Below are 128,491 nucleotides of genomic sequence, written 5' to 3'. Positions count from 1 at the left end.
AATTAAACGTTACAATCTGCACTTGAATTCTGTTGTAGAGGTTTCATTTCAAATCCAATGTGGTGGCATGCAGAGCCCAACTCGCGAAAATTGTGTCACTGTCCAAATATTTTTGGCCCTAACTGTATATACAGTCATGGCCAAAAGTATTCACACCCCTGCAATTCTGTCAGATAATACTCAGTTTCTTCCTGAAAATGATTGCAAACACAAATTCTTTGGTATTATTATCTTCATTTAATTTGTCTTAAATGAAAAAAACACAAAAAGAATTGTCCTAAAGCCAAATTGGATATAATTCCACACCAAACATAAAAAAGGGGGTGGACATAAGTATTGGCACTGTTGGAAAAATCCTGTGATGCTTCTCTAATGAGTGTAATTAACAGCACCTGTAACTTACCTGTGGCACCTAACAGGTGTTGGCAATAACTAAATCACACATGCAGCCAGTTGACATGGATTAAGGCTATGTGCACACGTTCAGGTTTTTTCGCGGTAAAAACGCTATAAAAACTCATTAAAAACGCATACATTATGCATTCTATCATTTAGAATGCATTCTATCATTTAGAATGCATTCTGCATGTTATGTGCACATGGATGCGTTTTTTTCCGCGAAAAAAACGCATCGCGGTAAAAAAATGAGCATGTTCATTATTTTTGCGGATTTTCTGCGTTTTTCCGCAATTCTATGCATTTGGGAAAAAACACACAAAAAACGCACCAAAAACGCATCAAAAACGCGTCAAAATCGCGGTAAAATCGCATGCGGATTTCTGGCAGAAATGTCCGGTTTTTGTCAGGAAAATTTCTGCAAGAAATCCTGACGTGTGCACATACCCTAAAGTTGACTCAACCTCTGTCCTGTGTCCTTGTGTGTACTACATTGAGCATGGAGAAAAGAAAGAAGACCAAAGAACTGTCTGAGGACTTGAGAAACCAAATTGTGAGGAAGCATGAGCAATCTCAAGGCTACAAGTCCATCTCCGAAGACCTGAATGTTCCTGTGTCTACCGTGCGCAGTGTCATCAAAAAGTTTAAATCCCATGGTACTGTGGCTAACCTCCCTAGATGTGGACGGAAAAGAAAAATTGACAAGAGATTTCAACGCAAGATTGTGCGGATGTTGGATAAAGAACCTCGACTAACATCTAAACAAGTTCAAGCTGCCCTGCAGTCCGAGGGTACAACAGTGTCAACCCGTACTATCCGTCGGCATCTGAATGAAAAGGGACTGTATGGTAGGAGACCCAGAAAGACTCCACTTCTTACCCCGAGACATAAAAAAGCCAGGCTGGAGTTTGCCAAAACTTACCTGAAAAAGCCTAAAACGTTTTGGAAGAATGTTCTCTGGTCAGATGAGACAAAAGTAGAGCTTTTGGGGCAAAAGCATCAACATAGAGTTTACAGGAGAAAAAAAGAGGCATTCAAAGAAAAGAACACGGTCCCTACAGTCAAACATGGCGGAGGTTCCCTGATGTTTTGGGGTTGCTTTGCTGCCTCTGGACTGCTTGACCGTGTGCATGGCATTATGAAGTCTAAAGACTACCAACAAATTTTGCAGCATAATGTAGGGCCCAGTGTGAGAAAGCTGGGTCTCCCTCAGAGGTCATGGGTCTTCCAGCAGGACAATGACCCAAAACACACTTCAAAAAGCACAAGAAAATGGTTTGAGAGAAAGCACTGGAGACTTCTAAGGTGGCCAGCAATGAGTCCAGACCTGAATCCCATAGATCACCTGTGGAGAGATCTAAAAATGGCAGTTTGGAGAAGGCACCCTTCAAATATCAGGGACCTGGAGCAGTTTGCCAAAGAAGAATGGTCTAAAATTCCAGCAGAGCATTGTAAGAAACTCATTGATGGTTACCGGAAGCGGTTGGTTGCAGTTATTTTGGCTAAAGGTTGTGCAACCAAGTATTAGGCTGAGGGTGCCAATACTTTTGTCTGGCCCATTTTTGGAGTTTTGTGTAAAATGATCAATGTTTTGCTTTTTGCTTCATTCTCTTTTGTGTTGTTTCATTTAAGACAAATTAAATGAAGATAGTAATACCAAAGAATTTGTGATTGCAATCATTTTCAGGAAGAAACTGAGTATTATCTGACAGAATTGCAGGGGTGTCAATACTTTTGGCCATGACTGTAGGGAGGCTGGATGGATGGTGATCTATATGGGAAAGCTGGATGGACGGTGATGTATATGGGGAAAGCTGGGTGGACGGAAATGTATATGGGGAAAGCTGGGCGGACCGAGATGTCTATGGGAAAAGCTGGGTAGACGGTGATGTATATGGGGAAAGCTGGGTGGATGGTGATGTGTATATTGAAAGCTGGATGGATGGTGATGTATATTGGGAAAGCTGGGTAGACGGTGATGTATACAGGAAAAGCTGGGTGGATGGTAATGTACATTGGGAAAGCTGGATGGACGGTGACATAGTCTAAATATGAAGGGACCAGAGACATGAGAAGAAAACGTCAGTCACAGCATTAGAGAGGATTTCCGGTTTCAGATGACCTGTGTCCTTTATGTGTAATGGTGCCGTAATACAGTGCGATATACCCGCCGCAGGCATCGGCGTCCTTAGTAGAAGAACTCAAGGTAAACTGCAGGTAATGTGAAAAAAATAAGTAAAAACCGTTTATTAACAAAAAAAACTATATCACTCTCAACTCCATGTGCACAGACCTGTGTGTCCAGCAGCGGCTTCTCTCCTTGTACTTCACTAACATCTGCTACAGGACGACAGGCTGCCCCTCCACTCCTTATCTGTGATGGCCCCTCCACTCCTTATCTGTGATGGCCCCTCCACTCCTTATCTGTGATGGCCCGCTCCACTCCTTATCTGTGATGGCCCCTCCACTCCTTATCTCTGATGGCCCCTCCACACCTTATCTGTGATGGCCCACTCCACTCCTTATCTGTGATGGCCCCTCCACTCCTTATCTGTGATGGCCCCTCCACTCCTTATCTGTGATGGCCCGCTCCACACCTTATCTGTGATGGCCCCTCCACTCCTTATCTGTGATGGCCCGCTCCACACCTTATCTGTGATGGCCCGCTCCACTCCTTATCTGTGATGGCCCCTCCACACCTTATCTGTGATGGCCCCTCCACTCCTTATCTGTGATGGCCCCTCCACTCCTTATCTGTGATGGCCCCTCCACTCCTTATCTGTGATGGCCCCTCCACTCCTTATCTGTGATGGCCCCTCCACTCCTTATCTGTGATGGCCCCTCCACTCCTTATCTGTGATGGCCCCTCCACTCCTTATCTGTGATGGCCCGCTCCACTCCTTATCTGTGATGGCCCGCTCCACTCCTTATCTGTGATGGCCCGCTCCACTCCTTATCTGTGATGGCCCGCTCCACTCCTTATCTGTGATGGCCCTCTCCACTCCTTATCTGTGATGGCCCCTCCACTCCTTATCTGTGATGGCCCCTCCACTCCTTATCTGTGATGGCCCCTCCACTCCTTATCTGTGATGGCCCCTCCACTCCTTATCTGTGATGGCCCACTCCACTCCTTATCTGTGATGGCCCCTCCATTCCTTATCTGTGATGGCCCCTCCACTCCTTATCTGTGATGGCCCCTCCACTCCTTATCTGTGATGGCCCCTCCACTCCTTATCTGTGATGGCCCCTCCACTCCTTATCTGTGATGGCCCGCTCCACACCTTATCTGTGATGGCCCCTCCACTCCTTATCTGTGATGGCCCGCTCCACACCTTATCTGTGATGGCCCGCTCCACACCTTATCTGTGATGGCCCGCTCCACACCTTATCTGTGATGGCCCGCTCCACACCTTATCTGTGATGGCCCCTCCACTCCTTATCTGTGATGGCCCGCTCCACTCCTTATCTGTGATGGCCCGCTCCACTCCTTATCTGTGATGGCCCACTCCTTACCTGTGATGGCCCACTCCTTATCTGTGATGGCCCCTCCACTCCTTATCTGTGATGGCCCGCTCCACACCTTATCTGTGATGGCCCACTCCACACCTTATCTGTGATGGCCCCTCCACTCCTTATCTGTGATGGCCCGCTCCACACGTTATCTGTGATGGCCCGCTCCACTCCTTATCTGTGATGGCCCGCTCCACTCCTTATCTGTGATGGCCCGCTCCACTCCTTATCTGTGATGGCCCGCTCCACTCCTTATCTGTGATGGCCCGCTCCACTCCTTATCTGTGATGGCCCGCTCCACTCCTTATCTGTGATGGCCCGCTCCACTCCTTATCTGTGATGGCCCGCTCCACTCCTTATCTGTGATGGCCCGCTCCACTCCTTATCTGTGATGGCCCGCTCCACTCCTTATCTGTGATGGCCCGCTCCACTCCTTATCTGTGATGGCCCGCTCCACTCCTTATCTGTGATGGCCCGCTCCACTCCTTATCTGTGATGGCCCGCTCCACTCCTTATCTGTGATGGCCCGCTCCACTCCTTATCTGTGATGGCCGACTCCACTCCTTATCTGTGATGGCCCCTCCACTCCTTATCTGTGATGGCCCCTCCACTCCTTATCTGTGATGGCCCCTCCACTCCTTATCTGTGATGGCCCCTCCACTCCTTATCTGTGATGGCCCCTCCACTCCTTATCTGTGATTGCCCGCTCCACTCCTTATCTGTGATGGCCGACTCCACTCCTTATCTGTGATGGCCGACTCCACTCCTTATCTGTGATGGCCCTCTCCACTCCTTATCTGTGATGGCCCCTCCACTCCTTATCTGTGATGGCCCTCTCCACTCCTTATCTGTGATGGCCCTCTCCACTCCTTATCTGTGATGGCCCCTCCACTCCTTATCTGTGATGGCCCCTCCACTCCTTATCTGTGATGGCCCACTCCTTATCTGTGATGGCCCGCTCCACATCTTATCTGTGATGGCCCCTCCACTCCTTATCTGTGATGGCCCGCTCCACACCTTATCTGTGATGGCCCGCTCCACACCTTATCTGTGATCGCCCGCTCCACTCCTTATCTGTGATGGCCCACTCCACTCCTTATCTGTGATGGCCCACTCCACTCCTTATCTGTGATGGCCCACTCCTTACCTGTGATGGCCCACTCCTTATCTGTGATGGCCCCTCCACTCCTTATCTGTGATGGCCCGCTCCACACCTTATCTGTGATGGCCCACTCCACTCCTTATCTGTGATGGCCCACTCCACTCCTTATCTGTGATGGCCCCTCCACTCCTTATCTGTGATGGCCCCTCCACTCCTTATCTGTGATGGCCCCTCCACTCCTTATCTGTGATGGCCCGCTCCACACCTTATCTGTGATGGCCCACTCCACTCCTTATCTGTGATGGCCCACTCCACTCCTTATCTGTGATGGCCCCTCCACTCCTTATCTGTGATGGCCCCTCCACACCTTATCTGTTATGGCCCGCTCCACTCCTTATCTGTGATGGCCCCTCCACTCCTTATCTGTGATGGCCCCTCCACTCCTTATCTGTGATGGCCCACTCCACACCTTATCTGTGATGGCCCACTCCACACCTTATCTGTGATGGCCCACTCCACACCTTATCTGTGATGGCCCACTCCACTCCTTATCTGTGATGGCCCGCTCCACACCTTATCTGTGATGGCCCCTCCACTCCTTATCTGTGATGGCCCCTCCACTCCTTATCTGTGATGGCCCGCTCCACACCTTATCTGTGATGGCCCGCTCCACTCCTTATCTGTGATGGCCCACTCCACACCTTATCTGTGATGGCCCACTCCACTCCTTATCTGTGATGGCCCGCTCCACTCCTTATCTGTGATGGCCCGCTCCACACCTTATCTGTGATGGCCCGCTCCACACCTTATCTGTGATGGCCCACTCCACACCTTATCTGTGATGGCCCGCTCCACACCTTATCTGTGATGGCCCGCTCCACTCCTTATCTGTGATGGCCCACTCCACTCCTTATCTGTGATGGCCCACTCCTTATCTGTGATGGCCCCTCCACTCCTTATCTGTGATGGCCCACTCCACTCCTTATCTGTGATGGCCCCTCCACTCCTTATCTGTGATGGCCCACTCCACATCTTATTTGTGATGGCCCCCTCCACTCCTTATCTGTGATGGCCCGCTCCACACCTTATCTGTGATGGCCCGCTCCACTCCTTATCTGTGATGGCCCGCTCCACACCTTATATGTTATGGCCCGCTCCACTCATTATCTGTGATGGCCCCTCCACTCCTTATCTGTGATGGCCCACTCCTTATCTGTGATGGCCCCTCCACTCCTTATCTGTGATGGCCCCTCCACTCCTTATCTGTGATGGCCCCTCCACTCCTTATCTGTGATGGCCCCTCCACTCCTTATATGTTATGGCCCGCTCCACTCATTATCTGTGATGGCCCCTCCACTCCTTATCTGTGATTGCCCGCTCCACTCCTTATCTGTGATGGCCCCTCCACTCCTTATCTGTGATGGCCCCTCCACTCCTTATCTGTGATGGCCCGCTCCACTCCTTATCTGTGATGGCCGCTCCACTCATTATCTGTGATGGCCGCCTCCACTCCTTATCTGTGATGGCCCGCTCCACTCCTTATCTGTGATGGCCCGCTCCACACCTTATCTGTGATGGCCCCTCCACTCCTTATCTGTGATGGCCCACTCCACACCTTATCTGTGATGGCCCGCTCCACACGTTATCTGTGATGGCCCGCTCCACTTCTTATCTGTGATGGCCCACTCCACACCTTATCTGTGATGGCCCGCTCCTTATCTGTGATGGCCCACTCCACTCCTTATCTGTGATGGCCCACTCCACTCCTTATCTGTGATGGCCCGCTCCTTATCTGTGATGGCCCACTCCACACCTTATCTGTGATGGCCCACTCCTTATCTGTGATGGCCCGCTCCACGCCTTATCTGTGATGGCCCACTCCTTATCTGTGATGGCTCGCTCTTTATCTGTGATGGCCCACTCCACACCTTATCTGTGATGGCCCACTCCACTCCTTATCTGTGATGGCCCGCTCCTTATCTGTGATGGCCCACTCCACTCCTTATCTGTGATGGCCCACTCCACTCCTTATCTGTGATGGCCCGCTCCACACGTTATCTGTGATGGCCCGCTCCACTCCTTATCTGTGATGGCCCCTCCACTCCTTATCTGTGATGGCCCACTCCACTCCTTATCTGTGATGGCTCACACCTTATCTGTGATGGCCCACTCCTTATCTGTGATGGCCCACTCCTTATCTGTGATGGCCCACTCCTTATCTGTGATGGCCCACTCCTTATCTGTGATGGCCCACTCCTTATCTGTGATGGCCCACTCCTTATCTGTGATGGCCCACTCCTTATCTGTGATGGCCCACTCCTTATCTGTGATGGCCCACTCCTTATCTGTGATGGCCCACTCCTTATCTGTGATGGCCCACTCCTTATCTGTGATGGCCCACTCCACTCCTTATCTGTGATGGCCCACTCCACTCCTTATCTGTGATGGCATACTCCTTATCTGTGATGGCCCGCTCCACTCCTTATCTGTGATGGCCCACTCCACTCCTTATCTGTGATGGCCCACTCCACTCCTTATCTGTGATGGCCCGCTCCTTATCTGTGATGGCCCACTCCACTCCTTATCTGTGATGGCCCGCTCCACTCCTTATCTGTGATGGCCCGCTCCACTCCTTATCTGTGATGGCCCGCTCCACACGTTATCTGTGATGGCCCGCTCCACTCCTTATCTGTGATGGCCCGCTCCACTCCTTATCTGTGATGGCCCCTCCACTCCTTATCTGTGATGGCCCCTCCACTCCTTATCTGTGATTGCCCACTCCACACCTTATCTGTGATGGCCCGCTCCTGATCTGTGATGGCCCGCTCCACTCCTTATCTGTGATGGCCCACTCCACTCCTTATCTGTGATGGCCCGCTCCTTATCTGTGATGGCCCGCTCCTTATCTGTGATGGCCCACTCCACTCCTTATCTGTGATGGCCCATTCCACACCTTATCTGTGATGGCCCGCTCCACTCCTTATCTGTGATGGCCCGCTCCACTCCTTATCTGTGATGGCCCATTCCAATCCTTATCTGTGATGGCCCACTCCTTATCTGTGATGGCCCGCTCCTGATCTGTGATGGCCCGCTCCACTCCTTATCTGTGATGGCCCGCTCCACTCCTTATCTGTGATGGCCCGCTCCACTCCTTATCTGTGATGGCCCACTCCTTATCTGTGATGGCCCACTCCTTATCTGTGATGGCCCACTCCAGTCCTTATCTGTGATGGCCCACTCCTTATCTGTGATGGCCCGCTCCACTCCTTATCTGTGATGGCCCGCTCCACTCCTTATCTGTGATGGCCCGCTCCACTCCTTATCTGTGATGGCCCGCTCCACTCCTTATCTGTGATGGCCCGTTCCACACCTTATCTGTGATGGCCCACTCCACTCCTTATCTGTGATGGCCCACTCCTTATCTGTGATGGCCCGCTCCACTCCTTATCTGTGATGGCCCGCTCCACTCCTTATCTGTGATGGCCCCTCCACTCCTTATCTGTGATGGCCCACTCCACACCTTATCTGTGATGGCCCACTCCTTATCTGTGATTGCCCACTCCACACCTTATCTGTGATGGCCCACTCCTTATCTGTGATGGCCCGCTCCTGATCTGTGATGGCCCGCTCCACTCCTTATCTGTGATGGCCCACTCCACTCCTTATCTGTGATGGCCCGCTCCTTATCTGTGATGGCCCGCTCCTTATCTGTGATGGCCCGCTCCACTCCTTATCTGTGATGGCCCATTCCACACCTTATCTGTGATGGCCCACTCCACTCCTTATCTGTGATGGCCCGCTCCACTCCTTATCTGTGATGGCCCATTCCAATCCTTATCTGTGATGGCCCACTCCTTATCTGTGATGGCCCGCTCCTGATCTGTGATGGCCCGCTCCTGATCTGTGATGGCCCGCTCCACTCCTTATCTGTGATGGCCCGCTCCACTCCTTATCTGTGATGGCCCGCTCCACTCCTTATCTGTGATGGCCCGCTCCACTCCTTATCTGTGATGGCCCACTCCTTATCTGTGATGGCCCACTCCTTATCTGTGATGGCCCAGTCCTTATCTGTGATGGCCCACTCCTTATCTGTGATGGCCCGCTCCACTCCTTATCTGTGATGGCCCGCTCCACTCCTTATCTGTGATGGCCCGCTCCACTCCTTATCTGTGATGGCCCGTTCCACACCTTATCTGTGATGGCCGACTCCACTCCTTATCTGTGATGGCCCACTCCTTATCTGTGATGGCCCGCTCCACTCCTTATCTGTGATGGCCCACTCCACTCCTTATCTGTGATGGCCCCTCCACTCCTTATCTGTGATGGCCCACTCCACTCCTTATCTGTGATGGCCCACTCCACTCCTTATCTGTGATGGCCCACTCCTTATCTGTGATGGCCCGCTCCACTCCTTATCTGTGATGGCCCACTCCACTCCTTATCTGTGATGGCCCCTCCACTCCTTATCTGTGATGGCCCGCTCCTTATCTGTGATGGCCCACTCCACTCCTTATCTGTGATGGCCCACTCCACTCCTTATCTGTGATGGCCCGCTCCTTATCTGTGATGGCCCGCTCCACTCCTTATCTGTGATGGCCCGCTCCACTCCTTATCTGTGATGGCCCGCTCCACTCCTTATCTGTGATGGCCCGCTCCACACGTTATCTGTGATGGCCCGCTCCACTCCTTATCTGTGATGGCCCGCTCCACTCCTTATCTGTGATGGCCCCTCCACTCCTTATCTGTGATGGCCCCTCCACTCCTTATCTGTGATGGCCCCTCCACTCCTTATCTGTGATGGCCCACTCCACACCTTATCTGTGATGGCCCACTCCTTATCTGCGATTGCCCACTCCACACCTTATCTGTGATGGCCCACTCCTTATCTGTGATGGCCCGCTCCTGATCTGTGATGGCCCGCTCCACTCCTTATCTGTGATGGCCCACTCCACTCCTTATCTGTGATGGCCCGCTCCTTATCTGTGATGGCCCGCTCCTTATCTGTGATGGCCCATTCCACACCTTATCTGTGATGGCCCACTCCACTCCTTATCTGTGATGGCCCGCTCCACTCCTTATCTGTGATGGCCCATTCCAATCCTTATCTGTGATGGCCCACTCCTTATCTGTGATGGCCCGCTCCTGATCTGTGATGGCCCGCTCCACTCCTTATCTGTGATGGCCCGCTCCACTCCTTATCTGTGATGGCCCACTCCTTATCTGTGATGGCCCGCTCCTTATCTGTGATGACCCACTCCAGTCCTTATCTGTGATGGCCCACTCCACTCCTTATCTGTGATGGCCCGCTCCACTCCTTATCTGTGATGGCCCGCTCCACTCCTTATCTGTGATGGCCCGCTCCACTCCTTATCTGTGATGGCCCGTTCCACACCTTATCTGTGATGGCCGACTCCACTCCTTATCTGTGATGGCCCGCTCCACTCCTTATCTGTGATGGCCCACTCCACTCCTTATCTGTGATGGCCCGCTCCTTATCTGTGATGGCCCGCTCCTTATCTGTGATGGCCCATTCCACACCTTATCTGTGATGGCCCACTCCACTCCTTATCTGTGATGGCCCATTCCAATCCTTATCTGTGATGGCCCACTCCTTATCTGTGATGGCCCGCTCCTGATCTGTGATGGCCCGCTCCACTCCTTATCTGTGATGGCCCGCTCCACTCCTTATCTGTGATGGCCCACTCCTTATCTGTGATGGCCCGCTCCTTATCTGTGATGACCCACTCCAGTCCTTATCTGTGATGGCCCGCTCCACTCCTTATCTGTGATGGCCCGCTCCACTCCTTATCTGTGATGGCCCGCTCCACTCCTTATCTGTGATGGCCCGCTCCACTCCTTATCTGTGATGGCCCGCTCCACTCCTTATCTGTGATGGCCCGTTCCACACCTTATCTGTGATGGCCGACTCCACTCCTTATCTGTGATGGCCCGCTCCACTCCTTATCTGTGATGGCCCTCTCCACTCCTTATCTGTGATGGCCCTCTCCACTCCTTATCTGTGATGGCCGACTCCACTCCTTATCTGTGATGGCCGACTCCACTCCTTATCTGTGATGGCCGTCTCCACTCCTTATCTGTGATGGCCGACTCCACTCCTTATCTGTGATGGCCGTCTCCACTCCTTATCTGTGATGGCCCTCTCCACTCCTTATCTGTGATGGCCCTCTCCACTCCTTATCTGTGATGGCCCTCTCCACTCCTTATCTGTGATGGCCCTCTCCACTCCTTATCTGTGATGGCCCTCTCCACTCCTTATCTGTGATGGCCCTCTCCACTCCTTATCTGTGATGGCCCCTCCACTCCTTATCTGTGATGGCCCCTCCACTTCTTATCTGTGATGGCCCCTCCACTTCTTATCTGTGATGGCCCGCTCCACTCCTTATCTGTGATGACCCCTCCACTCCTTATCTGTGATGGCCCACTCCTTATCTGTGATGGCCCCTCCACTCCTTATCTGTGATGGCCCGCTCCACTCCTTATCTGTGATGGCCCACACCTTATCTGTGATGGCCCGCTCCACTCCTTATCTGTGATGACCCCTCCACTCCTTATCTGTGATGGCCCACTCCTTATCTGTGATGGCCCCTCCACTCCTTATCTGTGATGGCCCGCTCCACTCCTTATCTGTGATGGCCCGCTCCACTCCTTATCTGTGATGGCCCGCTCCACTCCTTATCTGTGATGGCCCACACCTTATCTGTGATGGCCCGCTCCACTCCTTATCTGTGATGGCCCGCTCCACTCCTTATCTGTGATGGCCCGCTCCACTCCTTATCTGTGATGGCCCGCTCCACTCCTTATCTGTGATGGCCCGCTCCACTCCTTATCTGTGATGGCCCGCTCCACTCCTTATCTGTGATGGCCCGCTCCACTCCTTATCTGTGATGGCCCGCTCCACTCCTTATCTGTGATGGCCCGCTCCACTCCTTATCTGTGATGGCCCGCTCCACTCCTTATCTGTGATGGCCCGCTCCACTCCTTATCTGTGATGGCCCGCTCCACTCCTTATCTGTGATGGCCCCTCCACTCCTTATCTGTGATGGCCCCTCCACTCCTTATCTGTGATGGCCCGCTCCACTCCTTATCTGTGATGGCCCGCTCCACTCCTTATCTGTGATGGCCCGCTCCACTCCTTATCTGTGATGGCCCCTCCACTCCTTATCTGTGATGGCCCGCTCCACTCCTTATCTGTGATGGCCCGCTCCACTCCTTATCTGTGATGGCCCGCTCCACTCCTTATCTGTGATGGCCCGCTCCACACCTTATCTGTGATGGCCCGCTCCACACCTTATCTGTGATGGCCCCTCCACACCTTATCTGTGATGGCCCCTCCACACCTTATCTGTGATGGCCCCTCCACACCTTATCTGTGATGGCCCGCTCCACTCCTTATCTGTGATGGCCCACTCTAGGGATTCTTAGATGAGCATCTTCCATTCTCTGTATTATGAGAGTAACAATAGATGTGTGTATGGCCGTTCACAGTTTCCCTTCTGTCAGGACAAGGTTCTGTTTTTTGACAAAATCTGTGGCTTGTACAAAAAAAAAAAAAGCACAAAACAATCAAGTTCGCAGATCCTAAAAGTGTGAGATTAATAACTATACAGTTGCGTATGACTCACTGGGGACCCATCATCTACAGATCAGGAGTAGGTTTTGTAAAGCAGAAGGTAACGCCTCCCCCTCATACACATCCGCTAACCATAGGCCGATCCATCGCTCCAGATTCCGCCATACACAGGAGCTGTTCGCTGATCTCTCCGGGGGTCTCTACCAGAGCCGCTGCCAGGAGTCTCATCTAATAGAACAAATTGAGTGGCCGTTGGAGATCCGGTTTGTCAGATTGTTCTTTGGAGCATCAGAGGGTCCCCATAGACTGCCGGCTGATCCATATGAAATTGGAAGATTCGGCCAACATTAGTCTAAGGGCTCGTGAACACGTCAGTTTTTCTCTTTTCTTGCCAATATAATCTATGGACGACACCCGTGAACTGAACCTGAATTATCACGGACTGTTTGATAGCAAAAATCGCAAAAGCCGCCATCTAAAAATAAATAAGATCCAAACTCTGATGGTAAAAAAGGACTCTGACCAAACTCTGATCAAAACCATTAATGCAACTCGAGCTGTTTTTCGGGTATGAGAAAAATGACTGCAGTGTGAAGGAGCCCCGATATGGACAGGAGCCTTGAAGATGTGGTCCACTACTTGGACAACCCCTTCTCATACCCCATGCTTGGCCCCGATAATAGCCTATGCTCACCTCCTGTCCCTGTTCCCGCGGTGCTGCCACTCGCTCGTCCCCAGTGATCCCGTGCGGTTGTTGTGACACTGGTGTCCAGTCACCGCTGTCGTCACTGTCTCAGGTCCTGTCAGATGGCGCATGAACAGGAAGTCAGAGATCAGCCACAGCCCCGATTTCCTCTTCATGTTCAATTCGACAGAAGGCCGAGACAGTGGCGGCAGCGCTAATTGGGCACCGGGATCATGTGTCACAGTACAGGTGCCACGGTGAGAGCGAGCACCGACACTGTGAGAACGGCCCCGGCACATGAGGTGAGTATAGGCTTTATTTTATAGATGCAAATATTTAGATCAAATAGGGATTGTCCGAGTTGTGGACAACCTCTTTAAAGAGGAGAGTGCCTTTATCAATAAAGTAATGACTTCATGGGCTTCAGAAAGCTATAAATGTCAAAACAAGAGATGGAGGCAAATCAACGACCAAGACCCGGAGCAGTGGTCAGGTCAGTAATCAGTGGGAGCCCTGAAAACTAGACCCTTACCACATGGCATCCCCAGCTCCTCTTTTGATTAGCCGGGCTTATGCGACCAGACTCTGTACAGCACTGTCAGGCTGGGTTAGCAAAGGTCCACATTGATTTCTGGGGCCACTGTTCAACTGAACCCAGTACACGAAATTTACTTTTGCTTCTATGTAATATTAATTTGGCTAGCTCGTTTGATGATTTATACCTTTTTCTACAAATTGTAAATCATGTGTAATAGCACTACTCATAAATACTCCTTCACAGGGGCCTACCGGAGGATTCTCCTGTTCTCCGATGGGCCAGTCCGAGCCTGCGCACATTTGACATTGCACCAGGCTGGCTAATTAAAAGAAAAGCTCGGCAGGTAAGTTTAGGTCGCAGGGCTCCCATCACTGATGTGGCTGCTGGACCGGGTCCTGCAAATTGATTTGCATCATCTGTAAATGGCACCAACTTCCATAGGACGTAGAAGTGCGATATACGTGGAAAATGCTCACGAGGCCACAAAGCCATGACGCCGCTAGTCAATAGTCAGGTGATTTACACAGTTAATGAATGAGTCTTTACTTAATCTAATTTTAGGATGATTGCCTTCATTACACTGAACAGTCACATTACAGTCCTACCATCAAAGATGTCAAAGATGCATATTAAAGATGATAATGCATCCTACTTCGACAGGTCCTGTAGTCACTGTTGTGGTAGTTCTGGGGTATGATATTGATTAACAAAAAGAAAAATTCTTCAATTATAACTACAGAAAATATGTAAACTTAGAAAAACCTTCCTCTATTCTTGACTTTTAATATCGGCTCTCCCAATGAGAGTCCTTTGATGCACAAGTGTCATCATGGCAAATTTGTCCCCGATGCAATCTCTCCGATAAACAATAAGGAGATTATTTCTGCATAAAATCCTTTCCAACATTCTGCCCACTAAAACGAACCTTCTTCAGTGCGATAATGGCCTTTCAACCATGTGACTCCTCTGATGTGCGATAAGAGCCTGTAGCTTGATAAACTGTTGTCCGCATTCAAGACAGGAATACGGATTCTCATTGGAGTGTTTTTTCTGATGCATGATAAGAGCTTGTTTCTGGTTAAACCCTTTCCCACATTCTGAACACAAGTACGGCTTCTCTCCTGAGTGAATTCTCTGATGTACAACAAGAGATTGTTTCTGATTAAAGCGTCTTCCACAATCTGAACAGGAGTACGGCTTCTCCCCTGTATGTATTCTCTTGTGTTCAACAAGACTTCGCTTCCTTGTAAAACGTTTCCCACAGTCTGGACACACATACGGTTTCTCTCCTGTATGACTTCTCTTATGTGCAGTTAGATCTGATTTCTGGGTGAAACATCTTCCACATTCTGAACATGAAAACGGACGTTCACCCGTGTGAATTCTCCTATGTACATTAAGATTGTTTCTCAATCTAAAACATTTCCCACAATCTGTACATGAGAATGGTTTCTCCCCGGTGTGAAGTCTCTCGTGTTCCACAAGATGTGGTTTATTGCTAAAGCACTTTCCACATATTGAACAGGTGAATGGCTTCTCTCCCGAGTGAATTCTCTCGTGTCTTAGTAGGTCAGCTTTCCGACTGAAATTTTTTCCGCAAACAAAACATGAAAATGGCTTATCCTCCGTGTGAACTTTCTGATGTTCTTCAAGATTTGCTTTATTTTCAAAACATTTCCCACATTCCCAGCATGAATATGGATTCTCACCCATGTGAGTTCTCTGGTGTGAAACAAGAGCTTGCTTCTGTATAAAACATCTCGCACATTCTGGACAAGAGTATGGCTTCTCCCCAGTGTGGATTCTCTCATGTCTAGCAAGGTCTCGTTGCCGGTTAAAAGATCTCCCGCACATAGTACATGAATATGGCCTCTCCCCTGTGTGAATTCGCTGATGGATAATAAGATCTGTTTTTAGGATAAAACATCTCTGACATACTGGACACTTATATGGCCTCTCTCCAGTGTGAGTTTTCTGATGGGCATAAAGATTTGATTTAATTGCAAAGCATCTTCCACATTCGGGACACGGAAACGGCTTCTCTCCAGTGTGAACTCTGTGATGTTCAACAAGATGTTGCCTATTTGTGAAACATTTTCCACAAACTGAACATGAATGTGGCTTCTCCCCTGTGTGAATTCTCTGGTGTCTATCCAGACCCGACTTGTGTTTGAAACATTTCTCGCACACTGAGCACAAAAATGGCTTCTTCTCCCTGTGAGTTTTTTGATGTTCACAAAGATTTGATCTCCAGGTGAAAGTTTTGCCACATTCCAGACAAGTATACGGCCGCTCTCCCGAGTGCATTCTCTGATGCTCAAGAAAAGTAGTTTTATTCGTGAAGTGTTCTTGGCATTCGAAGCAGTAAAATCGGTCCTCGATTCCATGATTTCTGGCAATTTGAGACTGACCAGATGAAGGCCCTTCAGGGCCAGCGGGGTCAGATGGGAGATCTTTGCTGTTGGAGACACAAACGTCTTCTTTATGTTCCTCAGAAGTATTTTGGAAAGTACAGTCTTCAACTTTACAGTAAGAAGAGAGAGCACTGCACCGGCGAATCATCAGGTCGTCTGTTAAGAAGAAAAGGAAATTGGTTTTCATTGCTTTTTTTGCTCGTTTTACACAGTTGTATCATTTTACTTGCATGTAATAAATAAATTTATAATTTTTTTTTCAAATCTTCAAAATCTATTTTTTGTTTGATCTACCTAAGGGTTTGTTCACACTAGCGTATTTTTCATGTTTGTTACCCATGTAGACCCAATGTTAACCTATCTGCTACTTTATAAACAGAGCTCAGATCCGTGAGAATAACATCACGGTGTGCGTCCGATTTATGGACCAGACTAATGTATGTAAACAGCAGGCACCTCCTATATACATCTGCAATTGTGACTGGTCCGATAAATCCAAAGAACATATGAACTTACCCTTACTAACACAACATCCAGACACAGTGCCTTTAAAGACAATATGTCAGCAGGTTTTTGTTATGTAATCCGACAGCAGCATGATGTAGGGGTCGAGACCCTGATTCCAGCGATGTATCACTCAGGTTATTGGATGCAACAATTGTGATACATTTTCTCTGCTGCAGATCTAGCAGAGCTCAGAATGCTGAGCCATGGATAACCCCGCCCACACGACTGATTAATGTACATAGAAGGCAGCCAATCAGTGGTGGGGGTGTGGTGGGACCAGGAGTCACGAGACACCTAGTCCCGGTGACTACCTCTTGAAGCTCATCAAGAGAATACCAAGAGTGTGCAAAGCAGTAATCAAAGCAAAAGGTGGCTACTTTGAAGAGCCTAGAATATAAGACATATTTTCAGTTGTTTCACACTTTTTTGTTAAGTATATAATTCCACATGTGTTAATTCATAGTTTTGATGCCTTCAGTGTGAATTTACAATTGTCATAGTCATGAAAATACAGAAAAATCTTTAAATGAGAAGGTGTATCCAAACTTTTGGTCTGTACTTTATGTATATATCTATATGTGTGTAGTGACATATGTCTAGGGTTATATGTGTAACTAGCAGTAGTTGAAGATCTGTCCTGAAACTGCAGGCCTCAGAAAGGTCACAGCGTACATATCTTGAGAAGTCAGACTACTGTCTCCACTCTCGTGCTGGGAACCAAGAAAAAGGGAAACATTATGAGTGGTGGACAGTATTATTAATTTCCGGGACTCATTGCCCGTGTATTCGGCGAGTGGTGGCAGCGTGTACGAGCGGGTGTGTGGCCTGGGTCGGTGTGATTTATGCTCCCATTACAGCATAGGACAGAGGTTGAATGCTGGATTGAGAGAGGGGAGATAGATTAACCCTTGCAGGCTCAACCCAAGTCACGTGTGAGAGCGGGTACGTGATGAATTAATGACACCATGGAGTGGGATCCGTGACAGCAACACATTTGCATTTCTCATTCAATCTGTAATTTTCCATGGATGAGTGCTAGCGCTTATTATTGGGTACACAGGGAAGGAGGTGTTGACTTCCCTTTACCGTGAGAGTAAGGAGCTACTGGTGGGATTGGGAGCACTTGCACGGGGTGGCAGATGTAAGGAAAGCCAAGCATAGCAAAAGAGAAGACTGGACTCAAGGATTCGGGAGCTCAGTCACATTTTCAGAGGGTTTAGGTTCCCATACAAAACTCAGGGTTATATTATTATTATTATTATTATTATTATACATTTTTATAGCGCCATTTATTCCATGGCGCTTTACATGTGAATACGGGGCAAATATAGACAATTACATTAACCATGAGCAGATAACAAGGCACACGAGTACATAAGGAGGGAGGACCCTGCCCGCGAGGGCTCACAGTCTGCAGGGGGTGGGTGAGGATACACTAGGAGAGGGAAGAGCTGGCTGTGCGGCTGTTCAGTAGGTTGAGGATCACTGCATCCTACATATATCCATATATGTAGGAGATAAAACAACAGCGTCCGTCAGTCAGCCATTATGTGACACGCTGGGATGAGAGTGCAGACCACTATACCCTACTGAGACGTTTTCCTTGTTAGATAGTAGAAGAAAAATAAGTGAGTCTTCCCAGCGAGGACCATCACTCACCTGTGCCGACCTTCGTGGCCAATTCATCCTCTTTCATAGAGAGATTGGTCCTATAATACTCCTCGTCTCCCTCGGTCTCCTCCACTTTCACAATCACCAGGTTATTCATCTGAAATAAAAATGGCACCAGATAACGTACAGTTTGATGGAACGATGTCTAGGCACTTTCTTGTGGCAGATTCCTCTACCCCGTTATTTTCAGGATGGTCATCAAGGGGACTCTGACAGGTCTCGGGGGCACTGCTTCTACTGGATCCATCTGGAAGGGGCACACAGACACGTTGTGTAAATGTCATCGCAGGTGACATCAGAAACTAGAGATATAGCCTCCTCTTACGCGGTGGTGTGAGGGGCCGGGGGTCCTCCATCAGGACGTCCTTGTACTGGTCCTTGTGACCTTCCACATATTCCCACTCCTCCATGGAGAGATAGACGGTGACGTCCTGACACCTCACAGGGACCTGACAACACAACGGTCCCGTCATCACCCAGACACATTATATAAGGTCCCGGCGTCCCTGGTAGCGCTCACCTCTCCGGTATTGGTGATCTCCACGATCTTCTGCTCGTTGTCTCCAGAAATGGAGGTGAAGGCTCGCTCTGCTCTCGTGGTAGATGCGGATGGTCAGAGCCGGTTGTCACACACTACCGTGTAATCCTGTGTACGGAGAGAAGCATTAGTGCGGATCATGTGTCCTAACACACGGTCATGATGGATAAAAACTAGTCCTAGTTCAGATCAATCAATGAAAATTCGCAAAATTTTGCGAAAAAATAAAAATGTGCCAATTGTGGTAAATGACACCAGAACATGTAAGTATCAGCCCCACGGGCTCTGGACCCCGACGTACGCTGCTCGAGCTTCTTCCTGGAGGATCTTTTTCTACAATTATAAGTGTTTTATACAATTATTTATTGAGCTACATTTGAATAAAATTACTATTTTATCCCGATGTTTTGAAAAAGGAAAAATGACAATTTTACATTGATGAGTCCATAAGTTTCTTTTACATCAACAGTTAAAAGGAACCCGTCACGTGAAAAAACGCTATTATCCTGCAGCTATAGGGTTAATTTGCAGGAAAATAATCTTTTGAAGCTGCTCAATGTTGACCCCGATTTGGTGAGTGTCATGGATACACCACTCCGTGGTGTCACTAATTCGTCACATATCCGCTCTCAGCACGTGACTTGGGTTGTGCCTGCAAGGGTTAATCTATCTCCTCACTCTCAGTCCAGCATTCAACCTCTGTCCTATGCTGTAATGGGAGCATAAATCACACACTGACCCAGGCGACACACCCGCTCATACGTGCTGCCACCACTCATCGAAAACACGGGCGATGAGTCCCGGAAATATTAATACTAATAATGTCTATCACACATAAGGCTCACACACCTCTAGGCTATGGATTCGTTAGAACATTCAAGGTTCAACTTGTTAAAGTTTTATACTTTAATACAAAAAAGGTTCAGTGCTTACAGTCAGAAAAGGGTATAAAAATATGATAATAAAAAGACATACAACATGCAAAACAGTATAAAATAACAGGAGAAAACTTACAGAAATCATCTAACTTGGTAGTCTGCTTTCTGCTCCCTGAGGGTAGGATGAATGTAGATTGGATCACACCAGGTCGGCCGCCCCCATTATATGAACACTTTTCTCTGTATACAGGTCTAATTTATAGCTTTGGTCTGGAGGTCAGGTTTCTAGACCAGACCCTCAGGTTAATATCATAATTGCTTGTTTCTGATTGGACCACGGCCGCGCCCCCCAATGAATATATTATTTTCTCTTGAGATCCTTTGTGTAAACGTTCTCACAGAGATACTATCAGGACGTAATTGACATCTCTCTTCCAAGAGCTAGGAGGTGTCAAGTGTTACCTTTCTTCTTGGTCCTAGCTAGACCCCCCAGGTGAGATTTGGAGACAGAAGTCTGCTTGTCTCAGGAAAATGCATATTAACACCTGGGTGAGACATGCAGCCTCCAGGACAGATGTTCAACTACTGCTAGTTACACATATAACCCTAGACATATGTCACTACACACATATCTACTATATAATTGTCTAAGGGTCACTTCCGTCTGTCTGTCCTTCTGTCTGTCACGGTTATTCATTCGCTGATTTGTCTCACCAGCTGCCTGTCATGGCTGCCGCAACCAATCAGCGACGGGCACAGTCCGGAAGAAAATGGCCGCTCCTTACTCCCCGCAGTGTCCCCGGCGATCCGCTCTATTATCTCCGCTCCCCGCAGTCAGTGTCCCCGGCGCTCCGCTCCCTACTCCCCGCAGTGTCCCCAGCGCACCGCTCCATGCTCCCCGCAGTGTCCCCGGCGCTCCGCTCCATGCTCCCCGCAGTGTCCCCAGCGCTCCGCTCCATGCTCCCCGCAGTGTCCCCGGCGCTCCGCTCCATGCTCCCAACAGTGTCTCCGGCGCACCGCTCCATGCTCCCCGCAGTCACTGTCCCCGTTGCCCGCTCCATACTCCCCTCCGGTCACTGCTAACACAGGGTTAATGCCGGCGGTAACGGACCGCGTTAAGCCACGGGTAACGCACTCCGTTACTGCTGCTATTAACCCTTTGTGTCCCCAACCTTTTACTATTGATGCTGCCTATGCGGCATTAACCCCTTCGCGCCAGCCGCCGTACTAGTACTGCGCTGCCGGCACTGCATAAATGCCAGCAGCAGTACTAGTACGGCGCACCGATCACCGCGGTCTCGCGCTGAGCGCCGCGGTGATCGGGTGCGGGTGTCAGCTGTATATGACAGCTGACACCCCGCAGCAATGCCCATGATCGGCGCTATCGCCGATCGCGGGCATTTAACCCCTCTGATGCCGCTGTCAGTAGTGACAGCGGCATAGAGGGGGATCGCGCAGGGACGGGGGCTCCCTGCGCTCTCCCACCGGAGCAACGCAATGAGATCGCATTGCTCCGGTGACCCGGAAGGAGTCCCCGGATCCAAGATGGCCGCCGGACTCCTTCCGGGTCATGAAGTGACCTGGCTAGCCGGCGCCTGCTAAGAGCAGGCGCTGGAAAGCCAGCTAAGCTGCCTGTCAGATCGTTGATCTGACAGTGTGCTATGCACAGTGTCAGATCAACGATCTGATCTAATACAGAGATGTCCCACCCTGGGACAATGTTAGAAAGTAAAAAAAAAAAAATAGAATGTGTAAAAAAAAAAATTTAAAAAAATCCCCAAATTAAAAAAAAAAAAAACATTTCCCAATAAATACATTTATTTATGTAAAAAAAAACAATAAATGTACACATATTTGGTATCGCCGCGTCCGTAACGACCCGCTCTATAAAACTATCACACTAGTTAACCCCTTCAGTGAACACCGCAAAAAAAAAAAAACAAGGCAAAAAACAACGCTTTATTATCATACAGGCGAACAAAAAGTAGAATAACACGCGATCAAAACGACGGATATAAATAACCATGGTACCGCTGAAAACGTCATCTTGTCCCGCAAAAAAAAAGCCGCCATACAGCATCATCAGCAGAAAAATAAAAAAGTTATAGCTCTCAGAATAATGCGATGCAAAAACAATTATTTTTTTTATATAAAATAGTTTGTGTAAAAGCGCCAAAACATAAAAAAATTACATAAATGAGGTATCGCTGTAATCGTACTGACCCGAAGAATAAAACTGCTTTATCCATTTTACCACACGTGGAACGGTATAAACGCCCCCCCTGAAAGAAATTCAGGAATTGCTGGTTTTTGTTCATTCCGCCTCCCAAAAATCGGAATAAAAAGCGATCAAAAAATGTCATCTGCCCGAAAATGTTACCAATAAAAACATCAACTCGTCCCACAAAAAACAAGACCTCATATGACTCTGTGGGCCAAAATATGGATAAATTATAGCTCTCAAAATGTGGTGATGCAAAAACTATTTTTTGCAATAAAAAGCGTCTTTTAGTGTGTGACGGCTGCAAAACATAAAATCCGCCAAAAAAACGCTATAAAAGTAAATCAAACCCCCCTTCATCACCCCCTTAGTTAGGGAAAAATAATAAAATGTAAAAAAATGTATTTATTTCCATTTTCCCATTAGGGCTAGGGTTAGGGCTAGGGTTAGGGCTAGGGTTAGGGCTAGGGTTAGGGCTAGGGTTAGGGTTAGGGTTAGGGCTAGGGCTAGGGTTGGGGTTAGGGTTTCAGTTATAATTGGGGGTTTCCACTGTTTAGGCACATCAGGGGCTCTCCAAACGCGACATGGCGTCCGATCTCAATTCCAGCCAATTCTGCTTTGAAAAAGTAAAACAGGGATCCTTCCCTTCCGAGTTTTCCTGTGTGCCCAAACAGTGGTTCCCCCCAACATATGGGGTATCAGCGTTCTCAGGACAAGTTGGACAACAACTTTTGGGGTCCAATTTGTCCTGTTACCCTTGGGAAAATAAAAGCATAGGGGATAAAATATCATTTTCGTGGAAAAAATTTTTTTTTTATTTTCACCGCTCTGCGTTATAAACTGTAGTGAAACACTTGTTGGTTCAAAGCTCTAACAACACATCTAGATAAGTTCCTTGGGGGGTCTAGTTTCCAATATGGGGTCACTTGTGGGGGGTTTCTACTGTTTAGGTACATCAGGGGCTCTGCAAATGCAACATGACGCCTGCAGACCAATCCATCTAAGTCTGCATTTCAAATGGCGCTCCTTCCCTTCCGAGCTCTGCCGTGCACCCAAACAGTGGTTCCCCCCAACATATGGGGTATCAGCGTTCTCAGGACAAGTTGGACAACAACTTTTGGGGTCCAATTTGTCCTGTTACCCTTGGGAAAATGAAAGCATAGGGGATAAAATATCATTTTCGTGGAAAAAAATATATTTTTTATTTTCACGGCTCTGCGTTATAAACTGTAGTGAAACACTTGTTGGTTCAAAGCTCTCACAACACATCTAGATAAGTTCCTTGGGGGGTCTAGTTTCCAATATGGGGTCACTTGTGGGTAGTTTCTACTGTTTAGGTACATCAGGGGCTCTGCAAATGCAACATGACACCTGCAGTCCATTCCATCTAAGTCTGCATTTCAAACGGTGCTCCTTCCCTTCCGAGCTCTGCCATGCACTCAAACGGTGGTTCCCCCCCACATGTGGGGTATCAGCGTACTCAGGACAAATTGGACAATAACATTTGTGGTCCACTATCTCCTGTTACCCTTGGGAGAAAAAAAAATTGCGGGCTAAAACATCATTTTGTGGAAAGAAAAAATGATTTTTTAATTTTCACAATGCTACATTCTAAACTTTAGTGAAACAATTGGGGGTTAAAAGTGCTCACCACACATCTAGATAAGTTCCTTAGGGGGTCTTCTTTCCAAAATGGGGTCACTTGTGGGGGGTTTCCACTGTTAAGGCACGTCAGGGGCTCTCCAAATGCGACATGGCGTCCGATCTCAATTCCAGCCAATTTTGCATTGAAAAGTCAAATGGCGCTCCTTCCCTTCCGAGCTCTGCCATGTGCCCAAACAGTGGTTTACCCCCACATATGGGGTATCAGCGTACTCAGGACAAATTGTACAACGTCTTTTGTGGTCCAATTTCTCCTGTTACCCTTGGTAAAATGAAACAAATTGGACCTGAAGTAAAAATTTTGTGAAAAAAAAGTTAAATGTTCAATTTTTTTAAACATTCAAAAAATTCCTGTGAAGCACCTGAAGGGTTAATAAACTTTTTGAATGTGGTTTTGAGTACCTTGAGGGGTGCAGTTTTTAGAATGGTGTCACTTTTGGGCATTTTCTGTCATATAGACCCCTCAAAGTCACTTCAAGTGTGAGGTGGTCCGTAAAAAAATGGTTTTGTAAATTTTGTTGCAAAAATGAGAAATCGCTGGTCAACTTTTAACCCTTATAACGTCCTAACAAAAAAAAATTATGTTTCCAAAATTGTGCTGATGTAAAGCAGACATGTGGGAAATGTTGTTTATTAACTATATTATGTGATATAACTCTCTAATTTAAGGGCATAAAAACTAAGAGTTTGAAAATTGCTAAATTTTCATAATTTCCGACAAATTTTTGTTTTTTTCACAAATAAATGCAAGTCGTATCGAAGAAGTTTTACCACTATCATGAAGTACAATATGTCACGAGAAAACAATGTCAGAATCACCAGGATCCGTTGAAGCGTTTCAGAGTTATGACCTCATAAAGTGACAGTGGTCAGAATTGTAAAAATTGGCCCTGTCACTTAGGTGAAAACAGGCTTTGGGGTGAAGGGGTTAATAGTAAAAAAAGTAATGTTAAAAATAGTAAAAAAACAAAAAACCTGCTATACTCACCCTCCGTTGTCCGCTCTCGCCTGCCGCCATCTTCATTTCCCAGTGATGCTTTGCGAAATTACCCACAAGACCTAGCGGTCTCGCGAGACCGCTAAGTCATCTGGGTAATTTCGCAAAGCATCCTGGGAACGGAAGATGGCGGCAGCCGAGCGCCCATCGGCACAGCGCCCTTGGATCCCAGGAGGCGGAGAGACAGGACGCTGAGGAGCAGCGACAAGAATGGCGAGTATGTTAACCTACAAGGGGCCCTCGGATCGTTAGGTGAGTATGTTTATTTTTTAACCTGGGACATACGTGGCTGTGCAATATACTACGTGGGTTGTGCAATATACTACGTGGCTGGGCAATATACTACGTGGCTGGGCAATATACTACGTGGCTGGGCAATATACTACGTGGCTGGGCAATATACTACGTGGCTGGGAAATATACTACGTGGCTGGGAAATATACTACGTGACTGAGCAATATACTACGTGGCTATGCAATATACTACGTGGCTGGGCAATATACTACGTCACTGGGCAATATACGTCACTGGGCAATATACTACGTGGCTGGGCAATATACTACGTGGCTGGGTAATATATTATGTCACTGGGCAATACACTACGTCGCTGGGCAATATACTACCTGGCTGGGCAATATACTACGTGGACATGCATATTCTAGAATACCCGATGCGTTAGAATCGGGCCACCATCTAGTATACCTCGTATACATATTTCACCACAGTGAGGAAATTAAATTTACTCCCCCCCAGCAGTGTTCCCAGTCACGGAGGCGGTGATGGTGCAGGTTCAGTCACGGCTCGGTGTATAGCGGTGGCTGTATACGCGCCCCGGCACTTACTGACAGCCAGCTCTAATGATGAGCTACTGTCAGTCACTCCAGTGGGGTATATTGCACTCACTGTGGGGGATGGCTTTCACTTAAATGGATGTATTTGAGGCTAAAAATTATTTGTTGAATTGGGTTTCTTTAAAAATGTAGCACCTATTCTGCCACTGATGTGTGTGAGATGTGTTTGAGGGATGTGAACACGGTTCTCTGTATAAGCGATAGCAGATAGTGTTACTCGCTAACTCGTGCGTACTATTCCTGATGAGCTGCACGTGATTAGTATGGAAGGAAAATGCAGCGATTAATTCAACAGGTTTTATTCACAGTATCTGGATGAGAGGAGGGGAAATATCAGGGAAGATGAAGGGATGAAGATGAGGTAGGAGTTAATACTGCAGGTTATAAGCACGAAGTTAAAGGTAACAAGAGAATCCTTTCTCCAGTCCTGAACCATGTGTTGTACAAGATGGCACTGACCAAGAAGAAGGAAGTGAGATAAAGATAGGAGGAAATGCAGAAAGAAAGGTATTGTAGATAAAGCAGAGTAATAATACATGAACAACATAATATAACAACGGCCAGTAGATGGCAGCAAAGTACAACAAATACAATAGATGGAAGTAATCCATATATATTACATAATGTCCTGTAGTGGCTGGAAGTCTTTGCTTACAGCACAGCACTGTTTGCCTTCCGCAGCCTCTGTGCTGCACTGTCCATCGGGAGCTGCAGAATGAGCCGACTGAGGATCTGTCAGTGAGCTGCTGAGTTGAGAACGCTCCGCTTTGCGGATTTAGGAGCACAGCCTGCATCAAAGTGGAACAAGGAACCTGTAAGAGTCAAACGGTGCAAAATTCGTAACGAAACCCAAGTGCACAAATGTATTTCTAGCCTGAAATACATGCGATGGGCGTCCAGGTGGGAGGAGTGTGTGGCCGACAGGATGATGGAAAGACACCGAAAGCTGGAAGTGCTGCTGTCTGCACTAAGCATCGGGCCCCTGTGTACGAGGCCGTCCTGCCATGTGCCAGACAGAAATGGGGCGGCTCAGTGCCCGATGGGCGCACATGAGGGGTGCAGGTCCCTAAAAAGTCCCACGTATACAGCACCGACCCAAAGAGAAAGCTCAGCAATTGAATTGGTTGCTATGGGCAACGCTTCCAGTTCTGGTTTAACCCCTCTCTGACCTCAGACGTCCTATTTCGTCCATGTGACCTGGGACTTAATTCCCATGGACGGAATAGTATGTCATTACCGATCGGCCTCACACACGGGCGGTGTGCAGCCGATCGGGGCCGGGTGTCAGCGGATTGTCACAGACTGCTCCCGGCATTTTATCCCCGGAACACTGCGATCTAACACGATCGCAGCATTCTGGTGGCGGCAGAGGGCGGGCAGCCCCACTGCCTTTGGATTGGAGATCCCGCGGCATGACGCGGGGTCTGGCTCACTGCCATAGATGACATCCGGGTCTCCAGACCTGAGAAACTTCCTGTCATGCGCAGTGATGACCAGGAAGTCTCTCAGGTCAGTGTGCACTGATTGCAGCGCTGACAGCTTCTATAGCAGATACTGCTTCACCTACATGCTATAGCAGGGGTGTCAAACTGCATTCCTCGAGGGCCGCAAACCATGCGTGTCTTCAAGATTTCCTTAGCATTGCACAAGGTGCTGGAATCATTATGTGTGTAGGTGATTAAATTATCACCTGTGCAGTACAAGGAAATCCTGAAAACATGACCTGTTTGCAGCCCTCGAGGAATGCAGTTTGACACCTCTGTGCTATAGAAGCGATCAGTCTGCAAAAAATAAGTGTCCAATAGTAAGACACAGTGTAAAAGTAAGAATGAATCAAAAAAAAAAAAAAAATGTAAAAAAATAATTGTAAAAATATTTTTAAAAATAATAATAATAAAAAAAAAAATCAATATTTATTCAATCAATAAATATTTGAATGAAAAAAAAAAACCCCTAAACAATAAAAGTACACATATTTGGTATCCCCGCGTCTGTAATGACCCGATCTATGAAACTGTCCCACTAGTTAACCCCTTTAGTGAACACAAAAAAAAACAAGGCAAATAAACAACGCTTTATCATTATACCGCCGAACAAAAAGTGGAATAACACGCGATCAAAGAGACGGATATAAATAAATATGATACCGCTGAAAACATCATCTGGTCCCGCAAAAAATAAGTCACCATACAGCTCCATCACCGAAAAAATTAAAAAAAGTTATAGTCCTCAGAATAAAGGGATGCAAAAATATTTTTTTTTATAATAAAATAGTTTTTATTGCATAAAAGCGCCAACACATAAAAAAATGATATAAATGAGGTGTCGCTGTAATCGTTCTGACCCGAAGAATAAAACTGCTTCATCAATTTTACCAAACGCGGAACGGTATAAACGCCTCCCCCAAAAGAAATTCATGAATTCCTAGTTTTTGTTCATCCTGCCTCACAAAAATCGGAATAAAAAGCGATCAAAAAATGTCACATGCCCGAAAATGTTACCAATAAAAACGTCAACTCGTCCCGCAAAACACAAGACCTCACATGACTCTGTGGACCAAAATATGGAAAAAGTATAGCTCTCAGAATATGGTGATGCAAAAACTATTTTTTGCAATAAAAAGCGTCTTTTAGTGTGTGACGGCTGCAAAACATAAAATCCCGCTATAACGCCTCTTTCACACGTCCTGATATTTCCGGTACCGGAGATGTCAGTGTCAGTTTGTGTCATATTTGTGGCATGGGAGTGCCGCATCAGAACCACACGGACAGAATCATTCTCCCCTGCTCGCGCCGATTGCTGGCAGACAGGGGTGGATTAAGGGTAGCCAGGGCCCCGGGCTGTTCAGAGATTGTGAGCCCCCCCGGTCATGTGACGGGGGGTGGTCATGTGACGGGGGGGTGGGTGGTCATCATGTTATACCTGAACCTGATTATTCAAGAAAAGTAGTTGCTGTGTGAAGCTATAACCTGTCAAACATCCATTGATGTAGTCAATTTTCCCTTCAGTTAGGAAGAAAAACAAAACAAAAATAAAAACACTTTAAACCATAGCTTTGAACAGTCCAATTTTAACCACAGTGACCGAATAATATCACATACAAGGAACAAATACCACCGCACCATGTCAAGAGCACATATTACCACCACTTGGTGACCAAATAGCACACACAAGGGACAAATACCACAGCACCATTTCCAGACCACATATTACCACCACATAGTGACTGAATACTACAATACTGACAGTAATAAAAAAATAAAAAACAAAATACTGTCACCATAAGTGCCAGTATTCACAGGAGATCTGTAATTGGTATGCAGTGTCTGTGTAGAGGTAATACAGTGATCACTGGCGACATTATACACAGGAGCTCTGTATATGGTTTACAGCAGGGGTGTCAAACTGCATTCCTCGAGGGCCGCAAACAGGTCATGTTTTCAGGATTTCCTTGTACTGCACAGGTGATAATTTAATCACCTGCACAGAATGATTCCAGCACCTTGTGTAATGTAAAGGAAATCTTGAAAACACGCACGGTCTGAGGCCCTCGAGGAATGCAGTTTGACACCCCTGGTTTACAGTGTATAGTGTCAGTGTATAGATAACACTGACTCACCAGTGACGTCTCTAGGTGAAGTCCTTCATCTGTCATGAAGCACAGACCGCCATCATTTATTCCAGCCAGGGCTTGTTTGTTGTTTCTGCAGGAAATAACACAGTTATCTCGAGCTCCGCTTGTAGAACACATTACTTAATTTTTCCCAATTTCAACATTACACCACATGAAGAAAAAAAGGCGATATAGTGTCACTCTGCACAGTAACAGGACCGCCACCCCCCCCCCATTTAAAACAGTATACTCAAAAAATAAAATAAATACATCACTGCAGTAATAATATCCCTTAATTAGCCCCTATGGTAATAATATTCCACATCCTGGCCCCGTGTGTCTCATTCCTGGCTCCTGCAATATGTTCGCGCATCCTGCCCTCTTGAGTATCCATTCTGCCCCATATGATTTCCCCATCTGTCTCCATCCTGTCCCATGACAGTGTGTTCAACAATCTGACCCAGTGTGTCCAGCATATTATCCCCAGTGTGTCCAGCATATTACCTCCACACAGTGTATCCAGCAATCTGCCCCAGTATGTCCAGCATTGCCCAGTTTGTCCAGCAATCTGCCCCAGTGTGTCCAGCATTCATCTGCCCCAGACTTTGTCCCCCTGCATTGCCCCCCCCCCGTGTCTCCTGCATTGCCCCCCCAGTATCTCCTGCATTGCCCCCCCAGTATCTCCTGCTTTGCCCCAGTGTGTCCAGCAAATGCAATCATCTGCCCCAGTCCCCAGACTGTGTCCTCCAGCATTGCCCCCCCAGTGTCTCCTGCATTGCCCCCCCCAGTGTCTCCTGCATTGCCCCCCAGTGTCTCCTGCATTGCCCCCCCAGCGTCTCCTGCATTGCCCCCCCAGCGTCTCCTGCATTGCCCCCCCAGCGTCTCCTGCATTGCCCCCCCAGCGTCTCCTGCATTGCCCCCCCAGTGTCTCCTGCATTGCCCCCCCAGTGTCTCCTGCATTGCCCCCCCAGTGTCTCCTGCATTGCCCCCCAGTGTCTCCTGCATTGCCCCCCCAGTGTCTCCTGCATTGCCCCCCCAGTGTCTCCTGCATTGCCCCCCCAGTGTCTCCTGCATTGCCCCCCAGTGTCTCCTGCATTGCCCCCCCAGTGTCTCCTGCATTGCCCCCCAGTGTCTCCTGCATTGCCCCCCCAGTGTCTCCTGCATTGCCCCCCCAGTGTCTCCTGCATTGCCCCCCCCAGTGTCTCCTGCATTGCCCCCCCAGTATCTCCTGCATTGCCCCCCCCCAGTGTCTCCTGCATTGCCCACCAGTGTCTCCTGCATTGCCCCCCAGTGTCTCCTGCATTGCCCCCCCCAGTGTCTCCTGCATTGCCCCCCCCCAGTGTCTCCTGCATTGACCCCCCCCCAGGCCCCCAGTGTGTCCAGCAAATGCAATCATTTGAGGCCCCCAGTCCCCAGACTGTGCCCTCCTCCAGCATCATTGCCCCAGTGTGTCCAGAAATCAGACTGCCCCAGACTGTGTCCTGCTCCCAGCATTGCCCCCAGTGTGTACAGCAACCTGCCCCCCAGCCCCAGTGTCCGACTCCTCCGCTCCACCGTTATTAAAAAAAAAAAAAAAAAAAAATTCTCCTCACCTTACCAGCGATCCAGGCGGTGAGCTCCCTCCAGCAGCGCGCACTCGCCAGCGACTGACAATGACGTCAGACGCCGGCGACATGTGCGCTGCGGCCGACGGCTGTTGTTAACTATTGCCGTGCGGGCACGCCCGCACGGCAATAGGAAACCGCCGCAGGCAGCGCCGCTAGGGGCCCGGTGAGCAGATGAGACGGGGCCCGATGCGGGCCCCCTCTCTCTGCCCACCGGGTCCGGGGGGCTCCCGGAACGGCATGGCAGTCAGGCAGCGAGTCAATGACGGCACGGCAGGGGCATGGCCACAGGCCCGCACGGCACATAAATCAGGACTCAGTCAGGAGGTTATAATGCGGCGGCACCACCAGTCTGACAGGGGCGGGCAGGCGGCTGGTGGGTCACGGCACGGGTGCCACTGTCTGTCACTGTGTCACTCACTGACTCTCTTGGCTAGTCTCTGCACAGTGCGAGTAATGCCCTGATGATGGCGGCGGCCAATCTGTGCGGTAGCCCAGGGCCCCCCCACACCACTGGGCCCTGGGCTACCGCCCAGATTGACCCTCTTATAATCCGCCCCTGCTGGCAGAGCAGAGGAGATTGATGAGAGCCGTGTTCAGCACCCGGCGCCGGGGAACAGCACTTACTGGAACGCTTCTTCCCCGGCGCCGATGCGTGTCACATGGATGACATCCATGTGTGTTATGTGCATGCACGTGTGCTGGATGTTTTGTGGCCCATGCTGACATTAAAAAACGGACATGTCAGCGTGTTTTGTCCATGGACACACGGTCCGTGGAAACGCACTGACATGTGCACAGACCCATTCACTTGAATAGGCAAATAGTGTTCCGTTCCTACCGAGTCTCTCCACATGGCTGCCCAAAGGCATAAAATTCTGTGACACACCCATGGTGTCAATATGATTACTGCACCCCTAGAAGAATTCATTGAGAGGTGTAGTTTGTAAAATGGGGGTCACTTATCGGAGGTTCTGCTGTTTAGGCACCTAATGGGCTCTCCCAGTGGGTCATGGCAGTCGCAAACCATTACAGAAATATCTGGCGCTCCTTCCCTTCCGAGCTGTGCCATGCGCCCAAACAGTGGTTTACCCCCACATATGGGGTATCGGTGTACTCAGGACAAATTGTACAACAACTTTTGGGGTCCATTTTCTCCTGTAACCCTTGGGAAAATAAAACAAATTGGAGCTGAAGTAAATATTTTGCGAAAAAGAAAGTTAAATGTTCATTTTTTTTAAACATTCCAAAAATTCCTGTGAAGCACGTAAAGGGTTAATAAACTTCTTGAATGTGGTTTTGAGAACCTTGAGGGGTGCAGTTTTTAGAATGGTGTCACACTTGGGTATTTTCTATCATATAGACCCCTCAAAATGACTTCAAATGAGATGTGGTCCCTAAAAAAAATGGTGTTGTAGAAATGAGAAATTGCTGGTCAACTTTTAACCCTTATAACTCCCTAAGAAAAAAAAATTTAGTTCCAAAATTGTGCTGATGTAAAGTAGACATGTGGGAAATGTTACTTATTAAGTATTTTGTGTGACATATCTCTCTGATTTAAATTGCATAAAAACTCAAAGTTGGAAAATTGTGAAATTTTCAAAATTTTTGCCAAATTTCTGTTTTTTCACAAATAAACGCAGGTAATATCAAAGAAACTTTACCATTGTCATGAAGTACAATATGTCACGAGAAAACAATGTCAGAATCACCGGGATCCGTTGAAGTGTTCCAGAGTTATAACCTCATAAAGGGACAGTGGTCAGAATTGTAAAAATTGTCCCGGTCATTAACGTGCAAACCACCCTTGGGGGTAAAGGGGTTAAAGCGAAGAGCGACCGCAGTGTGGAATTACCTGGACATCGGCACCACGGGCTCCCGGGAGACGAGCAGATCACATGACAAAGGCGACAGACACACTGACAGGGACCAAGTACATGGCAGGTGGCTGCTCTGCAGGACCTGTGGCCACCACTGATGACGTCACAGTCATGTGATCACACAGGGGGCGGAGTCTGCACCCGAGGCCTCTTCATTGTGTGAAGCATGTGCACTGCGCACAGCCCCTCCCACCTGATCACATGACCGTGACGTCACCGCAGGTCCTGCAGCCGTGTAAAAATGGAAAAAATAAAAACGCAAATATTAAATTGGGGCCTTAAAGGGCTGTGCACATCTCCAGGATCCTCTCTCAATGTGTAGTACGTGTGATATTGGCAAATACCTCCAATTAGGAATGAGGTACAGTTCTCCTGATTCACTGTCGCTTACCTCATGTGCAGGGCATCGCAGGACCTTAGGTGTCCATGGATACGGTCACTAACAGCTGTCACTATATGAGTGGTCATAACCATGGATACCTAAGATCCTGCAATGCCCTGCCACATGAGGTGACAGTGAATCAGAAGAACTATACTACACTTCTTATTGGAGCTATTTGCTAATATTGCTATTATTGCACCCACTACATATGGGGATAAGATCTGGCAAATGGCAATATCCTTTAAGTGACTTTCTGCTTTGTCTTGTGGTGTTCTTAATCTGCGTTGCCTTTTTTGTACCAAATTCTTATTATCGGTCCATGAATCGCACACACAATGGTCTTTATTTTTGTCCTTTACCTTTTTTAGCACATTTTCCTAACTGCTGTAGAGTTTATACGCACTCAAAGACCCCTCACATAAATAATCAGAGGGATCACATGAATGTATAGTTCAAAATATAAAACAATTCTTTATTGAAACATATAATTAAAACACTTTTTTCCCACTATACAGTAGGTCATAAAATTGAGAATACCTCCGATCTACAAAATAGCAGGTCTTATGCCCTCATGTGAACAAAATACCTATAAAAGCCTATTGTTGGTCAACCTAAACATCAAAATGACCTAAACAATGGCACAATAGTTGTGGTAACTGTAAAGTATCTGTAAGTAACAATAATATAAAGAGTGTAACACATATAAATATAGCGCTCTGTGATTGCAATAAATTACACAGTAAGAAACATATCTGTAAATATCATTTATGCATTTATATTAATACTCAAACTGCGTAACACCAATCCATGCAGGTAACCGGTACTACAAATGTACCAAACAATACATCACTACTAAAACTGCATATTTCCCATTTTGCACGATGTGCTAATTGAATGTCTAAATGCAGAGAGGAACGTTGTGCCTACACCAATACTAAGCCAATAGTGCAAATTATGTCAGGTGTTTTAATTACCACCGTTACCACTGCCCGATGAGCATAGATGTAATGAAGCGCTATATATATGCCAAGTACTCAACCGCTACTCTAATGCGATGTATTTGCCTCTAAGTAATTAGAAAGAGAAAGCTTTCTTTGTGTGGTATAATTGATTTATCACCATGGAGTGTAACAGTGGTAGTCTTTATCTCCATATTAATTACTTAGAGGCAAATACATCGCATTAGAGTAGCGGTTGAGTACGTGGCATATATATAGCGCTTCATTACATCTATGCTCATCGGGCAGTGGTAACGGTGGTAATTAAAACACCTGACATAATTTGCACTATTGGCTTAGTATTGGTGTAGGCACAACGTTCCTCTCTGCATTTAGACATTCAATTAGCACATCGTGCAAAATGGGAAATATGCAGTTTTAGTAGTGATGTATTGTTTGGTACATTTGTAGTACCGGTTACCTGCATGGATTGGTGTTACGCAGTTTGAGTATTAATATAAATGCATAAATGATATTTACAGATATGTTTCTTACTGTGTAATTTATTGCAATCACAGAGCGCTATATTTATATGTGTTACACTCTTTATATTATTGTTACTTACAGATACTTTACAGTTACCACAACTATTGTGCCATTGTTTAGGTCATTTTGATGTTTAGGTTGACCAACAATAGGCTTTTATAGGTATTTTGTTCACATGAGGGCATAAGACCTGCTATTTTGTAGATCGGAGGTATTCTCAATTTTATGACCTACTGTATAGTGGGAAAAAAGTGTTTTAATTATATGTTTCAATAAAGAATTGTTTTATATTTTGAACTATACATTCATGTGATCCCTCTGATTATTTATGTGAGGGGTCTTTGAGTGCGTATGAATTATTGAATGTGTTCTTGTACATGGATTATGGACTAATATGTATGCTCTGCTGTAGAGTTTGTGGCGGTCGACGCTCGCTCCCAGGATGAGTGTTTGATGTCGCAGATTTTCCTATTCTTTACATTAGGTCGCTTGCGTCTTTAGAGCGTTTTTGACGCTGCCATTTTTGTCCTGTCACGTTTTAAATAAAGCTGCTTTGTTTCTGACACTTCCTGCCATTGGCTTGGACACGTTTATCCATACAGTCGTGTAGTTTCTATGTGGTTTTTCTGTGTTTCTGCCACCGAAACTCACTAAAGTCCAATGTGCGTTCATTACCTGCAGATTTTCTGCCTCTAATGTAAATCTCTGGGTAAAATCTGCACAGAAAACGCAGCGTACCAGAGAAATGGACGTGTAAGGCCGCGTTCACACAGAGAGTATTTGGTGAGTTTTTTACCCCAGTATTTGCACAGGAGTGGAAGAATCAGATGTAAAGTTATTCTACTTTTCCTCTGATTGTTCCTCTCCTGATTTTGGCTACAAAAACTGATGTAAAATACTGACCAAATACTGAACGTGTGAACATGGATTTGAAGCGCGCACCGCGAGTCAGGCTACACTGAATATAAAAGAAGCAGCGCTGGCAGGAGATGGCTATACTATACTACTGGGATACCACTTTGCTGTTCACGTTGAGTCTTGAGCTAACTGAGGATCTGTCAGTGAGCTGATAACGCTCCTCCTTTTTGCTTTGGTTTTTAAAAAGTATATGATGAGTAAAAAAAAAAAGTGCATGTCACATCTTTAAGGTGGTTCCTGATGGAAAGCACTAAAAACCAGGCACGGTCCAATCGAAAGGCTGCCAAAAAATCTCTTTTAGAGGAGTTTTGAAGATTTTTTTCTTTTGCAGGCTTCTCCTTGGGCAGTGTCTTGTTTGCAGCAGATTCCATCAGGATCTACCTCTAAGAAGTGACTGCACTTTGTGTTTTTCAAAACCTGGAGTGACAGAAAAAATAAATAAAAAACACTTGAAGCAATGAATGTGCGAATAGCAAACTAGTTTTACAAAATAAATTAGGAAGATTTTTAAAAGATATTTCAGGTATATATTTTTTTTTACGAGCCGTCTCCAAATAATTCCTCTGAAACCTCTTTGCGTGTATATAGCCTAAGGCCTGTTTCACACGGCAATGGCTCCGGTACATGTGGTGACAGTTTCCTCATGTACCGGAGACACTGACTCACGTAGACACATTGAAATCAATGTGTCTCTGCACATGTCAGCGTGTTTTCACAGACCGTGTGTCCATGTGCAAAACACGGAGACATGTCAGTGTTCGTGGGAGCGCACGGATTACACGGACCCATTAAAGTCAATAGGTCCGTGTAAAACACGTACCGCACACGGATGCTGTCTGTGTGCAGTGCAGGAGACAGCACTACAGTAAGCGCTGTCCCCCCCACGTGGTGCTGAAGCCGCCATTCATATCTTCTCTCCAGAAGCGTTCGCTGGCAAGAAGATATGAAAAATCCTTTTTTTCCCGTGTTTAAAATAAAGATCCCTGTCCCCCCCCCCCCCCCCGCTGTTAATAAAATACTCACCCGGCTCCCTCGCAGCATCCTGTCCTCGCCGCACCTTCTCCTGTATGAGCTGTCATGTAGAGCTGCCCATTACAGTCATGAATATGCAGCTCCACCTCCCATAGGGGTGGAGCCGCATATTCATGACTGTAATGGGCGGCACCACGTGACCGCTCATACAGAAGGTGCGGCGAGGACAGGACTCTGCAAGGGAGCCGGGTGAGTATTTTATTAACGGGGGGGGGGGAGGGAGGGGAATTGGGCGCACAGGGGGTGGGAGGGGGGTGGGGACAGGGATCTTTATTTTAAACATGGGGGAAAAAAAGGATTTTTCATATCTTCTAGCCAGCGAACGCTGCTGGAAAGATATGAATGGCAGCTTCAGCACCAGATGCAGGGGACAGCGCTTACTTGTAGCGCTGTCTCCTGCATGGTCCGTGTGGTACCCAGTTGGCACACGGCTGCCGCACGTGTGCCACATTGATGTTCACGGTAAGCACACGGACACGGATAATTCCGGTACCGGAATTATCTGGACGTGTGAGACTGGCCTAAGAGAGCATAATAGTAAGACTTGGTGCAAAAAAGGCCCACAAGCCAGGGTATGTTGGAATGGACGCAGTGTGAGGATCCCATCTCATTCCTCGGACTTGCTGGCGGCTCTCCTGACCCGAGCGTAACAACTATGCTGATGGCCAGTCCGAGAATTGAGATGCAATCCTCACACGAGTGATATGGCCGCCTAACTGCTCCCTAAAGGGTATTAGACCTTTGACATGAAAAAAAATGATATATATATTTTTTAAACCTATGTTAGTAATTACCTTCAGTTAATAAAATTGCACTATGTGTAAGGCCGGCGTCACACACAGCGTATGAAAATACGGTCCGTATATTACGGCCGTAATACGCTGAAAAGTCCCGAAAATAGTGGTCCGTAGCTCCTCCATAGGCAGGGTGTGTCACCGTTTTTTGCGCATGGCATCCTCAGTATGTAATCCGTATGTCATCCGTACTGCGTGTTTTTATCGCAGGCTTGCAAAACCGACATACGGCTATACAAGGGATCCATGTGTTAAAAAAAACAAAAAACATATATACTGTATATATATATATATATATATATGTCAGTAGACACATATATGTATATATATTAATATTTCATCCAGCGCGATATAGCAGAAAGCCGGTAATTCAATTGCCGGCTTTTGCTTTCTCCTTCCTAAACCCGACATGATATGAGACCTGGTTTACATACAGTAAACCATCTCATATCACCTTTTTTTTTTTGCATATTCCACAATACTAATGTTAGTAGTGTGTATATGCAAAATTTGGCCGTTCTATCTACTAAATTTAAGGGTTAAATCGTGGAAAAAATTGGCGTGGGCTCCCGCGCAATTTCTCCGCCAGAGTAGTAAAGCCAGTGACTGAGGGCAGATATTAATAGCCTGGCGAGGGTCCACGGTTATTGCCCCCCCCCCTGGCTAAAAACACCTGCCCCCAGCCACCCCAGAAAAGGCACATCTGGAAGATGCGCCTATTCTGGCACTTGGCCACTCTCTTCCCATTCCCGTGTAGCGGTGGAATATGGGGTAATGAAGGGTTAATGCCACCTTGCTATTGTAAGGTGACATTAAGCCTAATTAATAATGGAGAGGCGTCAATTATGACACCTATCCATTTTTAATCCAATACTAGGAAAGGGTTAAAAAAAACCCACACATTATTAAAAATTAATTTAATGAAAAAATCACAAAGGTTGTTGTATTAATTTATTCTACTCTCAATCCACTCACTGAAGACCCTCGATCTGTAAATAAAAAAAAAATAATAAACCAACAATATACATACCTTCCGAGGATCTGTCACGTCCAACGATGTAAATCCATCTGAAGGGGTTAAAATATTTTGCAGCCACGAGCTCCGCTAATGCAGCTGCTCATGTCTGCAAAACCCTGGAGAATGTAGGTAAAGTAGGTCATTGACCTATATTTACCTGCATTTGCGGTGAGGCGCCCTCTGCTGGTTGTCCTCATATGAACTCGAGCCTGGGAGCTTTCTAGGAAAGTTCCCACGATCTAGGAACAGCCAGCAGAGGGCGCCTCACCGCAAATGCAGGTAAATATAGGTCAATGACCTACTTTACCTACATTCTCCAGGGTTTTGCAGACATGAGCAGCTGCTTTAGCGGAGCTCGTGGCTGCAAAATATTTTAACCCCTTCAGATGGATTTACATCGTTGGACTTTACAGATCTGCGGAAGGTAAGGATATTGTTGTTTTTTTTTTTGTTACAGAACGAGGGTCTTCAGTGATTGGATTGGGCGTTCAATAAAATATTACAACAACCTTTGTTTTTATTTCAGTAAAATAATTTTTAATAATGTGTTTGTGTATTTTTTTAACCCTTTCCTAGTATTGGATTAATAATGGATAGGTGTCATAATTGACGCCTCTCCATTATTAATTTGGCTTAATGTCACCTTACAATAGCAAGGTGGCATTAACCCTTCATTACCCCATATCCCACCGCTACACGGGAATGGGAAGAGAGTGGCCAAGTGCCAGAATAGGCGCATCTTCCAGATGTGCCTTTTCTGGGGTGGCTGGGGGCAGGTGTTTTTAGCCGGGGGGGGGGGGCAATAACCGTGGACCCTCTCCAGGCTATTAATATCTGCCCTCAGTCACTGGCTTTACTACTCTGGCGGAGAAATTGCGCGGGAGCCCACGCCAATTTTTTCCGCCATTTAACCCTTTAATTTAGTAGATAGAACGGCCAAATTTTGCATATACACACTACTAACATTAGTAGTGTGGAATATGCAAAAAAAGGGGGATATGAGATGCTTTACTGTATGTAAACCAGGTCTCATATCATGTCGGGTTTAGGAAGGAGAAAGCAAAAGCCGGTAATTGAAATACCGGCTTTAAAGCTGTCTAGCGCTGGAAGAAATATTTATATATATATATGTATATATATATATATATATATGTGTCTCACTGATATATATATATACCTATTCTATGTGTACACATTTATTCTACCTATTCTACTGGAAGCTGTCAGTGTGATTTTACTGTACACCGCACTGAATTACCGACTTTTCTCGCTAACACCGCTGCGTATTCCTCGCAAGTCACACTGCTGGTCCGTGTGTAATCTGTATTTTTGGGGCCCCCATAGACTTTCATTGACGTTTTATTTGCGCAATACGGTGACAAACGCAGCATGCTGCGATTTTCTACGGCCGTGCAAAGCCGTATAATACTGATCAGTTTAATACGGCAGATAGGAGCAGGGGCATAGAGAATAATTGTGCCGTATGTTTTGCGAGTTTTACGGACGTAGTTTCTGCGCTTTTACGTACGTAAAACTCGCAAGTGTGATGGCGGCCTCAGTCTGTAATCTTCATGGCTTCATTCATTTTCAGGCCCGTTATATGCAGTTTGCAGCCTGACCCAGGTTTCTGATTTTTATCTTTTGGGAGTGTCCTTCCCAGAAATACAGGCTGGATGTGAGCTCTGTTTAGACTTCCAAACTCACCTGTGCTCTCCTCGTCTCTATAGCTGTTTTTTCTCTGCCCTCCATAAAACTTTAGATACTTTTTCCCATTTCCACTGCAGACCTGTGTACAACACGGATTGGGCTGCTCTCTCCTTATTCAGACATCATTTTTTTTCCCCGTACGAGAAAAACAGACCAAATTGTTTGATCAGAGTTTGAACCAAGTGACATCAGTTTTAATTATACGTGGAGAAAATTTTTTTTCCCCATTTTCTCCTCTATCCATGAAAATCAGACCACACTCAGATGTCGTCCAAGAGAAGACTTATTTTTTCACGGACCCACAGACTTGCATTGCAGATTCTGATGCTACTAAAAACTAATGAAAATTGAAACAAATCCATACATACGGTAAAATGGTGCTAGAAATAACTACAGCTCATCCTGCAAAAACAAAAAAAAACCTTGTGCAGCTCCAAACAACAGAAAAAAATAAAAGTTATTGGTCTTTGATTTCAACAATGGTGTTTTCATTGTAGATTTTAAAAATGATAAAACGGTATTACTTTGGTATTGCCGTCACTTCACTGACTCGCAGCATTTGGTTAACGTGCCATAGGCTAATGTTATTATTACATTATATCACCACCCAAAAAATTGTGCAATTACAAAAGAAAAGCACAAAAAACTTCGAAAGTAAAAATCTCAGAGCGCAAAAAAAAAAGTGAATGTTGTGCTTAGAAGATGGAAAAATAAACCTTTGACATAAAAGTCACATTGACTGTATGGAGACTTTTGCTGCTAGACCGATTGAAGTTTCTTTGGAAAAGGACATTCTGGACACTAAGACCATGTTCACACGTTCAGTATTTGTTGAGTATTTCACATAAATATTTCTAAGCCAAAACCAGGAGTGGGTGATAAATGCAAGAAGTGGTGACGTGTTTCTATTACACTTTTCCTCTGATTGTTACAAATATGGATGTAAAATACTGACCGGATACTGAATGTGTGAACATGGCCTTAACAACATGTTCTTATTCCTGCAAGAAACTGCAGTGAAAAACGTGTGAAATTAAAGGGGTTGTCCCATACTTTATATATCGATGGCAGCACCCGGCCCCCACACTGATCTGCTGTTCCCAATGTTGGCCAGATCTGCTTAGTTGCAGAACAGCACAGCGCCACCCACTGAATGGTGGTCGCAGCCAGGTACTGCACATGCTCCCCTATTCAAATGAATAGGAGTGGACCTGCTGTACCCGTTGTAGCCACTATGCAGTTGATGGAGTAGAGAAACGAAACAGCACAACTAAGCACATCTGCCCCCCGCCGGCAGCGGCACAAGGACCAGCTGATCAGTGGGGGGCAGGATGTTGCACCCCAACAGATCTGGTATTCATGGATATATTAAATTAATATTAAAGCACCGGACAACAGTGGATGAAAACCAGTCTAAGTTCCAACCAAGAAAACAGACAGCACACAGACGCCCTCCACTACAATGACTTCTGAATTTGTGGTGTTAGAGCTCGCTGACGATCAGAATGACCGCAATGGGGAGCAAAGCAGTGATGCCGCTACATCGGGCACAGAAGGTGGCATTGTTACTGAACCACAGCGAGTCACAGTGATTTATTCCCACCTTGGGTAAGGCAGGAACAATGTAATCTAAGAAAAAATGATGAGAGAGATCCAAAATGTACCATGACGGGGCAGTGTCCTCAAGGATGCGGCCTCACTCAGGGCAATTTTTCTTTGTACTTTGGCTAAAGATTTGTAATCAAGTTTCATGACAAATTTTGAGCACTTGCCTTCTACAGCCTGTATTTAACATAATACATACAGTGGCTTGGAAAGTATTAACCCACCCCCTTCTTGGCATTTTCATGTTTTGCTACCCCATATCCTGGAATTTCATTTTTTTTAGGGTTTGCACAAGTTCATGTAAAATACACGCCTACAATGCAGCTCCTTCAGGCTAGATGGTTTCCTCTGGTGTACAGCGATCTTCAAGCCTGCTCAGATTCTCAATTGGATTAAGGTCTGGGCTGTGACTCGGCCACTCCAGAACATTTACATGTTTCCCCTTAAATCACTCTAGTGTTGCATTGGGTCATTGCTTTGTTGGAAGGTGAACTTCTGTCCCAGTCTCAAATCACTCACAGACTGAAACAAGTTTTGCTTAAGAATATCCTTGCATTTTGCACCATCCATCTTCCCCTGGACTCAGACCAATTTCCCTGATCCTGCTGCCGAAAAACAGCCCCACAGCTTGATGCTGCCACCACGTTGCACTGTGGGGATGGTGTTCTTGGGGTGATGAACTATATTGTTTTGGTGCCAGACATAGCATTTACCTTGGTGGCCAAAAAGTTCAATTTTGGTCTCAGCTGACCACACACCCATCCTTCATACATTTGGGGAGTCTCCAACATGTCTTTTGGCAAACTCAAAACGAGCCTTACAATATTTGTGTAAGTAAAGGCTTTTTTTCTGCCTGCTCTTCCGCAGAAGCAGAAGGATCAAGAGGAGGTCAGCACCCATACTGCTGAGGTACCAGTACCAGGCTCTCACACAGAACGACGAAGAAATACATGAAGATAAGACTTTGCCCACAAAGAACAACCTTGGAGGAGGTGGAATAAGATTCTGCAGGTGAACAACTGGCTGGTGCCGTCAGCAAGGATTTGAATTTCTGGGTCACGGAGTGAATTTCCTATACGATGGACTACTTGCTAGAGATGGGGTGCACCTTACGAAGACTGGAAAACATGTATTTGGAAGTCGCCTTGCTACAATCGTCGGGAGAGCTTTAAACTAGAACAATGTGGGAAGGGAAGCAAAAGGTCAGAAAAAGCCATACACCTGACAAATACTATTGAGAACTCTATTAGAAGTGGAAAGGAAGAACAAAGGCAAAAAAATATAAATACAAATATTGGAGGAAGAGACACCAATCACAAACTAAAATGTTTCTATACGAATGCAGAAAGCATAGGCAACAAACAAGGAGAATTGGAACTACTAACGCAGGAGAAGAAATATGAGGTCATTGGAATCACTGAAACTTGGTGGGACGATACACATGATTGGAATACAAGGCTAGAAGGAAACAACTTATTTGCAAGAAACAGACTTGATAAACGAGGAGGTGTCTCACTGTATGTTAGAAAAGCATATATCTGCAGAGATTGAAGCTTCAGAGACTGGTAGTTCTGTGGAAACGGTTTGGGTAAGAATACAAGGAGACAACGGAAAGGACACCATTGTAGGCATTTACTACACGCCTCCTGTGCAAGCTGAAGATATGGATGAACTCTTCATGCATCAAATGGCCAAGTTCTCCAAAAAATATGACAGTGGTCATGGGAGATTTCAACTATCCAGACATTTGTTGTGAAATTTTCTCAGGCAAGACTAACAGGTCAAGCAAATGCTTATCCTCTCTTGCTGACAATTTTATCTTCCGAAAGGTAGGAGAGAAAACAAGGGATCTGCTACCATGGATCTAATCCTTATAAACAGGGAGGAAATGGTTGAGAAGGTAAGAGTGCCTGGGACCCTAGGAGGTAGCGACCATGCTATTTTAGAATTTTGGATAACTAGAGGAGGAAGACCTGTGAAGACTCAGACTTCGAGGTTAGATTTCAGAAAGGCAGATTTTAAGAGACTCAGGAAGAGAATTGGAAGGATCCAATGGCTGGATATCCTTAAGGAATAAAAAGGTCCAGGAAGAATGGGAAATCTTGAAAAATGAGTTTCTCAAAGCACAGTCGTTAACAATTCCGAAAAGAGGGACAAATAGGAAGCATTTACGGAAACCAGGATGGATGAACACAGAACTTAAACACATGCTAAAAAGGAAGAAAGAAATGTTTATCAAATGGAAAAAGGAGGCCTATCTAAAGAATATAATGCTGTCTGCAGAACCTGCAGGGCATGAGTCAGATTAGCTAAAGCGGACAATGTATTAAGGCTTGCAAGAGACATCAAAAGCAATGAAAAGGAATTTTGGGGATATGTCAAAAGTAAAAAAAAGTCAAAGATACTATTGGATTTTTACAGGATGAATATGATGAAATGGTAAGCAAGGATGTTGAGAAGGCCGAACTTTTAAATTCCTATTTTGAGAAAAGAGCTGGGGAACTGAGGATGCGATTTTTAGCACGAGGATATAGTGGCAGATCCATCAAGAAGGCATATCAGAGGGCAAAACACACTACACGCCATAATTTACTCTATGGCAGCCAACATAGACAGACAAATAGGGTTAATAATAATATTAGGTTCATCACCACCTATAACTCCAAGGCAGATCAGATACGGAGAATCTTGGTCGATTCTCCAAGTAGATCCCATAATCAAAAAATTCATTCCCAATAAACCATCTCTCACGTTTAGGCGGGCCGCTAACCTTAGAGATCAGTTGGTCCATAGTCATCATGAGGGACGGTCCCCCGTAACTTTCTTACATAATTTTACACCTACTGTTGGTTGTTTTCCGTGTGGCCGGTGTGTCGCCTGTCCCAACATTGACAAATGTGACTCTTTCTCCAACTCTAATGGTACACAGGTGTTTTCGATTCGACAACGAATCACGTGTACCACTAGGTCTGTCATTTATTATGCCACATGCCCCTGCGGACTAATATACGTCGGCCTCACTACTCGCCAATTAAAAGTCCGTGTGAGGGAACACGTGTTGGGGATACAGGCGGCTGCCGGCCACATGGATGCGACCACTTTAAAAACTTTGCCGAGGCATTTTAAGGCATACCACGGGTGTGATGCCACAATGCTGAGAGTAAGGGGAATTGATGCCCTAAAGATCAACATTAGGGGTGGCCGCCTATCCAAAAGACTCGGCATGTTGGAGACACGCTGGATTTGGCGTTTACGTACTGTTCAGCCAGATGGGTTGAATGAGGGTATGTCGTTTGCCCCATTTCTGTAGTCCCCCGCGTGCTGTGCACCTTTTTCCTCTGTGTGACTCCGCATACACTATCTTTGCTTGTTTTTAATTTTTATTTTATTGTTTCATATTTGTAGTTTGTCCTTGGATTATGGCCCATGTGCGGGATGATCACTCTACATGATAGCAAGAAGAAACTGGACTTGCTGCGTAACATCACTGGTGAACATCAACACCCTTCAGTATGGACTTGTTATACATATTGGATATTGTGAATCATGCGATGAAGAGTTTATTGGCCTATTAAATGGATACACGATATCGATAGCTCTTCTTGTATATAGAAAGCGTATGATGGATGTTAATCACAAAGTCCGTATATGTGAAGTTACTATAATTATGGGTGATTTCGTTCCTTGTACCCGCCTTATATACATGGCTAATGTGTATTAAGTAAGAATATTTCAATTTGGTGGGTACTGGCCACAGTGTTATTATTCACAGCAATAAGTGGTCACAAAAGCATATATTTGTGTTATAAATAGTTATCTAGTTTAATTCTTTATATTGCGTCATGTTTTCGCTGCGGTCCGATGCATATGCATCACACTCTGTACGTTTTTATGGTTCTCTGCTATTTGCCAGTGTATATGCCCTATTCAAAGATGGCCGCGGTTGCTGCTTGCGCATGCGCAGTCGCGTTGTTTCTGTCTTCGACTTCTGCGGTGCCTTGTGGGGCGGATCACATGGGGCCCGTGTGTTTCCGGTCCCACAGGCCGTATGAAGATAATGCGATGCGGCGGGGAGCGTGATCACCGCTATTTCCGGGCAATAAGGTATTTAATCTGTGCCCCTTCTTATTGGGCACACCCCCTGAAGAAGGTAGTCGCCGAAACGCGCGTCGGGGAGGACCGGGTTGGCGTGCACGGACGTTGTGACCCCCCACTGTGGTAGGTACTTGATCTTTATATATCAGTACGGTCACATACATGGTGAACATTATATATATTTGCTACGGATTTTACATTCTCATTGTCCACGATTACACTAGTGCACCCTAATCCGGTCCCTTTATGAGGTGTGTGCGGGCTTGTACAGGGGATTTGTCTGCCTGCCATACTGTATACTGGTGTTTTTACTTGTATCATATAATAAAGTTTTTTGTATTCTTTCATTAACTGGACGTATTTGACTGCTTTTTCTGGTGCTCTCTATTTATTCTTATGTATGTGCAGTTGTCCATATACGGTCCTAACCTGCCCTAGTAAATATGATGGCTATACTATACTAATATAATTACTGGGACAGATCATGTATTCCATTGATGTTTTCCTCATATCCTGGAATTTCATTTTTTTAGGGTTTGCATCAGTTCATGTAAAATACATGCCTACAATGTGAACATTTTTGCTCATTCCTCAAGGCAAAACTGCTGCAGCTCCTTCAAGGCTAGATGGTTTCCTCTGGTGAACAGCGATCTTCAAGTCTGCCCACAGATTCTCAATTGGATTAAGGTCTGGGCTGTGACTCAGCCACTCCAGAACATTTACATGTTTCCCCTTAAACCATTCTAGTGTTGCTTTAGCAGTGTGCTTTGGGTCATTGCCTTGTTGGAAGGTGAACTTCTGTCCCAGTCTCAAATCACTCACAGACTGAAACAAGTTTTGCTTAAGAATATCCTTGTACAGGTCCTTCTCAAAAAATTAGCATATAGTGTAAAATTTCATTATTTACCATAATGTAATGATTACAATTAAACTTTCATATATTATAGATTCATTATCCACCAACTGAAATTTGTCAGGTCTTTTATTGTTTTAATACTGATGATTTTGGCATACAACTCCTGATAACCCAAAAAACCTGTCTCAATAAATTAGCATATCAAGAAAAGGTTCTCTAAACGACCTATTACCCTAATCTTCTGAATCAACTAATTAACTCTAAACACATGCAAAAGATACCTGAGGCTTTTATAAACTCCCTGCCAGGTTCATTACTCAAAACCCCCATCATGGGTAAGACTAGCGACCTGACAGATGTCAAGAAGGCCATCATTGACACCGTCAAGCAAGAGGGTAAGACCCAGAAAGAAATTTCTCAACAAATAGGCTGTTCCCAGAGTGCTGTATCAAGGCACCTCAATGGTAAGTCTGTTGGAAGGAAACAATGTGGCAGAAAACGCTGTACAACGAGAAGAGGAGACCGGACCCTGAGGAAGATTGTGGAGAAGGACCGATTCCAGACCTTGGGGAACCTGAGGAAGCAGTGGACTGAGTCTGGTGTGGAAACATCCAGAGCCACCGTGCACAGGCGTGTGCAGGAAATGGGCTACAGGTGCCACATTCCCCAGGTAAAGCCACTTTTGAACCATAAACAGCGGCAGAGGCGCCTGACCTGGGCTACAGAGAAGCAGCACTGGACTGTTGCTAAGTGGTCCCAAGTACTTTTTTCTGATGAAAGCAAATTTTGCATGTCATTCGGAAATCAAGGTGCCAGAGTCTGGAGGAAGACTGGGGAGAAGGAAATGCCAAAATGCCTGAAGTCCAGTGTCAAGTACCCACAGTCAGTGATGGTGTGGGGTGCCTTGTCAGCTGCTGGTGTTGGTCCACTGTGTTTCATCAAGGGCAGGGTCAATGCAGCTAGCTATCAGGAGATTTTGGAGCACTTCATGCTTCCATCGGCTGAAATGCTTTATGGAGATGAAGATTTCATTTTTCAGCACGACCTGGCACCTGCTCACAGTGCCAAAACCACTGGTAAATGGTTTACTGACCATGGTATTACTGTGCTCAATTGGCCTGCCAACTCTCCTGACCTGAACCCCATAGAGAATCTGTGGGATATTGTGAAGAGAAAGTTGAGAGACGCAAGACCCAACACTCTGGATGAGCTTAAGGCCGCTATTGAAGCATCCTGGGCCTCCATAACATCTCAGCAGTGTCACAGGCTGATTGCCTCCATGCCACGCCGCATTGAAGCAGTCATTTCTGCCAAAGGATTCCCGACCAAGTATTGAGTGCATAACTGAACATTATTATTTGATGTTTTTTTTGTTTGTTATTAAAAAACACTTTTATTTGATTGGATGGGTGAAATATGCTAATTTATTGAGACAGGTTTTTTGGGTTATCAGGAGTTGTATGCCAAAATCATCAGTATTAAAACAATAAAAGACCTGACAAATTTCAGTTGGTGGATAATGAATCTATAATATATGAAAGTTTAATTGTAATCATTACATTATGGTAAATAATGAAATTTTACACTATATGCTAATTTTTTGAGAAGGACCTGTATTTTGCACCATCCATCTTCCCCTGGACTCAGACCAATTTCCCTGATCCTGCTGCTGAAAAACAGCCCCACAGCTTGATGCTGCCACCACCATGTTTCACTGTGGGGATGGTGTTCTTGGGGTGATGAACTATATTGGTTTGGTGCCAGACATAGCATTTACCTTGGTGGCCAAAAAGTTCAATTTTGGTCTCATCTGACCACACACCCATCCTTCATACATTTGGGGAGTCTCCAACATGTCTTTTGGCAAACTCAAAACGAGCCTTACAATATTTGTAAGTAAAGGCTTTTTTTCTGCCTGCTCTTCCGCAGAAGCAGAAGGATCAAGAGGAGGTCAGCACCCATACTGCTGAGGAACCAGTACCAGGCTCTCACACAGAACGACGAAGAAATACATGAAGATAAGACTTTGCCCACAAAGAACAACCTTGGAGGAGGTGGAATAAGATTCTGCAGGTGAACAACTGGCTGGTGCCGTCAGCAAGGATTTGGATTTCTGGGTCACGGTGTGAATTTCCTATACGATGGACTACTTGCTAGAGATGGGGTGCACCTTACGAAGACTGGAAACTAAAATGTTTCTATACGAATGCAGAAAGCATAGGCAACAAACAAGGAGAATTGGAACTACTAACGCAGGAGAAGAAATATGAGGTCATTGGAATCACTGAAACTTGGTGGGACGATACACATGATTGGAATACAAGGCTAGAAGGAAACAACTTATTTGCAAGAAACAGACTTGATAAATGAGGAGGAGGTGTCTCACTGTATGTTAGAAAAGCATATATCTGCAGAGATTGAAGCTTCAGAGACTGGTAGTTCTGTGGAAACGGTTTGGGTAAGAATACAAGGAGACAACAACGGAAATGACACCATTGTAGGCATTTACTACACGCCTCCTGTGCAAGCTGAAGATATCGATGATCTCTTTATGCATCAAATGGCCAAGTTCTCCAAAAAATATGACAGTGGTCATGGGAGATTTCAACTATCCAGACATTTGTTGTGAATCTTACTCAGGCAAGACTAACAGGTCAAGCAAATGCTTATCCTCTCTTGCTGACAATTTTATCTTCCGAAAGGTAGGAGAGAAAACAAGGGGATCTGCTACCATGGAACTAATCCTTATAAACAGGGAGGAAATGGTTGAGAAGGTAAGAGTGCCTGGGACCCTAGGAGGTAGCGACCATGCTATTTTAGAATTTTGGATAACTTAGAGGAGGAAGACCTGTGAAGACTCAGACTTCGAGGTTAGATTTCAGAAAGGCAGATTTTAACAGACTCAGGAAGAGAATTGGAAGGATCCAATGGCTGGATATCCTTAAGGAATAAAAAAGTCCAGGAAGAATGGGAAATCTTGAAAAATGAGTTTCTCAAAGCACAGTCGTTAACAATTCCGAAAAGAGGGACGAATAGGAAGCATTTACGGAAACCAGGATGGATGAACACAGAACTTAAACACACGCTAAAAAGGAAGAAAGAAATGTTTATCAAATGGAAAAAGAAGGCGTATCTAAAGAAGAATATAATGCTGTCTGCAGAACCTGCAGGGCATGAGTCAGATTAGCTAAAGCGGACAATGAATTAAGGCTTGCAAGAGACATCAAAAGCAATAAAAAGGAATTTTGGGGATATGTCAAAAGTAAAAGAAAAGTCAAAGATACTATAGGATTTTTACAGGATGAAAATGATGAAATGGTAAGCAAGGATGTTGAGAAGGCCGAACTTTTAAATTCCTATTTTGCATGTTTTCTCTCAGAAAGAAAATGTAACATCAACGGATTTTCACTGTCCTATTAAGGGAAAAGAATAATCCAGGACATCAATAAACAAAAAGATAGTGAGGAAACACTTAGCTAACATAAATGAATTCAAGTCTCCGGGTCCAGATGAATTACACCCCAGAATACTGAAGGAGATAACAGAAAAAATTTTTTGAACCACTCTCCATAATCTTTGAAAATTCTTGGAGAACAGAAGTCCCAGAAGAATAGAAAAGAGCAAATGTTGTTCCTATTTTCAAAAAGGGGAAGAAGGTGGACCCAGGGAACTATAGGCCGATGAGTCTGAGGTCTATACCAGGAAAGATCTTTGAACAAATTATTAAACAACATGTAAGTACCTGGATAAGAATGAAGTGATTAACTAGAGTCAGCATGGGTTTGTAACCAATAGGTCATGCCAGACTAACTTAATTTCCTTCTATGACAGAATCACTGACTGTGTGGATCAGGGAAATGCTGTAGATATAGTATATCTTGACTTCAGCAAAGCATTTGACAAAGTATCTTACACCATCCTTATTGAAAAAATGACTAAGTATGGAATGGACAAGGCAACTGTTAGGTGGATTCACAACTGGCTTAGTGATTGGACCCAAAGAGTGGTCGTAAATGGCTGCACATCCAGTTTTAAGAATGTCTCTAGTAGGGTACCACAGGGCTCTGTCCTGGACCTGTATTGTTCAACATCTGTATCAATGATTTAGATGAAGGAATTGAGGGTACACTGATTAAATTTGCTGATGACACAAAGCTAGGAGGGACAGCTAATACTAGAGAAGAGAGAGAGCATTCAAAAAGATATAAATAAACTGGAGCAGTTGGCAGCAACTAACAGAATGATTTTTAACAGGGAAAATGCAATAGTATTACATCTGGGTAATAAAAATGAAAAAAGCATATACAGAATGGGAGGAGTAGGGCTAAGCAACAGCACATGTGAAAAAAAACGGGCATACTAATAGATCACAGACTGAACATGAGTCAACAGTGTGATGCAGCAGTAAAAAGGGCAAATACAATTCTGGGATGTAGTAACAGAAGCATACAGTCTAGATCACGTGGTCATTATTGCCCTCTACTCCTCTTTGGTCCGGCCTCATCTGGAATACTGTGTCCATTTTAAAAAATATATCAACAAACTGGAGCAAGTTCAGAGAAGAGCGACCAGAATGGTGAGCGGTCTGCAAACCATGTCCTATGAGGAACGTTTAAAGGATTTGGGAACGTTTAGCTTTCAGAAAAGAAGACTGAGAGGAGACTTAATAGGTGTGTACAAATATCTCAAGGGCTGTCACATTGTAGAAGGATCATATTTATTTCATATTTCTCATTTGCACAAGGAAAGACTAGAAGCAATGGGATGAAACTGAATGGGAGGAGAAACAGATTAGATATTAGAAAAAACTTTTTGACAGTGAGTGTGATCAATGAGTAACAGTGAGTGGAACAGGCTGCCACGAGAGGTGGCGAGATCTCTTTCCATGGAAGTTTTCAGAGGCTGGACAGAGATCTGTCTGGGATTTCGTGAATCCTGCTTTGAGCAGGGGGTTGGACCAGATGACCCAAGAGATCCCTTCCAACTCTAACATTCTATGAAAGATCACCTCTATGGAGTGTATGGTTTATTATGGTTGTATGGACAGATACTCCAGTCTCTGCTTGGGATCTCTGCAGCTCCTCCAGGATTACCTTTAGGCTATGTGCACACGTTCAGGATTTCTTGCAGAAAATTCCTGAGAATTCCGGACATTTTCTGCAAGCAATCCGCAAGAAAACCGCATGCGTTTTTGCCGCGTTTTTTTCCGGACACTTCCCAATGCATTTTGGAGTGGGAAATCCGCAAAAAAACCGGAAAATTAATGAACATGCTGCGTTTTTTGCCGCGATGCGTTTTTCATGTGCACAAAACATGCGGAATTCATTCTAAATGATGGGATGCTTATTGTATGCGTTTTTTTTCCGTTTTTATAGCGTTTTTATCGGGAAAAACCGCGAAAAAAACGCAACGTGTGCACACAGCCTTACTCTCTGTGCGGTCTACCTGATTAATGCCCTCGTTGCCTGGGCTGTGAGTTTTGGTGGCCGGTCCGCTCTTGGCAGGATTGTTGTAGTACCATATTGATGATAATGGATTTGATGGTGCTCGGGGGGCAAGAATTCAGTTTGGCGACCCCCTCCCCCCCCCCCCCCCAAGCACATATGTGATTTACACATAGTTACCTGCTGATCTCCCGAATTCTCTCAGTGTTCAGAGAGAACCTGGAAGAGAATCTTGTTGCACGTGACCGTAAGATTGAAAGTCGCATATGGGTGAAGTAGCCATGTGATGACTGCTGGAATCACCAGAGCTGAATCCTGACAGTGAGAATATTACATTCTTAGAATTTGCTGCAGGGCTTCATTTTATAATTAAAGGGCTCGTCCAGGTTTGAGATGAAAGTCTGCAGTCACTCTACGTGACTGCAGGCTTCTGAATTCTCACAGCGGATGTACTGCACACTTTTAGGATTCTCCCTTGCATAATTATATGATTTGTATACTTCTTGTCACATTCCAACTAGACGTGCCCGACCTCGCTCAATTCATTTTCATTGAGTGAGGCCACTCATGTGTAGTCAGCACGTGAGCGCATGTATGTAAATCGCCGGCATCAGAGAATCTTGACAGCGTGTAGTGCGCACTGAGAATTCAGAAGTTGGCAGTCACACAGAATGACTGCAGACTCATCACAAACCTGGACCCCTTTACCGTTCCTTACATAAATAAAAATCTGAGAATTGGTCAGCATCACAAATGCTCTCGAAACAGAATCCTCAAAGCTTCCTCATCCCTCTCCCCCACACGAAATACCCCGCTACACTGAATCGTCTGTCTTCAGCTGCACTGGAGCACTTGCCACCAGTGCGCGCCTCTGCAACGCAGCAGGTGACATCAGCAGCGTGATCATATGACCTGATCACGCTGCTGTCGCTTTGATCCAGCTCAGGACTTCAATTGTACTCCCAGTCCAGCGACGGAAAAATGCTGCTGCCGTGAGACACATTAGGCGGCCTGATGGCGCCACTCTGTAGGCTGTGCCCAGGGTTTATGCCCCGCATGCCCCTTTCTAGATGTGCTTTTGCTGACTTGTTTGGAGATCTCCAAGGTGTTGGTCTTCATGGTGGTGTTTGTAGATCTCCTTGGTCTTCATGGTGGTGTTTGTAGATCTCCTTGGTCTTCACGGTGCTGTTTGGAGAGCTCCTTTGTCTTCATGTTATTTGGAGATCTCCTTGGTCTTCATTGTCGTGTTTGGAGATCTCTTTGGTCTTCATGGTGGTCTTTGGAGATCTGTCTTCACGGTGGTGTTTGGATATCTCTTTGGTTTTCATGGTGGTGTTTGGAGTCTTCTTGGTCTTCATGGTGCATCTTGTTAATGGTGTTGCAGCCTCTGTGACCTTTCAGAAAAGGTAAAGTGTATATACTGACAGATAAGTGACACTTAGATTGCACACAGGGGGCCGTCCTGTCACGGAGCATGGGACTTATGAAGGGACTTGCTTGCACCAGAAATGTTTAGGGGTTTCATTGCAAAAGGGGTGAATACATATGCATGTGCCAATTTTTAGTTATCCGGTGCTGATGCATCACGCACAAATCAGATTACAAACCTATTTAAACACCAGTTGAAATATAACAAAATAGGTAAAAAGTCAAAGGGGTGGCTGCAGACTGAGTTAACAGTGAACCCATCAGTGAGCTCAGTTTGACAGTCAAGTCTGTAAGACCTCATTGAGACGGCCGGGATTTTTCTCGCAAGTAAAAACAAGGGCCGTCTTTCACCAGCGGTTTTAGATCCGGAACGTCATCAGTAATTTTCATGTATGAAAAAAAAAGACAAATGTTCTCCTAGTCATTGCAATGTTATTCAGATATCCGTGATTCTCAAAAACCAAGACTTTTATGGGTAATTATGATCTGTGACAACCACATGTGACTTTTTGTGGACAGTCCATACAAAAAAAACAAGGACATTTGATATCCAGCCTCACGTTGCGTCCGTGTTCATGGTGCGCACTTACTCTATACATCACTACCATCTTGCCCTTTGGCTTTATACTATGGAGCATTTCTTTAATATTTTTTATTCCCTTGTATGGGATTCGTAGTTGTCTTTCCCCTGCCCATATCTTTCTTCTCCTGGAATCTTCCAAGCCGATTGATGACCACGTCCGTGAGAGTTGAGCATCTATGAATTGTTTTACATTAGTTTTTTTTTTTTAATCAATTATTCTTCAGATTGTTATTTTTCATAGATGATCACGTTCTTGCAGCTTTAATAAAAGGACCAGAAACATTTGGAAGCCCATGATTTGTTAGGAAGCAGACAGACTTTTTGAAGAAATGTTAATTTATTACCATAAGTCTACTTTGTTTTTTTGTTTTTAAATAACCAAACTAGGGGCATAAAAAACCAGGAGGATTAAAGCAAAAACATACAAGTCTGGACCTTCGTGTAAGGGAAGCTGCGGAGGTTGTGACTTCAGATGTCGTTAAGCTATTTCTGGGATTTCAGCAAAATTAGATCTTTTCTGGAGTCTCCAGAATCCAAGAAACGACTAGGAAAGTTGCCCCAGTTCTTCCTTCTCCGTGTTTGTTGTTGAAGTATATTCCCCTGACATCAGGCATAATTCACATTATCGGAGTCTGTGCGAGAGCCATATTGTGCCCTGATCGCGAGGACAGCGCACACTTGGGGCCTAGAGGAACGGCGCCATTTGCTGGGATTTCTTTGGCCCAATAGAAAGTAATATTTTGAAATTAAACCAAAAGTTGAACTTTTTTAATATAGAAAAGTAAAATTGCCTCTATAACACAATGGTGTAAGCTAAAGCTCGACGGCACGCAGCACCTCACATCCTACCCGGGACACAGATTAGCACCTCCGTAAAAAAGGTATGAAGGTAAAAGTAGGTGACCCCGATTATTACCGCACAGGAGACATACAAGCTTTCTCCTTCTAAAGCCCCCCCATACGGCTGTCGACCGCACAATGCTTCAGCTGATCGTTCGATCTCTACCATACACAGGAGCTCTCGCTTGGCCGAGTGCTTTCAAGTTGCTGCCGTTGGACATCTCTGCTGGGGACTTATCTCCTGGAGAGAGAAAAAACGTCGGAAGTCCCAAAAAAAAAAAAATCAGACATGCCCAATCAACATCTTCCCCAATGATCAGTCGATTTGTGCCCCCATACCCAGGACCGTGTCGGTTGGACCCGTCAATATCTTCGTGAATTTTACCATCCGCACTCGAGTGTTCGCCGAGCATCTTCGGCGCGCTCAAATAATTTGTTCGAGTCCCCGCAACTGCATGTCTCATGGCTGGTAGACGGCAGCAACAAATGTGGGGATTGCCTGGTGGTTAGGAAATCTCTTCATGTGTTGAGGCTGTTGAACAGCCGACGGGATTCAAAAATATTATTCGAGCTCAAGATACTAGGATAACACTCGAAAACATGCTCAAATAACATGATATCCGAGCACGCTCGCTCATCACTAATAAGGAGTCAATAACTAACAGGATTGCACCCCAATTAGGCCATGCACCCTGCACCAAGCTTTCCAACAAAAACATTCCAATCGCACCTTCCCCTGCCTGGAATTCGAGGCCTTATCTCAACAGAAGTACTGAAACCATTAAGGCAGGCAAATCTGGACCACGCTAAACTCCATGACAAGCAGTCCAACATCTTTGCCTCGCCTTCCTCCTGAATCTCTCATCTTCTCACAATCATCAAACTCTGCAAAGGCCAATATATACATACGTATACAGTATATGTATCTAGACTCCACCATTAACAGCCATCAGCAACTACGTCCTCTTTCCTTTCCTTCATCTCCATAATACGGTCACATTTCTTTATATGCCTTTGTACAGGGTGACTCAATTGCTACTTTACTAGCAAACATTGACCGTACTGAGATTTGGACTGTCCTTACTTTGGTTCATGAGAAGTGAGGCTGCAATGGACCTCAGCGACATTGCCGAGTGATCTCACCAACTTGTCGCCCCGGCGGTCAACCCCGCTACGAGCCAGACTCGCTGCACGCCTTTCTGCGTGACGGTAGTTTATGTGCGGTTCTGGCATTTCACTCCTGCCGTATTCCTTCATCATTCGTCAGCAACGCACAAATGCAATTTTGGAGGAACACATTTCCATTGTGCGAACTTACTGGAAAATCGAGTCCCGAAAACGTCTGAGGAAACAATTCAAGATGTGAAACAGCGACTTCTGGCATCTCCACGTAAATCGTTGCACAGACTTTCCCAAGAGACAGGCATGTCTTCTACGTGTCAACGAGTGGCCAAGAAAGGTCGTGTTCAACCGTTCACTATCGTTCAGGAGTTGAAAGAGTGCAAGTTATTGCAGGATTTTTTTTTTTCTTTGGGCCATTTGAAGATTCGCGTGTACAGTAACGAGCCACAAATATTACAGGAGCTCTGAGGGAACATACAGGGAGGAATTCAGGCTGTGACCCCAGACATCCTCCGGAATTCATTCAACAATATGGAATGGCGCAGGGATGTTAACGGTGCACATTTTCAACACCTGCTTTAAAACATCAATTTGTCATGACTATTTAGGTACAGTCCAAATTATAGTACGATAGAACGTCTCTTTTAGAATTTTTCTGGGTAAAATAGTGAGTGAATCGCCCTGTATTGAACTATCTACATACAGTGGGGAAAATAAGTATTTGATACTCTGCCGATTTTGCAAATTTTCCCACCTACAAAGAATGGAGAGGTCTGTAATTTTTTATCGTAGGTACACTTCAAGAGTGAGAAAGAATCTAAAATTAAAATCCCCCAAAAAATCACATTATTTTACATATTTCATGTACTAAAATGCAAATTAATTATTTGATCAGCTACCTAACAGAACTGTTAGGCTATGTGCACACGCTGCGGATTTTGCTGCGGATCCGCAGCAGTTTTCCATGAGGTGTACAGTACCATGTAAACCTATGGAAAACAAAATCCGCAGTGCACATGCTGCAGAAAAAAAACGTGCGGAAACGCAGCGGTTTATTTTCCGCAGCATGTCAATTCTTGGTGCGGATTCTTCAGCGGTTTACACCTTCTCCACAATAGAAATCCGCAGGTGGAATCCGCACAAAACCGCGGTAAATCCGCAGTGCGGTTTACCTGCGGATTTACTAAAAACAGTGCGGAAAAATCTGCACACCATTCCGCAGCGTGTGCACATAGCCTTAGTGTTTCTGTAAGAAGCCTCCTACTCTGCACTCATTACCTGTATTAATTGCTCCAGTTTGAACTGTTACCTGTATAAAAGACACCTGTCCACATACTCAATCTCACTCCAACCTCTCCACCATGGCCAAGACCAAAGAGCTAAGGACACCAGGGACAAAATTGTAGACCTGCACAAGGCTGGGATGGGCTACAGAACAATAGGCAAGCAGCTTGATGAGAAGGCAACAACTGTTGGCAATTATTAGAAAATGGAAGAAACACAAGATGACTGTCAATCTTCCTCGGTCTGGGGCTTCATACAAGGTCTCACCTCGTGGGGTAAGGAGGATTCTGAGAAAAAAAGAGAATCAGCCCAGAGCTACACGGGAGGATCTGGTCAATGACCTGAAGAAAGCTGGGACCACAGTCTCAGACATTACCATTAGTAACACACTACGCCGTCATAGATTAAAATCCCGCAGGGCACGCAAGGTCCCTCTGCTCACGCCAGCACATGTCCAGGCCCATTTGAAGTTCAACAATGACCATCTGGATAATCCAGAGGAGGCATGGGAGAAGGTCATGATCAGATGAGACCAAAATATAACTTTATGAAATCAACTCCACTCGCCGTGTTTGGAGGAAGAAGAAGGATGAGTACAACCCCAAGAACACCATCCCAACTGTGAAGCATGGTGGGCAAAACATCATACTTTAGAGGTACTTTTCTGCAAAGGGGACAGGACGACTGCATCATATTGAAGGGAGGATGGATGGGGTCATATATCGTGAGAATTTAGCCAACAACCTCCTTCTCTCAGTAAGAGCATTGAAGATGGGTCATGGCTGGGTCTTCCAGGATGACAATGATCCGAAACACAGCCAGGCCAACTAGTGGCTCCGTAAGAAGCATTTCAAGGTCCTGGAGGGGCCTAATCAGTTTCCAGACCTGAACCCAATAGAAAAGCTTTGGAGGGAGCTGAAACTCACTGTTGCCCAGCGACAGCCCCAAAATCTGAAAGATCTGGAGAAGATCTGTATGGAGGAAGGGGCCAAAATCCCTGCTGCAGTGTGTGCAAACCTGGCCAAGAACTACAGGAAACGTCTGACCTCTGTAATTGCAAGCAAAGGTTTCTGGACCAAATATTAAGTTCTGTTTTTCTATTGTATCAAACACTTATTTCATACAATAAAATGCTAATTAATTATGTAAAAATCATACAATGTGATTCTCTGTTTTTTATTTTTAGATTCAGTCTCTCACAGGTGACATGTACCTATGATTTAAATTACAGCACTCTCCATTCTTTGTAGGTGGGAAAAAATCGCAAAATCGGCAGTGGATCATATACTTATTTTCCCCACTGTAATTGAAAATCAGACTATAATAATGTGGCCATCTCAAGCTTGGAATAGGTTCACAATCTATCGCTCTTACACAAAACAGGATGGTGGTAATGGAGCTTAAGAATCATGAGGACCTGTCCGCTAGAAGGTCCGTATATCCACCATGGTGGATTCCTTCAATATGCATGTTCAAGTAGGGAATGATGATGTCATTTTTTCAGTACACCATGGCCATCATATTACTTAACGGGTTCTAAAAAAAAAAAAACTTTAGAAAAAAAGAAACTTTTGCTGAGGGCACCCAAAAGGAGATGTACATGTAAAAATGCTCCAAGGGGTCATAATTATTGGTCCATGGTTGGGTGATTAGCACTTGCTTAGTGAGGCCGTGAAATCAAATTCAAGATGCCGCAAAATATTGATAAGTTTCAAGCTTATCGTCTTGGTAAAGCTTGGAAGAAACAGGTCAGACCACTGGTTCTACCACAATATATAAGGTTTGGTCTTTCCTCCAAATCGCTAATGTTTCCAAGTTCAAACCCTTGTGTTAACGATAACACTGCATCCCGTGGGGGCAAATCCTGTAGCAGATATAACTATCTTAAGGTCTTCTCCAACGAAAAATGTTGAAAATATGTAACTACTTAATACATATTCTGAACCTTAACTCCCCTACTGCGAATTATCTGATGTATAGTCCGCATTCTTTTCCCCCTTTTTACATGAGACTATTGCTTCTCCCCAGCGTGAGTTCTCTGATGGCTGATAAGAGATTGCTTCTGGATGAACCGTTTTCCACATTCTGCACATGAAAATGGCCTCTCCCCGGTGTGATTCCTCTGATGTACAATAAGAGTTTGCAGTTGTATAAACCGTTTCCCACATTCCGCACAAGAATACGGCTTCTCCCCGGTGTGACTCCTCTGATGTACTATAAGAGCATGTTTTTGGTTAAATCGTTTGCCACAATCTGAACAAGAGTACGGTGTCTCTTTTGTGTGAATTCTCCGATGTACAACAAGAGCTTGTTTCTGGTTAAAACATCTTCCACAATCTGTACAAGAGTACGGCTTCTCCCCTGTGTGGATTCTCTGGTGTTCAACAAGACTTCGTTTCCGTGTAAAACATTTCCCACAATCTGGACATGCATACGGTTTCTCTCCTGTGTGACTTCTCTTATGTGCCATAAGATCTGACCTCTGGGTAAAACATTTGTCACATTCTGGACACGAAAACGGACGTTCACCTGTGTGAATTCTTTGATGTACATATAAATTGTTTCTTATTCTAAAACATTTCCCACATACAGAACATGAAAATGGTTTTTCTCCAGTATGAATCCTCTCGTGTTCCACAAGATGTTGTTTATTTGTAAAGCTCTTCGCACATATTGCACATGAGAATGGCTTCTCTCCTGAGTGGATTCTCTGATGTCTCATTAGATCTGCTTTCCGATAGAAACATTTCCCACACAGCAAACACGAAAATGGCTTCTCCTCTGAGTGAACCTTCTGATGTTCATCAAGATTTGTTTTAATCGCAAAACATTTCCCACATTCCAAACAGGAGTATGGCTTCTCCCCAGTGTGATTTCTCTGATGTACAATTAGAGTTTGCAGTTGGAAAAAACGTTTCCCGCAGTCATCACAAGCATATGGCTTCTCTCCGGTGTGATTTCTCTGATGGACGATAAGTGCTTGTTTCTGGTTAAACCCTTTCCCACATTCTGAACACGAGTACGGCCTCTCTGTTGTGTGAATTCTCTGATGTACAACCAGAGCTTGTTTCTGGTTAAAGCGTCTCCCACATTCTGTACACGAATAAGGCCTTTCCCCTGTATGGATTCTCTGGTGTTCAACAAGACTTCGCTTTCGGGTAAAACATTTCCCACACTCCGTACATCCATATGGTCTCTCCCCTGTGTGACTTCTCCTATGTGTAGTAAGTTCGGATCTCTGGGTAAAAGATCTGTCACATTCAGAACATTTAAAAGGGCGCTCCCCTGTGTGAACTCTCTTATGTACGTAAAGATTGTTTCTTATTCTAAAACATTTCCCACATTCTGAACAAGAGAATGGTTTCTCCCCGGTGTGAACTCTCTCGTGTTCTACAAGATGTTGTTTCATTCTAAAGCATTTCCCACACACTGAACATGAGAACGGTTTCTCCTCAGTGTGTATTCTCTGATGTCTAACCAGACCTGCCTTCTGATTAAAACATTTTCCGCACACCGGGCACAAAAATGGCTTCTCCTCTGAGTGAATTTTTAGATGTTCACAAAGATTTGATTTCCAGGTGAAAGTTTTCCCGCATTCCAGACACGAATAAGGACGCTCTCCTGTGTGGATTCTCTGGTGTTCAAGAAAATTTGCTTTGTTTGTGAAACATTTTCCGCATTCCAAGCATGAAAATTGGCTCTGGTTTCTGCGGTCGAGTGGGTCAAAGCAAGGGAACGGTTTAGCAATGAGCGACAGATCAGCTGAAGGTCCTTCGAGACTGGCAGGATCAGATGGGAGATCTCTGCTGTGGATGGCTAAAGGTAGATTTGAGTTACCAAAGTGTTCTCCAAAAATATTCCGAATGCTGTAGTATTCTACATCAGAAAGCTCAGGGAGCGGATTGCACTGGAGACTCAATAGGTCGTCTGTTGGGAATAAAAGAAAAAATACTTTTTCATTGACTCACACAGTTGTATACTATCATTTAGGGTATGTTCACATGTAGATTTTTTATACATAAAAAATGCAGAAAACTGCTATGTAAATCATGCATATTTTTGCTTCATGCATTTTTGCTGCTAATTTAATTTTGATCTCAATGGGGAAAAACTACAATAAAAATATTGGAAAAAAAAATGCACCACAGGTAAAAAAAAAAAAAAAAAAAAGCACCGTGTGAATGAGATTTTAGAAAGCTCATACATTTTGATCCTGACACATTCAGTACTTGGTCAGTATTTTCAATCAGTATTTGTAAGTCAAAATTAGGAGAGAAAAACAATCAGAGAAAACGTATAATACAAACAAGTCACCACTCCTGTATTTTTCACACACGCCTATTTTGGGCTTACAAATACTAATGTAAAATACTGACCAAATACTGACCGTGTGAATGTGGCCTAATAAGAGACCATTCAATTGTAATGGATTAAAATCCAAGTAGCAATGAGGAGAGCAGCAATTACAAGCTCTAACGAAAAGTGTTTGTAAGCACTGCGCATGATTTTTTTGCCACCGCTAACATAGGTAATGAGCAGTAAACATTAAAATTAAAAACATTTTTTTTTTTAAACAAATTGCAAGTTGCTTTTTTTACAGGTACTTTGCAATTTTAAGTATTTGAAATGCAGAGAATAAGGCTGGACTGACACATCCCGGTGTCACAGTCTGAGTATAGGCCTGTGATGCATGGACTGTAAGCGGGTGGAGAATATGTGGCTCCTCTATACTGGGCAGTTATTACTCACCGGTGCTGACAGGGGTAGAGATCTCCTCCTCCTTACAAGCATTAGCGCCTCCATAATACTCCTCGTCTCCATCTACCTCTTCCACCTTGACAATAATCTGTTCATCGATCTAAAGCAAAATTGACCAAGGATTAGAAAGAGATTTGTAAAGTGAAGAATCGTTCAGACTTATGTCTTCTACCTCATTATCCTCAGGATGGTCCAAGGGTAAATCATCAAGAGGACTGTGACAACTCTCAGGGGTAAAACTTCTACTCAATGCATCTGTAAGGAAGACACAGACACAGCGGCGGTGATACACAATGGTTATATAAGTGTGTATCATACAAGTGTGAAGATCAGCGGCGGTGATACACAATGGTTATATAAGTGTGTATCATACAAGTGTGAAGATCAGAATTAATTCCAGAATTGAACCAGAAGGGAATTGAAGGTAACTGGACACAGTCCCTGTAAACAATGTTTGTTTGTTTTCACTCTCACCCCTATAAGTCTTCACTTTCTGCTAACTCCCCTAATCCATACACCAAGTAAGGAACTGTTCATCTCTTCTTCAATCCTCCCCATCCACCTCACCTCCTCAGAACTGTTCCTCAACATACAATCCTCTGTCTCCAAACACAGACAGCCCCCTCATGCCCTCTCCTGCTCCCACCTGCTAACATTTTCTCTGCTCCTTCTCACTGCTGGTGGTATCTCTCCAAATCCTGGTCCTCCTCACCACATTCCCACAGTCATTTCTACCTCCCATCCACGCTCTATCACAACCTTCCCTAACCTCTCTAACCTTATACCCATTCGCCCAGCCCCAGCTTCCCCAGTCCCACTAACAGGAGCTCTGAGGAACGCTCACCCTGTCTGCAACAAGTTTTCGTACATCCACAATCTTTTTGTTACTACCAAACTTTTCTTCCTCGCCATCACTGAAACCTGGCTCACTCCTTCTGACACAGCCTCCCCTGCTGCACTTTCGTTTGGTGGCTTCCACCTTTCTCACACAACCCGCCCCAGCAGCAAGCATGGCGGAGGAGTTGGTTTTCTCCTGTCAGATAACTGCTCCTTCGCCCACATCCCACTACCACCCTCTGTTATCCCCCTTCCTTTGAGGTGCACTCTGTGCGGATCTATTCCCCTCCAGCTGGCTGTCATTTACCGCCCCCCAGGGCCAGCCACCACCTTCTTTGACCACTTCACCACCTGGCTACTTCATTTCCTTTCTGCGGACATCCCCACTATCATCACGGGCGACTTCAACATCCCCATTGACACTTCCCTCTCAGCTGCCTCTAAGATTCTATCTCTCACTTCCTCCTTCGGCCTCACTCAATGGTCTTCTGCAGCCACTCACAAAGATGGTCACACATTGGACCTCATCTTCACCCGCCTCTGCTCCCTATCTAACCTCTCTAACTCCCCTCTTCCTCTTTCTGACCACAATCTACTCACATTCTCTTCCCTCTCCACTCCTTGTCTACAATCCCCACCCCACACCCTCGCAGAAATCTTAAACACCTTGATCTACATTCACTCTCTGAATCCCTTCTCCCTCTCACAGACATAAGTTCCCTACACAATGTGGATGACGCTGCTGCTCTATATAACACCACAATAGCTGCAGCTTTGGAATCTCTTGCCCCTCTCACACATACCAAAGCTTGCAAAATCAACAGACAGCCCTGGCACACCAGCCTGACCAAAGAACTGAGGCGAGCTTCCAGGGCTGCTGAGCGGAGATGGAAAAAATCTCACTCCAACGAGCACTTCATCACATTCAAACAGTCCCTCACTACTTTCAAGACCACACTCGCCACAGCTAAACAAACCTACTTCTCATCTCTCATATCCTCCCTGTCTCACAACCCTAATCAGTTATTCAACACCTTCAATTCTCTCCTCCGTCCCCCCAGCACCTCCTCCCTCCCCACTCATCTCAGCTGAAGACTTTGCCTCATTTTTCAAGCAGAAGATTGAAAACATCAGAGACAGTTTTGGTCAACAATCCACAGACCCTTCCTCCCGACTTCCCAGCCCTCCACCTCCAAAACCAACTTCTCCACCATTACAGAAGATCGACTCTCCACTCTACTCTCAAGATCGCATCTCACCACCTGTGCACTTGTCCCGCTCCCATCCCACCTCATCCCAAACCTCACCACAGTCTTCATCCCAACCCTAACCCATCTCTTCAACCTATCACTAACAACTGGTGTTTTCCCCTCAAGCTTTAAACATGCCTCAATTACACCTATCCTCAAAAAGCCCTCTCTTGACCCATCCTCTGTATCTAACTATCGCCCTATATCACTTCTCCCCTATGCCTCCAAACTACTGGAACAACACGTCCATCTTGAACTGTCCTCCCACCTCTCTTCTTGCTCCCTCTTCGACCGCTTTCAATCAGGCTTGCGGTCACACCACTCCACGGAAACTGCCTTAACTAAGGTCACCAATGACCTATTAACTGCCAAGAGCAAACGACACTACTCTGTCCTCCTCCTCCTGGACCTGTCCTCTGCCTTTGACACAGTGGACCATCCCCTATTATTACAGACCCTCTCATCTCGTGGCATCACAGACTTGGCCCTATCCTGGATCTCATCATACTTAACAGACCAGACATTCATTGTCTCCCACTCACACACCACCTCCTCACCTCGCCCCTATCTATCAGAGTCCCACAAGGTTCAGTTCTAGGGCCCCTGCTCTTCTCCATTTACACTTTTGTCCTGGGACAGCTCATAGAATCTCATGGCTTTCAGTATCATCTCTATGCTGATGACACACAGATCTACATCTCTGGACCAGAAATCACCTCCCTGCTAACCAAAATCCCAGAATGTTAATCTGCTATTTCATCCTTCTTCTCCGCTAGATTTCTAATACTTAACATGGACAAAACAGAATTCATCATCTTTCCTCCATCTCACGTGACTCCCCCCCAACATACCTATCCATTACAGTAAATGGCTGCCCACTCTCCCCAGTCCCACAAGCTCGCTGCCTTGGGGTAATCCTTGACACTGATCTCTCTTTCAAACCACATATCAAAGCTCTTTCCACTGCCTGCCGCCTTCAACTCAAAAATATTTCACGGATCCGTACATTCCTAAACCAAGAATCTGCAAAATCCCTAGTCCATGCCCTCATCATCTCTCGCCTTGACTACTGCAACTTCCTGCTTTGTGGCCTCCCCTCTAACACTCTCGCACCCCTCCAATCTATTCTAAACTCTGCTGCCCGACTAATCCACCTGTCCCCCCGCTATTCCCCGGCCGCTCCCCTGTCAATCCCTTCACTGGCTCCCCATTGCCCAGAGACTCCAGTACAAAACCCTAACCATGACGTACAAAGCCATCCACAACCTGTCTCCTCCATACATCTGTGACCTCGTCTCCCGGTACTTACCTACACGCAACCTCCGATCCTCACAAGATCTCCTTCTCTACTCCCCTCTTATCTTTTCTTCCCAAAATCGTATACAAGACTTCTCCCGTGCTTCCCCCATACTCTGGAACTCTCTACCCCAACATATCAGACTCTCGCCTACCATGGAAACCTTCAAAAAGAACCTGAAGACCCACCTCTTCCGACAAGCCTACAACCTGCAGTAACCACCGATCGACCAAACTGCTGCATGACCAGCTCTACCCTCACCTACTGTGTTCTCACCCATCCCTTGTAGACTGTGAGCCTTCCCGGGCAGGGTCCTCTCTCCTCCTGTATCAGTCATGACTTGTATTGTTCAAGATTATTGAACTTGTTTTTATTATGTATACCCTTCCTCACATGTAAAGCGCAATGGAATAAAAGGCGCTATAATAACAAATAATAATAATAAGTGACTGTAGGGGTCTCTGAAATGGCCCACCTTTACAGGCATGTAGAATCTCCTCTTACCCGGTGGTGTGAGGGGCCGGGGATCCTCCATCAGGACGTCCTTGTACTGGTCCTTGTGTTCTTCCATATACTCCCACTCTTCCATGGAGAGATAGACGGTGACGTCCTGACACCTTACAGGGACCTGACAACACAAAGATCCCATCATCACCCAGACACATTAAATAAGGTCCCGGCGTTCCCGGCAGCACTCACCTCTCCGGTCACCACCTGCAGGATCTTACTGATAAGCTCCACGATCTTCTGCTCGTGGTCTCCAAGATGTATCAGTGATGGCGGTGGATCAAGATTCTTCTCCAACCTTTCTGTCTCGCAGTCGGCAGATTTCTTTACTACTGTGTAATCCTGTATATGGAAAGACGCACATATAAATATCTCTCTTACGAATGTCTTGTCGATACCAACTAAGGCGGGATTCACACGTCCAACATTCACAATGGAGTACCGACTGCAACGTCCGGATCGGCCTAAGGTCTCTTCACCAGAACGTCACAGCCTACAAGGCTGCTGATTTCGTGTCCGAGTCGGTGCTCGGATTGTGACTGTCGGGAAGTGTGAAGCTTCCATAGAAGTAATGTCACCTCTCCGGTCAGCAGGTAGATGATCTCCAACGTGAGACTTAATATCTGCTCAGCCATTGTACGGTTGGACATCTAAAAGACGACTTTCCTGTTGAAAAGAACCTAAGTGATGAGGATCTTATACTGCAAAGACCTGGAGAGGAAAAAGAAAGTGATGCTAAAACATTCCATGAGAATATCAAGGAAATATTCCCGAATATATCATCAACTTGTCTTATTTTGTGCAATAAGTAGTTTTTTTTGGCTTGGGAGGTGTCTGGTGCTGTGTACTGAGCGTGAACATCACTTATCTGGAAAACACCGGAACTAAATGAGCTGGCGATGTGGACAGAGGTTTAAAGGAGCCTCTAATTTCTGGGCTTCATGCGGCAGCCATCAGCCACTGGCCAAGTCTCGTACATTGCCGGTAACCAGCACCTCTGAACTCGTGCCACATCCAATGATAGTGGGCAGATGGATGAAGGACACCAAACTCTCACCCACCGATCCGGAAGTGAGCGGCACTGAATATCTTCTCTAATGCCCACATGCAAAACAGACATTAGTGGGAGACCAAGAATCCTCAAATTTTGGATTACAAGAGGAGGAAGACCAGCGAGGACTCAGACTTTAAGGTTGGACTTTGGAAAAAGGCAGATTTTAATGGACTCAGAAAGAGGGTAGGAAAGGTCCAATGGCCGAATGTTCTAAAGGACAGAAAGGTCCAGGAAGGATGGGAGATTTTGTTAAATGAAATTCTCACTGCACAATCTGTAACATTTCCAAAAAGAAGGACGAATTGGAAGCATTTAAGGGGCCAGGATGGATGAACACAGAACTTAATCACTTGCTAAAAAGAAAAAAAAGAAATGTATATCACATGGAAAGAGGGGGCATATCTAAAGAAAAATATAATGCTGTCTGCAGGGAATGCAGGGCAAGAATAAGAAGAGCTAAAGCCAGTAACGAAAGTGAGGCTTGCAAGGGAGACCAAAGCAGTAAAAAAGGATTTTGGGGATATGTCAAAAGCAACAAAAAAAAATCAAAGATGCTATAGGATTTTTACAGGATGAAAAGGGTGAAGTGGTAAAAAATTGAAGTTGAGAAGGCCGAACTTTAAAATTCCTATTTTACATCTGTGTTCTCTAAGAAAGGGAATGCATCATCAACTGATCTTCACAGTGACATCAAAGGAATAAAAGAATCCTCACTATCTATAAACAGAGAGATGGTGAGGGAACATTTAGCTAATTTACATGAATATAAATCTCCTGGTCCAGATGAATTACACCCTAGGGTACTGAAAGAGTTAGCAGCGGAAATTGCAGAACCACTAGCCAGAATCTTTTAAAAATCCTAGAGAACAGGAGAAGTCCCAGAAAATTGGAGAAGGGTAAATGTGCCAAACTTCAAAAAAGAAAAGACAGAGCTAGGAAATTACAGGCCAGTGAGTCTTGCTTCTATACCAGGAAAGAGCATTGAACAAATTATTAAACAGCATGTATGTACCGTATATACTCGAGTATAAGCCGCCCCGAGTGTAAGCCGAGGCACCTACTTTTGCCACAGAAAACTGGGTAAGCTTATTGACTTGAGTATAAGCCGGGTATGCATTGTCCCCCTCATCCCTGTTCTGCTATGCATGGCTCCCCTGTTGTGAATTCTGTTGTCGGGCTCACTCCTGTGGTCATGAATGGTACTTCGGCTGGTTCTGTCCATGGACTTCCTCTGGTGGGTGTTTCTGAGTTTCCTTTCACAGGTGACGAGGTTAATTCGTTAGCTGCTGCTCTATTTAACTCCACTTAGATCTTTGCTCTACGCCACCTGTCAATGTTCCAGTATTGGTCTAGTTCACTCCTGGATCGTTCTTGTGACCTGACTTCCCATCAGAAGCTAAGTTCCAGCTTGTATTTCTTTGGTTTGCTATTTTTCTGTCCAGCTTGCTATTTAATTTGTTGTCTTGCTTGCTGGAAGCTCTGGGACGCAGAGGGAGCGCCTCCGCACCGTGAGTCGGTGCGGAGGGTCTTTTTGCGCCCTCTGCGTGGTCTTTTTGTAGGTTTTTGTGCTGACCGCAAAGTAACCTTTCCTATCCTCGGTCTGTTCAGTAAGTCGGGCCTCACTTTGCTTAACCTATTTCATCTCTGTGTTTGTATTTTCATCTTTACTCACAGTCATTATTTGTGGGGGGCTGCCTTTTCCTTTGGGGAATTTCTCTGAGGCAAGGTAGGCTTTATTTTCCCATCTTCAGGGCTAGCTAGTTTCTTAGGCTGTGCCGAGTTGCATAGGGAGCGTTAGGCGCAATCCACGGCTATTTCTAGTGTGGTTGATAGGTTTAGGGATTGCGGTCAGCAGAGTTCCCACGTCCCAGAGCTCGTCCTTAATTATCAGTAACTATCAGGTCATTCCGTGTGCTCTTAACCACCAGGTCCATTGTTGTCCTGACCACCAGGTCATAACACTCCCCCTTCCCTGCCCTGGTATGAATGCCCCCTCTTCCCCGCCCCCGTATGCATGCCTTCCCCGTTCAGTCCCCGTATGCATGCCTCCCCCATTCCCTCCCAGTATGCATGCCTCCCCCATTCCCTCCCTGCATGCATGCCTCCTTATCCCCTATCCCTGTGTGCATGTTTCCTATTACAAAAAACATCATACTCACCTACCTGCGCACCCTGGGTGCTGGCACTGCATCTTGTTCTGGCCGCCGATGCCTGCCTGCAGCTCTCCCTGTGCTCAGCGGTCATATGGTACTACTCATTAAGGTAATGAATATGTGCTCCACTCCTATGGGAGTGGAGACGCGTCCATATTCATGATCTTAGTAAGTTGTACCACGTGACCACTGAGCACAGGAAGAACTGCAGACAGGCACCGGCGGCCGAAACGAGATGCAGTGCCAGCACCCAAGGCGCGCAGGTAGGTATGATGTGTGCGTCGGCTCCTGGCACCTGCTGCTCCGCCGCCCCTCCCCCGACGGCTTTCTGTACCGTGACTCGTGTATAAGCTAAGGGGAGGCGTTTTCAGCACTTGCATAAGAATACAGTAATTAACCGGAGCTAGCATGGGTTTATAGCAAACAAGTCATGCCTGATTAATCTAATTTCCTTCTATGATGGAATCACTGACTGGGTGGATCAGGGAAATGCAGTAGATATAGTAGATTTCGACTTCAGCAAAGAATTTGATAAAGTGTCTCATACTAACATAGTAACATAGTTAGTAAGGCCGAAAAAAGACATTTGTCCATCCAGTTCAGCCTATATTCCATCATAATAAATCCCCAGATCTACGTCCTTCTACAGAACCTAATTGTATGATACAATATTGTTCTGCTCCAGGAAGACATCCAGGCCTCTCTTGAACCCCTCGACTGAGTTCACCATCACCACCTCCTCAGGCAAGCAATTCCAGATTCTCACTGCCCTAACAGTAAAGAATCCTCTTCTATGTTGGTGGAAAAACCTTCTCTCCTCCAGACGCAAAGAATGCCCCCTTGTGCCCGTCACCTTCCTTGGTATAAACAGATCCTCAGCGAGATATTTGTATTGTCCCCTTATATACTTATACATGGTTATTAGATCGCCCCTCAGTCGTCTTTTTTCTAGACTAAATGATCCTAATTTCGCTAATCTATTTGGGTATTGTAGTTCTCCCATCCCCTTTATTAATTTTGTTGCCCTCCTTTGTACTCTCTCTAGTTCCATTATATCCTTCCTGAGCACCGGTGCCCAAAACTGGACACAGTACTCCATGTGCGGTCTAACTAGGGATTTGTACAGAGGCAGTATAATGCTCTCATCATGTGTATCCAGACCTCTTTTAATGCACCCCATGATCCTGTTTGCCTTGGCAGCTGCTGACTGGCACTGGCTGCTCCAGGTAAGTTTATCATTAACTAGGATCCCCAAGTCCTTCTCCCTGTCAGATTTACCCAGTGGTTTCCCGTTCAGTGTGTAATGGTGACATTGATTCCTTCTTCCCATGTGTATAACCTTACATTTATCATTGTTAAACCTCATCTGCCACCTTTCAGCCCAAGTTTCCAACTTATCCAGATCCATCTGTAGCAGAATACTATCTTCTCTTGTATTAACTGCTTTACATAGTTTTGTATCATCTGCAAATATCGATATTTTACTGTGTAAACCTTCTACCAGATCATTAATGAATATGCTGAAGAGAACAGGTCCCAATACTGACCCCTGCGGTACCCCACTGGTCACAGCGACCCAGTTAGAGACTATACCATTTATAACCACCCTCTGCTTTCTATCACTAAGCCAGTTACTAACCCATTTACACACATTTTCCCCCAGACCAAGCATTCTCATTTTGTGTACCAACCTCTTGTGCGGCACGGTATCAAACGCTTTAGAGAAATCGAGATATACCACGTCCAATGACTCACCGTGGTCCAGCCTATAGCTTACCTCTTCATAAAAACTGATTAGACAGGAGCGATTTCTCATAAACCCATGCTGATATGGAGTTAAACAGTTATTCTCATTGAGATAATCCAGAATAACATCCCTCAGAAACCCTTCAAATATTTTACCAACAATAGAGGTTAGACTTACTGGCCTATAATTTCCAGGTTCACTTTTAGAGCCCTTTTTGAATATTGACACCACATTTGCTATGCGCCAGTCCTGCGGAACAGACCCCGTCGCTATAGAGTCCCTAAAAATAAGAAATAATGGTTTATCTATTACATTACTTAGTTCTCTTAGTACTCGTGGGTGTATGCCATCCGGACCCGGAGATTTATCTATTTTAATCTTATTTAGCCGGTTTCGCACCTCTTCTTGGGTTAGATTGGTGACCCTTAATATAGGGTTTTCATTGTTTCTTGGGATTTCACCTAGCATTTCATTTTCCACCGTGAATACCGGTGAAATACTAGTGAATACTAGCCTTATTGAAAAAAATGACCATGTATGGGATTGACAAGGTTACGGTTAGGTGGATTCATAACTGGCTCAGTGATAGGACCCAAAGAATGGTGATAAATGATTGCACATCCAATTGGAAAAGTGTTTCCAGTGGGGTACCACAAAGCTCTGTCCTGGCCCCAGTGTTCAACATTTTTATAAATGATTTAGATAAGGGAACTGAAGGTAAACATCAAATTTGCAGACGATGTAAAGCTAGGAGGGATAGCTAATACTAGAGAAGACAGAGAAACGATTCAAAAGGATCTAGATAAGTTTGAAGAATGGGCAGTGACTAATAGAATGGTAAATAACAGGGAGAAATGCAAAATTCTACATCTGGGTAACAAAAACTAAAATTACATCTCCAGAATGGGAGGAATAGAACTAAGCAGCAGCACGTGTGAAAAAGACTTAGGTATATTAATAGATTACAGACTGCACATGAGTCAACAGTGTGATGCAGCAGCAAAAAAGGCAATCACAGTTCAGAGATATATTAAGAGAAGCATAGAGTCTAGATCATGGGAAGCAATTATTCTCCTCTACTCCTCCTCGGTCAGACCTCATCTGGATACTGTGTCCAGTTCTGTCCTATATTAGCAGCAGGAATCTCCCCACTACCCCCTATAGTCACATCAGTACTCCCCAATAATAGCAGCAGGAATTCCCAACTACCCCCTATAGTCACATCAGTGCTCCCCAATAATAGCAGCAGGAATCCCCCCCACTACCCCCTATAGTCACATCAGTGCTCCCCAATAATAGCAGCAGGAATCCCCTCACTATCCCATATAGTCACATCAGTGCCCTCCTATAACAGCAGCGGGAATCCCCCCATTACCCCCTAGAGTCACATCAGTGCCCTCCTATAACAGCAGCAGGAATCCCCCACTACCCCTTATAGTCACATCAGTGCTCCCCAATAATAGCAGCAAGAATCCCCCCACTACCCCTTATAGTCACATCAGTGCCCCCCAATAACAGCAGCAGGAATCCTCCCACTACCTCCTATAGTCACATCAGTGCCCTCCTATAACAGCAGCAGGAATCCCCCCACTACCCCCTATAGTCACATCAGTGCCTTACTATAATAGCAGCAGGAATCCTCCCACTACTCCCTATAGTCACATCAGTGCCCCCCAATAACAGCAGCAGGAATCCAATCCACCCACTACCTCCTATAGTCACATCAGTGCCCCCCAATAACAGCCGCAGGAATCCCCCCACTACTCCCTATAGTCACATCAGTGCCTTCCTATAATAGCAGCAGGAATCCCCCCACTACTCCCTATAGTCACATCAGTGCCCCCCAATAACAGCAGCAGGAATCCCCCCACTACCTCCTATAGTCACATCAGTGCCCTCCTATAAAGCAGGAATCCTCCCACTACCCCCATAGTCACATCAGTGCCCCCCAATAACAGCAGCAGGAATCCCCCCACTACTCCCTATAGTCACATCAGTGCCCTCCTATAAAGCAGCAGGAATCCCCCCACTACCCCCTATAGTCACATCAGTGACCTTCTATAAAGCAGCAGGAATCCTCCCACTACCCCCTATAGTCACATCAGTGCCCTCCTATAAAGCAGCAGGAATCCCCCACTACCCCCTATAGTCACATCAGTGCCCTCCTATAAAGCAGCAGGAATCCCCCACTATCCCCTATAGTCACATCAGTGCCCTCCTATAAAGCAGCAGGAATCCCCCCACTACCCCCTATTGTCACATCAGTGCCCTCCTATAAAGCAGCAGGAATCCCCCCACTACCCCCTATTGTCACATCAGTGCCCTCCTATAAAGCAGCAGGAATCCCCCCATTACCCCCTATTGTCACATCAGTGTCCTCCTATAAAGCAGCAGGAATCCCCCACTACCCCCTATAGTCACATCAATGCCCTCCTATAAAGCAGCAGGAATCCCCCACTATCCCCTATTGTCAAATCAGTGCCCTCCTATAAAGCAGCAGGAATCCCCCCACTACCCCCTATAGTCACAGCAGTGTCCTCCTATAATAGCAGCAGGAATCCCCCCACTACCTCCTATAGTCACATCAGTGCCCTCCTATAAAGCAGCAGGAATCCCCCCACTACACCCTATTGTCACATCAGTGCCCTCTTATAAAGCAGCAGGAATCCCCCCACTACCCCCTATTGTCACATCAGTGCCCTCCTATAAAGCAGCAGGAATCCCCCCACTATCCCCTATAGTCACATCAGTGCCCTCCTATAAAGCAGCAGGAATCCCCCACTATCCCCTATAGTCACATCAGTGCCCTCCTATAAAGCAGCAGGAATCCCCCACTATCCCCTATAGTCACATCAGTGCCCTCCTATAACAGCAGCAGGAATCCCCCACTATCCCCTATAGTCACATCAGTGCCCTCCTATAAAGCAGCAGGAATCCCCCACAATCCCCTATAGTCACATCAGTGCCCTCCTATAAAGCAGCAGGAATCCCCCCACTACCCCCTAGTCACATCAGTGCCCTCCTATAAAGCAGCAGGAATCCCCCACTATCCCATATAGTCACATCAGTGCCCTCCTATAAAGCAGCAGGAATCCCCCACTATCCCCTATAGTCACATCAGTGCCCTCCTATAAAGCAGCAGGAATCCTCCCACTACCCCCTATTGTCACATCAGTGCCCTCCTATAAAGCAGCAGGAATCCCCCACTATCCCCTATTGTCACATCAGTGCCCTCCTATAAAGCAGCAGGAATCCCCCCACTACCCCCTATAGTCACATCAGTGCCCTCCTATAAAGCAGCAGGAATCCTCCCACTACCCCCTATAGTCACATCAGTACCCTCCTATAAAGCAGCAGGAATCCCCCCACTACCCTCTATAGTCACATCAGTGCCCTCCTATAAAGCAGCAGGAATCCCCCCACTACCCGCTATTGTCACATCAGTGCCCCCCAATAGCAGCAGGAATCCCCCCACTACCTCCTATAGTCACATCAGTGCCCTCATATAAAGCAGCAGGAATCCCCCACTACCCCCTATAGTCACATCAGTGCCCTCCTATAAAGCAGCAGGAATCCCCCCACTACCCGCTATTGTCACATCAGTGCCCCCCAATAGCAGCAGGAATCCCCCCACTACCCCCTATAGTCACATCAGTGCCCTCCTATAAAGCAGCAGGAATCCTCCCACTACCCCCTATAGTCACATCAGTACCCTCCTATAAAGCAGCAGGAATCCCCCCACTATCCTCTATAGTCACATCAGTGCCCTCCTATAAAGCAGCAGGAATCCCCCCATTACCCCCTATAGTCACATCAGTGCCCTCCTATAAAGCAGCAGGAATCCCCCACTATCCCCTATAGTCACATCAGTGCCCTCCTATAAAGCAGCAGGAATCCCCCACTACCCCCTATAGTCACATCAGTGCCCTCCTATAAAGCAGCAGGAATCCCCCCACTATCCCCTATAGTCACATCAGTGCCCTCCTATAAAGCAGCAGGAATCCCCCACTACCTCCTATAGTCACATCAGTGCCCTCCTATAAAGCAGCAGGAATCCCCCCACTATTCCCTATAGTCACATCAGTGCCCTCCTATAAAGCAGCAGGAATCCCCCCACTATTCCCTATAGTCACATCAGTGCCCTCCTATAAAGCAGCAGGAATCCCCCCACTACTCCCTATAGTCACATCAGTGCCCTCCTATAAAGCAGCAGGAATCCCCCACTATCCCCTATAGTCACTTCAGTGCCCCCCAATAACAGCAGCAGGAATCCCCCCACTACCCCCTATAGTCACATCAGTGCCCTCCTATAAAGCAGCAGGAATCCCCCACTATCCCCTATAGTCACATCAGTGCCCTCCTATAAAGCAGCAGGAATCCCCCCACTATCCCCTATAGTCACTTCAGTGCCCCCCAATAACAGCAGCGGGAATCCCCCACTACCCCCTATAGTCACTTCAGTGCCCCCCAATAACAGCAGCAGGAATCCCCCACTACCCCCTATAGTCACATCAGTGCCCTCCTATAAAGCAGCAGGAATCCCCCCACTATCCCTTATAGTCACATCAGTGCCCTCCTATAAAGCAGCAGGAATCCCCCCACTATCCCTTATAGTCACATCAGTGCCCTCCTATAAAGCAGCAGGAATCGGTGCATACTAAAACCCTATGTGCCAAATTAACCTATACCTATGGTAGATATTTTAGTCTATTCATCTATACCTCTGCCTATTTTAGATGTTTTTTTACCGTTTCATTTTCTTAATTTAGTTTTCCTTTCCACTTCACTCCATTTGAAGCAGAGTAACCAATTTATTTACATATGTATTTATTTGACATAAAGTTGCAATACATGAATGTAGGGGTTACATTTTTTGGAAACGGAATAACGGTTTTGAACTCCGTTTTTTTATTGGAATATGTTCATATTAGTACAACAACGTTATCTTCCAAGTTTCATTAGGATCTTTTTAGGGGATTCCGTCTTTATGCGCCATATTCTGCCATACCTATGCCTATGGTAGTTTTCTTTCTAAAGTTGAATTTTTTGATTCTATTTTTTCTTTCCACTTCACTCTATTTAAAAATAAATTAGCGGAGGTTCAACTTTAATTGCGTTTCCAACAAGGCAAACCCATACATTTCTATATAGTAATTTTACATTTGAAATAAACCCTGAATCCCTAAGGAAATCTTGATGAAACTTTGAAAATAAGTTTGTCATTAATATGAACTTTTTCCAGCAAGAAAAACAGAGCTTAAAAATGTAATTCTGTTTTCAACAATGTTAATTCATACATTCCTATATAATAACTTTACATTTCAAATAAACAGTGAATCCCTAAGTAGATCTTTATCGAAAAATTTTGCCTTAGGCCGGCGTCACACTGGCGAGTTTTACGGACGTATGAGAGGTGCAGAAAATACGGATTGCATACGGTACAATGCTTCTCTATGCCCCTGCTCCTATCAGCCGTATTTTACTGATCCGTATTATTCGGCTTTCTACGGCCGTAAAAAAATCGCAGCATGCTGCGTTTGTCACCCGCGTTACCCGCGGCATATTGCGGTCCGTTACCGCCAGCATTAACCCTGTGTTAGCGGTGACCGGAGGGGAGTATGCGGGCGACAGGCACTGACTGCGGGGAGTAAGGAGCGGCCATTTTCTCCTTGACTGTGCCCGTCGCTGATTGGTTGCGGCGGCCATGACAGGCAGCTTGCAAGACCAATCAGCGAATGAATAACCGTGACAGAAGGACAGACAGATGGAAGTGACCCTTAGACAATTATATATATATGTAAACATATAACCCAGACCCATTACCACAAACTCAGGATGGGTAACACTCAAATACAACACTAAACATACTGATCCGCTGAGCAGATATTAAGCTGCATGCCGAATCAAAGAGTGTAATGGTTTTTTATAAAAAGTTATAATTTTATTAACACAAACAATACACTTAGTAAAACAAAACAATGCCTCAAAACCGTACAAATTATAATCTGGAGATAGGCGTAAATAGAATTCTAAGAAAGCACCAGGTAACATACATATTATTAGCCTTGTTGTATTTGGCAGCAGAGCATGCTAAGAAAATTCTTAATAAATTTTGGCATCTGTTTTTTGTTATACAATATTATTAATCTAAAAAATACTTGTGCACATCAAAGTATTGACTTGATACAGAATATAGATAATTTCATTATTTATGGGAGAAGGACCTGCCATGACGTCACAGTCATGTGACCGCAACGTCATCACAGGTCCTGCGCTCATACCAACCCTAGGACCGGAAGCTGCCGTGGACTACAAGGGGCCATCAGATAGGTGAGTATATATTTAATTTTTTATTTTTTAAAATGTGACAAACCTGGCTGGGCAATATACTACGTGGCTGGGCAATATACAACGTAGCTGGGCAATATACTACGTAGCTGGGCAATATACTACGTGGCTGGGCAATATACTACGTAGCTGGGCAATATACTACGTGGCTGGGCAATATACTACGTGGTTGGGCAATATACTACGTAGCTGGGCAATATACTACGTGGCTGGGCAATATACTACGTAGCTGGGCAATATACTACATGGCTGGGCAATATACTACGTAGCTGGGCAATATACTACGTGGCTGGGCAATATACTACGTAGCTGGGCAATATACTACGTGGCTGGGCAATATACTACGTGGCTGGGCAATATACTACGTAGCTGGGCAATATACTACGTAGCTGGGCAATATACTACGTGGCTGGGCAATATACTACGTGGGCTGGGCAATATACTACGTGGCTGGGCAATATACTACGTGGCTGGGCAATATACTACGTAGCTGGGCAATATACTACGTAGCTGGGCAATATACTACGTGGCTGGGCAATATACTACGTGGCTGGGCAATATACTACGTGGGCTGGGCAATATAGAACGTGGCGGCTGGGTAATATAGTACGTGGCTGTGCAATATCCTATGTGGGCTGGGCAATATACTACATGGCTCCGTGCTGTATACTACGTTGCTGTGCAATATACTACGTGGCTGGGCAATAAAGTACGTGGCTGGCGAATATAGTACGTGGGTTGTGCAATATACTACATGACTGGGCAATATACTACGTAGGCTGGTGAATATAGTACGTGGCTGGGCAATATACTACGTGGACATGCATATTCTAGAATACCCGATGCGTTAGAATCAGGCCACCATCCAGTGTGTGTGTGTGTATATATGTGTGTGTGTGTGTGTGTGTGTGTGTGTGTGTGTGTGTGTGTGTGTGTGTGTGTGTGTGTGTGTGTGTGTGTGTATGTATGTATATATATATATATACACATATATATATCCCTATTCTATGTGTAGACATTTATTTTAGCTATCCTATTCTAACCTGTCAGTGTGATTTTACTGTACACCGCACTTAATTTCCGGCTTTTCGATAGAACACCGCTGCGTATTTCTCGCAAGTCACGCTGCTGGTCCGTGTGTAATCCGTATTTTTCTGGCCCCCATAGCGGCCCTGCGCTTAGTAACCCGATATTTACCCTGGTTACAAGTGAACACATCGCTGGATCGGCGTCACACACGCTGATCCAGCGATGACAGCGGGTGATCAGCGACCAAAAAAAGGTCCTGATCATTCCCCAGCGACCAACGATCTCCCAGCAGGGGCCTGATCGTTGGTCGCTGTCACACATAAAGGAGATCGTTAGCGGGATTGTTGCTACATCACAAAAAGCGTGACGTTGCAACGATATCGTTATGTGTGAAGGTACCTTAAGGCAAACATTTTCGATAAAGATCTACTTAGGGATTCACTGTTTATTTGAAATGTAAAGTTATTATATAGGAATGTATGAATTAACATTGTTGAAAACAGAATTACATTTTTAAGCTCTGTTTTTCTTGCTGGAAAAAGTTCATATTAATGACAAACTTATTTTCAAAGTTTCATCAAGATTTCCTTAGGGATTCAGTGTTTATTTCAAATGTAAAGTTACTATATAGAAATGTATGGGTTTGCCTTGTTGAAAACGCAATTAAAGTTTAACCTCCGCTAATTTATTTTTAAATAGAGTGAAGTGGAAAGAAAAAATAGATTAAAAAAATTCAACTTTAGAAAAAAAAAACTACCATAGGCATAGGTATGGCACAATATGGCGCATAAAGACTGAATCCCCTAAAAAGATCCTAATGAAACTTGGAAGATAACGTTGTTGTACTAATATGAACTTATTCCAATAAAAAAACGGAGCTCAAAACCGTTATTCCGTTTCCAGCCGTGATAACACACTAGGCATAGGTATGGCACAATATGGTGCATAAAGACTGAATCCCTAAAAAGATCCTAATGAAACTTGGAAGATAACGTTGTTGTACTAATATGAACATATTCCAATAAAAAAAACGGAGCTCAAAACCGTTTTTCCGTTTCCAGCCGTGATAACACACTAGGCATAGGTATGGCACAATATGGCGCATAAAGACTGAATCCCTAAAAAGATCTTAATGAACCTTGGAAGATAACCTTGTTGTACTAATATGAACATATTCCAATAAAAAAAAACGGAGCTCAAAACCGTTTTTCTGTTTCCAGCCGTGATAACACTGTAGGCATAGGTATGGCACAATATGGCGCATAAAGACTGAATCCCTAAAAAGATCCTAATGAAACTTGGAAGATAACGTTGTTGTACTAATATGAACATATTCCAATAAAAAAAACGGAGCTCAAAACCGTTTTTCCGTTTCCAGCCGTGATAACACACTAGGCATAGGTATGGCACAATATGGCGCATAAAGACTGAATCCCTAAAAAGATCTTAATGAACCTTGGAAGATAACCTTGTTGTACTAATATGAACATATTCCAATAAAAAAAAACGGAGCTCAAAACCGTTTTTCTGTTTCCAGCCGTGATAACACTGTAGGCATAGGTATGGCACAATATGGCGCATAAAGACTGAATCCCTAAAAAGATCCTAATGAAACTGGGAAAGTAACTTTCTGTCACTAATATGAACTTTTTCCAATAAAAAAACGGAGCTTAAAACAGGATTTTTGGTTGCTTACCGTAAAATCTGTTTCTTGAAGCCTCCATTGGGGGACACAGGAACCATGGGTGTATGCTGCTGCCACTAGGAGGCTGACACTATGCAAATAAAAAAGTAACTCCTCCTCTGCAGTGTACACCCCACCGACTGGCATTATACTCTTCAGTAAAGGTACCTTCACACATAACGATATCGTTACCGATATCGTTGCTTTTGGTGATGTAGCAACGATATCGTTAAGGAAATCGTTATGTGTGACAGCGACCAACGATCAGGCCCCTGCTGGGAGATCGTTGGTCGCTGAACAAAGTCCAGAACTTTATTTCGTCGCTGGATCTCCCGTGGACATCGCTGGATCGGCGTGTGTGACACCGATCCAGCGATGTCTTCACTGGTAACCAGGGTAAACATCGGGTAACTAAGCGCATGGCCGCGCTTAGTAACCCGATGTTTACCCTGGTTACCAGCGTAAAAGTAAAAAAAAACAAACACTACATACTTACCTATCGCTGTCTGTCCCCGGCGCTGTGCTCTGCACTCCTCCTGTACTGGCTGTGAGCGTCGGTCAGCCGGAAAGCAGAGCGGTGACGTCACCGCTCTGCTTTCCGGCAGCTGTGCTCACAGCCAGTGCAGGAGGAGTGCAGAGAAGCAGAGCGCCGGGGACAGACAGCGGTAGGTAAGTATGTAGTGTTTTTTTTTTTTTACTTTTACGCTGGTAACCAGGGTAAACATCGGGTTACTAAGTGCGGCCCTGCGCTTAGTTACCCGATGTTTACCCTGGTTACCCGGGGACTTCGGGATCGTTGGTCGCTGGAGAGCTGTCTGTGTGACAGCTCTCCAGCGACCAAACAGCGACGCTGCAGCGATCCGGATCGTTGTCGGTATCGCTGCAGCGTCGCTTAATGTGAAGGGGCCTTTAGTGAGAAAGCAGTAGGAGATAATGAAACAAGGTTGAAAAACCATAACCACAAACTTGAGAACTGTAACGTGAGAACAGTCATAGAACAGATAACAACAGAAAACATTGGGAGGGAGCTGTGTCCCCCAATGGAGTCTTTAAGAAACAGATTTTACGGTAAGCAACCAAAAATCCTGTTTTCTTTATCGCCTCTCATTGGGGGACACAGGAACCATGGGACGTCCCAAAGCAGTCCCAAGGGCGGGAAAAACAGACTTCCATCAGGTCAGAGGACTCACCACTGCCGCCTGCAGGATCCTTCTGCCTAGGCTGGCGTCCGCCGATGCGTAGGTATGGACCTTGTAAAATTTGGCGAACGTGTGGATGGAAGACCAAGTTGCCGCTTTGCAAAGCTGTAGGGCAGAAGCCCTGTGGTGCACCGCCCAGGAGGCGCCGACTGCCCGGGTAGAGTGAGCCTTAATCCCAGGAGGGGGCACTCTGTTCTTGACCCGGTAAGCCTCCAAAATTGCCATTCTGATCCATCGAGCAATAGTCGCTTTAGAAGCCGGCTGGCCTTTGCGCGTGCCATCAGGAATGACGAAAAAGGAATCCGTCTTCCGGAAAGTGGACGTTCTGTCCAGATAGATCCTCACAGCCCTGACAAGGTCCAGCTTGTTCAACAATCGCTCCAGAGGATGAGTCGGAGCTGGACAAAAGGAAGGTAGAACGATCTCCTCGTTGAGGTGGAAACCACCTTAGGAAGAAAAGAAGGTGGGGGCCGGAAGACCACCTTGTCCTGGTGAATGACCAAAAACGGAGGACGGCAAGACAGGGCCGCCAGCTCGGAGACGCGGCGAATGGACGTGATGGCCACAAGAAAGGCCACCTTCCACGATAAAACTGATAGAGGAATCTCCCTAAGAGGTTCAAAGGGCTAAACCTTCAGAACGTCCAGTACCAGGTTTAGGTCCCATGCCTCCACAGGGGCCCTGTATGGCGGGACAGCGTGGGCTACTCCCTGAAAGAAGGTCTTAACCTGTGGCCGAGAGGCCAAGGTCTTCTGAAAGAGGATGGAAAGCGCAGAGACCTGACCCTTCAGGGAACTAAGAGCCAGGCCCAAATCCAGTCCTGCCTGAAGGAAGGCCAAAAGAGAAGGCAGGGAAAAAACCATAGGCGGAACGCGGTTGGACTCGCACCAATGGAAGTAGGCCTTCCAGGTGCGGTAGTAGATCCTGGAAGACGAAGGCTTCCGAGCCTGAATCATGGTGTGAAGCACCCAGTCCGAAAGGCCGGACGCTCTTAGAACCGCGGTCTCAACAGCCACGCCGTTAAACTGAGCGACCGAGAATTCGGGTGGCAGATCGGACCCTGGGACAGCAGATCGGGCCTGTCTGGAAGGCGCCAGGGAGCGTCCGCGAGAAGGTTGACGAGCTCCGCGAACCAAGCTCTCCTGGGCCAATCCGGGGCGATCAGGATGACCGGCACCCCTTCCGCTTTGATCTTCTTCAACAGTTTGGGAAGTAATGGAAGGGGTGGGAACAGGTAGGGCAGCTCGAACTGTGACCAAGGAATGGCCAGAGCATCAACGCCCACTGCGAGAGGATCGCGGGACCTGGAGACTAACTGCGGAACCTTCCTGTTGATTCGAGACGCCGTGAGATCCACATCCGGAGTTCCCCATCGAAGACAAATCTGATGGAAGACCTCCGGATGCAAGGACCATTCCCCTGCCGCGAGGCCCTCGCGGCTGAGGAAGTCGGCGGCCCAGTTTTCCACGCCGGGGATATGCACCGCGGATATCACCGGAACCGTTGCCTCTGCCCAAAGGAGGATCTTGGATACCTCGGCAAGGGCCAAGGAGCTCCGAGTCCCCCCTGATGGTTGACATATGCCACAGCCGTGGCGTTGTCCGTCTGGATCCGGACTGGAAGGCCCCTGAGGATCCTTTCCCAGTGGCGGAGGGACAGAAAGATGGCCCGAATTTCGAGGACGTTGATTGGCAGAGATGACTCCTGCGGCGACCAACGGCCCTGAACCGTCAGGTGGCGAAAAACCGCACCCCAGCCGATCAGGCTGGCGTCCGTTGTTACCACCTGCCAGTGAACCGGAAGGAAGGACCTGCCCTGGGAGATGAGAGGTGACGTCAGCCACCAGTTGAGAGACCGCCTGACCCGAAAGGAGAGTCTGATCGGCCGATCCAGGGAGAAGACCGACCTGTCCCACTGAGACAGAATGGCTTGCTGAAGGGGTCGCGAATGGAATTGGGCGAAGGGAATCGCTTCCAATGTAGCTACCATCCTCCCCAGAACCTTCATGGCCGAACGGAGGGAGGGAGGCCAAGGACCCTGGAGCAAGCGTATGTCCCGACAAAGAGTGGATCTCTTGTCTTTGGGAAGGAAGACTCTGCTCTGACGAGTGTCGAAAAGCATGCCCAGAAAGATGATGCGCTGAGAAGGAATAAGGCAGGACTTCTTCCGGTTTACCAGCCACCCGAAACGGGCTAAGGTGTCGAGAACAATGGACAGGCTTTCGTGGGCCTGAGCAAAGGACGGAGCCTTGATGAGGATGTCGTCGAGATATGGAAATAGGACCAAGCTTCTGACTCTCAAGATGGCCATCAGCGCCGCCATGATCTTCGTGAACACTCTTGGCGCGGTTGCGAGACCGAACGGCAGGGCGACGAACTGAAAATGATCTCGTTGCACTGCGAAGCGCAGGAAACGGTGATGTCCGGGAAATATCGGGACATGGAGGTAGGCGTCCTGGATATCTATTGAGCATAGAAACTCCTGAGCCTCCATGGAAGCAATTACTGAACGAAGGAATTCCATCCTGAAGTGTCTCAGGCGAACTCTCCTGTTCAGCAATTTGAGGTCCAGAATGGGGCGAACTTTGCCGTCTTTTTTCGGTACCACAAAAAGATTCGAGTAGAAACCCGTGAAGCGTTCTTTTTCTGGGACGGGAACGATTACCCCGGATTTGAGCAGAGAAGCGATGGCTGAGAAGAAGCCCGGAACTAGAGCGGGGTCTCTTGGAGGACGGGATTGGAAGAAACGATCCCGAGGTCGGGAAGCGAACTCTATTTTGTATCCTGAGGATACAACTTCCCTGACCCATGCATCCTCTACTGCGGAAATCCAGACGTCCCTGAAAAGGAGAAGACGGCCGCCCAATCTGGGAGTTGGGCTGGAGTCTTGCTGAGAGTCATGCCGAGGTGGATCTTCCAGTCCTGGGCCTGGAGGATCTAACCTGGGAGAAACGCGGACGCCAGGATGGAGTGGGCCTAAAGGACACCGCCTTCTTCTCTTGACGTGCCTGTGGCCTCTGTTGCTGCTGGGAAAAGGAGTTTGACGCAGCAAAGTGACGAAAAGGCCGAAAAGAACGAAACTGTCGTCTAGGACAGAGGTCCCCAACTCCAGTCCTCAAGGCCCACCAACAGGTCATGTTTTCAGGATTTCCTTTGCATTGCACAGGTGATGCAATTATTACCTGGGCAAAACTAAGGAAATCCTGAAAACATGACATGTTGGTGGGCCTTGAGGACTGGAGTTGGGGACCTCTGGTCTAGGAGGAGGGCGACGAGGCTTAGCCTGGGGGAGAATAGAACTTGTACCCCCGGTGGCGTCCTTAATTATTTGGTCCAGCTGGGAACCAAAGAGACGAGAGCCCTGGAAGGGCAGACTAGTGAGGGACTTTTTGGAGGACAAGTCCGCCTGCCAGGCCTTGAGCCAAACGGTCCGGCGGATGGCAACGGCATTGCTGGAAGCTTGAGCCGCACAAGACGCGACATCCAGGGAGGCGGAAACCAGGTATTCACCAGCGTGGGAAATCTGGTTGGCAAGTTCCGCTAATTGCGCAGGAGGCGCCCCGTCCAGGATACCTCGCCGAAGATCCTTGGCCCATTTTGAAATGGATTTTGAAGCCCAAGTGGACGCAAAAGCTGGACATAGAGCCGCTGAAGCCGCTTCAAAAGCAGATTTCGCGAAGGATTCTATAACTCTATCGTTAGAATCCTTCAGAGATGCTCCGCCGGACAGAGGAAGCACCGTGTTGGTGGACAGCCTGGACACAGGTGGATCCACCGAGGGAGAGACCGTCCAATTGGCGGTAAGTTCTGGAGAAAAAGGATATAGCACACCCAGGCGTTTTCCCCTCTGAAAACGCCTAGTGGGGTTCTCTCTCTCTCTCTGGACAAGATTTCCTCGAATTCAGGATGAGGAGCGAAAAATTTAGAAGGGGGTTTGGCCCGTCTAAACGAAACCGCCTGATCTGCGGGTTCCGTAGAGGGATCCTTGATGCCACAGGTTTGGTTTATTGCCCCAATGAGGTTCTGGACTGTCTCACTCATGGTGGCGATTTGGTTAGGATCCAGCTCCGAAATATCCTCCGAGGGCGCATCAGATAATGCCTCGCCTGACTCAGGGGAGGAGGATTGGTGGGACACCAACCGCGGGGGAGGGCCAAGCGGCGAGATGGAGCGCGAAGAGGACTCAGACCGACGTTCCTGTCTGGACCTTTTGTGGCTTATCAAGGAGGGCTTGGGCGGCGGTTCCTGCGACCCGCTGGCCATTGCAGGGGTCTGCAGGGGTAACCGATCCAGCGCGGACACCAGGGTTTGAGATACCCGTGTTAAATCGGCCACCGATTGTGACAGAGAGGCGGCCCAGCCTGGGATGGGGGGATCACTCTCGGGCGGAACAGCCGGGGGATCCTGAGCGGTGGGAACAATCGGGTTGCTGCAGGACTGACACAGCGGGGAGGACTGACCTGAGGGAAGTTTGCTGTTACAGGACGAACATGCAAAGTAGGTGACTAAGGCAGTAGATGAAGAAGAAGTAGGGGGGCGAGAGCGGCCCCCTTTAGAGGTAGACATTTTGAGGGACCCTGAAGATGCCAGTGGGTTAGGGGACAGTGGGCAGAGGGGGGTGTCAGTCTGCAGTGCAGCTACTCACGGACCCGGTCCTGGAAGATGTCCCACTTGCGGTGCAGACCTCCCTGTATTCTGCGCAGATCGTGTGCCCACAGGAGAGTGCGGTGGTGAAGATGCGGCGCGCTGCGTGAGCTCCTGCAGCTGAGAAGCGGTGAGGACACACAGACGCTGTCCCTTGTCATGGGGGAGGGAGGGGGCGGAGCCTGCCACAGAGACGCCAGTGAGCAGGGCACAGATGTCGGGCGGGAGAAAAGCCCGCCTGAAGAAACCGGAAGTGAGCGGAGCGCGGCACCGGAAGTAGGCCCCAGGAGAAGCCAGGGCCTAAATTAGAAGCCGGTGACCGCTGAAATGTGTGGGGGCGCAAAGAAAAAGGTGCGGGCGACCCGCTGACAGGCGCGGCAGCCGCCGCATGCAAAAAGAAGAGCGCCGGTGCCGGAAGTAGGCCCCGGGAAGAGCCGGGACCTATATTAAAAGCCGGCGGCCGCAGGAGGCGACCGCGGCCGCTGGGAAGGATCGCGGCCGCGAGTCACCTAAAAGGGGATGACCGCCGTGGAAAATTTTAGCCTGAAGGTAAAGCGTTCGCGGCCGTGGGGAAGCAGTGCGGCCGGACATCAGGGCCGCCGGGCAAAAAGATGGGCCCCGGCCTTTGTCCCTAATAGCCCCAGAGCAGAAAATGTGCGGCCGCAGGGATAGTAGTGTGGTCGCCGAGATAGTAGTGCGGCCGCAGGGATAGTAGTGCGGTCGCCGAAATAGTAGTGCGGCTGCTTGTAAGGCGCCGCACAAAGAAGCAGGGAAGTTAGGGAATCCAAGAGGCCCTCTAAGCACTGATAGGGACTCGGAGTCACCAATACTCACCTAACATCCCACGCAGTCGTACTAACCTTAACATGGAAGATATTAGACGTCCTTGGAGCTGGTGGACGTCCTCGTCTCCTCCGACCGACAGGCTCTGGTGGGCGAGTGGGTGGGGGACGGAGCCAGGACCGGACTTCTGAGCACGTTTGTGTGCTAGGATCTTGGTCCTGGAGAGGGATCTATGAGGATACGGGGTGGCAGTACACGCCATACTCATAGTCCACTTTGTGGGACTACAGGTGTGACTGCTCACCCTGTATCCCTCTGGAAACCTGTAAAGGAAACGACGCACATTGAGGTAGATAAGGGTCTAATGAAAGACCCGTGTCCACCTCCTACTGACACTAAGCTAAACTGAAGAGTATAATGCCAGTCGGTGGGGTGTACACTGCAGAGGAGGAGCTAACTTTTTTATTTGCATAGTGTCAGCCTCCTAGTGGCAGCAGCATACACCCATGGTTCCTGTGTCCCCCAATGAGAGGCGATAAAGAAAACCGTTATTCGTAATTCTTACCAAAGTGATGATGGGAGAGCCTGGTGTTGCAGCTTGACTTCAGTAAGGTACCGTCAAACTAAGCGACGCTGCAGCGATATAGAGAACGATCCGACCTAAACTAGATCGCTGGAGCGTCGCTGTAGAGACGTCAAACACTGTAACAGCAGAACGATGCAGGAGCGATCCAGTAACGTAACGGCGACTCGCTTATTGTTCTCGCTCCATGTAAAACGTTGCTGGCGTCGTTGCTTTTGATGTCAAACATGACGATACACACCGATCCAGCGACCAAATAATGTTCTGGCCTTCTAGCTCCGACCAGCGATGGCACAGCGGGATCCAGATTGCTGCTGCGTGTCAAACACAACGAGATCGCTATCCAGGACGCTGCAACGTCACAGATTGTTGTCGTTCTCGTTGCAATGTTGCTGAGTGTGACGGTACCTTAAGATATGCCCCAGCTAGCATGTCCACTTACTCTGCATTCTGTGGTTGCTAGGGTCCTGGATGTGTGAGAGGAGGGTTTATAAACTATCTCAAGGTAGACAATATTAGGCTAGGTTCTCATTGCGTTAGGGCAATCCGTTTAGCGCTAAGCGCTAGCGGATTGCGCTAACGCAATGTCTTTTTTGGAGTCGCGTTAAACGTCCCCGGGGAACGGACCTCGGGCGCGCCTTCGACGCGGCAAGCAGCGTCCGCGGCGCGCCACAAAAGAACAGCACATCGCTAGCGCGTGCCGAAAATGGCACACACTAGCAATGCGCTTTAACATTGCTGGCAATGGGAGCGCTAACGGACACGTTGCACGCCGTTAATTTCGCCATGCAACGCTGTCTGTTAGCACTCACCCGAAAACGAAATCAGAACCTAGCCTTAATATTATCTCACTCAAAACATCCCCCTCCCTCTCTCAGTTCAGGTACACAGAGAAGGGAGTTGTAAGGCTATGTGCACACGTTCAGTATTTTTCGCGTTTTTTTTTGCTATAAAAACGCGATAAAAACGTGAAAAAAACGCTTACATATGGTTTCCAATCATTTCAATGTAATCCGCAAAACTTGTGCGAAAAAAACGAATTGCGGAAAAAAAAGCAACATGTTCATTAATTCTGCGGAATCGCTGATTTCCCGTACACTGTAAAAAATCTACCATAGGTAAAATCTACCATAGGTATAGACAAATATGACTAAAAAAATCTACTATAAGCATAGGTAAAATCTACCATAGGCATAGGTATAGACAAATATGACACATAGGGTTTTAGTATTTTCCGCAGGAATCCCCCACTATCCCCTATAGTCACATCAGTGCCCTCCTATAAAGCAGCAGGAATCCTCCCACTACCCCCTATAGTCACATCAGTGCCCCCCAATAACAGCAGCAGGAATCCCCCCACTACCCCCTATAGTCACATCAGTGCCCTCCTATAAAGCAGCAGGAATCCCCCCACTACCCCCTATAGTCACATCAGTGCCATCCTATTACAGCAGCAGGAATCCCCCACTATCCCCTATAGTCACATCAGTGCCCTCCTATAAAGCAGCAGGAATCCCCCCACTACCTCCTATAGTCACATCAGTGCCCTCCTATAAAGCAGCAGGAATCCCCCCACTACCTCCTATAGTCACATCAGTGCCCTCCTATAAAGCAGCAGGAATCCTCCCACTACCTCCTATAGTCACATCTGTGCCCTCCTATAAAGCAGCAGGAATCCCCCCACTATCCCCTATCGTCACATCAGTGCCATCCTATAAAGCAGCAGGAATCCCCCCACTACCTCCTATAGTCACATCAGTGCCCTCCTATAAAGCAGCAGGAATCCCCCACTATCCCCTATAGTCACATCAGTGCCCTCCTATAAAGCAGCAGGAATCCTCCCACTACCTCCTATAGTCACATCTGTGCCCTCCTATAAAGCAGCAGGAATCCCCCCACTATCCCCTATTGTCACATCAGTGCCCTCCTATAAAGCAGCAGGAATCCCCCCACTACCTCCTATAGTCACATCAGTGCCCTCCTATAAAGCAGCAGGAATCCCCCACTATCCACTATAGTCACATCAGTGCCCTCCTATAAAGCAGCAGGAATCCCCCACTATTCCCTATAGTCACATCAGTGCCCTCCTATAAAGCAGCAGGAATCTCCCACTACCCCCTATAGTCACATCAGTGCCCTCCTATAAAGCAGCAGGAATCCCCCACTATCCCCTATAGTCACATCAGTGCCCTCCTATAAAGCAGCAGGAATCCCCCCACTACCTCCTATAGTCACATCAGTGCCCTCCTATAAAGCAGCAGGAATCCCCCCACTATCCCCTATAGTCACATCAGTGCCATCCTATAACAGCAGCAGGAATCCCCCACTATCCCCTATAGTTACATCAGTGCCATCTTATAAAGCAGCAGGAATCCCCCCACTATCCCCTATAGTCACATCAGTGCCCTCCTATAAAGCAGCAGGAATCCCCCCACTACCTCCTATAGTCACATCAGTGCCCTCCTATAAAGCAGCAGGAATCCCCCCACTATCCCCTATAGTCACATCAGTGCCATCTTATAACAGCAGCAGGAATCCCCCACTATCCCCTATAGTCACATCAGTGCCCTCCTATAAAGCAGCAGGAATCCCCCCACTATCCCCTATAGTCACATCAGTGCCCTCCTATAAAGCAGCAGGAATCCCCCCATTACCCCCTATAGTCACATCAGTGCCCTCCTATAAAGCAACAGGAATCCCCCCCACTATTCCCTATAGTCACATCAGTGCCCTCCTATAAAGCAGCAGGAATCCCCCCACTACCTCCTATAGTCACATCAGTGCCCTCCTATAAAGCAGCAGGAATCCCCCCACTATCCCCTATAGTCACATCAGTGCCCTCCTATAAAGCAGCAGGAATCCCCCCACTACCTCCTATAGTCACATCAGTGCCCTCCTATAAAGCAGCAGGAATCCCCCCACTATCCCCTATAGTCACATCAGTGCCCTCCTATAAAGCAGCAGGAATCCCCCCACTACCTCCTATAGTCACATCAGTGCCCTCCTATAAAGCAGCAGGAATCCCCCCACTATCCCCTATAGTCACATCAGTGCCATCCTATAACAGCAGCAGGAATCCCCCACTATCCCCTATAGTCACATCAGTGCCCTCCTATAAAGCAGCAGGAATCCCCCCACTACCTCCTATAGTCACATCAGTGCCCTCCTATAAAGCAGCAGGAATCCCCCCACTATCCCCTATAGTCACATCAGTGCCCTCCTATAAAGCAGCAGGAATCCCCCCACTACCTCCTATAGTCACATCAGTGCCCTCCTATAAAGCAGCAGGAATCCCCCCACTATCCCCTATAGTCACATCAGTGCCCTCCTATAAAGCAGCAGGAATCCCCCCACTACCTCCTATAGTCACATCAGTGCCCTCCTATAAAGCAGCAGGAATCCCCCCACTATCCCCTATAGTCACATCAGTGCCATCCTATAACAGCAGCAGGAATCCCCCACTATCCCCTATAGTCACATCAGTGCCCTCCTATAAAGCAGCAGGAATCCCCCCACTACCTCCTATAGTCACATCAGTGCCCTCCTATAAAGCAGCAGGAATCCCCCCACTATCCCCTATAGTCACATCAGTGCCATCCTATAACAGCAGCAGGAATCCCCCCACTACCTCCTATAGTCACATCAGTGCCCTCCTATAAAGCAGCAGGAATCCCCCCACTATTCCCTATAGTCACATCAGTGCCCTCCTATAAAGCAGCAGGAATCCCCCCACTATCCCCTATAGTCACATCAGTGCCCTCCTATAAAGCAGCAGGAATCCCCCCACTATCCCCTATAGTCACATCAGTGCCCTCCTATAAAGCAGCAGGAATCCCCCACTATCCCCTATAGTCACATCAGTGCCCTCCTATAAAGCAGCAGGAATCCCCCACTATCCCCTATAGTCACATCAGTGCCCTCCTATAAAGCAGCAGGAATCCCCCACTATCCCCTAGTCACATCAGTGCCCTCCTATAAAGCAGCAGGAATCCCCCCACTATCCCCTATAGTCACATCAGTGCCCTCCTATAAAGCAGCAGGAATCCCCCCACTATTCCCTATAGTCACATCAGTGCCCTCCTATAAAGCAGCAGGAATCCCCCCACTACCTCCTATAGTCACATCAGTGCCCTCCTATAAAGCAGCAGGAATCCCCCCACTACCCCCTATTGTCACATCAGTGCCCTCCTATAAAGCAGCAGGAATCCCCCCACTATCCCCTATAGTCACATCAGTGCCCTCCTATAAAGCAGCAGGAATCCCCCACTACCTCCTATAGTCACATCAGTGCCCTCCTGTAAAGCAGCAGGAATCCCCCCACTATCCCCTATTGTCACATCAGTGCCCTCCTATAAAGCAGCAGGAATCCCCCCACTATTCCCTATAGTCACTTCAGTGCCCTCCTATAAAGCAGCAGGAATCCCCCCCACTACCTCCTATAGTCACATCAGTGCCCTCCTGTAAAGCAGCAGGAATCCCCCACTACCTCCTATAGTCACATCAGTGCCCTCCTATAAAGCAGCAGGAATCCCCCACTACCTCCTATAGTCACATCAGTGCCCTCCTGTAAAGCAGCAGGAATCCCCCACTACCTCCTATAGTCACATCAGTGCCCTCCTGTAAAGCAGCAGGAATCCCCCCACTATCCCCTATTGTCACATCAGTGCCCTCCTATAAAGCAGCAGGAATCCCCCCCACTACCTCCTATAGTCACATCAGTGCCCTCCTGTAAAGCAGCAGGAATCCCCCACTACCTCCTATAGTCACATCAGTGCCCTCCTATAAAGCAGCAGGAATCCCCCACTACCTCCTATAGTCACATCAGTGCCCTCCTGTAAAGCAGCAGGAATCCCCCACTACCTCCTATAGTCACATCAGTGCCCTCCTGTAAAGCAGCAGGAATCCCCCCACTATCCCCTATTGTCACATCAGTGCCCTCCTATAAAGCAGCAGGAATCCCCCCACTATCCCCTATAGTCACATCAGTGCCCTCCTATAAAGCAGCAGGAATCCCCCCACTACCTCCTATAGTCACATCAGTGCCCTCCTATAAAGCAGCAGGAATCCCCCCACTATCCCCTATAGTCACATCAGTGCCCTCCTATAAAGCAGCAGGAATCCCCCCACTACCTCCTATAGTCACATCAGTGCCCTCCTATAAAGCAGCAGGAATCCCCCCACTATCCCCTATAGTCACATCAGTGCCATCCTATAACAGCAGCAGGAATCCCCCACTATCCCCTATAGTCACATCAGTGCCCTCCTATAAAGCAGCAGGAATCCCCCCACTACCTCCTATAGTCACATCAGTGCCCTCCTATAAAGCAGCAGGAATCCCCCCACTATCCCCTATAGTCACATCAGTGCCATCCTATAACAGCAGCAGGAATCCCCCACTATCCCCTATAGTCACATCAGTGCCCTCCTATAAAGCAGCAGGAATCCCCCCACTACCTCCTATAGTCACATCAGTGCCCTCCTATAAAGCAGCAGGAATCCCCCCACTATCCCCTATAGTCACATCAGTGCCCTCCTATAAAGCAGCAGGAATCCCCCCACTACCCCCTATAGTCACATCAGTGCCCTCCTATAAAGCAGCAGGAATCCCCCCACTATTCCCTATAGTCACATCAGTGCCCTCCTATAAAGCAGCAGGAATCCCCCCACTATCCCCTATAGTCACATCAGTGCCCTCCTATAAAGCAGCAGGAATCCCCCCACTATCCCCTATAGTCACATCAGTGCCCTCCTATAAAGCAGCAGGAATCCCCCACTATCCCCTATAGTCACATCAGTGCCCTCCTATAAAGCAGCAGGAATCCCCCACTATCCCCTATAGTCACATCAGTGCCCTCCTATAAAGCAGCAGGAATCCCCCACTATCCCCTAGTCACATCAGTGCCCTCCTATAAAGCAGCAGGTATCCCCCCACTATCCCCTATAGTCACATCAGTGCCCTCCTATAAAGCAGCAGGAATCCCCCCACTATTCCCTATAGTCACATCAGTGCCCTCCTATAAAGCAGCAGGAATCCCCCCACTACCTCCTATAGTCACATCAGTGCCCTCCTATAAAGCAGCAGGAATCCCCCCACTACCCCCTATTGTCACATCAGTGCCCTCCTATAAAGCAGCAGGAATCCCCCACTATTCCCTATAGTCACATCAGTGCCCTCCTATAAAGCAGCAGGAATCCCCCACTACCTCCTATAGTCACATCAGTGCCCTCCTGTAAAGCAGCAGGAATCCCCCCACTATCCCCTATTGTCACATCAGTGCCCTCCTATAAAGCAGCAGGAATCCCCCCACTATTCCCTATAGTCACTTCAGTGCCCTCCTATAAAGCAGCAGGAATCCCCCACTACCTCCTATAGTCACATCAGTGCCCTCCTATAAAGCAGCAGGAATCCCCCCACTATCCCCTATTGTCACATCAGTGCCCTCCTATAAAGCAGCAGGAATCCCCCACTATTCCCTATAGTCACTTCAGTGCCCTCCTATAAAGCAGCAGGAATCCCCCACTACCTCCTATAGTCACATCAGTGCCCTCCTATAAAGCAGCAGGAATCCCCCACTACCTCCTATAGTCACATCAGTGCCCTCCTATAAAGCAGCAGGAATCCCCCCACTATCCCCTATGGTCACATCAGTGCCCTCCTATAAAGCAGCAGGAATCCCCCACTACCTCCTATAGTCACATCAGTGCCCTCCTATAAAGCAGCAGGAATCCCCCACTACCTCCTATAGTCACATCAGTGCCCTCCTATAAAGCAGCAGGAATCCCCCCACTATCCCCTATTGTCACATCAGTGCCCTCCTATAAAGCAGCAGGAATCCCCCACTACCCCCTATGGTCACATCAGTGCCCTCCTATAAAGCAGCAGGAATCCCCCCATTACCCCCTATAGTCACATCAGTGCCCTCCTATAGAGCAAAAGGAATCCCCCACTATCCCCTATAGTCACATCAGTGCCCTCCTATAAAGCAGCAGGAATCCCCCCACTACCCCCTATGGTCACATCAGTGCCCTCCTATAGTCACAGCAGAGATTTCTGCCCTTCACCAGCCCTCATATATTCTCCACATATAGAGCCGGAGCCTGCCCCGTGTGTGATACCGCAGAGGCCTCACCTGCCCGTCTGCACAGTGCTGGAGACGCGGGGAGAAATCTACTCATCACATGAGAATCACTAGAGCGCACACTGACCGGGAACATCCCAGGAGGCTGAGAGCGCAGGGGGTGAAGGACCTGTGGTGACGTCACACACACGTGACCGCACAGGGGCGGAGTCTGCAGAGACAAAGCGTGTCTGTGCCAGCGGCTGGGTCACGTGGGCAGCGCTGCAAGGTCCTTTATGTGCAGACGAAGAGACTGAGGAGAGAGGGGGAAGGGAGGAGGAGAGAAAGAGAGGGAAAAGGGAGAAGAGAGGGAAAAGGGAGGAAAGAGGAGGAGAGAGGGGAAGGAGGAGGAGAGAAAAAGAGGGAACTGAGGAGAGAAAGGGAGGAGGAGAGGGAACTGAGGAGAGAAAGGGAGGAGGAGAGGGAACTGAGGAGAGAAAGGGAGGAGGAGAGGGAACTGTGGAGAGAAAGGGAGGAGGAGAGGGAACTGAGGAGAGAAAGGGAGAAGGAGAGGAGAAAGGGAGGAGGAGAGGGAACTGTGGAGAGAAGGGGAGGGAAAAGGGAGGAAAGAGGGGAAGGAGGAGATTGAACTGAGGAGAGAGACATAACTGAGGAGAGAAAGGGAGAAGGAGAGGGAACTGAGGAGAGAAAGGGAGGAGGAGAGGGAACTGAGGAGAGAAAGGGAGAAGGAGAGAAAGAGAGGGAAAAGGGAGAAGAGAGGAGGAGAGAGGGGAAGGAGGAGATTGAACTGAGGAGAGAAAGGGAGGAGAGACAGGTGAAAGGGAGAATGGAAGAGGCTAGGGAGGAGGAGACACAGATGGAAAAAGAGAAATAGTGAAAATGGAGGAGATAGAAGAAAGGGAAAAGGGAGGGGTAGAGAGAGGAGAATCTAATTTCCTTTTATGATGGAATCACTGACTGGGTGGATCATGAAAATGCGGTAGATATAGTAGATCAAATGCTTTGCTGAAGTGAAGATAAAGTATCTTAGTCTATGACCAAGTGTGGTATTGACAAGGCTGCGGTTAGGTGGATCTGTAACTGGCTCAGTGATCATGCTGAGAGTGGTAATAAATGGTTACACATCCAATTGGGAAAGTGTTCCAAGTGGGGTACCAGAAGGATCTGTCCTGGCCTCAGTGTTATTCAACATTTTTATAACTGATCTAGATAAAGGAACTGAAGGTAAACTAATCACATTGATGATGCAAAGCTAGGAGGGATAGCTAACACTGGAGAAGACAAAGGATTCGGACGGATTTAGAAAAGCTTGAACAATGGGCAGTGACTGGTAGAATGGTATTTAACAGGGAGAAATGCAAGATTCTATATCTGGACAAAAAAATTAAAATTACATCTCCAGAATAGGAGGAATAGAACTAAGCAACAACACGTGAAAAAGGTACACTAATGGATTAAAGAAAAACTAAAAGGGTGTTCCAGCATCTGGTAAAATAGTTCATTTTAAGTCTATAAAAAAATTACAACAGTTGCATAGACAAGACGGAGCAAGACGTGTTTCGAACGCTCACTTGCATTCTTTATCACAGCTTGGCTACACAAAGGGATTTACTAAAATACTGAAAAAAAATGCCAATCAAAATAGTTGGAACAAGTCACATGACACAATTACATCAATGAATACATTCCTTAAGCAACAGGTGTATGAAAACAGTCAATAGTGATACATGGTTTCCCTCTTTAGATTAAAACCTTTAGGCTATGTGCACACGTCCGGAATTGCCGTGGAGATTTCCGGAACTCCCTGCCGTGGGAAATAGGCATACGGAATTGGCATGCGTGTTCCCGCCAAGCACAAGCGTTTTACAAGCGTAATTAGCTTGCAGAATGCTAGCGTTTTCCAAGCGATCTGTAGCATCGCTTGGAAAACTGATTAACAGGTTGGTCACACTTGTCAGACATAGTGCTTGGCAAGTGTGACCAACTTTTTACTATTGATGCTCCCTATGCATTATACTGAGATAATGACTTTTCGGTTTTCATTGGCTGTAAGCCATAATTATCAACATTAACAGAAATAAACACTGGAAATAGTCTGTAATGAGTCTATATAATATACAGTCATGGCCAAAAGTATTGACACCCCTGCAATTCTGTCAGATAATACTCATTTTCTTCCTGAAAATGATTGCAAACACAAATTATTTGGTATTATTATCTTCATTTAATTTGTCTTAAATGAAAAAACACAAAAAGAATGGTCCTAAAGCCAAATTAGATATAATTCCACACCAAACATAAAAAAGGGGCTGGACAAAAGTATTGGCACTGTTCGAAAAATCATGTGATGCTTCTCTAATTTGTGTAATTAACAGCACCTGTAACTTACCTGTGGCATCTAACAGGTGTTGGCAATAACTAAATCACACTTGCAGCCAGTTGACATGGATTAAAGGGACTCTGTCACCTGAATTTGGCGGGACAGGTTTTGGGTCATATGGGCGGAGTTTTCGGGTGTTTGATTCACCCTTTCCTTACCCGCTGGCTGCATGCTGGCTGCAATATTGGATTGAAGCTCATTCTCTGTCCTCCATAGTACACGCCTGCACAAAGCAATCTTGCCTTGTGCAGGCGTGTACTATGGAGGACAGAGAATGAACTTCAATCCAATATTGCAGCCAGCATGCAGCCAGCGGGTAAGGAAAGGGTGAATCAAACACCCGAAAACTCCGCCCATATGACCCAAAACTGGTCCCGCCAAATTCAGGTGACAGGTTCCCTTTAAAGTTGACTCAACCTCTGTCCTGTGTCCTTGTGTGTACCACACTGAGCATGGAGAAAAGAAAGAAGACCAAAGAACTGTCTGAGGACTTGAGAAACCAAATTGTGAGGAAGCATGAGCAATCTCAAGGCTACAAGTCCATCTCCAAAGACCTGAATGTTCCTGTGTCTACCGTGCGCAGTGTCATCAAGAAGTGTAAAGCCCATGGCACTGGGGCTAACCTCCCTAGATGTGGACGGAAAAGAAAAATGGACAAGAGATTTCAACGCAAGATTGTGCGGATGTTGGATAAAGAACCTCGACTAACATCCAAACAAGTTCAAGCTGCCCTGCAGTCCGAGGGTACAACAGTGTCAACCCGTATTATCCGTCGGCGTCTGAATGAAAAGGGACTGTATGGTAGGAGACCCAGGAAGACCCCACTTCTTACCCCGAGACATAAAAAAGCCAGGCTGGAGTTTGCCAAAACTTACCTGAAAAAGCCTAAAATGTTTTGGAAGAATGTTCTCTGGTCAGATGAGACAAAAGTAGAGCTTTTTGGGCAAAAGCATCAACATAGAGTTTACAGGAGAAAAAAAGAGGCATTCAAAGAAAAGAACACGGTCTCTACAGTCAAACATGGTGGAGGTTCCCTGATGTTTTGGGGTTGCTTTGCTGCCTCTGGCACTGGACTGCTTGACCGTGTGCATGGCATTATGAAGTCTGAAGACTACCAACAAATTTTGCAGCATAATGTAGGGCCCAGTATGAGAAAGCTGGGTCTTCCTCAGAGGTCATGGGTCTTCCAGCAGGACAATTACCCAATACACACTTCAAAAAGCACTAGAAAATGGTTTGAGAGAAAGCACTGGAGAAGGTGGCCAGCAATGAGTCCAGACCTGAATCCCATAGATCACCTGTGGAGAGATCTAAAAATGGCAGTTTGGAGAAGGCACCCTTCAAATATCAGGGACCTGGAGCAGTTTGCCAAAGAAAAACAGTCTAAAATTCCAGCAGAGCATTGTAAGAAACTCATTGATGGTTACCGGAAGCGGTTGGTCGCAGTTATTTTGGCTAAAGGTTGTGCAACCAAGTATTAAGCTGAGGGTGCCAATATTTTTGTATGTCCCATTTTTAGAGTTTTGTGTGAAATGATCAATGTTTTGCTTTTTGCTTCATTCTCTTTGTGTTTTTTCATTTAAGACAAATTAAATGAAGATAATAATACCAAAGAATTTGTGTTTGCAATCATTTTCAGGAAGAAACTGAGTATTATCTGACAGATTTGCAGGGGTGTCAATACTTTTGGCCATGACTGTAGGAGTTCCACTTTTTGTATTGAAGAACTGAAATAAATTAACTTTTTGATGATATTCTAATTTGCTGAGAAACCCTTGTATCCTTGTATTCCATAGGAGACAATGTGGCTGATGAACAGCACATATGAGAGTATGAGACAGAGGATAAGGCATAGACAGACAGTTATGAGATGTTAGAGATACCGAGGAGATAGTGATCACTCGCCAGCATTCTTAGGATCACTTGTTTTCCAATTTTTTGGGCTATCGAAACAGGCTGCCAATCAGCCAACAAATGAGCAAAGCACGTTTTCATTGGATGAAACGATTTTTAAACTTGCTTAAAAATCATCGCTCAACAGCACACACGTGCTGCCGAGTACAGAGCTATTCTTTGCTCAGTGAACGATATGGCAGTGCACATAATTAACCACCGCTCACGTCCCTGTTCCTAGGAACACTGGGGGCCACAGCGGTTGGAAAGTTATAACACCACAAATAGGGGATCCCATCATAACCCTTAGACGGGAGAGAAATTTTAAACTTGATAAATCCCCCTTTTGATGCCCAATTGTTTGTGGTGTTGGTCAGTGATGCCTTAATGTGTCTGTGCACACTCTGCAGTTTCGTCACATATTGTCGCGTTATTTTCTGCACAGTATCACGTATGAGAACAAGATGAATGATTTATATGGACACGTCCATAGCAGCTGCCCCATCTCTGTACAACGTGCCAGCACCGAACCTCCGAAGCAAGACCGCATCCTGGGGTATAGGAAGTGCATGATGGATTAGGTGTCACAGACTCATGGAGGATGCGCAAATCAGGGGTTTATTACAAGCTGGCCGTCCACATCGTACATTAAGGTACTCATTTTGGGGGGCTAAGAAAGGGTAAGGGTAATACCCCATTAGTGTGAGGCCACATTCATTGTAGCATGCCAAAGCTTCCCCAGTAAAGAGTAAGACGTTCTCCAACAAGGGATGGTGCAGGTGGTGACCACAGACAAGTCCCTTCTCCTCTTCCTTCCCATCGGATTCTTCTTCACTTTTACATTTTTCTCGTGTTCTTGTCACTACTGGTAACACAAGATGGTGCCTGTAACACATTCAGGTGGCACAGGTCCTCCAGGATTGTGCCCCCAATACATTTGGGAGTGTCACGGGATTACTGTGACCGAGAGGAGCCAGAAGACCATGGTGTCTGATTTCTCATACTCCTGCACTGATTAGAAACACTTCACCATCATATTAAACAGGACAGGTTTCTGCTAGTAGTGTAGGGGATAAACTGTTCAGCTTAGAGTCTCTGGAGCTTTCCTGCTTTGATGGTCTCAGCTGTTCATTGTTGGCCATTCCTCTCTCTTATATATACTCGCCTCTGGCAATAATGGATTGCCAGTGTTAGTTTCATACCTCCTGATTCTGGTACTGTAGGAGTTGGTTGTTAGAGGAAGCGTGTTTCGAGTGTTGTTCAGGAGCCTGTTGCTTAGTGATATGTCTGTGTGCATATCCGCGTCTCTCCTATTTGTTTTTTTTCTTCCTTTACTTCCCGATGTTCCATTCTGTGAGTGCATATTTGTAAGTTTGGCATTTTCATTTTTCCCTGTACGTCTTCCCTTGTTAGTCTGGTATGTATATTCATATACACAACAACAAGTCCCCACTTCCCTGGGTAAAGAAGGGGATAGATAAGGGCTGATTCATTAGCTCAACAAGGCATGGGACCCTGGAGTCTTCACCATCAAAAGTAATATGAGAAGCAGGGATAGCTAAGGCATCCATAGCTTTAGGGATAGGGAAGGAGCCCTTAGTCCTGGGATATCCTGCAACTGTGCCGTGACAGGAGGTTATTTTACTTGTAGCTTGATTTTAGCAGTATTACTACAAGACAGGTATGACTAGAACAGATGAGAAAATAGATCTGCAGGACTCCAGTCCATTTGCCAGGTTGGTAGTCTGTGACCGCTTGATGGTAGCCCTGCAAATCTCTCCTTTTCATTAGCCGGGCTGGCGCAATGTCATCATTGCAGTGTGATACACATGTGATGTGGCGCCAACCCGGGTAATTAAAGGGAGAGGCTGGCGGCAATTCGCAGGCCTCAAGTCCAGCAGTGGTCACAGATTGCTGATCTGGCCGATGGCCCGGAGTCCAACGAATCGATTCTCCCATCACTAATAATGAGTTTAATCAGTAATAATTTCCCCTCCCCCCACAGGTTCCATTTAAATTCACAGATAAATAAGTTTAGACTTTCAATGAGATTTGATTTTTTTTTTTTTTAGCAGAACATTTCCCACATTTTCCATCTATTTTACAACATTTCATTTATTAATACAAAAACAAGAAGATAGAAAAGTGTCCACAGCATTCTCAAAACGATAAGAGCGACAAAGTCAAGAAATGCCAAAGGAATCCACTAGGCACCAACAGTTCAAAAGAGGAAAAAATGGCTGCGCTCACGGAGCTTGAAGAGACCGACTTCCATCCGCGCGAAAGCAAGAGACATTTTGAACTTTATGGTCTTTCTTCAGACATAATACAAAAAGTCCTAGACTCTAAACATGAAACTTGCTCCTTTCCCCGTGAATTCTCCGGCGCATAGTTTGGGAACCGGACTACGACTTCTCTTTTGTGTGGGTCTTTTCATGTTGTACGAGATTTCTTTTGTGGATGAAACCTTTCCCGCACGTCGTACATCTATGCGGCTTCTCCACTTTTTGAGCCGCCTGATTTTGATGTGCAGCAAGATCGGATTTCTGGAAGAAACATTTCCCGCATATGGGACGTGGGAACGGTTGCTCCTCTGTGACAAGCGGTAAAAGATCTGTTTTGACGGTGAAAAGGTTCCCGCATTCTGAACACAACAACGGCTTCTCCCCTTTGTGAGTTTTCTGGTGTCTGATGAGATCCGTTTTCCGCTTGAAACATTTCCCGCACATGGCGCAGATCGGCTTCACCGGGTGAATTTTTATGTGATGAAATAAGTTCGATCTGATGTTAAAAAGTTTTTCGCATACCGGGCAGGGAAATGGCCCCTTGTTATTGGGATCGTTGATCTGGTTCTCACCTCCTGGAATCAGGTGTGGAGCCTGTGAGGGATCGGATGAAGGTTGTATGAGGGTATTGTGGACGGATAACGGATCTCCGCTGTGGATCATGGAGGAGATGTTCATGGTCATGTTTTGCAGTTTGTTAATACTTTGTGTGCCATTAGGCTCCGCTTCACAACCTGAAGAATGAGGACTGTAGCCGAGGCTCGGGGCGGCATCTGTTAGGAATAAAAGAAAGAGACATTGGTCCAACAAGTCAGGAAGGAGCGTCCGGCCGGCAGAGAAAGTGCATGGGGTGGAGGGGCCACAACTTACGTCTTAACCCTCTTCCCGCCACAGACAATTTTCATTTTTGCATTTTTTTTTTTTTTTGCTTTCTTCCTCCTTTTCTTCCAAAAGCCATAACTTTTTATTTATCTCTCTATTCCCATGGCCGTACTAGAAGTTTATTTTTTTGTGGGACATGTTGTAGTGCTGAAAAATGGGGGGGGGAAATCCATTTATTTTTACGGCGTTCATGACTCCAAACTTGTCCATTTTTTTAAATTAATTTTAGTGATGAAAAAAATATTCTGAAATTTGTAAAAAAAAAAAAAAAAATTAAAATATTTCCCTTGTTTCGCCACTTTTACAGACCCGTAATTTTGAAGGCTTGTTGTTTTTTTTTTTTGTTTAAAGTACCGCGGCATTGCGATTTACACCATTTCGGTGATCTCTTTTTGTTTTTATTTTTTGCGGAGATGCAGCGACCAAAAAAACGTGAATTCCGGATTTCAATCATTTGTTTTTTTGCGTTACGACTTTTATCGTACGAGTTAGATAATTTTGGTTTCGGTGTGTCGGAAGTTTACAAACGCTTCTCACAAACAAACTGAATATTTTTAAAAGGTGAAAAGAGTGATTCCAATTTTACAGGTTTTTTAACCTTTTTTTGGTAGTGCCGATAGAGCAGGTGTAGAAGAAGATGGCGACAATGTGGCTTTTCTCTCAGTTATTACTCACCTGCGCTGACATTAGTCGGGGTTTCCTCTTCCCTCTTCAGGTCGTCACTTCCGTAATACTCCTCGTCTCCCTCCGTATCTTCCACTTTCACAATAATCAGGCTGTCGGTCTAAAACAAAAATGCATTAAATGAAGTACAGTAGAACGGAGCGATGTCTGCTCGTGGCCATATTTCTACCTGTTGATCCTGGGAGACTTTGGGATTTTTTTCTGGACCTTCCTGAGGGTTAAGAGGACGGGGACAACTCTCTGGTGAGGGAATATTACCCGATGCTTCTGTAAGAAGAAGCGAAGTTACTAAATACAGATTGTGAGTCTACCTGAGCCACAGAACTGCTTTCTCCTGGACAATCTCCTCTTACCCGGTGGCGTGAGGGGCCGAGGAACCTCCATCATGACATCCTTGCCCTGGTCCTTGTGTCCTTTCATATCCTCCCACTCCTCCATGGCGCGATGGGCAGCGACGTCCTAACACACGATGATACAGTCATCAGCCCTAAATGTTACTGCATTATGTCCCCGCGTTCCCGCCAGCGCTCACCTCTTCAGTCAACATCTGCAGGATCTTATTGGTGATCTCTATGATCTTCTGCTCCTTGCTCTTCTCATGTATCGGCGCATGACCCATGATGGCGCTTCTGATCTTGCTCCATTGTCTTGATGCTGAGTGATCGGAGCTGGATGTCTCACACTTATCGGACTTCTTCACTATTATATAATCCTGTGTATACGGAAACGCACAGATGAACATGACTCTCATCATCTCTGGCCCTGACTCCATCCATAGAGATGAACATTCTCTCAGTTTCCAGGAGAACTTTACCATAATGAGTCTGAATTCATGCAGATATGATGATTTGCCAACATCGATGATGTTTTCTCTCTGCGGCAGGGTAGATTGAAACCTTCCTATTAGATAAAAGTTATCTGGGATTGGCCGACCATCTAATGTGTATTGGGGCCTAGCGACAGAAAAGGATCTGGCCGTGACAAGCCACAGGGGCTGTCTTATAAGTGACATGGGAACGCTCGGCCAAGTCCTTAAGGCCTCCATACACATTAGATATCTGCCATCTCACCTGTCTCCCACATACACAGGAACGCTAGATTCAGCCGATCGCGCCTGTGTTCTCTATGAGAGGTCCGCTGTCACACTCCTCTAGCGGTGGTTTACCTCTCGGAGAACAAAAGGATCGGCCGCTGAAATTCAACTGGCCCAAGCCTTCTCTTCCCCGACAGTCGGGAGGCCCCAACACAATGCTGTCTGATGATCTCACTGAGGACTTTAGTCTAATGTGTATGGGAGCCTTCAGTCTGCCTTAAATCTTCCACCAACGACTAAACTACAACATCCTCACTATTCTATTCACACTTGACTGCAGCCCCACAAAAATACAATTTTTTTTTTAGATGTGAAGTTACTAGTGATGAACAAACGTGCTGGGATAAGGTGTTATCTGAGCATGCTCGGGTGCTAACCAAGTGACTTCGGTGTGCTCGAATAATATGTTTGAGTCTCCGTGCCTGCACGTCTCACGGCGACAGCCACAACGCATACACATTGCCGGTTTCTTAGACAATCCCTGCTTGTGTACTGTGTCCAGTGACGAAAAAAGTTAGCGACACTCACAAATGTCCAAAAAAAGTTGTTTTTTTTACTTTAAAATCTTCTTTCAAACCATCTCTGTGGCAGAGGGAGCGAGGAGACCCGTTGAAGCGCAGTCCAGCACAAAATGGCCTGCGTCTGCTCTGCTGCACCTGCCGCTCTCACCATGCTCCCTCTGCCGATCTCTCTCCACTCCCTCTGCCGCTCTTGCCCAGCTTCCTCTGCTGCTCTCGCCCAGCTTCCTCTGCCGCTCTCTCTCCGCTTCCTCTGCTGCTCTCGCCCAGCTTCCTCTGCCGCTCTCACTCCGCTCCCTCTGCCGCTCTCTCCGCTCCCTCTGCCACTCTCACTCCGCTCCCTCTGCCGCTCTCACTCTGCTCCCTCTGCCACTCTCACCATGCTCCCTCTGCCGTTCTCTCCGCTCCCTCTGCCACTCTCACTCCGCTCCCTCTGCCGCTCTCACTCCGCTCCCTCTGCCACTCTCACCATGCTCCCTCTGCGCTCTCTCTCCGCTCCCTCTGCCACTCTCACCATGCTCCCTCTGCCGCTCTCACTCCACTCCCTCTGCCGCTCTCACTCCACTCCCTCTGCCGCTCTCACTCCACTCCCTCTGCCGCTCTCACTCCGCTCCCTCTGCCACTCTCACCATGCTCCCTCTGCCACTCTCACCATGCTCCCTCTGCCGCTCTCACCATGCTCCCTCTGCCGCTCTCACCATGCTCCCTCTGCCGCTCTCACCATGCTCCCTCTGCCGCTCTCACTCCACTCCCTCTGCCGCTCTCACTCCGCTCCCTCTGCCGCTCTCACCATGCTCCCTCTGCGCTCTCACTCCGCTCCCTCTGCCACTCTCACCATGCTCCCTCTGCCACTCTCACCATGCTCCCTCTGCCACTCTCACCATGCTCCCTCTGCCACTCTCACCATGCTCCCTCTGCCACTCTCACCATGCTCCCTCTGCCGCTCTCACCATGCTCCCTCTGCCGCTCTCTCTCCGCTCCCTCTGCCACTCTCACCATGCTCCCTCTGCCACTCTCACCATGCTCCCTCTGCCACTCTCACTCCGCTCCCTCTGCCACTCTCACTCCGCTTCCTCTACCACTCACTCCGCTCCCTCTGCCACTCTCACCATGCTCCCTCTGCCACTCTCACCATGCTCCCTCTGCGCTCTCTCTCCGCTCCCTCTGCCACTCTCACCATGCTCCCTCTGCCGCTCTCACCATGCTCCCTCTGCCGCTCTCACTCCACTCCCTCTGCCGCTCTCACCATGCTCCCTCTGCCGCTCTCACCATGCTCCCTCTGCCGCTCTCACTCCGCTCCCTCTGCCGCTCTCACTCCACTCCCTCTGCCGCTCTCACCATGCTCCCTCTGCGCTCTCACTCCGCTCCCTCTGCCACTCTCACCATGCTCCCTCTGCCACTCTCACCATGCTCCCTCTGCCACTCTCACCATGCTCCCTCTGCCACTCTCACCATGCTCCCTCTGCCACTCTCACCATGCTCCCTCTGCCGCTCTCACTCCACTCCCTCTGCCGCTCTCACTCCACTCCCTCTGCCGCTCTCACCATGCTCCCTCTGCGCTCTCACTCCGCTCCCTCTGCCACTCTCACCATGCTCCCTCTGCCACTCTCACCATGCTCCCTCTGCCACTCTCACCATGCTCCCTCTGCCACTCTCACCATGCTCCCTCTGCCACTCTCACCATGCTCCCTCTGCCACTCTCACCATGCTCCCTCTGCCACTCTCACCATGCTCCCTCTGCCACTCTCACCATGCTCCCTCTGCCACTCTCACCATGCTCCCTCTGCCACTCTCACTCCGCTCCCTCTGCCACTCTCACTCCGCTCCCTCTGCCACTCTCACTCCGCTCCCTCTGCCACTCTCACTCCGCTCCCTCTGCCACTCTCACTCCGCTCCCTCTGCCACTCTCACCATGCTCCCTCTGCCACTCTCACCATGCTCCCTCTGCCACTCTCACCATGCTCCCTCTGCCACTCTCACCATGCTCCCTCTGCCAATCTCACTCCGCTCCCTCTGCCAATCTCACTCCGCTCCCTCTGCCACTCTCACTCCGCTCCCTCTGCCACTCTCACCATGCTCCCTCTGCCACTCTCACCATGCTCCCTCTGCCACTCTCACCATGCTCCCTCTGCCACTCTCACCATGCTCCCTCTGCCACTCTCACTCCGCTCCCTCTGCCACTCCCACTCCGCTCCCTCTGCCACTCTCACCATGCTCCCTCTGCCACTCTCACTCCGCTCCCTCTGCCACTCTCACCATGCTCCCTCTGCCACTCTCACCATGCTCCCTCTGCCACTCTCACCATGCTCCCTCTGCCACTCTCACCATGCTCCCTCTGCCACTCTCACCATGCTCCCTCTGCCACTCTCACTCCGCTCCCTCTGCCACTCTCACTCCGCTCCCTCTGCCACTCTCACTCCGCTCCCTCTGCCACTCTCACTCCGCTCCCTCTGCCACTCTCACCATGCTCCCTCTGCCACTCTCACCATGCTCCCTCTGCCACTCTCACCATGCTCCCTCTGCCACTCTCACCATGCTCCCTCTGCCGCTCTCACCATGCTCCCTCTGCCACTCACCATGCTCCCTCTGCCACTCTCACCATGCTCCCTCTGCCACTCTCGCCATGCTCCCTCTGCTGCTCTCTCTCCGCTCCCTCTGCCACTCTCACCATGCTCCCTCTGCCGCTCTCTCTGCTCTCTCTGCCACTCTCACTCCGCTCCCTCTGCCGCTCACTCCGCTCCCTCTGCGCTCTCACTCCGCTCCCTCTGCCACTCTCACCATGCTCCCTCTGCCACTCTCACTCCGCTCCCTCTGCCACTCTCACTCCGCTCCCTCTGCCACTCTCACCATGCTCCCTCTGCCACTCTCACCATGCTCCCTCTGCCACTCTCACCATGCTCCCTCTGCCACTCTCACCATGCTCCCTCTGCCACTCTCACTCCGCTCCCTCTGCCACTCTCACTCCGCTCCCTCTGCCACTCTCACCATGCTCCCTCTGCCACTCTCACTCCGCTCCCTCTGCCACTCTCACTCCGCTCCCTCTGCCACTCTCACCATGCTCCCTCTGCCACTCTCACCATGCTCCCTCTGCCACTCTCACCATGCTCCCTCTGCCACTCTCACTCCGCTCCCTCTGCCACTCTCACTCCGCTCCCTCTGCCACTCTCACCATGCTCCCTCTGCCGCTCTCTCTCCGCTCCCTCTGCCACTCTCACCATGCTCCCTCTGCCGCTCTCACCATGCTCCCTCTGCCGCTCTCACCATGCTCCCTCTGCCGCTCTCTCTCCGCTCCCTCTGCCACTCTCACCATGCTCCCTCTGCCACTCTCACCATGCTCCCTCTGCCGCTCTCACCATGCTCCCTCTGCCACTCACCATGCTCCCTCTGCCACTCTCACCATGCTCCCTCTGCTGCTCTCTCTCCGCTCCCTCTGCCACTCTCACCATGCTCCCTCTGCCGCTCTCTCTGCTCTCTCTGCCACTCTCACTCCGCTCCCTCTGCCGCTCACTCCGCTCCCTCTGCGCTCTCACTCCGCTCCCTCTGCCACTCTCACCATGCTCCCTCTGCCGCTCTCACCATGCTCCCTCTGCCACTCTCACCATGCTCCCTCTGCCACTCTCACCATGCTCCCTCTGCCACTCTCACCATGCTCCCTCTGCCACTCTCTCTCAGCTCCCTCTGCCACTCTCACCATGCTCCCTCTGCGCTCTCACTCCGCTCCCTCTGCCACTCTCACCATGCTCCCTCTGCCACTCTCACCATGCTCCCTCTGCCACTCTCACTCCGCTCCCTCTGCCACTCTCACCATGCTCCCTCTGCCACTCTCACTCCGCTCCCTCTGCCACTCTCACTCCGCTCCCTCTGCCGCTCTCACTCCGCTCCCTCTGCCGCTCTCTCTCCGCTCCCTCTGCCGCTCTCTCTCCGCTCCCTCTGCCGCTCTCTCACCATGCTCCCTCTGCCGCTCTCTCTACTCCCTCTGCCGCTCTCTCTCCGCTCCCTCTGCCGCTCTCACTCCGCTCCCTCTGCCACAGAGATGGTTTCAAGGAAGATTTGAAATTTAAAAAACAAACAAACAATCTTTTTATAGACACTGGGTATGGACACTGGTGAGTGCCTCTAACTTTCTTCATCCAGAAAAGTGTGACGATTTATTTTCTCACTTGTCATCCGTGTACAAACTGTATTTTTACAGCAGCAGCTATTAATCTCCTACAAGATCATTTACAGTTCCCTATGTTACAGAACTGCAATGTATCCGTAAGAATTGATCGCTAGATTGTGGCTCTGTATGGCAACCGATTTTTCTCTTGCATTAATAGACTTGAATGGCCGAATCCCATCCAATTTACAGCACAACCCCTTTTAGGTTGATAATTTATGAAAATAAGTTACCAATTTGCATATGAAAATTTGTATATATTACTTGTCCCGAATAACTATAATTCAGCCTAGTAAAGGTCATAATATAGCGCCCCAAATGGTGGATGTATGAAACTGCAGCTGAGACGAAAATACTAGAGATGAGCAGGTGCTGATCTCATCCGGTGTCCAGTCCAAGGCAGTGTTCCCTTCTCAGACGGCGTCCTGGGCATTTACTAGCACCGCCACATCGTGACATCGCGGGGCCTAGTCAATGCCAGGAGAGAACACAACACAGGTCTGTCCGCCTCGGAGGGCTGCACTGGACGCAGAACCGGGGAAGAACAATGTTTCTGCTCAACTCTACTATATACATTTCTGAAAGTTTGAAAGATTTCTGATCATGCGGCCTCCATTGTTAGGACTCACGGGTCCTCACCTCTCCGGTCAGCAGGTAGATGATCTCCAGGGTCAGGTCTAGGATCTGCACAGTCTTGTTGGGACTCTTGGGACTCGTGTCCATCCTTCAGTGGTCGGTCAGTAGTCGGACAATTATGGAGTAGAGGAAAGGTGAACACAGAAATCTTACAGTGCGGGAACCTGGAGACAGGACAAGACCGGTGATTTCGTCACTTATAGGGAATTATAAGGAAAAAAGAAACACTTTTATTCAAGAATAATTTAATTTTTAAATCTGGAATCTCAAATTTGCTGCTGGAGGAAATTCCAGTCTGAACTGCGGCTTAAGACGTCTACAAGGAAATATGATGGTGGAGAGTTGTGAGTGTGCGTACAGCTAAGAAACCAACTGTGAAAACAAACAGCAAGTGATCAACCACCGGGGGTCCGACTGTTCCCTTCTAATATCACAGCTGTGATGCTCTGCATGTTCTCACACTTTCCCATCACAGCCATTAATAGCTCAGTATTTTATACTACAGTTGCTCTTCGGAGGGGTCGGAGCAGACCGGCTAGTCTTCCTTCCCCTCACAGATCAGTGATCCTTCTACACCGATGACCCTGACACTGCTCACTGGTTCTCCTTCCTCGGACGACACATGGTAGGTACTCTAAGCCCTGCCTAACGGGATATACAGCTCTGGCTAAAATTAAGAGACCACTGCAAAATGTTCAGTTTCTCAGATTTTTTCCTCTAATGTTTTAACTCAGGAAGAGTTCAGAAATCAATATTTTGTGGAATAACCATGATTTTTAATCACAGCTTTCATGCATCTTGACATGCTTTCCATCAGTCTTCCATACTGCTTCTGGTGCAAAAATGTAAGCAGTTCTACTTTGTTAGATGGCTTGTGACTATCCATCATCCTCTTGATACATCCAGAGGTTTTCAATGTGGTTCAGGTCTGGAGATTGGGCTGCCCATGACAGGGTTTTGATGTGGTGGTCTCTTAATTTTTGCCAGAGCTGTATATCAGAGGTACCCCACAAGACCCGTCATATCCCGGGAACACCCCACAAGACCCGCAGTATCCTGGGAACAGCCCACAAGACCTTCTGTAAACTGGGAACACCCCAAAAGACCCGTCGTATCCCAGGAACAAGACCTGCCATATCCCGGCAACACCCCACAAGATCTGCCGTATACAGAGAACACCCAAGAAGACCTGTCATATACTAGGAATACCCCACAAGGCCTGCCGTATACAGAGAACACCCCATAAGACCTGCCATATACCGGGAACACCCCACAAGACCTGTCGTATACCGGGAACACCCCACAAGATCAGCCGTATCCCAGGAACACCCCACAAGACCTGCCGTATACCGGGAACACCCCACAAGACCTGCCGTATACAGAGAACACCCAAGAAGACCTGTCATATACTAGGAATACCCCACAAGGCCTGCCGTATACAGAGAACACCCAAGAAGACCTGTCATATACTAGGAATACCCCACAAGGCCTGCCGTATACAGAGAACATCCCACAAGGCCTGCCGTATACAGAGAACATCCCACAAGACCTGCCGTATACAGAGAACATCCCACAAGACCTGCCATATACAGAGAACATCCCACAAGACCTGCCATATACAGAGAACATCCCACAAGACCTGCCATATACCGGGAACACCACACAAGATCAGCCGTATCCCAGGAACACCACACAAGACCTGCTATTTTGGAGATTTGAGCCAGTCGTGTGACCATGTAACCCTTATGACAGTCACCCATTGCTGCCTTATGCATTTTGATGGCAGACATCTGTTCACCTCCACGATTCTTTTACGTTCCCCAATTATCAGCATTCACGTAACTTGTCAATGGTTTTAATGTCTTGGCCGATTACATTTATACATATATATATATATATATATATATATATATATATATATACACACACACAGTGGGGGAAATAAGTATTTTATCAAATTGTATTTATAATATAAATTTATTTGCATTTTGCACTGAGAAATAAATATTTGATCTCCTAACAACTATTAACCCTCCGTCAGGGGCAACTGATCTAACAGGCGCAGCTCACTTATTAGTGTCATTTCTCTATTTTCAGTGGTTTGTCTGGGAAACACCATCCTCCCAGTACCTTCATAACTTTAAGGGTATGTGTCCACGTGCAGGAAACGCTGCGTGTCTGACGCTGCATAGAGCGGCAGCGTCAGACACGCAGCGTCCAGATGTTACAGCATAGTGGAGGGGATTTAATGAAATCCCGTCTCCACTATGCGTGGTAAGACGCACGCGGCGGCCCTGCGACTCCGGACATGCTGCGCGTCTTTTCAGATCGCAGCATGTCCGTATACCTTGCGGCGACGCAGCGTCGCTGCAAGGTATAGCACCGGGCCCTATGCGATGGGTGCGATGATGCCGGATGTGTGCTGTGAACACATCCGGCATCATCGCGTCCCAGAAAGGGGGCGGGGCTTACCGCAGAGCGGCAAAGCCGCTCCGGCGATACCGCCGGTCATCCTGAAAGTGGACACATACCCTAAAGGCTGTGGAAAACCTGAGAAGCCTCTTGTGCTGCAGGAGATCAGATATCAGTGTTTTGGCTTCTCAGGCTCATTGTCCCTGAATGCGTCACACCTTTGACAGTTAGAATTTGCTGTTTTTATTCATCCCAGTTGTTTTTTTTTAGCTTGTTTTATGAATAGCTAGTGCTAAATTTGTGGATTTGTCATAGAAGGTTTTGTTAGAAATAAGAGTGTGCTTCTCAGGCACATTGCGCCCTAACACATATTCTCTCTCTTTCTTCTGCTTTTCTTATGAAATGGCGAGGAGAATATTTGACTTGTCCAATGCCCTTCATGTTGAGCAAGTGCAAAATATCCTGCTTGATGATGAGACAGACCCCTTACAGCTAGAAGATTTAGGGGAAGAAAGTGACATTGATTCAGAAGATGATGTGGAAGAATGTCCAGATGTGTCTGATACAGATCAAGATGGAGAGAGTGAGGAGGATGCTCAAGACATAGAAACATATTACTTTTCTGGTTATTAAACATGTTTTTTTTTTACACCTGATTATGTGTATTCTCATTTATTACATTCCTATTAAGGTAACTGATCAATTTTAGAGCAATTAAATTTTAAAAAATGGAAAATATAGCCAATTTTCTAGCCTGTGCCGGACAGGCGCAATGCCCCTAAACTCGTTATGAAACATATTGCCCCTGACGGAGGGTTAAGAGTTCTGGCTCCTACAGACCAGTTAGAGGCTCCTCATCAACTCGTTACCTGCATTATAGACAGCTGTCTTACACAGTCACCTTTATAAAAGACTCCTGTCCACAGACTCAATTAATCAGTCAGACTCTAACCTCTACAACATGGGCAAGAGCAAAGAGCTTTATAAGCATGTCAGGGACAAGATCATAGACCTGCACAAAGCCGTAATGGGCTACAAAACCATAAGTAAGACACTGGGAGAGAAGGAGACAACTGTTGGTGCAATAGTAAGAAAATGGAAGAAATACAAAATGACTGTCAATCGACATCGATCTGGGGCACCATGCAAAATCTCACCTCATGGGGTATCTTTGATCATGAGGAAGGTGAGAGATCAGCCTAAAACTACACGGGGGAACTTGTTACTTATCTCAATGCAGCTGGGGCCACAGTCACCAAGAAAACCATTGGTAACACATTACATCGTAAAGTCTTAAAATCCCGCAGTTCTGCAAGGTCCCCTGCTCAAGAAGACACATGTGCAGGCCCATCTGAAGTTTACCAATGAACACCGGGATGATTCTGTGAGTGATTGGGAGAAGGTGCTGGTGTCAGATGAGACAAAAATTCTGGTCTTTGGCATTCACACAGCTCGCCGTGTTTGGAGGAAGAGAAATGCTGCCTATGACCCAAAGAACACCATCCCCACTGTCAAGCATGGAGGTGGAAACATTATGTTTTGGGGGTGTTTCTCTGTTAAGGGCACAGGACTACTTCACCGTATCAATGGGAGAATGGATGAAGCCATGTACCATAAAATCCTGGGTGACAACTTCCTTCCCTCTGCCAGGACATTAAAAATGGATCGTGGCTGGGTCTTCCAGCAAGACAGTGACCCAAAACATACAGCCAAGGCAACAAAGGAGTGGCTCAAAAAGAAGCACATTAAGGTCATGGAGTGGCCTAGCCAGTCTCCAGACCTTAGTCCCATAGAAAACTTATGGAGGAAGCTGAAGCTCCGAGTTGCCAAGCGACAGCTTCAAAATCTTAATGATTTAGAGATGATCTGCAAAGAGGAATGGAGCAAAATTCCTCCTGACATGTGCGCAAACCTCATCATCAACTACAAAATACATCTGACTGCTGTGCTTGCCAACAAGGGTTTTACCACCAAGTATTACGGTAAGTCTTGTTTGCCAGAGGGATCAAATACTTATTTCTCACTGCAAAATGCAAATAAATTTATATAATTTATACAATGTGATTTTCTGGATTTTATTTTTGATATTCTATCTCTCAATGTTAAAATTAACCTATCCTTAAAATTATAGACTGTTCGTGTCTTTGTCAGTGGGCAAACTTACAAAATCAGCAAGGGATCAAATACTTATTTCCCCCATTGTAATTACATATATATACACACCGTGTACAGTGTACACATACACTCTCACATCCACCACGGAGGAGTCATTACCTGGACGTGTACAGAATCCGGGCGGATGCTGACAATGGGGGGCGATGCTGGACCCCTGGAAACATTCACCGACTCCCCAGGAGGCTCCAGCTCACCGTGGTGGATGAAGGACCTTTGATGATGTCACGATCATGTGACCAGGCACGTATTGACATCGCAGCCTTCGCTCCTCCCAGGCCTCACTGGTCACATGATCGTGATGTCGTCATAGGTCCTGCACCACTGATACATACAGAGTGATCTGTTGTCACGGTGACAGAACGTGCGTCGCTCTGCTCTTTCTTGTGACGTTTTGTCGGGTTTTTACGTCGTTTTGCTTTTTTTTTATTTTTACATACAGATAAACGTTTTGCTGCATCGTTGTTGTCTCTTGTGCGTGTTGATAAAGTTTGGAACTCCCCCCAAAAAACATGACACAATTTCCCTGATGTTTTTGCACCAAAAATGCAGAGAAACCTGATACCTGCGTTCTCTTTTTGCACTTATCGCTTTCTATGGGTGAAAAACGCTGAAAGAAGCGACAGGCTGCAAAGGTTTCCAAATCAGGGGAAAAAACAAACAATGTGTGTAGGAGATTTCTGAAATCTCAGTGTTTGCTGGTCCTGTGAAACGCAGCTGAAAATTTACATAAAAGCAGATAAAAAAAAAAACAGCAAAAAGGCAACGTGTGAACACAGACGAAACAGGATGATTTCATTTTTCATATTTAACCCTTTTCAGGATCTCAGTCTACCCCCATACCCGTGCCCTCCGCTCCGCTAATGACCTCAGGTTAGCATCCTCAATAATCAGAACCTCCCACTCCCGTCTCCAAGACTTTACACGTGCTGCGCCGACTCTTTGGAATGCACTACCCAGGTTAATACGATTAATCCCCAATCCCCACAGTTTTAAGCGTGCCCTAAAAACTCACTTGTTCAGACTGGCCTACCGCCTCAATGTATTAACCTAACGATCCCAGTGTGGCCCATTAAAAAAAAAAAAAAACAGGTTCCTCGCATCATGTTCTCATTCACTTTATGCAGTATTAGCCCTCTGTGTCTGTACTGCTACATACTTAGGCTGTTAACTGGTTCATGCAGCTTTACATGAACACCCGAGCCTTACACTATGGCCGGTCCGAATAACTAAAGCAATTGTTACCATCCACCTCTCGTGTCTCCCCTTTTCCCCATAGTTTGTAAGCTTGCGAGCAGGGCCCTCACTCCTCCTGGTATCTGTTTTGAACTGTATTTCTGTTATGCTGTAATGTCTATTGTCTGTACAAGTCCCCTCTATAATTTGTAAAGCGCTGCGGAATATGTTGGCGCTATATAAATAAAATTATTATTATATATTATTATTATTATCTCTGCTTGCTGTCAGTCAGGAGGAACCTTCACACTTTACCCCAGAATGTTTCCATCTCTCCGGGTCAGGACATTGATTAGACTGCAACCGTATGGAGCTCGTGATTTACTAAGAAAGGCTGTGAAGTCGAGTTTCTCTCCACGGTGGCGCAGTGGATAGCACAGCAGCCTTGCAGCGCTGGAGTCCTGGGTTCAAACCCCGCCAAGGACGACATCTGCAAGGAGTTTGTATGTTCTCCCCGTGTTTGCGTGGGTTTCCTCCGGGTTCTCCGGTTTCCTCCCACATTCCAAAGACATACTGATGGGGAATTAGATTGTGAGCCCCAACGGGGACAGCGATGATAATGTGTGCAAACTAATATGTTAGCGCTATATAAAAATAAAGATTATTATTATATTTAACACCTCAGCTTGCTGTCAATTTATTGGATCTATAATAATATGATGAGGAACTGGAAGATGCATGAACCATAGTCCAGGAATGAATAATCCATAGACCAAGTTCAAAATATACAATAGGTTTTTTAATGCTTTTTTTTTAATAGTTTTTTTTTTCAATGCTGAATTGAGAGAGGGTTTTCCAATGGGAATCTTCCCAGTGCAGGACATAATGTAATTAGGCTCTTCCACATGGAATTGTGATTTCTCACGGTTTCCTTTTCTCAGTCTCCCCATAGATATTTATGGGGGGAAAAATGCACAAAATCCCTTCAGAGTGGACATAAGGTTTCAGGAAATCACATTCAAGTTTCATGAACAGTTACAAGCAGCAGGTTCTTTGCGGAAAATATGCAGCTTTTACACGATTTATTTTTACTCACTTATATAAAGCCATTAATTCCACAGTGATGGAACTGTCCCCATCGAGGGTCACAATCTAGAATCCCTATCAGTATGTCTTTGGAATGTGGGAGGAAACGTTGGAGAACCCGGAGGAAACCCACGCAAACACGGAGAGAACATACAAACTCCACGTAGATGTTGTCCTCAGTGGGATTTGAACGCAGGGCCACCGTGCTGCCCTACTATGTTGGAACATGACCTCAGGCTTCAGAGCTGAACTCTCCAAGCTAAACCTGCATTCAGGACATTTGTGTATTTGATGCAGTTTTCGACATTGTTCACATGATATGTTCCTGATGCGGAATTTGATGTTTACCCAAACGTGGTAAAATCAGGTGAATTCACTTAATTTTTGCAAAATGTCAGCGCAAAACCCCATCAGGAACACATCACGTGAACATGCATTGATTTCTCAACTGCAGTCTGCAAAGTTTCTGCATCTAAAATCCGAGTTTATTTTCTGCTTCTATTCATGCAAGTAGTGTATAAGCGGGTGGTTTCGTCAAACTCAATCTGACAGGTGCCCCGCCCCTATCAAAGTGTATCAAAGTGTGTAACCCCTCCCCTCCCCTTGTTTGACGGCTGGTATCCAGCTGTCCCTCCTTGTTTGATTTCCCCTTTTGATATAGTTTAATATAGTTTAATTTGTTGTAGTTTTGATATTATTCCCGTATTTTGTGGAATAACACATGTTTATAATTATAGCCTAGTCGTGTATTTATTTTACACGTGGTTTATAACACCTTTCTCATTTGTTTATAATAGATTTTATACGTATCCCCGAGTTTGATTCTGTAAGCTTTTGTTTTATTCACAGTGTATTCATATAGTGGAGAACTTAAAGCTGTTTATATGTGTCTCTACTGAACACTATGGTGAACATTAACTAAATGTTTATTTTCCCAAACAGAGAATCTGCTGTGGGTATTTGCAGTGTATTCATATAGTGGAGAACTTAAAGCTGTCTATTTGTTTTTGTAAATGGTGAACACTAACTAAATGGTGAACATTATCTAAATTAGGTTAACTGCGGTTCAGAGGTTCATAACACCTAGGTCAAGCAATTGTTGTTGTATTTGCGTACCCCATAAATGTTTATTTCCACAAACAGAAAAGTTATTGTGTCCTGAAGATGGCATCTGAGGTTATTTGTTATCTACTGAGGCCATTGCAAGCTGTGTTTATTCACATTGTAGCAGGTTTTATCCTTGTGGCTGCCTTATATACACAGAAGAGATATGCACCAATGTCACAACACAAGTTATAATATGACCCAATGTTACAATACAAGTAAGAAGCGGCGTGTTTTATACGAATAAAAACCAAAGACACGATATTGTAAAAAAAATTTAAAAGATTTATTTCTCACGATAAAACAGCATCTCAAAGACATTTCAACACTATAAAAAATTCTTACAGAATATAAAAAGTAAAAACATTACAATACAGTAATATGACAGTACAGTAACAGTACAATGATCAATTACACTTCTTACAAAATAATTAATATAGCGTTACAAGGCGTGTACAGCATTTATCCAGTACATTCTTTACATCGTGAGCCACATGGTTTGTAGCAGCGGTAGAGACCTTTTTTTAGGTAGCAAAGTTCCACGTGTGGTACCTAATGACGGGGAATGTAAAGATTGAATTGTACGGGGTGACGCCGCTAACTTCAGCGGTGTAGATACAGAGCGTGTCTCACTGTTGGTAATTTTTAATTCATCTAAAAGCTTCCTAGTAGCGGGGTTACCCACAACTGTAGACGGCATATTTAGCTCTGCCATAGCCTGCATAAATGAATCCCAACCCGGCGGTAAATTTCTACTGTTCAGAGCATGACTCTGCGTTGTACTACGTACCAAATCCAGTAAGTTAGACCCTGGTATTACGGATCCTTTGAAAATAAATTCAGCATTATTATTCCATGCTGTGACATTTTTATTCTGCAGCAGCCTGTTTAGTAAAAATTCAGCATTCTTTTTATATCTTTGGTTTATATGGCCGACAATTTCAGCGATCTCATGATTTTTATCAGAGTCGGTATTTGGCAATTGCTGCTGACCAGGATCAGGAGGGCTAACGAGATTTAAAGCCGTTACTTCTCTTGAGCTGTGCCTCGTATGTACCAAGTAGCGTTGTAGCACAGCGCTATACATTTTAATTTTCACATCATCGGGAATGTCACGACGCTGTAAAATGTCGCTAATCTCACCATCAAGGCGCCGAATAACACTGTCGCGTATGTTATCTGTAGTACCGGGTCTTAGTTTGTCTAGCTCCTGTTTGGGGACTAGATACATTTTCGTTGTATGCTCCATTATCTTCCGGCGATCAGGCTTGTTATTATTGGGATTGCAAAAGCTAAAAGAGGACCGATAAACCCGCCGGCCTGTTTTAGTAGGCGCTTCTTTTTCTTTATGGGCTGAGACCTGTCGCCAGTGATTTTTGCACTTTATTAACATACAACACACAAGAAATAGACATTTAGAACTTATTTATGATTAATATGCGATTATTAGGCATTTAGGACTTATGTTATCATGTTTTTGCACTTTATTAATATGCGGTTATTAGTCATTTAGGACTTATGTTATCATGTTTTTGCACTTTATTAATATGCTGACCACATAGGTCAGGGATTTTTTGTACTTTATTAATATGCGGGCCACAAACACTTCTGCACCCACGGGCGCTTCTCAACCAACCATGCATCCGGTACTCATCAGGCACTGTGAAATAATGCAAAAATACATCTGTGCGCGGCTGTCGGCATCAACATTGTGCTATTATAAGTTTATGGTTCTGTAAAGAACACGCAACACATACAGAACTCACACACACACACAAATACACACAGCACACAACACGCACACATTTCTCAAAATGCCATACACTTCAGAATATATTTGCAATTCACTACGCATGTAACACATATTTCTTCGCCCCACACGCATTTAACAGTCTTTCATATGTATCGCAGAAAGATTTTAGTTCCAACTGCGGGTCAGCGGCTTAAAGAAAAGTTATTGTGGCCTTGATTCTGGGGTAACACATGTTTATAAATATAGCCTAGTCGTGTATTTATTTTACACATGGTTTATAACACATTTCATGGCCTTGATTCTGGGGTAACACATGTTTATAAATATAGCCTAGTCGTGTATTTATTTTACACATGGTTTATAACACATTTCATTTGTTTTTGTTGTTTGATTGTCATGTAAGAAGCGTTGTGTTTTATACGAATATAAAAGTGACACATTCCCATATATTATTACAGCTTTCATTAATTCTACATTATTTTAGCACATATTAATTTTACACTATTAATTTTACAGGAGCCTGTGCTGCCTATAATTTGACTCCTTTTTATACAAAGACATCTAACATATACAGACTTTTAATATTTTTGTGTAAAATCGCGGTCAGACAGGCACAAACACACACACACACACACACACGCACACAACACAGAACCACACACAACAAACACACAGAACCCACACACACACACACACACACACACACACAAGAAATAGACATTTAGGACTTATTTATGTTATTATCTTTATGCACTTTGAATGTGCTGTCTATAATTTGACTCTATCCTTGTTTTGTTGAAAATAACTGGACATACATAAGAAACCGGGCAATATATCTTTATAGAAATAACACTTCTGCACTCTTTGTGTATTTCTATCAGTTTTATTCAGGCATTTATAACACAACATGTTTGATATTGGTAATTTGATTCTGGGAACACATTTTAAGTTACTGCTGCACATGTATTACTGTTTTTCTTGTTTTTTGTGTAAAATTTCGTTGTTGGTTTACAAAGACATTTCTTTGAGAAATGTGTAGCATAACCAATTACCCATCACGGCCACTAGATGGCAGAATATCATATTAATTATTCTGGGATAACATTTCTCTTTGTGCCTATTAATTTTACAGGAGCCTGTGCTGCCTATAATTTGACTCCTTTTTATACAAAGACATCTAACATATACAGACTTTTAATATTTTTGTGTAAAATCGCGGTCAGACAGGCACAAACACACACACACACACACACGCACACAACACAGAACCACACACAACAAACACACAGAACCCACACACACACACACACACACAAGAAATAGACATTTAGGACTTATTTATGTTATTATCTTTATGCACTTTGAATGTGCTGTCTATAATTTGACTCTATCCTTGTTTTGTTGAAAATAACTGGACATACATAAGAAACCGGGCAATATATCTTTATAGAAATAACACTTCTGCACTCTTTGTGTATTTCTATCAGTTTTATTCAGGCATTTATAACACAACATGTTTGATATTGGTAATTTGATTCTGGGAACACATTTTAAGTTACTGCTGCACATGTATTACTGTTTTTCTTGTTTTTTGTGTAAAATTTCGTTGTTGGCTTACAAAGACATTTCTTTGAGAAATGTGTAGCATAACCAATTACCCATCACGGCCACTAGATGGCAGAATATCATATTAATTATTCTGGGATAACATTTCTCTTTGGGCATTTCTATCAGTTTTATTTATGCTTTTATAACACAACATGTCTGCTATTGTTAATTTGATTCGGGGATAACACATGTTTATAAAAATAACGCTATAGCAAGCGGTAATGTCAAATTCTGAAAATAGCCATTTTATATTGAATTACTAACATTTTTCTATTTTAGCGCTGACACAGCCACATATATTATTCCAGCTTTCTTTAATTCTGCATTATTTTATCACATGATGAAAATAGTCATTTTATATTGAATTACTGCAGCTCGCGGCGCGTTACCACTGGTCTCGTTTCTCAATTAATTTCCCAGCTGACGACGCTATCTATAATTCTGCGTATACCTTAGGCGTGTATTTACATGACAGTGTAATTATTTCTCACAATAAAACAACAGCTCAAATTTTAAGTTAGCTAACAGCATAATGATGACAAATGCATCTTTGCGGAATCTGATAACGACACGCTGAACAAAGGACGGAGCCTGACAAATACACACAACACACAACACGCACATATTATGAAAAATGACAACCATTGTATGTGATTTAAAAAACTTTAGTTAGATTTATCAGGGGTGATTTAGTTTGAAAGCACGCAGCTCCTCGGTAATGTCATGTGTTGGACACGCATTTAACAGTCTTTCATATGTATCGCAGAAAGATTTTAGTTCCATCTGTGCGAGTTTGCTTTGAGCGTACTGCGCAGACATGTCAGTAAACATTTTGACATGGTCAGCATCCCACGAAGGACGACCTGTGTAAGGTGTATGTACAGCAACTTTCTGCTTTCTACCTACACGGCGTCGGGATACGGTTCGTTTCTTTAGAGGTAATACAGGGGCAAAAACGCTAGAAAAGTCTGCAAGAGCAGTATCTGCAGATTGCACAGTCTGGCACACAGGTATATTGAGGGGCTCTGTGGGTGACCACAGACCCTCGGAGAGCTGCTCAATTTCTCTGTTTTCAGGCGTAACTTGGGGTATGGCGCCTGTGCTATTGGCGGGCCGTGTTATGCGGGGCCGAGCGTTCGGCGCTGCACGTTTCTCTCTTGAAACGTTCGTATATTTCTGATGTGAAATCTTGGGGCTTGGATTCCCGGGTTGTTTTGGTGCAGCGTAGCATTCATCACGATCCACAACACAGATGGGCGAGAGAGATGTTGTTCGCACCGCCGTATTAGCTCTTTGTGGTTGATTCTCTTCAGTGTCGTAATTACGCCAGTGCAAAACTCGTTGTTGAAGAGGCGACGTATCTAAAAGAAAAGATACAAGTGGCGGTTAGCCGCGAAACGGCGCAAAATTGGAAAAGCTAAACGGCGACGCATAGCTATGATCATACGTAATATTTGAAAAGTTAATGGGGACAGGTAGCCATGAAATCATTGTAACAATATTTACATAAACCTGTATAGAGCAGTCCAGATATATACTTACAAGTATGAAGCGGGAATTGTCCCACATCAGCTCCTGGTTTAACGGGAGGCGCAATGCTCAAACTCGCAGAGGCGGGAATATTCTCTTTTTCAAGCTGTATTTTCCGGGCAACTAGATTAGCGGGTGTAAGTAAAAATATAACGATTAGCGAACACAGAATTGATTTTCTACACAAAACTGCAGCGGTGAGAAGAATATATATATATTCAAAAATGAATTTTCTGACAGTTAGCTAGCAGCTGTAAGTAAATATGAGTATTACACAAAAGTGAGAATCGACTGTATTTCAAGTGAACAGATACCTTTTCTATTCTTGAAACATCGGTGTAACGAGTTGCCGCGTCTTTTAGGCGCATCGGGTTTCGCTGAAGTTGCAGGGTTCTTGACATCTATGATCTCCACGTCTGAACCCAGCGTATCGCGTGGTTCGGGAACACACCAGTTTTCAGCCATAGCGTCAGATGTCTCCGTGTCAGTATCTGTATGAGAAATTGCGCGTAGTTCGTGTTTACATACAAAGGATTAAAGCAACTGATATAGTATAATATAGTTTTACGGTATAAACATATTTGCGGTGTAAATTAATATAGCAAGACTTATGCCGCTATATATTAATAATTCAGTATTATATTGACGGCTACCGCTATTATTTGTTTTATTAATTTAATCATATATTTATTATGCCATAATTTGTGTAATACAATAGTTAATAGATGCTATAGTTTTACGCCATAAACAGTATATATTAACATAGATAATATATATATATATATATATATTTAGCTTTCTTACATGTGATACATGAAAGATAAATATCTTTGTACCGTGTTACAATGACATTTTTCCCTATCTAAAAGCAAAAAGGTGCTCCTAATTACCCATGATGAGATGAAGAGCAGGCCCATTATCGGCTATCGGCGCCACGGCTTCAATGCGCGCATAATTCTGCGTTATGAAATTATTGCGCCAATCGGGCGACATACACGGCTCTTAAATAAGAAAGAATGCATGAATATATAATTAATATAATTTACTTATAATATAATGACACAATCAGAATGAGTCAATACTCTGTACATTATACGCGTATAATACCGAGTTAATACATGCATTAATTGCATGTATGACTGTGTTCTGGGTGTTAACAGAAGGCGTGTGATGTGGCGTAACTGGGTGTGTTTCTGGGTGTTAACACCTGAGTTGCTTTCTGACACTCAGGATAAATACAGCTGACTGTCCCACTACAGTACAACAGACATCCACCAGAAGTCCGACTAGGATAAAAAGCAGAGCTATTCTAAATGTAAGTATATAAGACAGTTGTGTTATTATTCGCAAATGCATAATTATATTTAACTATGCATCTCTAAACCATAATTAAGGATGTTATTTGTTTAATAAGTTAGTGTTATACTGGCAGCTAACTGCATATTTAGTAGCGATGTATAATATAGTTTTTACTGTATAAGCAATATTTGTGGGACATAATTAATATAGAAAGGCTTATGGCTGAGTCATAACAACCATTGTTATCTGACATGTGCGCGCAATTAGTCACGGGTGGCGTATAATGCGGTTTCCTGTAGGTGTGTTCACGGTGGGTGGTAATTTCTCTCTGAACAGTTGCGCTACTCTCTGAAAAGTAGGTGTTTACTGTTTTATTTGCGGTCTAATATTATCAATGCCTGTAAAGCATATTTTTGTAACGTAGTTTTAAACTGTATTTATTGGCGGCGCAGTTATAGATAAAACTTATCCCCTATTTATTTAAGATGGACGCCCAATACCCTCGCGAGCAATGCAGCCCCCTTCTTGCAAGCACACAATTAGGTATTATACGCGTATAATGTACAGAGTATTGACTCATTCTGATTGTGTCATTATATTATAAGTAAATTATATTAATTATATATTCATGCATTCTTTCTTATTTAAGAGCCGTGTATGTCGCCCGATTGGCGCAATAATTTCATAACGCAGAATTATGCGCGCATTGAAGCCGTGGCGCCGATAGCCGATAATGGGCCTGCTCTTCATCTCATCATGGGTAATTAGGAGCACCTTTTTGCTTTTAGATAGGGAAAAATGTCATTGTAACACGGTACAAAGATATTTATCTTTCATGTATCACATGTAAGAAAGCTAAATATATATATATATATATATATTATCTATGTTAATATATACTGTTTATGGCGTAAAACTATAGCATCTATTAACTATTGTATTACACAAATTATGGCATAATAAATATATGATTAAATTAATAAAACAAATAATAGCGGTAGCCGTCAATATAATACTGAATTATTAATATATAGCGGCATAAGTCTTGCTATATTAATTTACACCGCAAATATGTTTATACCGTAAAACTATATTATACTATATCAGTTGCTTTAATCCTTTGTATGTAAACACGAACTACGCGCAATTTCTCATACAGATACTGACACGGAGACATCTGACGCTATGGCTGAAAACTGGTGTGTTCCCGAACCACGCGATACGCTGGGTTCAGACGTGGAGATCATAGATGTCAAGAACCCTGCAACTTCAGCGAAACCCGATGCGCCTAAAAGACGCGGCAACTCGTTACACCGATGTTTCAAGAATAGAAAAGGTATCTGTTCACTTGAAATACAGTCGATTCTCACTTTTGTGTAATACTCATATTTACTTACAGCTGCTAGCTAACTGTCAGAAAATTCATTTTTGAATATATATATATTCTTCTCACCGCTGCAGTTTTGTGTAGAAAATCAATTCTGTGTTCGCTAATCGTTATATTTTTACTTACACCCGCTAATCTAGTTGCCCGGAAAATACAGCTTGAAAAAGAGAATATTCCCGCCTCTGCGAGTTTGAGCATTGCGCCTCCCGTTAAACCAGGAGCTGATGTGGGACAATTCCCGCTTCATACTTGTAAGTATATATCTGGACTGCTCTATACAGGTTTATGTAAATATTGTTACAATGATTTCATGGCTACCTGTCCCCATTAACTTTTCAAATATTACGTATGATCATAGCTATGCGTCGCCGTTTAGCTTTTCCAATTTTGCGCCGTTTCGCGGCTAACCGCCACTTGTATCTTTTCTTTTAGATACGTCGCCTCTTCAACAACGAGTTTTGCACTGGCGTAATTACGACACTGAAGAGAATCAACCACAAAGAGCTAATACGGCGGTGCGAACAACATCTCTCTCGCCCATCTGTGTTGTGGATCGTGATGAATGCTACGCTGCACCAAAACAACCCGGGAATCCAAGCCCCAAGATTTCACATCAGAAATATACGAACGTTTCAAGAGAGAAACGTGCAGCGCCGAACGCTCGGCCCCGCATAACACGGCCCGCCAATAGCACAGGCGCCATACCCCAAGTTACGCCTGAAAACAGAGAAATTGAGCAGCTCTCCGAGGGTCTGTGGTCACCCACAGAGCCCCTCAATATACCTGTGTGCCAGACTGTGCAATCTGCAGATACTGCTCTTGCAGACTTTTCTAGCGTTTTTGCCCCTGTATTACCTCTAAAGAAACGAACCGTATCCCGACGCCGTGTAGGTAGAAAGCAGAAAGTTGCTGTACATACACCTTACACAGGTCGTCCTTCGTGGGATGCTGACCATGTCAAAATGTTTACTGACATGTCTGCGCAGTACGCTCAAAGCAAACTCGCACAGATGGAACTAAAATCTTTCTGCGATACATATGAAAGACTGTTAAATGCGTGTCCAACACATGACATTACCGAGGAGCTGCGTGCTTTCAAACTAAATCACCCCTGATAAATCTAACTAAAGTTTTTTAAATCACATACAATGGTTGTCATTTTTCATAATATGTGCGTGTTGTGTGTTGTGTGTATTTGTCAGGCTCCGTCCTTTGTTCAGCGTGTCGTTATCAGATTCCGCAAAGATGCATTTGTCATCATTATGCTGTTAGCTAACTTAAAATTTGAGCTGTTGTTTTATTGTGAGAAATAATTACACTGTCATGTAAATACACGCCTAAGGTATACGCAGAATTATAGATAGCGTCGTCAGCTGGGAAATTAATTGAGAAACGAGACCAGTGGTAACGCGCCGCGAGCTGCAGTAATTCAATATAAAATGACTATTTTCATCATGTGATAAAATAATGCAGAATTAAAGAAAGCTGGAATAATATATGTGGCTGTGTCAGCGCTAAAATAGAAAAATGTTAGTAATTCAATATAAAATGGCTATTTTCAGAATTTGACATTACCGCTTGCTATAGCGTTATTTTTATAAACATGTGTTATCCCCGAATCAAATTAACAATAGCAGACATGTTGTGTTATAAAAGCATAAATAAAACTGATAGAAATGCCCAAAGAGAAATGTTATCCCAGAATAATTAATATGATATTCTGCCATCTAGTGGCCGTGATGGGTAATTGGTTATGCTACACATTTCTCAAAGAAATGTCTTTGTAAGCCAACAACGAAATTTTACACAAAAAACAAGAAAAACAGTAATACATGTGCAGCAGTAACTTAAAATGTGTTCCCAGAATCAAATTACCAATATCAAACATGTTGTGTTATAAATGCCTGAATAAAACTGATAGAAATACACAAAGAGTGCAGAAGTGTTATTTCTATAAAGATATATTGCCCGGTTTCTTATGTATGTCCAGTTATTTTCAACAAAACAAGGATAGAGTCAAATTATAGACAGCACATTCAAAGTGCATAAAGATAATAACATAAATAAGTCCTAAATGTCTATTTCTTGTGTGTGTGTGTGTGTGTGTGGGTTCTGTGTGTTTGTTGTGTGTGGTTCTGTGTTGTGTGCGTGTGTGTGTGTGTGTGTGTTTGTGCCTGTCTGACCGCGATTTTACACAAAAATATTAAAAGTCTGTATATGTTAGATGTCTTTGTATAAAAAGGAGTCAAATTATAGGCAGCACAGGCTCCTGTAAAATTAATAGGCACAAAGAGAAATGTTATCCCAGAATAATTAATATGATATTCTGCCATCTAGTGGCCGTGATGGGTAATTGGTTATGCTACACATTTCTCAAAGAAATGTCTTTGTAAACCAACAACGAAATTTTACACAAAAAACAAGAAAAACAGTAATACATGTGCAGCAGTAACTTAAAATGTGTTCCCAGAATCAAATTACCAATATCAAACATGTTGTGTTATAAATGCCTGAATAAAACTGATAGAAATACACAAAGAGTGCAGAAGTGTTATTTCTATAAAGATATATTGCCCGGTTTCTTATGTATGTCCAGTTATTTTCAACAAAACAAGGATAGAGTCAAATTATAGACAGCACATTCAAAGTGCATAAAGATAATAACATAAATAAGTCCTAAATGTCTATTTCTTGTGTGTGTGTGTGTGTGTGTGTGTGTGTGGGTTCTGTGTGTTTGTTGTGTGTGGTTCTGTGTTGTGTGCGTGTGTGTGTGTGTGTGTGTGTTTGTGCCTGTCTGACCGCGATTTTACACAAAAATATTAAAAGTCTGTATATGTTAGATGTCTTTGTATAAAAAGGAGTCAAATTATAGGCAGCACAGGCTCCTGTAAAATTAATAGTGTAAAATTAATATGTGCTAAAATAATGTAGAATTAATGAAAGCTGTAATAATATATGGGAATGTGTCACTTTTATATTCGTATAAAACACAACGCTTCTTACATGACAATCAAACAACAAAAACAAATGAAATGTGTTATAAACCATGTGTAAAATAAATACACGACTAGGCTATATTTATAAACATGTGTTACCCCAGAATCAAGGCCATGAAATGTGTTATAAACCATGTGTAAAATAAATACACGACTAGGCTATATTTATAAACATGTGTTACCCCAGAATCAAGGCCACAATAACTTTTCTTTAAGCCGCTGACCCGCAGTTGGAACTAAAATCTTTCTGCGATACATATGAAAGACTGTTAAATGCGTGTGGGGCGAAGAAATATGTGTTACATGCGTAGTGAATTGCAAATATATTCTGAAGTGTATGGCATTTTGAGAAATGTGTGCGTGTTGTGTGCTGTGTGTATTTGTGTGTGTGTGTGAGTTCTGTATGTGTTGCGTGTTCTTTACAGAACCATAAACTTATAATAGCACAATGTTGATGCCGACAGCCGCGCACAGATGTATTTTTGCATTATTTCACAGTGCCTGATGAGTACCGGATGCATGGTTGGTTGAGAAGCGCCCGTGGGTGCAGAAGTGTTTGTGGCCCGCATATTAATAAAGTACAAAAAATCCCTGACCTATGTGGTCAGCATATTAATAAAGTGCAAAAACATGATAACATAAGTCCTAAATGACTAATAACCGCATATTAATAAAGTGCAAAAACATGATAACATAAGTCCTAAATGCCTAATAATCGCATATTAATCATAAATAAGTTCTAAATGTCTATTTCTTGTGTGTTGTATGTTAATAAAGTGCAAAAATCACTGGCGACAGGTCTCAGCCCATAAAGAAAAAGAAGCGCCTACTAAAACAGGCCGGCGGGTTTATCGGTCCTCTTTTAGCTTTTGCAATCCCAATAATAACAAGCCTGATCGCCGGAAGATAATGGAGCATACAACGAAAATGTATCTAGTCCCCAAACAGGAGCTAGACAAACTAAGACCCGGTACTACAGATAACATACGCGACAGTGTTATTCGGCGCCTTGATGGTGAGATTAGCGACATTTTACAGCGTCGTGACATTCCCGATGATGTGAAAATTAAAATGTATAGCGCTGTGCTACAACGCTACTTGGTACATACGAGGCACAGCTCAAGAGAAGTAACGGCTTTAAATCTCGTTAGCCCTCCTGATCCTGGTCAGCAGCAATTGCCAAATACCGACTCTGATAAAAATCATGAGATCGCTGAAATTGTCGGCCATATAAACC

The 128,491-nt window shown here is 45.9% G+C and overlaps 4 protein-coding genes across 4 annotated transcripts; 1 reads left to right on the top strand and 3 right to left on the bottom strand.

Annotated features, from left to right (window-relative positions):
- Positions 1–14,340: 14,340 nt before the first annotated feature.
- Positions 14,341–94,789, bottom strand: LOC138666186 (zinc finger protein 850-like). Its single transcript, XM_069754426.1, has 12 exons — positions 94,253–94,789; positions 66,478–66,610; positions 66,092–66,241; positions 65,897–66,020; positions 62,181–62,263; positions 62,000–62,108; positions 59,263–61,177; positions 18,935–19,022; positions 18,740–18,863; positions 18,591–18,661; positions 18,403–18,511; positions 14,341–16,392 (listed from the first exon to the last, which is right to left on the bottom strand). Exons 2-12 carry the CDS (start codon positions 66,547–66,549, stop codon positions 14,753–14,755), a joined length of 4,485 nt encoding a protein of 1,494 aa, XP_069610527.1. The 5' UTR covers positions 66,550–66,610; positions 94,253–94,789; the 3' UTR covers positions 14,341–14,752.
- Positions 94,790–100,514: 5,725 nt separating this feature from the next.
- LOC138661569 (oocyte zinc finger protein XlCOF8.4-like) lies at positions 100,515–113,542 on the bottom strand. Its single transcript, XM_069746379.1, has 7 exons — positions 113,418–113,542; positions 108,735–108,895; positions 102,858–103,037; positions 102,679–102,784; positions 102,495–102,592; positions 102,317–102,425; positions 100,515–101,532 (listed from the first exon to the last, which is right to left on the bottom strand). Exons 2-7 carry the CDS (start codon positions 108,816–108,818, stop codon positions 100,880–100,882), a joined length of 1,230 nt encoding a protein of 409 aa, XP_069602480.1. The 5' UTR covers positions 108,819–108,895; positions 113,418–113,542; the 3' UTR covers positions 100,515–100,879.
- A 6,809-nt stretch (positions 113,543–120,351) lies between these two features.
- LOC138661571 (uncharacterized) lies at positions 120,352–122,047 on the bottom strand. The gene is made up of 3 exons (XM_069746381.1): positions 121,887–122,047; positions 121,585–121,695; positions 120,352–121,403 (listed from the first exon to the last, which is right to left on the bottom strand). The coding sequence occupies exons 1-3, from the start codon at positions 122,035–122,037 to the stop codon at positions 120,721–120,723; spliced, it is 945 nt and encodes a 314-aa protein (XP_069602482.1). The 5' UTR covers positions 122,038–122,047; the 3' UTR covers positions 120,352–120,720.
- A 770-nt stretch (positions 122,048–122,817) lies between these two features.
- On the top strand, positions 122,818–126,560 carry LOC138661573 (uncharacterized). Its single transcript, XM_069746384.1, has 6 exons — positions 122,818–122,887; positions 123,357–123,414; positions 123,521–123,631; positions 124,031–124,207; positions 124,399–124,509; positions 124,691–126,560. Exons 2-6 carry the CDS (start codon positions 123,357–123,359, stop codon positions 125,371–125,373), a joined length of 1,140 nt encoding a protein of 379 aa, XP_069602485.1. The 5' UTR covers positions 122,818–122,887; the 3' UTR covers positions 125,374–126,560.
- The last annotated feature ends 1,931 nt before the right edge of the window (positions 126,561–128,491 follow it).

The sequence above is a fragment of the Ranitomeya imitator genome, chromosome 2 (assembly GCF_032444005.1).
Source record: "Ranitomeya imitator isolate aRanImi1 chromosome 2, aRanImi1.pri, whole genome shotgun sequence".
NCBI lineage: Eukaryota > Metazoa > Chordata > Amphibia > Anura > Dendrobatidae > Ranitomeya > Ranitomeya imitator.
The sequence above is the reverse complement of the archived record's forward strand: the minus strand, read 5'-3'. Positions and strand labels throughout refer to the sequence as shown.

Bases quoted from the DNA above. Each gene is read 5' to 3' on its own strand.
- LOC138666186 (XM_069754426.1), bottom strand. From the start codon at position 66,549: ATGTCCAACCGTACAATGGCTGAGCAGATATTAAGTCTCACGTTGGAG. The intron at 18,864-18,934 runs GTGAGCGCTACC...TTGTGTTGTCAG, and splicing joins AGATCACCAATACCGGAGAG to GTCCCTGTGAGGTGTCAGGA. The intron at 18,512-18,590 runs GTAGAGGAATCT...TTTTTATTTCAG, and splicing joins ACCATCCTGAAAATAACGGG to ATGAATAACCTGGTGATTGT.
- LOC138661569 (XM_069746379.1), bottom strand. From the start codon at position 108,818: ATGGACACGAGTCCCAAGAGTCCCAACAAGACTGTGCAGATCCTAGAC. The intron at 102,426-102,494 runs GTAGAAATATGG...TTTTTGTTTTAG, and splicing joins AAGTCTCCCAGGATCAACAG to ACCGACAGCCTGATTATTGT. The intron at 101,533-102,316 runs GTGAGTAATAAC...TATTCCTAACAG, and splicing joins CCCGACTAATGTCAGCGCAG to ATGCCGCCCCGAGCCTCGGC.
- LOC138661571 (XM_069746381.1), bottom strand. From the start codon at position 122,037: ATGGCTGAAAACTGGTGTGTTCCCGAACCACGCGATACGCTGGGTTCA. The intron at 121,696-121,886 runs GTATCTGTTCAC...CCGCTAATCTAG, and splicing joins ATGTTTCAAGAATAGAAAAG to TTGCCCGGAAAATACAGCTT. The intron at 121,404-121,584 runs GTAAGTATATAT...CTTTTCTTTTAG, and splicing joins ACAATTCCCGCTTCATACTT to ATACGTCGCCTCTTCAACAA.
- LOC138661573 (XM_069746384.1), top strand. From the start codon at position 123,357: ATGGACGCCCAATACCCTCGCGAGCAATGCAGCCCCCTTCTTGCAAGC. The intron at 123,415-123,520 runs GTATTATACGCG...TTCTTATTTAAG, and splicing joins TCTTGCAAGCACACAATTAG to AGCCGTGTATGTCGCCCGAT. The intron at 124,208-124,398 runs GTATCTGTTCAC...CCGCTAATCTAG, and splicing joins ATGTTTCAAGAATAGAAAAG to TTGCCCGGAAAATACAGCTT.